General features: G+C 44.3%; 1 protein-coding gene, 1 non-coding gene and 2 pseudogenes across 4 annotated transcripts; 2 read left to right on the forward strand and 2 right to left on the reverse strand.

Moving 5' to 3' along the window:
* Positions 1-20,077, forward strand: part of LOC129405543 (uncharacterized) — a 468,293-nt pseudogene extending 448,216 nt beyond the window's left edge.
* Positions 20,078-61,150: 41,073 nt separating this feature from the next.
* Positions 61,151-108,165, forward strand: NUCB2 (nucleobindin 2). Of its 3 annotated transcripts, none has more exons than XM_055141284.1 (14): positions 61,151-61,268; positions 68,569-68,717; positions 85,524-85,667; positions 86,700-86,807; positions 89,688-89,814; positions 94,622-94,725; positions 98,983-99,168; positions 99,372-99,462; positions 100,559-100,617; positions 100,707-100,799; positions 102,253-102,342; positions 105,694-105,864; positions 106,126-106,207; positions 107,828-108,165. In XM_055141284.1, the coding sequence occupies exons 3-14, from the start codon at positions 85,524-85,526 to the stop codon at positions 107,833-107,835; spliced, it is 1,263 nt and encodes a 420-aa protein (XP_054997259.1). In that variant the 5' UTR covers positions 61,151-61,268; positions 68,569-68,717; the 3' UTR covers positions 107,836-108,165. The 3 variants fall into 3 exon arrangements, with proteins under 3 accessions (XP_054997259.1, XP_004613624.1, XP_054997260.1); XM_055141285.1 differs by having other exon boundaries at positions 61,171-61,259; XM_004613567.2 differs by lacking the exon at positions 107,828-108,165 and having other exon boundaries at positions 106,126-106,215.
* LOC129406213 (U6 spliceosomal RNA) lies at positions 70,092-70,196 on the reverse strand. The gene has a single exon (XR_008630876.1). It is a non-coding gene; the product is annotated as a U6 spliceosomal RNA (small nuclear RNA).
* A 7,257-nt stretch (positions 108,166-115,422) lies between the features above and the next one.
* Positions 115,423-121,661, reverse strand: LOC129405939 (uncharacterized; annotated as a pseudogene).
* Between the last annotated feature and the right edge of the window lie 235 nt (positions 121,662-121,896).

The raw sequence follows: 121,896 nt of genomic DNA on the forward strand, positions 1-121,896 counted from the left end.
GGCCTAGCTTCTGTTGCAAGATTTCTAATGAGGCTTTGGTCAAACCCTCTGCCAGTCTCACCTAAAGGTTCACATGAGAAGAGACCCATTTCCGGCTTCGCTCTTCATTGTTAGATATTAATCTCTTGAACCAGTTCTCTCCGCAGAGCTGCTTCACAGCATGACACTGGCTTCCTCCAACACAGGGTCCAAGAGAGAACAAAAAGTCACGCGAATGTGTGAAAGAAAGCATTTCCTTCCACCTCCCACAGAAGCCACTGTCATTTTGTAATCTAATGTGAGAAGTAAGCTACTGTTGCTTTCAACATACTATATTCATTAGGAGTGAGTCAGTAAGTCTAGTCCAATGCAGGGGGAAGGAATACCCAGATGTTTGGATACCAAAGGAGACAGGGTTTCTCAGGGAGATCGTCCTGGAGACTGACTACCACAGAGAGTTTTACAGAGAACATGCGCTCTGCATGCAGGAGGCCCAGGTTCAGTCTCTGACATCACATTGGTCCCCTGAACACTGAACTAGAAGTAGCCCCCGAGCACCACCCAAACACAAAAGAAAGAAGAAACATTCACAAAGATGGCAGCACCTACAGCAGTCAGAGAGGAGCTTTTCAAGACTCTCTCAGGAGGAAAGGCATTCCTGGCAAAGAGGAGGTGCACAGACACAGAGGTATGAAAGAATGTAAGTGCTTAGGGATCTGCTGCTAACAATTTCATGTTGAGTTGGGGAGGGAACACTGAGGGACTTAAAGGGCACTCGTTGGTTCTGCTGAGGAAACCTTGAAGAGGAGGTAAAATGTCAATGTTTGAGATAGGATACGTTTGGTTCTCTGAACTCTATTAACAGGTTTGTATCTTTGTCGAAAAAAAGAAGCTCGTATGTGAATAATCATCAAAACACCACTGTGGGCAAGAGAGAGAGAGTACAGTGAGTGAGGCGTGTGTCTGGCATATGGCCAACCCAGCTTCAGTCCTGACACCACACGTGATGCTTTAAACAGTGGTCAGAGTGATCCCTGAGCACAGTCTGAAGTGGCCTGAAGTTAAAAAAAAATCATCCGATTCACTAAGCCGCTTGCCTGTATGTTCATAGCAACGTACAACAAAAGGAGAGACTGAAACAATAAATTTATTGCCTTACAGTTCTGACGACTGGAACTCCCGCTAGCCTACATCACTGAAGTGAGCAAAGAAGAGGTAAAGAAGTAGACTTCCCTCTCAAAACTCCCACCTCTCTTTCCACTTCACATAAGTCACCTGTAACAGAAATCTTAAGTGGTTTGATTTAAACAAGCAAGATATTTTATGTGAAAAATATTTTTTAAATAAACAAACAAAATATATTTAGGCAGAAAACACACACACAGCTGGGAATGTAGCTTAATAGTAGAGTACATACCTCACATATGTGAGGACCTGAGTTCTATCCACCCCCATAAAAGGAAACACACATACACATACGCACACATATACATATATGCTTTATATTTGTAAAATATATATGTTTTAGCTATGTATATATGTGTTTTTATATGTATATATGTTTTAGATGTGTAATGCATAAACACATATATATGTGTGTTATGAATATATATTTGGTCTTCATCACAATATCTGGCTCACAGCTCCCAAAGCCTGGGAATTTCCTCTTACATGAAAAATAAAGGTATCTCCTGCTATGTTAATGAAGTTAGCTTTTGGAAAATCCCTGAGTGGGAGGGCTTGTTGCCAAGGAAACCAGTGTGGATAGTTTATTGAAGCTATTTAGGTGATTGAAATTCCTATCCCCTGATTTCCTGGGATGGGAGAGGGGGCAGAGGTTGCATTCAAATTCCCAATAGCCAAGGAGTTTATCAGTCATGAGTAAGTGGTGAAAGCTCTGTGTTTACCCAACATCGATTGAGGTCTGGTGGGAGCTGGGTGCAAGGAAACAAAGATGAAAATAATCTTGACTCTATGCATAGAATATCAGGACCAGTTGTCTACACTAGAGTAGGAAGGTGGTCTGGGAGTTTCTAAGGAACTAATGTTAAAGCAGAGTTCTAAATGACAACAGGAGTGAGTCAAATGGAAGGGTACAATATGGCAGGCAAAGGGAATGACTTGAGCAAAGTCGTTAGAGCTAGACTGAACCTACCAGCTCTTAACAATTTTGGAATGGAAAGGAAGCCCCTGTTGGGCCCGAGAGAGAGTACAGCTGGTAGGGTGCTTATCTTGCATGTGGCCAACCCCGGTTCTATCCCCAGCATCCCATATAATACCCCCAGCCTGCAGGGGGTATCTCTGAGTGCAAAGCTAGGAGTAACCCTTGAGCAACACTGGGTGTGGTCCCAAAACAAACCAACCCAGAAAAAGCCACCATTGTTGGGAAGTAGTGAGCAAGAGGCAGAGCTGTAGAGGGAAGATAAACAGGGCCCAGGAAGTGGAAGGCTTTTTATTTAAGTTTTTGTTTTTAGTAAATTCAATTGTAAGATTTTTTGTAAACATTTAAACTCATATTTTCAAAAGGAGTTGTTGGACAAATCAGACTCCTCCTCCTCCTCTTTCTCTTTCTCCTCTTCCTTCTTTTGTTTTTGGACCAAATGCGAAGAGCTTACTCCTGGCGCTACACTCAGGAATTATTTCTGGAAGCACTTGGGTACCATATAAGGTGCTAGGGATCAAACCCATTTCTATCACATGCAAAGGAAGTCCCCTAACCACTGTACTATTGCTTGGGCCTCAAGACACTTTCTTAAACAACTTCCTTATTGCACATATCATGTTCTTATTAAAATTCTATGTAACCCCAAGTATCCTGAGCCATTTTGAGGCCTCTGTGTCTGGCTCATCTTTTCTCTCTGCTGGAATCACTGCCACCGCTCCCCATTAACCCCCTCATCCCCCAGACTCCTTCTGCTGACTAACTCCTACTTGCTCTTCCCCTGATGCCTTCCTGTCTAGTGAGTCCTCCCCTCCAGTTTGACGGGGGCTCTTGTTGAGGACTGCGCACAATTTTACAATTTTACACGGCTGCCACAGTGTATCATATTGACATTTCTCTTTATGCAATTTTTGAGATTTTGTTTTTGTTCTGGCTTTGGCCCTACTAAACTCTAAATTTTGAGTCATACCAGGCTATGCTCAGGGCTTACTCCTAGCTCTGATCTCAGTCAGGGACCACTCCTGGTGGTGCTTAGGGAACCATATGTGATGCTGGGTATTGAGCACAGGTTAGATGCATGCAAGGTAAGGTCCTTACGACTGTTCTCTCTCGCCAGTTCCTATAAACTTTATTTTAATATTTATTGAGGCACCAGTCACCTCCTAATGCTTCTAAAACTTAATTTTAGTTGTTATTATTTAATTTTAATGACAGAAGAAACATTGTTTTACTCACCAGTAGTTCATCTGCATTTAGAGCTGTGCCTGGCACAGAGCAGGGATTAATAAGTGTGGAGTTGATTTGCGCCTATTTATATTCAATATCTTTGCCCCCCTCAGTGAAAATGCCATAAACAGGCATCAATTCTTTTTCAGAGAGGAGGCTCGTACCCTGCAGTTCTCAGATCTATGCCCAGTTCCTTGGTTGGGGGTCACTCTCAGCAGTGACCCCCAAGAAAACAAGTGGTGCCAAGGATCGAACCCAGGTCTCTTGCCTGCAAAAATGCATTCCAGCTCTTTGAGCTATTGCTCCATTTTGGACTCGCCTCTTAAAGGTCTCAGAAACAAGTATGAATTATGCAAGACTAATCTATTTTAAATGGAAGTATAAGCCAGGGGTGGGGGACAATTGTACTGCCACTGAAGCATTTAAAGAGATTCAGTTGAGAGTTGCTATTTTTAAAAAGATCTTGAAATTAAGCTGGAAACTTTTCAAGGAAGAACTCAACTGTTTTCTTCAGGGGCTTTAAAAAGAGATATCAATTTTGTGCATCATAAAAGTGATATGTGTTGGCTATGACTCACAAGAGGAATATTCAACTTACTCTTTCTTCCGCTCCCCTCCAAATAAACATAAAGATAAAGCTGTGACAGGCATTTGAAAGATCAGATAACACTTTATAAGGGCATATCACGTGCTGGGTGCTAAGATGTAATAGATCAACTCACTTAATCTTCACCTTATGAAATGAAGCCACTATAACTCCCATTTTGTAAATATGAGACTCAAAGAGGTTAAGTAATTTTTCTGGGTGACACAGTTCATAAGTCTTGGAACAGAGCAAGTGACTTCAGGCATAAGCTCTTAATCATCTAAAATGATGCCCGAAGGAGGTGACATCTCAGTGGACCTGAATGTTTGTCATCACTATAATCCTCTTTGCATGAATAAAGAAAAATACACAGGGATGAGGAGGTAAAGGTCCAAATCAAAAATAATCTGTAGAGTTTCCTTTGTCTTTCTTTCTTCCTCCCTCCCCTCCCTCCCTCCTCCCACCACTCTTCCCCTTCCTTCCTTCCTTCCTTCCTTCCTTCCTTCCTTCCTTCCTTCCTTCCTTCCTTCCTTCCTTCCTTCCTTCCTTCCTTCCTTCCTTCCTTCCTTCCTTCTCTCCTGACTCTGACTCCTGGCAGAGCTCAGGAGACCATATGCAGTGCCAAGAATAAAGCCTGGGTCAGCTGCATACAAGGCAAGTACCCTACCCATTGTAATAACTTTCCAGACCTTATTTATTTATTTATTTATTTATTTATTTATTTATTTATTTATCTTGGTAACTGTGAGCAATTTACTTGAAATCTTACTGTTGGAAAAAAAATCAAATATAAAAAAGAGATCTACAAATTGAAAAGTCAAAAGAGAAACAGAAAATAGACAAAATAAAGAAACAGTTAATAAAGCAATACGAATGAACAATAAAAAAAGCTCTCACTTTTTCAGTGGTTTGAGAAATTCAAATCAAATTAAAGCAACAACATGTTATTATTTTTAGCTACTGAAAAATATATTTTTAATTTATTTATTTAAACACAGCCTTTTTTTTGTTATCTGTGGGGACAGTTAAGATTGTAGTTTTTATTTTATTTTTTGGCTTCTAGGGTGACACCTGGCTACATTCAGGAGTTACTTCTGGCTCTGCACTAAGGAATTACTCTTGGCAATGCTTAGGGGGCCATATGGGATGCCGAAAATTGAACCCTGGTCAGCCACATGCAAGGCAAACACCCTACCCGATGTACTATCACTCTGGCCACTTTTAGTTTTTATTCATTCCTTCCTTTTTTCCTTTCTTCCATCCTTCTTTCCTTCTTTTCTTCCTTCCTTCCTTCTTTTCTTTCATTTCTCTCTTCCCTCCTCTCCCTCTTTTTTCCTTTCTTTCTTTCCTTCTTTTTTTCTTCTTACAATTTAAAAAAAATTCGTTGAGGTGACATTGATCCTTAATTTTTTGGTTTTGTTTGTTTCTGGCTGTGAAACAAGCCGTGCACCTGGCTGTGCTCAGGGCTTACTCCTGGCTCTGTGCTCAGGGATTACTCTTGGAAGTTCTCACAGGATTGATTGTATGTGGTGCTGGAGATGGAACCAAAGCTGGCTGCAGGTAAGAGAAGTGGCATGGAGTGCCTGGGAACATGGTGTCATGCCTCTTTAAATACACACCACATCCACCAAAGAGAATATATATCCCTGTACAACCATCCATGGAATTCCCCCTCTCTTTGATCTCCCTCCCTCCTTTCTGGTCATCTCAGTTCTGGAGTTAGAATCCAAGGGCAAACTTCATTGGTCATAGCGGGTTCTCTTGCTTTGCTTCTTTCATATATTTCCCATATGTGAATGAGATCATTTAAGGTTTATCTTTCTCTTCCTGACTTGTTTCACTTGCCATAAAACCTTCTAGTTTCTTCTAGGTGGTTCCAAAAGGTAAGACTTTATCTTTTCTTAGAGCTGAATGGTGTGCCTCTGTGTACAAATAAAACATTTTTATATCCACTTACGCAAACTGAATACTTGGGATGTTTCCACATTTTAGCTATTGGAAATGGGATGGCAGAAAGCAGTAAGTAATCCGAGAACAATATCTGAGCATATATGAGACATGTATGAGACAAGGCAAGTTACCCAGAAATATACAAAAGCACTGCAGAACTGGAGGCACAAACCAATGAGGACAGCAACAGAAATGTAATATCATTCCTAACTGGGATCTGATTAGTCAAGAAAGTGGCTTATTCTCTATGGAACCTGCATCTGGACATTACTAAGAAAGTTTATAGTAACAACGAATAGCCAACATGAGTTGGATGTTTTTTATGAGCAACTAGTGATTTAAGCCCTTTTTTGTTTATTTGTTTGTTTGCTTTTTGGGTCACACCCAGCAATGCTCAAGGGTTATTCCTGGCTCTGCACTCAGGAATTACTCCTGACAGTGTTTGAAGACAATATGGGATGCTGGGGATTGAAGCCGGGTCAGCCACGCCACATGCAAGACCAATGCCCTGCCAGCTGTACTATTGCTCTGGCCCCTGTTTTAAGCAATTTAACATATCAACATATTTACATACGAACACATATAATTCAAAATGCATATTTATATATTTGTTACATAGTAACATATTTAACACATATTATCATATTTAATTCCTAGAGCAAACAGGTTGTAAATGCTATTACTACATCTGTTGCTGGTTTTAATTTTTATTAATTTATTTTGGGGGTTCTAAGCCACACCTGACAGTAGTCAGGAACTACACCTGACTGCGCTCAGGTGTAGCCTCAGAGGTGCTTACGGGGACCGTGCAGTGCCAGGGATCCCTGGGCCTCCATGCAAAGTATGTGCTCCAGTCCTTTAAAAGACCTCCCTGACTCCTTTTTTTTTTAAAATAGTGACCACTGGGCCTTAGCTGTGGCTCATTGATGGAGTACATGCCTTGCCCATGGAGGACCTGGGTTCTATCCCTTGCACTATCCCCCCAAATCAGTAAAGTGTATTATAAAATAGGGGTCACACTCAGACTGCTTGGGAGGCCAGGGAGCACTTCTAGGGAGCACTTAGGAGCTACAGGCTCTACCATGCAGTACTGAGTGGGTTGGAGGCATGAGGTATCAGCGATCAAACTCAGGGCCTTAAAAATACTAGGCCTGTACTCTACCCATTGAGCCATATCCCCAGTTAGTATGTCCATTTAACAAGTGAAGAAACTGAGGTTTAGGGGATAGAAGTATGTTCTTGTCTGTTAGTTTACTTATTTGGGGGCCACACCAGGAAACGTTCAGGGCTCACTCCTAGTTCTGTGCTCAAGGGCACTTATGGCAGAGCTGGGAGTGCCAGGAATCAAACCTAGTTCAACCTGTGCAAGGCAAGTGACTTAACCCCTGTACTATCTCTTTGGCCCTAGAAAAATATTTTTGACTACCTATTGTAACGAGAAGCTTTGAAATCTCAATGGTTAGTAGTTGGATATAGAAGTACTTAAACGGAAGAACTCCATGGTCACTCAGATTTTCCACAGTTGCCCAAAGATGGAATATGTTCATATCCCTACAAGAACAACATGTCTGCAACAAGGGTGGCTGGAAAAAGGAGTTCAACTGTGGACTCCAGAGAAAGGAGACCAGATGGGTAGCCAGCTTACAAGTATCCATCATGCCAGTAGCTCCAATAACTGTTACTTCAAGCAGTTCGCTTCCCCCAATTATGTCTCCCAGCGACTCAAATCCGTTTCACATGAGCTTAGTGCATAGTCTCTCCCACTCCCCCACTTTGGCTTTTTGGGTCACATGTGGCAATGCTCAGGGTCACATCTGATGATGCTACTCCTGGCTCCTCACTCAGAGATCACTGATGGCAGTGCTCAGGGATGATACATGGTGTGGGGATTGAACCCGGGTCAGCTGCATGCAAAGCAAGAAGCTTACCCCTCTGTGCTATCTCTCCAGCCCTGCACAGAAGCTTCTGAACCTCCATTCTTACTAAAACTTATGTTTGTGCCCTAACCACCCATCTGTTATTCTCCCTCACACAGTATCTTCTGTCTTTTATTAATTCTTTTGCTCATGGTATGTGATCTCACCGGAGTGTTAAGCTTCATGAGGGAAAGCATGTGTGTTTTGCTTCATCTAGTTTTTGTGGGTGGTGGAGGTAACCCCGGCAATGTTCAGGGCTTATTCTCTGTTCTGTGTTTAGGAGTCACCCCTGGCTGTATTCAGGGGACCATATATGGTGCTGGGAATTGAACTATCTCTCCTGCTACTTCATCTTGCTTTTAAAGATGAATGAGTAACTGGTCTAACCCAAGAATAATATTTACTCTTGAATAAACTAGGTTAGTTCCTTTTTCTGAACTTCTGGATTTACTGTCTGATCATTATCACTGACCGCATGAAAGGTTTTAATTATTGTTTCAGGATGGATTTTTTTTTTCCATCACATGGTAAGTCTTTAATTACTGGGCTAATGAATGAGAAGAAATGTGAAAGTACAGTGAGTAGCAGATGGGCTTCAAAAAGGAACACCAATTGTCTCATGATATTCATGAGTGCAATGTCGGGGGGAAGTTATATTTTTTGAGAAGTGTTTACTAGGCAAAAGAAAAACCAGCAAATGTAAGTGATAGAGAGGCATACTTCAGCTTACTTGCTTTTTTATGATACTAAAGATTGAACCCATGACTTTATACCTGTTATGTGTAAACCATGCTTAGCGATATTCCCAGCCTTCAGCTCACTTTTTTTTCTTTTCTTTAAAATTTATTTATTTATTTATTTATTTAATTAGTGAATCACCGTGAGGGTACAGTTACAGATTTACATATTTTTGTGTTTGTGTTTCAGTCATACAATACTCGAGTACCCATCCCTCCACCAGTACCCATTCTCCACCACCAATGATCCCAGTATTCCCCCCCAACTTCATCCCCCCCCTCCCGCCTCTGTGGCAGAGCATTCCCTTTTATTCTCTCTCTCCTTTTGGATGTTGTGGTTTGCAATAGAGGTATCATCTCCCATCCCAAGTGGGTCTTCCAACCAACACTTTACTTAGTGTTCCCTTCTCTATCTGAGCTGCCCTTTCCCTTAGCATGTGAGGCCAGCTTCCAAGCCATGGAGCAAACCTCCTGGTACTTATCTCTACTATTCTTGGTTATTGGTCTCCCATTCTGTTATTTTACATTCCACAGATGAGTGCAATCTTTCTATGTCTGTCTCCCTCTTTCTGACTCACTTCACTTAGCATGATACTTTCCATGTCGATCCATTTATATGCAAAGTTCATGTCTTCATCTTTTCTAAGAGCTGCATACTATTCCATTGTGTAGATGTACCAGAGTTTCTTTAACCAGTCATCTGCTCTTGGTATCTCAGGTTTTTTTCCAGATTCTGGCTAGTATAAACAGTGCTTCGATGAAGATACAAGTGCAGAAGTCATTTCGACTATACTTTTTTGCTTCTCCTAGATATATTCCCAGAAGTGGTATTGTTGGGTTAAATGGGAGCTCAATTTCTAATTTTTTGAGAATCGTCCATATTGTTTTCCAGAAGGGCTGAACCAGTTGACATTCCCACCAGCAGTGTAGGAGGGTCCCTTTCTCCCCACATATATGCCAACACCAATTGCTTTTGTTCTTTTGGATGTGTGCCAGTCTCTGTGGTGTGAGGTGGTATCTCATAGTTTTTTTGATCTGCATCTCCCTGATGATTAGTGATGAAGAGCATTTTTTCATGTGCCTTTTGGCCATTCATATTTTTTCCTTGAGAAAGTTTATGTTCATTTCTTCACCCCATTTTCTGATGGGGTTGAATGTTTTCTTCTTGTAGAGTTCACCCAATGCCTTATATATCCTTGATATCAACCCCTTATCAGATGGGTATTGGGTAAAAATCCTTTCCCATTCTGTAGATTGTCTTTGTATTCTGGTCACTACATCTTTTGTGTTGCAGAAGCTTCTTAGTAGTTTAATATAGTCCCATTTGTTTATCTCTGTTTCCACTTCATTGGTCAGTGCCGTGTCATCTTTGAAGATACCTTTAGCTTCAATATCGTGGAGGGTTTTGCCAACCTTGTCTTCAATGTACCCTATGGATTCTGGTCTGATGTGGAGGTCTTGAATCCATTTTGATCTGACTTTTGTGCATGGCATTAGGTTGAGGTCTAAGCCCATTCTTTTGCATGTGGTTGTCCAGCTATGCCAGCACCATTTGTTAAAGAGGATTTCCTTGCTCTACTTCACATTTCTTGCTCCAAAGATTATCAAAGATTAGATGTCATAATTTGGAGTTGGTGTAGGGATATTCCACCCTGTTCCATTGGTCTGCGGCTCTGCCTTTGTTCCAGTACCATGCTGTTTTAATTGTTACCACTTTGTAATAGAGTTTAAAGTAGGGGAGAGTGTTGCCTCACATCGTCTTTTTCCCAAGAGTTGCTTTAGCTATTCATGGGCGTTTATTTTTCCATATGAATTTCAGGATTGCTTGCTCCATTTCTTTGAAGAATTTTATGGGTATCCTTATAGAGATCGCATTGAATCTGTATAATGCTTTGGGGAGTACTGCCATTTTGTCAATGTTGATTCTCCCTATCCATGAGCAGAGGATATGTTTCTATTTCCTCATGTCCTCTTTTATTTTGGAGTTCAGCTCACTTTTTTTTTTTTTGCTTTTTGGGTCACACCTGGCGATGCACAGGGGTTACTCCTGGCTCTGCACTCAGGAATTACCCCTGGCCCTGCTCAGGGGACCATATGGGATGCTGGGATTTGAACCCGGGTCGGCCGCGTGCAAGGCAAACGCCCTACCCGCTGTGCTATCTCTCCAGCCCCTCAGCTCACTTTTTTTAAGAGTAGGATAGGGTTGTGTTTGGCTATATCCAGTGGTGCTTGGAGATTGCTACCAGAGGTGCTTGGGATCAAACTGTGGTTGACCACACACAAAGTAAAAAATAAATAAATAAATAAAAATTTTAAGTGAGTTTCCTTGGAAGGATCATTCACTCAAAATGTGTGGAGGACAATGATGTGTCAAGCAAAACCCTGGTGCTGCACTTATGAAGTTGGCAGTTTAGTGAAGTTTGGAAATAAATCTATCACAAAAAATGTTCAAGGCCTAGACCCAGGGATTTCAGTTTTAGGCTGAAGAGAGACTCATTGGGTGGAAAAGGAAGTGAGTGAACTTTCATGGAAGGCATACTCTGTCAGACAACATGCAGAGTATCCTATCCAGTCTCCAAGAACCCTTGCACTGTAGCACTGTAGCACTGTCGTCCTGTTGTTCATCGATTTGCTCGAGCGGGCACCAGTAACATCTCCATCGTGAGACTTGTTGTTATTGTTTTTGGCATATCGAATACACCATGGATAGCTTGCCAGGCTCTGCTGTGCGGGCTGGATACTCTCGGTAGCTTGCCAGGCTCTCCGAGAGGGTCATAGGAATCAAACCCAGGTCTGCCGCATGCAAGGCAAACACCCTACCCACTCTGCCATCGCTCCAGTCCCCATGAACCCTTAAGACCACAAAATCTTTTTGTATTTGTTTGGGGGCCACCCCTGGCTGTGTTGGGGCTTACTCCTGACTCTCCACTCAGGGATCATTCCTGGTGGGGTTTGGTGGACCACTGGCAATACTGGAGGTCAAACACTGTTGGCACATGAAAGACAAGTGTCCTTCCACATTGTTCTATTACACGAACCCAAGATCACAAGAATTCTTGGGGAAAGACACTGTAGTCTTCTTGGGTTTTGCAGGGCCCTGAGTATTGCTTTGCCCATGAAAGACATTCTGGGAGTCAAATGATAATTGATACCAAGTGCTTCTATGATAATGAAAAGCCACTAGCATACTTAGGCCCCCCAATACTGATGGCAAAATAAAAACTGATGTCCACACACACACACACACACACACACACACACACACACACACACACACACAGAGATAGAAAGACAGAGAAGCTTTTGCCAGAGGTCATTTTTTACAGTTGTTATCAATGCCAGATTAGTTACTTAATTAATTTAGTGTTTGGGGGCCATACCCAGTGGGGTTGGGGGAATGGGGTATGATGCAGTGGTTAGAAATAAATGGGGGTCAGCCGCAGTCGAGGCAAGTATTTTAACCACTATATTAACTCTCCAACCCCTCAATGTTGAGTCTACATTCAACATTGTAAATTCCTGGCTCTTACTCTTGGACTTGGATTTCAAAGCCACACCTCTCCCTGCAAACGCATGATGTAACTGTCATTGTTATGTACTCAGCCATTATAGGAATGTCAGAGTCATAGCTACAACCATGCATCTGTCATAAGAACCTGGATGAGAGCTTTAGATACTGCTTAAAAGAGACTACAAGCTATGTTTTCTCTGCCTTTATACAAGTGAACTGAGCCTTGATGTTTTTGTTTTGTTTATGTTTTTGGGCCATGCCCAATGGTGCTCTGGGCTTACTCCTGGATCAGCACTCAGAGATAACTCCTGGCAGGGCTCAGGGGACTATATGAGGTGCCAGGGATCAAACCCAGGTTAGCCATGTGCAAGGCAAATGCCCTACCTGCTGTGTTATGGCTCTGGCCCCTTGGTTTTTGTTACTTATTTCCCCTTTTCATTCCCTTTGTGGTTGGGGCCGGGGTTGTATACTCTTGGTTGTCATGCACTGGAGATTACAAAGTCTGGTGTAACCTCAGGGATCCCATACTGACAGTGCTGGAATCACACTCAGCATGCCAGTCAGTGCCAGGATGGAACATGGGGTGCAAGGCCTTCCACGTGGACATTCTACAACTGAGCTATCCCAAAGCCCCTGAATTGGTATTTTGATTTTGTGCATGTGACTCTGTGTTCAAAGGTCTTTCCTGGCAGTGCTTGGGGGACCATATGTGGTGCCAGGGACTCAACTAAGTTTGGCCACATTCGAAGTCTTAATCCTATGCTATCTCTCAGGTATACCTGAGTGGGGTTTTAAGACAGCACTTTACTTTAGATCCAGCAGGGGGAACTGAATACTAGATATGTATTTGTGTAATACAAATATTCATCAGTATGAGCTGGAGAGATAATATAGCAGGTAAATTGCTTGACTTGCATGCATCTGGCATGCTATGAGAGAACTTTCACTGTATCACTGTATCACTATCATTCCGTTGTTCATCGATTTGCTAGAGCAGGCACCAGTAATATCTCTATTCGTCCCTGTCACATGCTAGTGTAGTCTGATGACGTATTCAGGGCTCTTTCAGGATCAGAGGAATGAGAACCGTCATTGTTACTGTTTTTGGAATATCGAAGTACGCCACGGGTAGCTTGCCAGGCTCTGCCGTGCAGGCAGGATACTCTCGGTAGCTTGCCAGGCTCTCCAAGAAGGACAGAGGCTTTTGGGGTGGCCTCTACTCACCTTTACAGGTGTTCCCAGCCTACCGAATGTAAGCTTTTGGTTGACTGGCATGTTGTAATGGTCTGCACACTGACAAACACGCACCTGCCTGCATCTCTGGGCAGCACCTGGGACATCTTCAGCCTCAGGTTGATCTCCTTGAGGTTGAGGGAGTGCGCCCAAGGGTTGTTGAGCAGCTGGCAGAGCAGGACCCTATCGCAGAGGGTCTGTGCCAGGTCGAACACCTGCGCTGAGTCCCAGGTCACCCGGTGGATGGCTGACAGCACCCCACAGTGGATGAGCCACTGCGTGCACTGCCGCCACAGCTCGATGTCCTAGAGTGCAGCAAGTTGGTCCAGCTGGGGCAGGGGGCAATGCTGCGGCGCTGCCGCGCAGTTTTTCTGTACCCCGCCAACATCATTATGTCCGAATCTTGCAAAACAGCGGGCAATGTCCATCAGGAATCACGTGTAGAGTTTCAGCAGGGATCACGTGTAGAGTACCGTGCCTGGCATGCTGAGCCGCACGTTGTCTAAGGCGAGATGGTGAGCCGGGTTCGGGAAAGCACGAGGGGTGCTGGCAGCATCGGCGCCATCTTGCCTCCAATCTAATATGGTGTGGTAATTATGGGAAATAAGTGTCTTATGATGTGTCACATGGCTGTGAAAGCAGCCACGCGGTTTAGGAATGCGTTCACTCATATGTGAGACTCAGTCCGAGCATGTGGAGAGTGGCCTAGAGCGTGGTGGTAGTTGGGTTGTGGAGGTCGGCTGCTGGGGCTGGGTCCCTTGGGATGGGGAGGGCTCTCACTCATCCCCCTGTGGGGTGCCCCGAGTGAGAACAGCCTGGCACGGAGTCCAGTGACATGGTTATGGGGACTTCATTTTTATGCTCCCTTCTGGGAGAAGCAGCTGTGACTTCTGGAGGGTGGCCAATGAGGAGATTATTGGTGCCGGCAGGAGGTGGCTTATGGGCATGACCCCCGGGTCGCCAGAGACTGGAGGAAGCAGGCAGAGGATCTCTGCTCCCGGGTCATGTTCAGCTCAGAGTCCAAGGTCACAGAGTTCCGCATTACCTGGGTTCCGTGGGACTTCACTCATGCGTGAAGCTCGGCCTGAGCATGTGGAAAGCGTCCTGGAGTGTGGCAGTGGTTGGGTTGTAGAAAGAACTTTACTCACAATGATTTATTAAAAAATCTAATCCTCATATAATTTGGTATAATTTTATTTCGAGGATGATTTGGGCCACACACAACCAGAATTGCTTGGGTATCGTTCTTTATGGTGTTGGGAGATCATGCCAGACACAGATCAGGGATTGGCTATATATGAGGCAGGCACATTGCCCCTGCTTCCAGACTCTGCTATGAAAGTAGGGTACTTGGCCCTTGGCCTTTAATTCCTGAACTCTCTAAGGCCAGTACTATCATTATACCAATTTGCAGAAGAGGAAAGAAGCACAACATTAAGGAAGTTACCTAAGGCCATTCAACCAGTAAGTAATGGAAAAAAAGTTTAATCCCAAACAGTTTGACATCAGACTCCTTTTTTATTTGTTTATTTGTTTGGTTGATTTGGGGTTTGGGGGGGTATCCAAAACCCAAACATACCCAGTAGTGCTTGGGGGCTCCAGAAGTATACAGGAAACCATGTGGTATTGGGGATCAAAACAGGTCAGGTACATCAAAGCCAGAGCCTTGATAAACCTGTACTATCAGGGCTGTAGAGAGAGTACAGTGGGTAGGGCGCTTGCCTTGCATGTGGCCAACTTGGATTTGATCCATGGCACTCTATATGGTGCCCTAAGACCCACCAGGAGTGATTCCTGAGTACAAAGCCAGGAGTAAGCCCTGTGTGTATCCCCCAAACAAAAAACAACAAACAAACAAACAAAAATGAGCAAACTTTTTCAGAGTGGAAAAAGTCTGTTTCCCAATTTTTATAGCAATGTATTAACTGAAAATCTGTTATTTCAGAGCTGATTGTAATTTGCACTTCTCACATTATCAATGAGATTGAATAATATGGCATGTGTTTTAAAAATCATTCAATATTTTGTGTGTGTGAGGGTGTGGATAGCTTGATCACCTTTGTTCATTTTTCTTTCCTTGCTTCCTTTTCTTTCTTTGAGCAGGAGCTCCAAGTGGTATTCAGAAGGCCACACCTGATGATGTTTGGAGACCACGTGGTACAGAGATGGAACCAGGGCCAGCGTGATGCCGGCAATGTGCCTTCACCCTGTGCTCTGTCTCCAGCCCCTTTCTTCAGCTTTCTATTGGGCTTTTGTTTGTGTTTGTGGTCTTGTCCTTTAAAGATTTCTTTTATTATTTTGTATCTATAGTTGTATTGCTTACTTTATTTTCATTGTTTTTAAGAGGCTCTTCCAACCGTGCTTGGGACGTCATGTAGTAGCAGAGATGGAGCCCAGGATCTTAGACATGCAAAGCCTGAGTTCTACCACTTAAGCCATTGCCAGATGTGACCAATCCTCCATCCCAAGACAAAATGAACACGAGCTTAGTTAGAATCTATAGCTCTTCCTTACCTTGCTTCTCAATAAACTCATTATAAATGGAAAAGAGCATCACATAGAAAAATCTACTTTGGGCCCAGGGCTGCTACTCACTAGTACAGCACCTGCCTTGCTGATGTGAGGCATTAAATTCAATCCCTATCCCTGCCCTACATGCACCAGGCCATGGTGGGAACACAGGCATTGGGATCCCCAGCACCACCGCAAAGGATGTGATCTCTGTAGAATTGCAACCAAGTATGAAAGGGCCACAAACCGAGGTCCTGATGGGCCTGATGTGGGGTGTCAGCAGTCAGAGCTCCCGCTCAGTCATGAGATTCTCTGGGTTAGCAACTGAAACTCTGAGTGTACAGTATTCAGTACATTAGGAGATACCCAATATTTAATTATGAAACAGGCTTTGTGTTAGACAGCTTTGTCCAACTATAAGCTGAGCCTAAGTATAAGCTTATTGAAGACTCTGCAAGAATGGGTTTGTATGCTCCTAATCTGCATAACATCACAGTCTACCTGATGTTAGGAGAAAGTATAAGATCCCATATCACCAACTCAGGGCACTAGAAAAAGGCAAAATTTGAAATCTGCAAGGGTGGGAGAGATAGTAAAGGATTTAAGGCACTTGAGGTTGTTTGCATACAGCCAACCCTAGTTTGATCCCCACACTGCATACTGTCCCCTAGCACCACCATGAGTGATCTCTGAGCACAGATCCAGGGGTAACCGTGGGCACTGCTACGTATAGCTCCCCCCTCCAAAAATAAAAAATAAAAATTCAGAATTTAAAATTTGCAGCACTGAACCTTACGTTACACATTGTTTTTACGCCATCAAGAGGTTAAAAAAAATCATGAGTTTAAGGGCTGGAGAGATAGCACAGCGGGTAGGGCGTTTGCCTTGCACGCAGCCGACCCAGGTCGATTCCCAGCATCCCATATGGTCCCCCGAGCACTGCCAGGAGTAATTCCTGAGTGCAGAGCCAGGAGTAACCCCTGTACATCGCCGGGTGTGACCCAAAACACCTCCCAAAAAATCATGAGTTTAATCTTTGTGCTTGGTTCTATATTAGGTACTTAGACCTTGCTCTTCCTAACTCAATCCCTTTTTCTTTCTGAACTTGCCTCTTAAATTGAAAAGAATTTACAGAGCCCAGCTCAGCACTAGAACAATAGCCAATGTTCAGTTAACATTTGTTAAGTGAGTATTGACTGAATACATCCATAGATTGGACATTGATTTTTAGTTTGATGTCAAGCTGCTTTCTAAGGATTAGTGTCAATTGTTCCAATTCACACATAAGATTAACCAAAACAATTTTGTTTTATGTTTGAAACCTGATCAGATGTTGCAAGTCACGTCTCCACTTAATCTTAAAAGAAAAACCTATTACAACCTCTTGAGCTATGTAATTTGATCATTTCCTGATATCTAGATAGGCCCGCTGCTACATTGCGGAGCTCAGACAAGGATTATCTCACTCCAAAAAGAAGAATGATAGAATAACATGCATAGAATCATATGCAGTTTTGTTTTCACTGTTATTCTTGTTTGGTTAGGGATCAAACCCAGCAATGCTCAGGGAAACAGGAGGAGCTGAGAAGCACATGTAGTGTTGAGGGCCTCTTGCATGCAAAGCATGTACTCCATCATGTTGAGCTCTCTCCAGCTTAACATGTGCAGTTGAAATCCAATGACCTTGGATATTTTTAAATAGTGGTAGAATATACAACACAAAACTTACGAATCAGTCATTTTTTCAAGTGTGTTGTTAGTTGCATGAAGCACATTCACAGGGTTGTGCAACAAACCTCCAGAATCTTTTCATCTTGCAAAACTGGAATGTTGCACCCATGAAACAGCAACTCTCCGTTCCCTCGCCGCCCCCACTTCTACTTTCAGTCCTCCAAGTACTAACCAGGCCCGACCCTGCTTAGCATCTGAGATCAGACGAGATGAGGGCATGTTCAGGGTGGTATGGCCGTAGACCCCTTCTCCTTTCTACCCATAGATATTCTCTAGACTTCCATTGCTCTAGATAGCCCATGTAAGTGAATTCTACTTTTTTACCCTTAAGTATGTACTTACCTTTTTGTAATCACAGCAGATTTAGCATTCTTCAACCACTGTCTTTCACCCCTCCCATTCTCCCAATGAAGTTATGTGAATATGCTTAAGAATATTCTAAAACCCTAGAGAATGTTGGGAGGACCCACTCGGGTTGAAAGCTGCGTACCAAAAGTAGACTATAGACCGAACATAATGGCTACTCAATACCTCTATTGCAAACTACAACACCCAAAAGGAGAGAGAACAAAAGGGAATGCCCTGCCGCAGAGGCAGGGTGGGGTGGTGGGGGTTGGGATGGGGGTGGTGAGAGAGATACTGGGATCATTGGTGGAGGAGAATGGGCACTGGTGGAGGGATGTAAACTAAATACAAACATGAAAGTTTATAAATTTGTAACTGTACCCCACGGTGATTCACTAATAAAAATTTTTTTAAAAAGTGACACAAAAGCATACACACAAAAAAAATTCTAAAACCCAATATAAAACATGAGCCACATATGCTTAAACTGTTTCCTTTCTTATTTTATTTATTTTTGGATTTATTTTCAGGCTTGATAATTGCCTTTTTTTTTTTTTTTTTTTTTTGTGGGGAAGGTCATCCAGTGGAGCTCAGGCTTACTCCTGACTCTGAATTCACGGATCACTCCTGACAATGTTCTGAGGACCATATGTGGTGCCAGGGATCACTCAGAGTCAAGGAAAGTGCCTTAACCTCTGTACTATTTCTCTGAATCCCCAACTCTTTGCTTTTCAGGCTGCTTTGCTAATGCTAACAAAGAGCTGGATTCCTCCAAGTGTACTAAAATTTCCCTCCTGCTTTCCTCTCACAAGTAAGTAGCGCATGTCTTTAGAACAATAAGCTTTTGGAGGATGATAACAACTGCTTATTCATCTTCATTTCCCCAATTGTTGTCCCTCAGTAAATGGGGAGTCATAATAGGCTGAATGCAATAGACTCTCATAGTGTAAAATTTGTTTTTGTGCCCTAAAGTAGGAGATACAGCTTATATGCTCTAGGAAGTTATGCCTATAGCAATAAACGCCCCCCTTTTTTTTGCTTTTTGGGTCACACCCGGCTGTGCACAGGGGTTAATTCCTGGCTCTGCACTCAGGAACCACCCCTGCCCGTGCTCAGGGGACCATATGGGATGCTGGGAATCGAACCCAGGTCAGCCACGTGCAAGGCAAATGCCCTACCCGCTGTACTATTGCTCCAGCCCCATTGATTGATTGATTGATTGATTGATTTTAAAATTGAGTCATGCAACACAGACACTGAGAGGTCATCATGTTTGGTCTGTTATCTACTTTCGGCACACATCTTCCATCCTGACTGATTCCTCCAGCCATCATTTTCTTAGTGATCCCTTCTTTATTCCATCTGCCTTCTCCCCTCTGCTCAGGAAGCAGGCTTCTGGCTATGGGGCAATCCTCCTGACCCTTGTATCTACTGTCCTTGGGTGTCAGCCTCATGTTATATTATTCTATACTCCACAAATGTCTGTCCCTTTCTTTCTGACTCATTTCACTTAGCATAATACTCTCGATGTCTATCCATTTATAAGCAAATTCCATGACTTCATCTCTTCCAACATCTATGACTACATCATATTCAATCGACGGTTTTGCCTGACCGATGTCGCTGTTGTCCCAAAATTCCAAACGGGATCAGACCACTGTCTCCTTCATGCGAAATTCTACTTCACGGAGTGGAGAGAAAGGGCTGCAAAGTTTAAGAAGAGACCACCAACTGGGAGCTCTTGGGCACTACTACGGCAATATGGGAAGATGCTGTCATTGACAACATCGACGAGGAATACGATCGACTGGTTCAGCACCTCCATGATTGTGCGAGGAATGCAGAGGGAGAGAGAAAGCCACAAAAAGTCACCTGTCTTCGAAAACTCTTGAGCTCATTTGCCAACGTGGTCTGGTGCGAGCCTCAGGCAATCACAAGCTAACATCTAAGTTTGCAAAGTTGTGCAGAGAAGCGATAAAGGAAGACCTCAAAGAGAGAAGAGCAGCAGTGTTGGTCGATGTGGCAGAAGCCGAAAAAAGTATTCACAACACCTGCCTGTCCTTCACCAACTATAAGACCAAGATGACTGCCCTCCGATGTTCTGATGGATCTATCACATCTTCCAGAAGGGCAATGGAAAAGGTTATCCACGACTTCTACCCAGATCTCTTTGATAGCCACATCCACCTGCCCACATACCAAATTCTGCAGGATGGATATGTCGTTCCCAATGTTCTCCCTTCCAAAATCCAAAAGGAAAACCAGCAGGACCGATCTGTTGTACGAGAAGGGACATATCCACAACATTGACAACTATCACCCCATCTGCCTGTTGTCCATCATCTACAAGTTATTCACTCGAGTCATTCTGAATAGGATTGGCAGAACACTAGATGAAGGACAACCATGTGAGCAAGCCAGGTTCCAAAAAGGATTCAGCACTATCGACCATATCCATACAGTGACCAAGCTCACTGAGGTTTCTCAAGAGTTCAAGATGCTGCTTTGTCTAACGTTCATTGATTTAAAGAAGCCCTTTGATTCTGTGGAGACTGAAGCAGTCATTGAAGCCCTAGCCAAATAGGGTGTTCAAACTCAATACATCAGGATCCTCCATGAGCTGTATTATGGATTCACCACCAGGATCTCACCATTCTACAAAGAAGTGATCATTGACATAAAGAGAGGGGTTCGGCAGGTGACACCATTTCACCTAAACTCTTCAGTGCCACTCTCAAGAACATCATGTGACGACTGGAATGGAAAGGAATGGGAGTGAAGATAGATAGTCCGCAACTACACCACCTCTGCTTCACTGATGACATCGTTCTCATAACACCAAATATCAGCCAAGCGACACGAATGCTAGCTGACTTTGACCGTGAGTGTCGAAAGGTCGGACTGCAGCTGAATCTCATGAAGGCAATGTTCATGAGAAACAGACTAGTTCCTGATGTTCCATTTGCCCTCAATGGAACAAACTTAGGTCGAGAATTCAATATGAGGAACAACTTGGCGCCAGAACTGCACAGGAGGAAGAGAGCAGCATGGAACGCCTTCAAGAGCATCAAAGAAGTGGTTAAGAGGACAAAGAACCTCCAGCTCCAGGCACATCTTTTTGACTCCACCACTCTTCCTGCACTAACATACACCTCAGAGACCTGGACCCTACGCAAACAGGATGAGAACACCATTTGGGTCTCCCAAAGAGGAATCAAAAGAGCTATGCTAGGAGTATCACATTTCACTCAAGTGAGAGAAGGAATCTGGAGTTCCAACCTTTGTTGACGATCAAGAATCAGGGACGTGGTCTCGTTTGCCAAGACATCAAAAATCAGATGGACTGGACACATAATGCGATTCAGAGACAACCGCTGGACTAGAGCTGTTACTGACTGGATTCCACGGGGTCAAAAGACCGAGTGGCCTCCCACCTACGAGATGGTCAGACTTCTTCGTCAAGACCCTGAATGAATGGTTTGAGGCTCTTGGTGTTCCTGGAGTGAGCAGATACCATTCGGCTACACTAGCACGCAACAGGGACGAATAGAGACGTTACTGGCATCCGCTTGAACAAATCGACAAACAACCGGATGACAAGTGGTACTGTGCTCAACAAGAGAACACCAACATCTAGCTATGAAAACTGACCAGCTCATAACATCAGAGCCATGAAGTTGATGAAGCAACAGGCCAATTCAGGATGTTAGAGGAAACTTAGCTTTATTCTCAATACCAGCTTATATGTATCAATCTATCCACATGTACATGTATGTGTATACATGTAAACAGTCATATCTTTATTACAATTACTTAAAATTACAATACTCAAACCAAAGCAGATATAATTGGAAGGTTTTCCATTTCATCAGGAGTGACACTTGCATCTTCTGAACTCAAGTCAGCCACATGCAAGTTTCCTGCTCGAGGTACTATTTTCACAGCCCCATTAAAAAAAAATTAATAGACAATATATACTTTCTAGTCCTTATTTATTAAATTCTGACATTCTTCCAACAGGTAACTGCTATTATTAGCTTCTTGCGTATTTTTCCAAAATATTCTTTGCATAGAATATTCAAAAACATAGGACTGTGTTTTTGTTCTTCTTATGTTTCTTTTGTAGACTTAAAGAGAACAGATACATTTGCAGTTTTGCCTCTTTCTTTTCTATTAGTGTAACAGGGAGATCTTTCCATATCAGTACATAAAAAAAATTATCTTTCTCAGTTTCTTTTGAAATATAATGATGTTCACTTATCTGCTTTCAATTTTTTTGCTACCACAAAAGTATTGCAATGGAGAACACACTTGCATATGTGTCGTTGCCCACATGGGGAAGCATATTCTTGAGTACATTTCCCAAAAGGAAATTGCTAGGCTAAAGGGTATATTGGCAATTTTGAGAGATATTTCAAAGCAGTCTTCAGTGGGCTGATGGTAACTGACAATCTTCCTTGCTACTGTTGCTATTTGGGGTTTGGTGCTACAAGGCTGCTCCTGGCCAGGGGAGGGGGATCTAACCTGGGTCTCAAGTTGCAAACCTAAGACCAAGACTTCAGTTATTGGTGTAGTCACATGCACTGAGCTGAGTGCGATCATGGCAGCTGTTATCTGTGACCCCACTTGCAAGGTGCAAGAGACTTGGGGCAGCTAGGTGTGTGTGATTGCCATGATTAGAGGGGACCTAACCTGACAAGTTCTGCAACTACAAAGATGTTCAAGTACTACAGTCAGAAAATGGGATCCCAGGGAGAGTGTGAGTAACACAGCAACTCCAAGCAAGCACAACAACCAGAATGTGTGCGAGCACCACAAGTAAGGAAGTGAACTCTTGGTGAGCCTGACAACCAGTGCGTAAACACCCAGAACAAATAAGCAATTCCTGGGGAGCCCCACAACTGAAATGTCACACAAGAGTAGCCCTGTGTGTGACTTCCGGTCAAAACATCAATAAGGGAAGGAAAGGAAGACAATAGCTGAGTGACACGTTTGTTGAATCAGTGGGTATGCAGTGACATGCCATCTTTGTTCCAGGTCCCTTGTTTTACTTCTAAGTTCTCTCTGTGTATATACTCTGCGTTTGAATAAATGGATAAGGACAAATGTATATTTGCTTTCAGTCTTTTATATTTTTGCTTTAAAGCCATACCTGGAAATACTCAGGGATTACTCCTAGCTCTGCCCTCAGGAATTGTTTCTGTATGTGCTCAGGGGACCATATAGGGCGCCAGGGACTGAATCTAGGTTGGCCGTGTGCAAGGCAAGTGTCTTACTCATTATATTATCTCTCCAGCCCCCCTATATATATATATTATATACATGTTAATATACTCAGATAATACACACTTATTGTATTCATGTGTTATTATATAAAAAGTACATAATAAATGTACACTTAGTATATATTTATACTAAGTATACTAGTAAAATAGAATAAATATATAGATGTATATAATTTATAATTATAGGGGCATTCAAATAGCTTCACTGCCCTAAAAATCCCTGCATTTTGTCAATTTATTCCTCCTCTCTCCTTTAATTTCCTTTTTATTTGATTTAAGCTATGCTCAGGGCTTACTCTTGCTACTCAAGGATCATTCACGGCTGGATTCAGGATGTATGGGCATAGGATCAAACCCAGGTCAGCCACGTAAAAGGCCAGCACCCTACCCGTTGTCCTATCACTCTGACCTTCCTTTAATTCCTGACAGCCATTTATTTTTACTTTATCCATTATTTTGCTTTCCCCAAATGTCATAGAGCTGGACTCATGCTGCATCTAACCTTTGCAGATTGACCTTTTATCAGTGATATGCCCTTCACGTTTTTCCATGTCTTCTCATGCCTAGTCAGCCCACTTATCTTAGCACTGAAGAGCATTTTATTGTTTTGATGAGTCATAGCTATTAATCCACTTACTGCAGGGTATCTTGATTTTTTTCCCCAAAATAAATTTTGGTGGGCTGGAGTGATAGCACAGCGGGTAGGACATTTGCTTTGCACGTGCCAACCCCGGTTCAATTCCTCTATTCCTCTCAGAGAGCCCAACAAGCTACCGAGAGTATCCCTCCCACAAAGCAGAGCCTGGCAAGCTCCCCAATGACGTATTCGATATGCCAAAAACAGTAACAACAAGTCTCACAATGGAGACGTTACTGGTGCCCTTTCGAACAAATCGATGAGCAACGGGATGACAGTGATACAGTGAATTATGAATAAAGCTAGCGTTAATTATCTGTCTGCAGATTCTTGTGGGGCTGTGCGTTTTCAGCTATTGTGGTAAACACCAGCAATTGCAGTTGCTGAACCATATGCTGAGAGCATGTAGAGTCTTTTGGTTTTTATAAAGGTTGCACCTGGTGGTGCTCAGAGTCATTTTAGCTCATACCTAGTGGTGCTGAGGGGATCGTAGAGTGCTAGGGATCAAATCTAGGGCCTCACACATGCAAGGTATCATGCTCTACCCCTTAAGTCCTACCCCTGGCTGTTGGTTGAGTCTGTGTAATTCTCTAAGAAACTGCTAAGCTGACTTACCCAAAGTGGCTTACCACATTTTGCAGTCTCCCTGTCATAAATGAGAGTCCCTGTTGCTCCACAACCTTACTTGGTGCATCAACTAAAATCAGATATCACTGCTACACGGAGGAAAGGCACAGAACTGTGTTTCAAAGTTTAAGTTGAGGACTGCCTAGAGGAAGAGATTATCACATGCAGGCAGTTCGGATGAGCTTGCTTCCGCATGACCACATCATGGCAGGTTCTAATTTAGGTGCAGTTAGTATGGGCAGGTTGTTCTCAATAAAGACTGACATTAATCTGTAAAGTAAAAAGCACTTGTCTGTTAGTATGTGGCAATTCCTGACATCTTGACTGAACAGTCTCTGAGGCAGGGACCATGCTAGGGGGGAGGAAATAAAGATCAAGAGATGCCAGCTGGGGAGAGGGGCGGAAAAGGATGAAGTGACAGAGTACATGCATTATTGCTTGTAAGAGGCCCCGGGACCACGTGGCTCCCCCACCTGGGCGTCTCTGGTGATCCTGCACCAAAAACAAAACCAAAACAAGAGATAACAATTTATCATAAAATTCCTGGCTAGATCAAGCTTGGCTCCTGCGGTCACAGACCTCTGCATGTCGTTGCGACAGATCTGGAACATAGATGGGTCAGGCTGCAAAGCTTTTTACAGCCAAAAAGGGAAAGCATTTTTTTTTTTTTTTGAGAGGGAGTACAGTGGGTAGGGCACTTCCTTGCACACAGCTGACCTGGGTTCCATCCCCGGCATATGGTCTCCTGAGCACCACCAAGAGTAATTCCTGAGTGATAAGCCAGGAGTAACCCCTGAGCATCGCTGGGTGTGGCCCCCAAACAAAAACAAAGCAAAAAAGAAGTGGCACTGGGTAAACAATCATTGTATGACTGAAATGCAAACACGAAAGTTCTTAAGTTTGTAACTGTACCCCACGGTGATTCACTACTAAAAAATTTTTTAAAGCGTTTTATTCCTTCTTTATGAATGCCTTAAAAACCTCTGCAAATTCATTTCTTTTGTGCCCAATATTTTCCCCTGGGTGTTGTCAGTGGTTTTTGATCCGGCCTATGTACGTAGTCTATCTCGTTGACTAGCTGACATATGACACAGCTTATCCTCTCATGTGCTTATTTGTCCCCTGTGTATCTTCTTTGGTTTAAGTGTTCTCAGGTCTTCGACCTATTTTGTTCAGTTTGGTTTGGGGGCCAGACCCTGCAGTGGTCAGGGGCTACTCCTGGGATGGGAGCTCAGGGTTGCTCCCCGCAGTGCTAGAGGAACCAGGCATGAAGTGAAACCTGGACCTCCCACATGCAACGTCTGCACTCCAGTCCTTTGTGCCTCCCAGTCATTCTGTACATTAATTTTTTTGTTTTTAAATAGAATCTCTTTTGGGACCGGAGCCATAGTACAGCGGGTAGGGCGTTTGCCTTGCATGAGGCCAAGCCAGGTTTGATCCCTTGTATCCATATAGTCCTCCAAGCACCGCCAGGAGTAATTCCTGAGTCTAGAACCTGGAGGAACCCCTGAGCATCACAAAGTGTGACGCAAAAAATAGCACTGTAGCACTGTCACACTGTCATCCCGTTGTTCATTGATTTCCTCAAGCAGGCCCCAGTAACGTCTCCATTGTGAGACTTGTTGTTACTGTTTTTGGCATATTGAATACGCCATGGGGAAGCTTGGCAGGCTCTGCCGTGCAGGCAGGATACTCTCAGTAGCTTGCTGGGCTCTCCAAGAGGGACGGAGGAATCGAACCCAGGTCAGCCAAGTGCAAGGCAAAGTCCCTACCCGCTCCAGACCCAAAAAGTTTAAAAAAAAAATCAGTTTAAATAGAATAAGTTTTTGAATTACAAAGTTAGTCATGAAGGAGATTCGGGTCAAGAATGTTCCAACACCAATCCACTTCCTCCACCAGTATCCCAGTTTGCCTCCAGCCTCACAGCCTGCCTCTGTGACAGGGGATATTTCTTTTTTTCTTTTTTCTTCTCCCTTCCGGACCCCTCCCCTCCTTCCAGGCACTGTGGTTTACCATACTGAAAGCACTTCCTTCTGTTATTGTCATTGTTTTGGGGGTCCCTGGCCTGTTCCACCCCCCCACCGCACCTTCAGTTCTGCCTATTTTTAAATTTATGTTTGTCTCCCTTTTGTTGAGTGTTAAGGATTCTTTGAGTATTTTGTTTACAGACCTTAATCAGATACATCTTTTGAAAATATTTTCTTCCAGGTTATGGCTTGCCATCTCATTCTTTTAAAAGATAGAAATCTTTTTCTTCACAGGATGACTACTAACCATTTCTAGATCTTTTCTATGAACTGTGTTTACATTTCTTGATGGGCTGCATTTTATTTATTTATTTTTTTTCTTTTTTTTTTTTTGTCACACCCAGCGATGCACAGTGGTGACTCCTGGCTCTGCACTCAGGAATTACTCCTGGTGGTGCTTGGGGGACCATATGGGATGCCGGGAATCAAACCCGGGTCAGCCGTGTGCAAGGCAAATGCCCTACCCGATGTGCTATTGCTCCAGTCCCAATGGGCTGCATTTTAGGTCATCAGGTTTGAGCAGAAATGACGTTCTAGAGTCACCCATGTGACATTTCTCCAAACCGGACTCAGCAATGCATCCCTTTTTATTGGTCATGACTGGGATGCATATTACAGAAGAAAGAAAATCTAGTGCCAAAATTGTCTTCTATAAATTTCTAAACTTTTGTGTGTTGGGTGGGGAGAAAGTGGGAGAGAGCCTGGGCACACCCAGTGGTGCTAGGGACAAGGGGGAGCTAGTTCCAATTCTGTGCCTGGGGCTGCTCCTAGTGGTATTCAGACACCATGTGGTGTTGGAGATTGAACCCAGGCCTCCTGCACACAAAGCGTGTGCTCCAGTCCATGGAATGAACTCTCTCTCTGGCTCAAATTCCTTGTTTTTAAGTCAATAATGTTTGTTTGCAAAACCCACTTACCTTTTTACTATCTTTTAATTAATATGGAGCAAGATTTTGACTGTTAGTGTTATGCTGAAGCTAGTTATTACCCTCTCAAGGAGGTCACTTGTATCACTTGTTCTCCCATTGATCTTCAATTTGCTTGAGCAGGTGCCAGTAACGTCTCCATTTGTCCCTGTCGCGTGCTAGTGTAGCCCAATGGTATCTGTTCGCTCCAGGAACCCAAAGAGTCTCAAAATTTTCATTCAGGGTTGGAACTCTGGATTCCTTCTCTCAGTTGAGTGAGACATGATACTCCTAGCATAGTAGCTCTTTTGATTCCTCTTTGGGAATCAAGGAGGTCAACTCTCAGAAATTTGGCGAGTCGGTTGTTAAACAGTGACATTAATTTTTTAATTTGATTTTTATTTAGACACCATGATTTAAAAAGTTGTTTATAAGAGCGTTTCATGTATGCAGTGTTCACACCTCCAATCCCAGACCCCGTGACCCCTTCCCTCTACCAATGATTTTAGGTTCCCTCCTATCCCCCAACCTGAATACTTGACAAGTACATCTTTATCTTTAACTATTAGCCTGGCTCCTATGCTTTCTGTCGTGTTGCTCCAGTGGATTAGATATAGATATGACCCTTTCCTCTGCACCACAGGTGAGCCCCAGGCCCCAGGCCCTTGCTTCTGTGTGCGATCTCCAGACCTTCTCTTCTTGTCCCCCCCTCCCCCCGCCATTGATCATTTTCCCCAGAAATTTTCTGCTCTTTTGCTTTTTTGGGTCACACCTGGCAATGCTCAGGGGTTACTCCTGCCTCTGCACTCAGGAATAACTCCTAGCAGTGCTTGGGGGACCATGCGGGAAGCTGAGGATAGAACCCCGGGTCAGCCGCATGCAAGGCAAACGCTACCCGCTGAACTATCGCTCTGGCCCCATTCCCTGGAATTTTTTCTGTTATTTAGAGCCAATGATTTGTGCAACTCTAATTTTTTGTTTTCTATTTATTTCAGCTCCCGGGTCCCATTGGGCCCAGAGTCTAGGTCACAAAGTTCCGCATTACCTGGGTTCTGTGGTACTTCACTCATGCATGAGGCTCGGCCGGAACATGTGGAAAGTGGCCTGGAGCGTGGCATCGGTTGAGTTGTGGAGGTCGGCTGCCGGGGCTCGGTCCCTTGGGGTGGGGAGGGCTCTCACTCGCCCCACTCTGGGGCGCCCCAAGTGAAAACAGCCTGGCACAGAGTCTGGTGGCATGGTTATGGGGGCCTCATTTTATGCTCCCTTCCGGGAGAAGCAGCCACGAATTCTGGAGGGTGACTGATGAGGAGATTATCTGACGCTTGTAGGAGGTGGCTTATGGGCATGACCCCTGGGTACCCAGAGGTCAGAGTCAGAGTCAGAATCCAGAGGTCTGAGTCAGAGTCAGAGTCAGAATCCGGGGCACTGGGATCTAGCAATGAGGGACTAGGAAGGAAGAGTGTGTGAGATGGGAGAGACGAGAGATTGAATAAACGGCAACTAATCAGCAAACAGCTTGGTCCTCATTCTTCCTTCGCCTGCCATCGCTAACAGCCGTCATGATCCAGTCCATACACAGTGGCTCGAGAGCACCAAACTCGAGCGGCAAGAGAGATTCCCGGCAGCCGACCTAACTGCCGCCACACTCCAGGCCGCCACACTCCAGGCCGCTTTCTGCACACTCAGGCTGGGCTTCACGCATAAGTGAAGTCCACAGAACCCAGGTATTGTGGAACTTTGTGACCTAGACTCTGGGCTCAACAGAACCCGGGAGCAGAGATCCTCTGCCTGCTTCCCCCAGTCTCCGGTGACCCAGGGGTCACACCCATAAGCCACCTCCTGCCAGTGCCAGATCATCTCCTCATCAGCCACCCTCCTGCACTCACGGCTGCTTCTCCCGGAAGGGAGCATAAAATGAGTCCCCCATAACCATGCTACCGAACTCCACGCCAGGCTGTTCTCACCCAGGGCACCCAATAGGGGGGGCGGGTGAAAGCCCTCCCCACCCCAACGGACCGAGTCCTGGCAGCCAACCTCCACAACCCAACCCCCACCACGCTCCAGGCCACTTTCCACATACTTGGGCCAAGCCTCACATATGAGTAAACATATTCCTGGACTGTGCGGCCACTTTTTTGGCCGCATGACACATCATTCAGACACTCCCTACTCATTTTCCATAATTACCACACCATATTTGATGGGGTTCCCCCCAATCCCATCAATGGAGACATTACTGGCTCCCGTTTGAGCAAATCGAAGATCAACAGGATGACAAGTGACACAAGTGATTGAATGGGGTTCATACAGTAGGCAACAAATCATAGAGGGAAATATATATGTATACCTGACTAGGAACACCTGTAGAGGTGATTAGCAGCCACCCCAAAAACCCATCCCTCTCAGAGAGTCCGGCAAACTACCTAGAGTACCTCCGCATGGGAGAGCCTGGCAAGCTACCCATGGCTACTTGATATGCCAAAAACAGTAACAATGATGGTCCTCATGCCCCTGACCCTGAAAGAGCCCCCAGTACAGCATCAGGCTACACAAGCACGTGACAGGGATGAATGGAGACACTAATGGCGCCTGCTGGATCAAATCAATAAACAACAGAATGACAATGATACTGTGATTTATTTCAAACTCTTTTCACTGAATGAGGTTCTATGATTTACAATATTGCCAATGATCATTTCCCTTGTACCTAATTCCAACACCACACCTATCATCAATGTACTTCCCTCAAGGACCCCAATGTCCATTCTTTTCAAACTCACACCCCTAAACTCACTTGTGTGGATCAGTTTCCCCATTGTGCTGTCTTTCTGTTTTGCTCACTTTTGATACTTTTATTCCTTTGACATATTATTCTATGTACTACAGATTTATAAGAACATCAGGTGTTCGTCCTTGTACTTCTGACTTACCTTACTTAATGTGATATCCTCCAGTTCCATAATTTCCTCATTTCTTGTGACTGCATAGAATTATATTGTGTGTATTACCATGGCTTCATCATCCACCCTGTGTCATTGCACACCCAGGTTGCTTTCATTTCTGACTATTGTACTAAGTGTAACAATGAACCCAGGTGTATATAGATCTTTTCAAATGAATGTTTTTGTGTCTTGGAAGAAAATACCAAGCAGTGGGATCATTGGGTCATATGAGAACTCTACTCTTGGCTTTTTGAGGAATCTCCATATTGTTTACCATACTAACACTATTCAAAATTAACCTATATATCCCTGGGGGTCCCCTCTCGGAGGGCCCGGCAAGTTACCGAGAGCATCGAGCCCGAGCGGCAGAGCCTGGCAAGCTACCCATGCGTATTGGATATGCCAAAAACAGTAACAGTAAGTCTCTCAATGAGAGACATCACTGTTGCCACTCAAACAAATCGATGAGCAACGGGATGACAGTGACAGTGACAGTGATTCCTGGGGGTATAGCTCAGTGGTATGAGGTCTTGGGTTTGATACACTGGTCTCAGAAAAAAGTAACCTGATAGAGCTAAAATGGCAGAACATTTGCCTCACACTGCGAGACCCTGTTTCATCCCAGCACTACATGCCAGCCCTCCCCAGATTTGCTCAAGAAATGTTTGGGTGGTCCCCTTAGGCCAACAACTCTGATATATATATATATATATATATATATATATATATATATATATGTATGTATTTTTTTTTTTTGCTTTTTGGGTCACACCTGGTGATGCACAGGGGTTATTCCTGGCTCTGACACTCAGGAATCACCCCTGGCGGTGCTCAGGGGACCCTATGGGATTCTGGGAATTGAACCCGGGTCGGCCGCGTGCAAGGCAAACGTCCTACCCGCTGTGCTATTGCTCCAGCCCTGATCCATAATTTTTTTTAAAAAAAAACAACTAATAAATCTTGGAAAACAAAAACATACAGTTACATAAACTTATAATTAAATCAATTACATCAGGAATAAATGATTGGAGCCAGAGAAACTGTGCAGGCCTTAAGGCCGTGTGTCTTGCATACAGCTGACTCTGACTCAATCCCTGGCAGAGTATGATCCCCTGCGCACTGCTAGGAGTGATCCCTGAGCACAGAGCCAAGAGTGATCCCTGAGCCCTGCTCTGTGGTTCAAAGCAAAACAAAGCAAAAGTCAGGAGAGACAGTTAACGGTTAAGGCACTGGCCTTGTGGCCAACCTTCTTTCAGTCTCCGGCACTGCATGACTCCCAGCACACACGCTGTACCCACAACTGCACTGTAGCTCTGTCGTCCTGCTGTTCATCGATTTGCTTGAGCAGGCACCAGTAATGTCTCCATTGTGAGATTTGTCGTTACTGTTTTTGGCATATCAAATATGGCATGGGGAGCTTGCCAGGCTCTGCCATGCGGGGGGGGGGGGGATACTCTCGGTTGCTTGCCAGGCTCTCCGAGAGACCCACAACTAACAACAACAACAAAAAGGAAGAGGATAAAAGTAATCAAAATGCATCACTTTTTTTTGTTGCATTTTACTATTACCTAACTTCTGTAGGGTTCAAAATCTTGTGTATCAGTCTCGAATATATACATTTCTTTCCCCCACCCCCCACCCCGGTTCCTCTGTCAGTGACATTACAAAATTGGCCATGAAAAAGGGCTTTTCTCTGTTTATGGTATAACTCAGGGCAGAGTACAACTAGCTCTCTGTCCCTCCACAACGACCCTGAAGCCCAGTTGTAGGGCAGGAGAGGTAGGATAAGAACTAAGGCACTTGCCTTGCATGTGGCCTATGCTGGTTTAATCTATAATACCACATATGGCCCCCGAACACTTTCAAGAGTGATGCCTCAGCAAAGAACAGAAGTAACCCCTGAGTATAACCAGATATGGCTCAAGAAATGAAAAAAAAGTAAAATAGAAAAAGAAAAGAAAAAGAAAAAATAAGATAAGAAACCCAACCATCCCATCCCGTTGTTAACCATCAATAACACTCTAGACACCAGCAACGCTCACTAGAGCAGGTCTTCTTCGACATTTTCCACTTGCCATCCCCTTTTTACCCAAGAAATGTCACTTGTACAGTGCTGCCAGAATCACTTTGGAGTCATGACACGTTGGATTTTGAATTAATTTTTGGTAGTTGCACATCCAGAAACCTTTTACTCTGGGCCAAATTTTCCATGACCCCCACATTCAGTGTTGGTTCAGAAGTTGGGGAGCTAGAGAAAAGAGTGAATGTCTCACTTATTCAAAGAGTTTGAGTATTCAGTCACTCTGGCTCCAAATCCGCCTTATTTTGTCAAATTAGAGACAATAACGCTGAAACGGAAGCAAATCCTTTCTTCACCCCTGACTTTGGACGATAGTGGTGGTTTCACATCACTGAACACAGCAGTAAGCAAATCAACAAATCTCAAAGGCTGTACTGTTCTCACGGCATGGGCCTTCGTGATCTCTAGCTTGCTGCTTGAATTTCTCGCTCTTTTTCATGTTTAATCTTTAGTTCAATTCATTTTCCAGTTTTGTTATTTGTTTACCTTGTGTTGGGAGCCACATCCAGCAGAGCTCAGGGCTTACTCCTGGCAGTGCTCGGAGGATCATATGGGGTACCAGTCATTGACCAGGGCAAGACCAGTGCCCTGCCTGCTGTCCTATTTCTCTGGCCCTATTTTCAATTTTTATTGAGGCACCATGATTCACAATACTTCTGATGATAGAGTTTTAGGCATACGTTATTAAAAAAAAATCATCCACCAGGGACTGGAGTGATAGTATAGTGGGTATGGCATTTGCCTTGCATGTGGCCGACCCTGGTTCGATCCCCAGCATCCCATATGGTTCCCTGAGTAGCACCAACAGCAATTCCTGAGCACAGTGTAACCCCTGTGCATCAGTGGGTGTGACCCAAAAAGAAAAAAAAAATTCTCCACCAATGTCCTATGATCCCCTTCCCTTCTGTGCAGTTGGTGGGAGAACATGTGTGTCAGAGGCGGCCATCACCAGAGCTGATGACCACTGGAGCTGGTAGCCTCAACACACTGGGAGTCAGCACTTGCAAAGGTTGCAGTCTGCTCACAGTTCTATTTAATACCCTACACTTTTTTATTTTTTTGGCCAGGGATTACTCCTAGCTCTGCACTCAGGAATCAGTCCTGGTGGTGTCAGGGCCCGGTGTCGACAATGTCCCCTCTCCGAACCCACACAAAGAGTTCAGCCAGTAATGTAATACACAAGCAGAGTTTATTAAGCCAACTAGCTGGGGTCAAGCTTCTAGGCACCCAGGCCCAAGCAAGACCCTGAGCAAGGGAAAAGCTGCTAGTTTTATAGTTCTTGCTTACATCATAGCCCTCGCTTACAAATTCAAACAGAAACGTAAGTGAAAACTGCAAGTTTCATGACTCATCTCAAACAGTACAAACAGACAGTCACAGGTGGGTCACTATGACATGCTTCAGACCGTTCTGGCAGTTGTTTGTCCTGCCCATGTCTAGGTGGCTTCTATAGAGAGCGGCTAATGGTGATGAAAATATTTGCCAAGGCCGAGTTTCCAGCCCAGTTGTCCTTCCCTTGCAGATGGCCAGTGGGGAGAAGCGGGGTTTTAAGAAAAACAAAAAGGTTTAAGTAAAACAAGACGTGAAGCAGGAGCCAGGCATGATGGAGTTGCTCTTGCCCTGCTCCGTGTCCAACAGTGGTCGGGGGACCATATGGGGATTGAACCCTGGGTTGGTTATGTGCAAGGACAAGTGCCTTACCTACTGTATGGTCACTCTGCCCCCAATAATTGTTTTTTCATTTTATGCTTTCAGCACGCAAATCTCAAGTGACTGCTCTTGGCTGACTTTCCAGAAGTATTCGGTTTCTTTTTTTTCACCTCCCCACTTCAAAAAAATTCTTATGGGGGGGGGGGTGTTGGAGAGATATTACAGTGACTTGGGCATTTTCCTTGCACATGGCCAACCCAGGTTCAATCCCTGACACCCCAGATAGTCTAACAAGCCCCACCAGGAGTGAGCCGTAAGCATAAAGCCAGGAATAAACCCTGAGCACTGGGCGTAGAGCCCCCAAAACAAACAACAAAATCATATTTTCATTCTGATGTACTTCTATTTGATTAATTTAGGGTTTCCTATTTTGTAATTCCATGAGTTCAAGCACATTTTGCTTTTGAGTGTGCATGTCTTTTATTATTTTTTTTTGCTTTTTTTTGGGGGGGTCACACCCAGCGATGCTCAGGGGTTACTCCTGGCTTTGCACTCAGGAATTACTCCTGGCGGTGCTCAGGGGACCATATGGGATGCTGGGAATCGAACCCGGGTCGGCCGCATGCAAAGCAAACGCCCTACCCGCTGTGCTATTGCTCCAGCCCCTTGAGTGTGCATGTCTTGAAAAAAAAAGATAATACCTGAGACGATTTTAAGGGGAAAAAAATGAGTGACTGAATAAAAAAGAGGCACCTCAGGTTTTCAGATCCATGTAAGTTGCTACATACTTGCCACTTTTCTCTCTTTCTTTCTTTCTTTCTTTCTTTCTTTCTTTCTTTCTTTCTTTCTTTCTTTCTTTCTTTCTTTCTTTCTTTCTTTCTTTCTCTCTCTCTCTCTCTTTCTTTCTTTCTTTCTTTCTTTCTTTCTTTCTTTCTTTCTCTCTCTCTCTCTCTCTCTTTCTTTCTTTCTTTCTTTCTTTCTTTCTTTCTTTCTTTCTTTCTTCCTTCCTTCCTTCCTTCCTTCCTTCCTTCCTTTCTTTCATTCTTTTTTTTTTTAAGAGAGCTGAGTTAGTCTTTTTAAATTTCTATTTATCTTCATTTTGGGGCCACACCCAACATTGCTCAGGGATTACTTCTGGCTCTGCTTTGAGGGTTCACTCCTGGCAGTGCTTGAGGGACTATATTGGGGTGCTGGGGATTTGAACCTGGGTCAGCTTCATGCAAGCAAGCTGCTACCAGCATTTTCCTTCCCCCCTCCCCCCGCCCTTGGGTTTTGGGCCACACCCGGCTGTGCTCAGATCTTACTCTTGGCTCTGTGCCTAGGGATCACTTTTCGCAGGATTCAGAAACATATGGAACGCCAAGGACCAAATGCATATTGGCCGCATGCAAGGCAAGTACTCTATGCATTCATTGTACTATTGCTCAGGCCTCCATACTTGCTTGTTTGTTGTTTTACCTTGGACATTTTTTTCCCCTTTCCTTCTCCTTTGTTATTGTAACGATTAGAGATGGTGTACCTACTTAGGTTTGTTTGTTTGTTTGTTTATTTGGGTGGAGTTGCATCATACCCAGCAATGCCCAAAGGTCTTCTAATTCTGCTCAGGAGTGAGGCCTCTGTGTTCAACGGGCTGTGGTGTCAAGGATTGAACCAGAGTCGGCTGCATGGTTGCCCAGCAGCTGTAGGAAAAGCCCGAGCTCAGACTCTGGAGTAGCCCCCAAATGCTGCTAGGTGTGGTTCCCCAATCCACACACACACACACACACACTCACCACACACACACACACACACACACACACACACACACACTATAATAAAGTATTCTTTCAGATAGAGAAGGGAACACCAAGTAAAGTGTGGTTGGAGGACCCGCTCGGGATGGGAGGTGTGTGCTGAAAGCAGACTATAGACTGAACACGATGGCCACCCAATGCCTCCATTGCAAACCACAACACCCAAAAGGAGAGAGAGAACAAAAGGGAATGCCCTGCCACAGAGGGGTGTGTGTGTGGGGGGATGGGATGGGGTTGGGTGGGAGGGATGCTGGGATCATCAGTGGAGGAGAACGGGCACTGGTGGAGGGATGGGTACTCAAGCAGTGTATGACTGAAACACAAGCATGAAAATATGTAAATCTGTATCTATACCCTCACGGTGATTCATTAATAAAGAAATTTTTTTTTTTGCTTTTTTTGTGGGGGGGTCACACCTAGCAATTTACAGGGGTTATTCCTGGCTTTGCACTCAGGAATTACTCCTGGCGGTGCTCAGGGGACCATATAGGATGCTGGGAATCGAACCCGGGTCGGCCACATGCAAGGCAAACACCCTATCCGCTGTGCTAATGCTCCAGCCCCCAATATTAATGAAGAAATAATTTTAAAAAAATAAAGTATTCTTGGGGCTGGAGTAATAGCATAGCGGGTAGGGCGTTTACCTTGCATGTTGCCGACCCGGGTTCAAATCCCAGCATCCCATATGGTCCCCTGAGCACCGCCAGGAGTAATTCCTGAGTGCAGAGCCAGGAGTAACCCCTGTGCATCGCCAGGTGTGACCCAAAAACTAAAAAAAAAAAAAGTATTCTTTTGGCAGGGGGGTACCCACATCCAGTGGTGCTCAGAGGTAACGCCTGGATGTGATGGTTGGGGGGGGGTGCATGCAGTGCGGAGGCTTGAGCCTGAACCTGCTGCATGCATGACAAGCACCCAACCATCTCCCCCCCCCACCCCGCCCCCTGCCCCTAGTGAAGTGTGCTGAATGGCACCAAGCCCACAAGAAATGCTCGAGAAATGGTCCATTTTAACAGACAGATGATTAACTGGGGTTCAGTGAAGTAATGTTCCCAAAGTGACCCAGCTGGGAAGTATATTAACCAAAATTCAAATATAGGATTGTCTGGTGTCCTCTATATGACCACCTACTGATTGATCTTAAGATCTGTGATCTGACGGGTAGACACCAAAAACCTAATTCAAAAAAAAAAATTTTTTTTTTTAGGATCTTAACATTTCAAAAGAAATAATAGAATAAAAACTTCCACATTCAACCTGGAGCAATAATAGGGCCACGGCATAGGTTCATCTGGATTTATTCTTTTCCCCCTGCGGTTGAAAGGATTTGGGCTGGCCTTTGAAGCTGTCATTTCTGCAGTTTGAAAGCTGATCTCGCTCACGGTGAATAACCAGCAAGAGTTTTATCTTCACTTTCCCCACTAAAACAAAGGCCCCAGTACCAGGTTGTGCTTTGTCATACTTTCAAAAAGAAAGTGTTTCTAGCAAGGTGATTATTTAAGAATCTACAGACACACACTGTATGTGGGGAATTAAATTACATAGAGTGGTCGCATGTCTGGAGAACTTGAGGCAAATGTTAACTGAAGAAAACAACAGTTACCATCATGACAAGACTCACACAGGACGGTCCTAAGAACTCAGTGCAAATAATCCTCCCAAAGCAGTTTTGGGGCTTGCGGGAGGGAAGGGCAGAAGCGGTGGCAACTATGTTGCATGGCCTAAAATCACAGCTTTTGGAGTCAACAGGAATTCTTTTTTTAAAAAAAAAAAAATTGAATCACCAAGACCCCAGATACATAGTTACAAAGTTGTTCTTGATTGGGTTTCAGTACTGCAAAGTTCCAGCACCAGTCCTTTCAACAGCATATATTTTTCAGCACCAATGTCCTCAGTTTCCCTCTTACCACCCCCAGCCTGTGACAGACACTTCTCTCCCTCTCCTCCCCACTCCTCTCCTTTTGGGCATTATGGTTTTCTTTTTCTTTTCTTTTTTTTTTTTTTTTTTGCTTTTGGGGTCACACCCAGTGATGCCCAGGGGCTACTCCTGGCTCATGCACTCAGGAATTACTCCCTGGTAGTGCTCTGGGGGCGTTATGGGATTCTGGGAATCGAACTCGGGTCGGTCGAGTGCAAGGCAAACACCCTACCCACTGTGCTATCGGTCCAGCCCCTGGGCATTATGGTTTTCAGTAGAGGTGCTGAAAGGTTATTATGAAGATTCCTTTCTTTCCTGTCAGCACTCAGTTCTTGTCCAGAGTGATCATTTCCAGCTATCATTGTCATAGTGGTCCCTTCTCCATCCTAACTACACCTCCTCCCCCACTTGTGACAAGCTTCCAACCATGGATCAGTCACTTAAGTTTGAATCAGTTAGTTCTCATCTCCGAGTCTCCATTACTGTATCTGTACAATGGAGAGAAACAACATTGTGAGGATTAAATAGACTCATGCTACTGGTTTATGATTCTCAAAATTATTTAGGCATGGCCAGAAGATGTCCTCCAAATTGCAACAGGGGCCAGAGCGATAGTACAGCGGGAGTAAGACGTTTGCCTTGCATGCAGCTGATCTGGGTATATCCTTGGCATCCCATATGGTCCCCCTGAGCACAGCCAGGAGTAATTCCTGAGCACAGAACTGGGAGTAACCTCTGAGCATGCTGGGTGTGGTCCAAAATGCAAAAATAATAACAACAACAATAAAACCACACACGTAAAAAAATTGGAGGCAGGAGGGGGCTGGAGTGATATAGCTAGGGTGTTTGCCTTGCACGTGGCCGCGCCGGGTTCGATCCCCAGCATCCCATATGGTCACCTGAACACTGCCAGGAGTAATTTCTGAGAGCATGAGCCAGGAGTAACCCCTGTGCATCACCGGGTGTGACCCAAAAAGAAAAAAAAAATAGGAGCAAGTGAAATAAGGAAGATTGCTTTTCAGAAGAGAGGGAGGATCTGGAAGGATTTTGAGGCTGGCAACATTCCAATGCCCTAGGTTACTTCCTTGGATCCAGCAAGTCTATCTAGGAAGGAGAATGAACATCCCAGGCACACCAGCTCACCTGACAAGGCTCTGCATCCTGAGGTTGCTTTGCCAAGGGGGAGAAAGGAGCACCCAATCTTCCTCGAGTGGGGTACTCCCTGCGGTAGTGCCCTCTTCTGGGCAATACTTTAACATTTGGCTTTCGTTATTTTGTATAACCCCAAGTCTGGCTCTCAGACCCTGAGCACTCTGATGCCTCTCATAAGAAAGGGCAATGAAGTCAGACTTGTTTTATCTATTTATTTTTTAATTTTAATTTATTTTTATAAAGTAGCTCACATTTTATTTGATTACATTCCATATTCAAACACCGATCCCACCGCTGTTACGCCTGCCCATCACCATATTTCAGATGTTCCCATCCCAAACGCCAACCCCTGCCTCAAAGCAGAATCAAAATAATTTATTTTGTATTGTTTGTTATGAATAAACTGCTGAAAATGCTCCCAAAAAGCTTCCTTAGAGGAAAGTGTGTGAAGATTGTTGTGTTTCACCCAGGGGCCTTAAGCCCTTCTATAGGAGATCACCAACATGTCATTAAAGGTTGAGCCTTATCAGACTTGCTGTAGTGTGCACAATATATATATATATATATATTTTTTTTTAATTTACAAATCTGAGCCTAAGGCAGTGGTTCAGAGGCTAAGAAGTACCTGCCTTACAAGCAGAGGGCTGAGAATCCCACCCCTCGCGCTCCCACCTCCTGGAGCACACACAGCCCTCCGCAGAGCCGTCTGCAAAGCAGCAAAGCATTGTGCTCTCCAGAGTGCTGCAGCCAGGTCTGTTAAAGCTTCGAGATGCCCAGCAAGTACCACAACCAAATATTCAACCTGTGTGTGTATGTGTGTGTGTGTGTGTGTGTGTGTGTGTGTGAGAGAGAGAGAGAGAGAGAGAGAGAGAGAGAGAGAGAGAGAGAGAGAGAGAGAGACCCCTGCCAGGGCAATGCAATAAAAAAGGAGAGGGAAGGAGGGAGCGTGCAAATCCTCAAGGGGGGTCTCATTCCAACCAGATTCAGCCTCACTGGGTCTGTGAGGCTCCCTGGAGGTGCCGGTTCTGCTGTCCCTGGGTCACATTTGAGTAATAAAACAGCACATGTCACATCACTGCTTCCAGTAACACCTCTACCTGCCTCCCAGCCTGGCTCAGGGGCTATTCCTGGCCCTGGGTTCAAAATGCCCTGGCAACGCTGGGGATAGACCCCGGGGTTGGCTGGCTGCATGGAAGGCAAATGACTAACCTCCTGTACTGAATCTCCAGCCCCTGACACCTCTACTTTTAACAAGAATTCATCGATTTTCTTTTCTTTTTGGGTCACATCCAGCGATGCACAAGCATCACTCCTGGCTCTGCACTCAGGAATTACTCCTGGCAGTGCTCAGGGGACCATAAGGGATGCTGGGATTCGAACCCGGGTCAGCCGCGTGCAAGGCAAATGCCCTACCTGCTGTGCTATTCCTCCAGCCCCAAGAATTCATCAATTTTATTTGTCATCTTCTCTTTCCCTGGGGGCCATCCTTTTGCAGTTGTGAGCCTAGTGCCTGCCATTCCATCTCCAGACAGGAGCGAGCCTTTGATCTGTTTCTTTGGTCCTTCTCCCTTTCTACTGAGACAGGTCAGGACCAGGTAATCACGGGTGTCTGGATCTCCTGGCTAGAACGCTGCTTAAGTACCCCTCCTGAGACCATCTGAAGCAGAGTCGGACAGACACAGAGAGACAGAAAACAGAGAAAGACACACAGAGATATAGAGACAGAGAGAAAAGGCCGAACACAGGCCTGCTGAGAGGATCCAGGCAGAGTAGGGCCTGCTGAGGTGACCCTCCGGGGGGCGGGGGAAGATCTCAGGGAAGAGACTGAAGAGCTGGAGACCCATGGCTTTGCCACTAGGAGGCTCAGTGTACCCGGTGGGCCCTGAAGGGGGCGCTAGTAGGCCGGCATCATCACCCCCATTCTAGACAGGCTAAATCTGAATCAGTGGCCTTTCATTAGCCATATTCTGCTACGGGTATCATACTGTTGGAAAAAAAAATCGTGGGTTTCTTTTTTTTTTTTTTGCTTTTTGGGTCACACCTGGCAGTGCACAAGGGTTACTCCTGGCTTTGCACTCAGGAATCGCCCCTGGCGGTGCTCAGGGGACCATATAGGATGCTGGGAATCAAACTCAGTTTGGCCGCATGCAAGGCAAACGCCCTACCTGCTGTGCTTTCACTCCAGCCCCCCCCCCCAAATGTTTTAATGAAATTAAAACTTTTTTTTTCTCCTGCTTTTTGGTCTTGGGGTCACCCCTGATAGGGCTCAGGGCTTGCTCCTGGCTCTTTGTGCATAGATCACTCCTGGCAGTCTTGGGGAACCATATGTGGTGCCAGGAATCAAAAACTATTGTTGGCTCTGTGCAAGATAAGTATCTTAATCCCTATACTATCTCTCCAGCCCATTTGACAAGTTTGATTTGCTTATCTGAAAAAAATGACAGAAATCACAGGACTGGATTACATAAAAATTAGAAACAAGATTAAAAATGATCTGTGATTCTTAGATGAATGGTATTATAAGAAAATAAATAAAGCACATGTGAAAAGATGCTTACCGACCACTGTATTAATTATTAAAAATGTTTAAGTCCTATAAACTTGTCCCAATGTATTTTCCCCCCTCATTTCTAATACTTCCTTAAGTCCAGATAAAAGTACATTACTCTCCCTCCTTTTCTGTGTGCTAAGTATCTTGGTAAATATTTTAAAAATCCTCCTTGGGGCTGGAGCAATAGCACAGTGGGTAGGGCATTTGCCTTGCATGCGGCCAACTCGGGTTCAATTCCCAGCATCCCATATGGTCCCCTGAGCACCACCAGGGGTAATTCCTGAGTGCAGAGCCAGGAGTGACCCCTGTGCATCGCTGGGTGTGACCCAAAAAGCCAAAAGAAAAAATCCTCCTTATTTACTTATTCACCTTTTAGGTTGGGTTTTGGGGCCACATCCTGCAGTGCTCACTGGTGCCTGGGGCCCCCGCCTGTGACGCTTCAGCCCACTTAGCTATATTCCCAGATCTGGACATTTTTATCCCTTTAGAAAGTTTGACTTGATTATTTGGTCTTCCACAAAATAAGTTTCAGACTGTGTAAGGCTGCCCCATGTTTTAATTATTACAACATAAAAGCTTGTAAGCCCTCAAAGCAGATCACAACAAATGCAAGAGTTTTCTTTTCTTTCCTTCTTCAAAGGGAACTGTCTAGATAAAAGAAGAAAACTGTATTAAGCCAAGCACAATATTGTTTGCTCCTACATAATAACCAAAAGGCTCCCAAGGAGCTGAGCTCTGGCAAACAGCAGAGGCCCATTCTTCATCAGGCTCAACTCTAATCCCTGCAAGGTGTCTGACCTTGGGAGCTGCCTTATCCGCCTCATTTTCTCCTCTGTAAAATGATGGATTACAGTGGTTGGTATCCAGCTCAGCGGTGTTCCACGGATTCCGTAGAAGTCTTTTTTTTTATTATGATAGCTTCCAAAGTATCTCCCATTTCTCATCACTGTATCACTATATCACTGTTATCCCGTTGTTCATCGATTTGCTCAAGCGGGCGCTAGTAACATCTCCATTAGTCCCTGTCGCGTGCTAGTGTAGCTCAATGGCGTCTGCTCACTCCAGGACACAAAGAGCCTGAGATTTTAGCAGCCTCTCCTTACTCGTTCTTCCCAACGCTGCCACACTGGGGGCTCTTTCAGGGTCATGGGAATGAGGACCGTTATTGTTACTGTTTTTGGCATATGGAATACATCACGGGTAGCTTGCCAGGCCTTGCCATGAGGGCAGGGTACTCCTGGTAGCTTGCCGGGCTCTCTGAGAGGAAAAACTGCCCCCATTTCTCATATCCCAGAAAATCTTCCTGGGTAGAGATCCAGAGAGGGCGAGCAACTCACTTCCAGAGCTCTGAAGGCAGAATTAAAATCCAATATGCAGGCTTGGAAGATTGTTCAGAGGTCGAGGCATTTGCCTGAGGCTGCAACCATCACCACATTTCAAACTCCAGCACCACATCCGCTCCCCCAAACCGCAGAAGCACTAGGGGTGCCCAGAGCCCAGTGTGGCCTGGAGTAGGCCCTGATCATGGAGCCCTCCCACCCCTAAAACATACAAACGATTGGACCGAAAGAATCTTAGTTTGGGGGATGGAGAGGTAGTACAGAGGTGAAGGTACTTGCCTTGCACACAGCTGTGGCTGCAATAATGGTTCAAATCCTGCCACCACATAAGTGGTCTCCGAGCATCTTCAGATGTGGCCCCTGAGCACCACCAGCTGTTGATGTAGGCAGGATAGGGAAGGCCCCCTCCCAAGGCAATGGCAAAAGCCAACCTTGCAGAAAACAGGAAAAAAACAGGAACCAAGGCCTGATAAGACCCTCACCTATCTACAGCAACAGACCCAGAGAAGCTCCTGCAGGAACAAAAGGCCAGGAAAGGCACTTCCCAGAAGACCATCACCACTCCCAACCCCACTGGTAACCTCCTCAGCAACAGACTTTTACCTAGGAAGAAGCCCCATGTGGGGGCAGGTTGAAGAAACCCTATAAAGACCACCTTGAACAAACAAAGGGTGTGCATATACTGCCCGAGCCCATGTGCTGCTTGTGCCCACGTGGCTGAGCACATGCAGTGCCTGAGCATCTCCCCTCTTGAGATGTGGACTTTCATGCTTTCATGTCTAACGCTGGGATGTGTGTAGGGCCTCTCTCCACCCTTGGAGAAGCCCAGGTTCTCTCTGGAGCATGTTACTCTCCACTGTTTCTCTCACTTTCTCTACCTCCTTCCCTTCAAAACCTCCAAATAAAAACTAATTTCACTGCTCATCTACTCCTGAAATTCCTTTCTGCGTGGCGAGACAAGAACCCAGTAACCCTGGGACCCAGGTGGCAGAGGCGGGTCAGGAGAGATAGTGACCATCTTTCTCCTCTCCACTTCACATGAGCCACCCGTGGGGCCCACCAACATTTCTGTGAGCCTCAAAACTAAGCGAACAAACAGAAACCTTAGTAAAATAAAACCCAAGATACCTGCCTGACTCTCACCAGGGACATGTTCTTTAATATACAACTGAAAATTCTTCACAGAGAAAAGCATCCTTACCATCAATATAAAAACGCACCAGTACAAGACACAAAAGAGGTAGATATTGCATAAATTCCTCAAAGAAAAAGAGCATTTTTCCAGGTGCACAAGTCACAACTGGCTGATTACAGTCACAGGTGTGAATACAAATCATACTAGAGAATCGCCAGAAAGCAGGTCAGATTCTCAACGGAAGCCAAGATGGTTAGTTTCGAGATTCTCCAGTCCTGAGCTCGTGGTTGTGAGTGACAGGGAGGCTGAGGCGGTGCTGGTCTCTGAAGTGCGGGGTGCAAGCCAGCATCTGCACCTAGGAGATCTCCCAGGAGAGGCCCATGGCGCCCAGCAGGGCTGAGGAGCAGACCTGCAGCATTGGGGGTACTGGGAGGAAGGACATATTAAGAAGGACAAGGCAGGCTATACACGGAGACTTGACAATGGAACCAGAGCAGGAATCTGTTCTCTGTACAAGCATGGGATGGGTTGACAGGTGTCCCCACAAGTTCCACATGACAGAGAGCGAGGAAGGTCATAGGGTGAAGATATAAACCTCTAGCCACCTTTTTGTCGATGTCCCCATCCCTCCCCCCACTCTCCCTCCTTTGAGGTTTCCATGTCATTATCTACTTAATCACAAGCGTTGCTAAAAAATGGAGACACCAGGAATGAAATTATTTACACATAGGTGTGTACTTTCTGTGACAACATGGGCCAGGCCCTGTGACAGGTACTTGCCAAACAGACACTCAACCATTGCATCCTCATCACAATGCTGTCAGGGCGGAACTATTGTTTTTTCCCCTTTGACAAGAGAGACCTCTGGTCCCAGATAGGATAAACAACACCGGAGCTCAGACAGCCAGTAAGTCTCAAGTCTCAGAGTCCAGGCAGTTTTCACCCAAGTCCAAGCTTCGCTGTCTCTTTAAGAAAGGGCGGTGCAGGGATAATGCAGTGGGTAGGATGCTTGCTTTTCAGGCAGCTGACCCAGATTCAGTCCTTGGCACCCCCTATGGTCCCCTGAGCACTACCAGAGTCATCCCCGAGCACAGCTGGGTGTGGCCAAAAAAAAAAAACAAACACGAAAGAAAGAAAGAAAGAAAGAAAGAAAGAAAGAAAGAAAGAAAGAAAGAAAGAAAGAAAGAAAGAAAGAAAGAAAGAAAGAAAGAAAGAAAGAAAGAAAGAAAGAAAGAAAGAAAGAGGAGAGAGAGAGAGAGAGAGAGAGAGAGAGAGAGAGAGAGAGAGAGAGAGAAGAAAGAAAGGACAGCAGGGCATAGTAAAAGAATAACAAATGACCCAAAGTAACAAAACCTGAAAACTGCTCCAGGGAATGGAACGCACCAAGGCAGGACACCTGGGGTGTGTTGAGATGGGTGTTGAGGGGGTACCTGGGGGCACAGGTGGGGTATATGGTGTTGGAATGTTGTATGCATAAAACGCTGTCATTGACAATATGACAAGCAGTGACTAAATTCCAGTAGAATCAGATCAGAATAAAGGACCACACCAGCAGTGGTAAAAGCAAACACTTGTCCTTCTTTGGGCTCCGTGACTTCTAACCCACTTTCTTTTTCAGGAGCTTCTTGGTGTGACTTTCTTTTATTTGAATAAGGTTTTATTTTTATTTTTATTAGTGAATCACCGTGAGGTACAGTTACAGACTTATGAACTTTCATGTTTGCATTTGGTTTGCATCCCTCCACCAGTGCCCATTCTCCCCCACCAATGTTCCCAGTATCCCTCCCACCACCCCCACCCCAACCCCCACCACCCCGCCCTGCCTCTGTGGCAGGGCATTCCATTTTGTTCTCTCTTCTGTTTTGGTGTGACTTTGAGAGAGGCAGGGTGACTCAAAAACGGAAATGATCCACACACAAAGAAAATAAGAACGAAACCTCTCACTTTTGAGTGTGTGTGGAGCGGGGGCGGGAACACTTATCAGAGCTCAAGGCTTACTCCTGGTTCTGTGCTCAGGATCACCGCTGGCTCCGCACTGCATGCATACGATCCCGTGAGCCTTGGATGCAAGGCAAGCAATGCTGTGCTCTCTCTCTTGCCTGACTCTCCTCACTCTTAATACAAATACATACATTCACTCACACTTCTCAAGTTAATTTTTAAAAATTGGATCAGTTTCTTGAAGCTGGCCCAGGAACATGTCAACAGTGAGATGAAGCTATATGAGAACTGCACAGAAGCTAGCGTTCCTTTTGTAAAAAGAGGAGTTTCCACTTGGGAGTAAAAGTTTAATTGGATGTAATTTCCAGATTTTGTTCGTCATTTGTCATAAATTTACAGGAGAAAAAGAGAAAAAATAAGTCAATATTCTACTGTACTTCTTTAATCCCAAGGAGGTTGAAAGACTTTTTCATATGGTAGTTTAAGCATGCCACTCCTCCTTCCCTCTTCCTCCTTCCTTCTTCCTCCTCCCTCCCTCCCTCCTTCCCTCCCTCCCTCCTTCCCTCCCTCCCTCCTTCCCTCCCTCCCTCCCTCCCTCCCTCCCTTCCCTCCCTTCCCTCCCTCCTTCCTTCCTTCCTTCCTTCCTTCCTTCCTTCCTTCCTTCCTTCCTTCCTTCCTTCCTTCCTTCCTTCCTTCCTTCCATTCTTCTTCCCTCCCTTCCTTCCTCCCTCCTTTTCTACCTCTCTCCCTCCCTCTCTTCCTTCCTCTCTCTCTCTCCCCCTTCTTCCTTCCTTCCTTTCCTCCCTCCCTCCTTTCTTTCCTCCCCTCTCTCCTTCCTTTCTGCCTTCCTTTTTTGTCCTGGAAGGAACACATCCTTGTCTTTTATGATCCCATACCCTTTTTCTCTTTCACAAACATTTACCTTAGTAAGTCCTTTGAATATTCCTTTAGTTTATTTGTTGGAGGGCAGTCCCATCTTGCGGTGCTAAGGGCCTGCTCCTGGCTATGTGCTTCAGGGTCATTCCCGGAAGCGCTTGGGGAAACCATATGGCGCTGGGGATCCAATTCTGAATGCAAACGATGTGTTATAGTCCATTGAGTTATCTTTTCAAATTAACTAATAACTATTGTTCCATACATTATTTATTTATTTGTGTCATACCTGGCTGTGGCTGTGCTCAGGACTTACTCCTGACTCTGTGCGCAGGAATCACACCTGGTGGGGTACAGAGGACCGCGTGGGATGCGGGGGATCAAACCTGGGCGGGCCACAGGTAAAGCAAGCGTGGTCCACTGCACTATCTCTCCCTTCACGTTTAATCTTTTAAACTGCTCTTTTAAGCTTAAGTGCACATGTGCCAAAATACTGCGGTCAAAGAGATTTGGATTAGTTCTTTAATCCTGGCAGGACTGGAGCAATAGCAGAGCGGGTAGGGCGTTTCCCTTCCATGCAGCTGACCGGGGTTCAATTCCTCTGTCCCTCTCGGAGAGCCCAGCAAGCTTCCAAGAGTATCCTGCCTGCACTGCAGAGCCTGGCAAGCTACCTGTGGCATATTCGACATGCCAAAAACAGTGACAAGTCTCACAATGGAGACGTAACTGGTGCCCACTCGAGCAAATAGATGAACAACGGGAACAGTGCAACAGTGCTACAGTGCAGGTTTTATCTAGAAGACTGATTCCATAGCTAAGAAAGACTGAGACCAAGTAGTATCCCAAGTAGTATCCTACAACGAAATCCATATATATGAATCAGTACAAACATCTCAATTCAGAAGTGAGTTTCCAGTGCTGCCACAATCCAAGCCAATACCATCCCCAAACCATGTGACACCCAAGATTATATTGACACAATCACCCTGTCCAGCTAAAACATCAGTTCAACTCAGAATATAATTATGTGTCAACTCAGTTCCATTATGTGTCAATTTTGAGAGAGAAACGAAATTACTCCATATTAACCCAGGTTCAAACCAAACCCTGGTTTAGGATGACCAAGAACCCAGAAAACACCTGCTTATTTCCAAAGTCCTTTATTCATTAACTGATTCAAGAAGTATTTATTGTGGGCCTATGAGATGCCAGGCAATGTGGGAGGTGTTGATACTGATCTGGACATGAGAGAATCGTCCGCATCACCTTAATGGCTTTCATGTTGGGTCCATTTCCTTACCCTGTTTTAACCAACGCTTGTGAATAAGTAAGTCATCAGGTAAATTCTCAGAGATTTTCCTCGTGACTTCATGCTCTGCTTCTTCTTCTAAGGCAACTTTTCATCTACATAAGAGCAGGTACCATTTTGGTCCAATCTCAAACTTTTGGTCTTGTAAGTTTCTATACCTGCTTATGATCACTTGCTCAACAAAAATTGATAAAATATTAGACTAACAAACAATGGAGACAAAACATTTGCCTTTAAGTAAGTAAACCATTGTGTGGGACTAGAATGATAGTACAGTGGGTAGGGCGTTTTTGCCTTACATGTGCCTTACCCAATTCCGTCCCCGGCACCCATTTGATACCCCAAGCCTGCCAGTAGTGATCCCTGAGTGCAGAACCAGGAGTAAGTCTCGAGCAGCACTAGGTGTAGCCTAAATGCTAAAAAGAAAAAAAGTAACTATTAGTGTTTAATTCTACCACCGAATGTTAAGGGCTGGAGCGATACCACAGTGGTAGGGCATTCACCTTTCACGCGGCTGACCCGTGTTCGATTCCTCCGCCCCTCTCAGAGAGCCTGGCAAGCTATTGAGAGTATCGCGCCCGCACGGCAGAGCCTGGCAAGCTTCCCGTGGCATATTGGATATGCCAAAAACAGTAACAATAAGTCTCACAATGAGAGACGTTACTGGTGCCTGCTCGAACAAATGGATGAGCAATGGGATGACAGTGACAGTGAAGGAATGTTAATGAATTTTTTAAAACTCACTGTAGCTGGGGCCTGGGATAATACTCAGATGGTTGGACGCTGGTGTGTTCCCCACACATCATACTATCTTGTTTGTACAGCAATGTATCATGGGGGTGACCCCAGATTCCCAGACAACCATTGCAGAAGACCCATTTTTTTTTAAAAAAAAAACCTTATTGCAGCTCTATAATAATAGTTTTATGGTATCTCTGGAGATAAAGGTGTCTTAAATCTCTTGGGAGCTTTGTGCGTTTATTGTTTTAAATGTATTTATCTATTGATTGCTTTTTTGTCACACCTGTTGATGCTCAGGGTTACTGGCTCTGCTCTCAGGAATTATTCCTGGAAGTGCTTGGGGGACCATATGGGATGTTAGCCACATGCAAAGCAAACTCCCTACCTGTTGTACTGTTGCTCCATTCCCCTAAAGTGTATGTATTTCTTAATGTGAATGGGGTAAGTCTAGGGATAAGTGATTTTTCTTTTATATTCTTTTTTGTGGTGGGGGCACATATCTGGTGGTGCTCAGGACTTACTCCTGGCTCCATGCTCAGGGATCATTCCTGATGGGGCCCAGGGGTGGGTGTGGATGATGGGGGCACAATATGGCAAGCAGGGGATCAAACCTGGTTTGGCTATGTGCAAGGCAAGTGTCCACCTGCTATAATATACTCTGACCCCTTGTAAGTGATTTTTCTACTGTACTTTGGAGAAAGACTAGAGTTTTTTTCGTGAGAGAGAAATACATAGCAAGAAAAGAATCAGTCTAAACTTACAGACAGATGTGAGTGCCTGCCACATTTAGTCCCCCCTTCAATGTCAGGGATTGAACCCAGGACCTCCCACATACAAGGTAAATGCTCTGTGGCTGAGCTACACCCTGCACCCAAGAACAGAAGCAGTTTAAACCATGGTATGTGGGTTAGAAGTATCTGATTCCCCAAAGAGCTGGTAGTGTTATGGAATGTCTTATTCTCTGGAGACAGAATGATTGGTACCAGGTGGGGATGATGGAATTTGCTCTAACCCTCATTCAAAGATATCTAACAACAAACATATGTTAAGACTGATGCCAGCAGGACTGGAGAGATAGAACAGGGGTTAAGGCGCTTGCCTTGCATGTGACTGACTCTTGAGTCACACCAAGGGGGATCACTAAGCACAGAGCCAGGAGCCAGCCCTGAGCACAACCGGGTGTAAAGGCAAAACAAAGCAAACAGAAAGGGCTTATGAAAACAACGGTGGTGAAAGCATTCCAGTATCAATGATGGGAGGTAGTGGGGATGGAAGCGTTTTTTCATGAGTTAATATCATTGATCCAACTCAGTTCCTCCTTGAATGCAGAGATGGCAAAGTTCTCCAATACATAATGAAGCAAGGTTCTCTGAGGCCAGCACGACAGGATCAGAGGAATGTGCTTGAGATCGAAGTGGCAGAATATGGACATCCCACTGCTTGCTTCTGTCCTTGTCACAATGGATTCTCCAGGCTCTGCCTACCTCCGTATGTCATACACTACCCTTCCCTCCTATGGCCTCGTTCTCTACAGTGATCTGACCTCTTTGCGATGTGTCACTTCCCCACACTGAGCAAAGGCCTGTAGATACTAGGCAGACAGCAAGAGGGAAGCTAGCCAAGTGGAGGCCCAGAACGCCGAGCATCTCTGCACTGTCTGAAGAGGCAAGCGTTGCTTAGCTGCAGCCACTACAAGGAGGAATGCAGGCCAAGGGCTGTCAGCACTCCAGTATTTTCAAGAGAAGCCAGAAATTCTCGTTTTTCATTATGGAGACTCGAGTTTGCCAACTCTGTGTGTATGTCAACAAAACCTGTCAAGGAGCCTGGGCTTACTCCTTCACGGCTGTCTTCAAACTTTCCTCCTTGTCTGGGCTAGCGTTCTTGAAGGGCTGAAGGGCTTCTACGTCTCCGACACCACAGACTCCCCAGAGATGGGCTCAGGTCCTCCTTCTCTTGTGAAGTTCAATGTCACTCTACTCTGTTCATGTCATAGTTTGCCTGCGCCTTTAAATATCTAGTTCTACCCCTTTCCTGTGGTATCATGGACCCTACCAACAGTCTCCCTGCCACTCAGTTTTGTTTTCTTCCTTTTTTATGGTTTTGGGGGCCATATCTGGCAGTGCTCGGGGATCATTCCTAGCAGAGCTTGGGGGACAGTAGGGGGTGCTGTGCTTTTAGTACATATATTGCAAACCATAACACCAGGAAGGAGAGAGAAAGAGGGAATGTGCCTGCCACAGAGGCGGTGGTGAGGGGGAAGGTGGGGGATAGCGGGAGGGATACTGGAAACATAAGTGATAGAGAATGGGTATGGGTGGAGGGATGGGTACTTAAACATTGTATGACCGAAACACAATCATGCAAGTTTGCAAGTCTGTAACTGTATCTCACAGTGATTCATTAAAAAAAAAAACAACTTAATTTAAACAAATAAAAAAAATAGTGAGAGACAAAACAAAAATAGGAGGTGTTGTGGATTGAACCTGGGTTGGCAGCATGTAAGGCAAATGCCCTAACTACTGTGCCACCTCTCTGGCCCCCTCCACTTCACTATTTTGGAAGTGGCACACCCAAAGTGCTCAGGAGTTAACTCTAGGCTCAGTGCTTTTGAGTTGCCTCTGGAGGTGGGATTTGGGGACCATATTGTGCCAGGGTTTCCAACATAAGGCCGTGGCACACAAAGCATGTGCTCCAGCCCTCGCGCCATTTCCGTGGTCCCACCTCTCCACACTTAAAGGTTGCTGGCCATGAGCCACCTTGGAATGACAGCTCATTTCCATACCATTATAATCTTCCCCGTGCTTCTTCCTGTCAACCCTTTGTGACATCTCACATGAACCTCATCCCAGGAATGCAATCTGGGAAGGGGAGTGGAGCGATCGAATCTGTGTGGCATCACCAAAGGGTGAGTTTCTTTGCAAAAGCTCATGACGTCGGTATAAGAAAATGCTGGCGGTAAGACAGCCCTCGAAAAGAATTATAGAGCTGGAATGATAACTCAGTGGGCTGGAGCACATGCTTTGCCCATTGGAGGGCCTGGTTTCATCCCTAGCACTGCATCCTAATTCCCTGAACACCGCCAGAAGTGACCCCCACCCACCAGCAACAAGCTGGGAGTAGCCACTGAGCAGCTCAGACTGTGTTTCCTCCCAACCAGAATAAAAAGAATGAGGAAAGTGGGCCAGGGAAACATCTCAATGGGCTGAGTATGCTCTGCATGCAGGAAGCTGTGTTTGACCCCTGGCACCTCACAGACCCCCAAAAAACTATACTCCTGGTGTGGACCCAAATGAAAGCAAAATGAACTGTAAACATTAATGAAGAATATTTAAATATTGTGATTTAATTCATAGCATGCGTTAAAGTCTTATTGTTAACTGTCATACATCATGGTGCCTAAAATTTTTAAAATGTTGTGAGGTTTTTGTCATTTGTTTTGTTTTTGTGAACCATACCCAGCTTTGTTGGTGGGGTCTCTGAGCTCTGGAACAACTCCTGGCAGGGCTCAGGGGACCCTATGTGGAGTTAGGGATCAAACCCTGATTGGCCACGTGCAAGGCAAGCGCCATACCTACTGTACTATGTCTCCATCCCACCTCAAATAAAAAAATATTTTTTTAATCAGGGTTTCTTTGGTTTGTTTTTTTGGCTACTCCAGGCTGTGTTCTGGTCTTATTCCTGGCTTCATGCTCAAAGATCATTCCTGGCAGGCTCAAGGAAGCAGATGGGTAGCAGGGATCAAACCTTGATTGATTGTGCACTAGGCAAATGTCCTATCTGTTGTACTACCTCTCCAGCCCCAAAATTTAAAAAAAATTAATACTGTAGTTTAGATCTCTTTAGAGTGAGAAAAAAAGTAAAAACTCAGTTTTTTAAGTGTTCAGGTCACATGAGACATTTACTCTAGCTCTGAGCCACAAGCCACAAATGACACAAGCCTTCATGTCATTTTCTTCTCATGGTGAAATTTTATAGGTCTCAGTCTCTCTCTTTCTCTCTCTCTCTCTCTCTCTCTCTTTCTCTCTCTCTCTCTCTCTCAGCTCTTGGGATGTGGGGAGGGACACGTGCTCAGTAATTCTGCACTTGGTTTGCATGTGTGAGGACCTAGATTTGATACATAATAACTAAAAAAAAGTTGACAAAAAGTCAAATATTATAATAGTTTTTGCTTGTTTGTTTGGGGGACACACCCAGTGACACAGGTTAGTCCTGGCTATATACTCAGTAGTTACTCCTGGTGGTGCTCAGGGAACTATATGGGATACTGAGGATCAAACTTGGGTCAGCCGCATGCAAGGCAAACACCCGACCTGCTGTACTATCTCTCCAGCCCCCATATGAGAAAGGCTTTGAACACACATAGAAATTTTAGTAAATATCATTCAATTTTATACAATTTTATTCTACTTGCTTTATCACCTCTTAATCATCTGTGAGGATTTTTTATTTGTATCTACCTTAATTATTTTATCATCTTATTAATTTTTGAAGGAAAGTAGCTTTATTTAGGAAATATGGTGGTGGTCTGGGGGCGGGGGAGTTCATCATTCCAGAGAGAACATAGGCTTCTCCAAAGGACAGAAGACCCACAGAATAATCTTATTACTTCATCCAGAAAGAAGACCCCCAGATCTCCTACTCCTGGACTTAGCATACATTAACATTTTTGTTTTGTTTTGTTTTGTTTTGAAGTCACACCCGGGCAGTGCCCAGAGCTTCCTCCTGTCTCTGCACTCAGATCATCACTGGTGGTACTCAGAGGACCAGGTGGGATGCCAGGATTGAACCCGGGCTGGCAGCATACAAGGCAAATGTATGTAAACCTGCTACACTATCAATCATTCTGCTCCTTTAAAAAAAATTCTTTTCAGTGCCAGGGATCAAACTCAGGACCTCGTGCATGCAAGGCAAGTGCTCTACTGCTGTACAACATCCCTGGCCTACCCCTGAAATTCTCTGTTGTTTCTGGACAATAACTGTTGTGCTCAGGGGCTATTCCCAGCTCAGCCCTTGGGTTGGAGACCATGTGGTAAACAACCTGGGTCAACAACTCAGCCTGGGGCTCCTACATGCAGAGCCTAGGCTCAGTCTGTTGAACTATCTCCCCGGGTCCCAAATAATTTTTACTGTACAGTCCTAGGGGCAGAATTCAAGGCCCCATCCTGTGATTATCAAGGTGCTTTACCACTGAGCTATATTACTGGAATACCTCTAGAATTTTCTTAGTGTTGTTGTGAGCTGGAGTGATAGCACAGCGGTTGGGCTTTCGCCTTTCACGTGGCAAACCCATGTTCGATTCCTCAGCCCCTCTCGGAGAGCCCAGCAAGCTACTAGGAGTATGGAGCCCACATGGCAGAGCCTGGTAAGCTACCTGTGCATATTGGATATGCCAAAAACAGTAACAATAAGTCTCTCAATGAGAGACGTTACTGGTGCCCGCTCAGACAAATCGATGAACAATGGGATGACAATGACAGTGTTGTTGGTTGGGGGTCACATCCCGGGGTGCTCAGGGGCTACTCCTAGCTCTGTGCTCAGGGGTTGCTCCCAGCAGGGACCTTATGGTCTCAGGGGTCAAATCTTGGCCTCCTGCATACAAAGCATGCATCCCACCTGCTCAGTTGACCTCTCTTGCCCCGACCCCTGGAACTTTGGTTCTCCTCAGTCTGATGCTGCGATCCTCTCAATAAATCCTTTCCCCCCATTTTGAGTTAGCTGAAGTTACTGTCTGCTGCTTCATTTTGTATTTATTGATTGATTTGGGGGCCACACTGAGCTGTGCTCAGGGCTTACTCCTGGCTTTGTCCTCAGGTATCAGTCCTGGTGGACTTGGGCGTGGGGTGGTGGGGAAGGGAATATGGGTGTTGTGGATTGAACTTAGGTCAGTCACATGCAAGGCAAACACCCTACCCACTGTGACCAGCCCCAGTGTCCGCTGCTTTAAATGAGTAGTTCGAAGCTAGAGAAAATCTTATTTCTTCATCATCTGGAAATGTCTGGAGATTTAAAAAGAAAAAAAAAATTTTTTTTTTAAATTTCCTTTTCCCTCTCCCTCTTCCCTTCACTGTGATGACTGGGGATTGCACACACTTCTGGCTGGTACCTGCAAAGTTAGCTGAGATGCTCGCTGGGATTTGCGATGCTCACTCATACTGCCATGGTGCTCCCGGATGCTTGCAGTCCTTTCATCGGGGCTGTGCCTGCCCAGGTGCCCCCTGGGGGTTGCACGTTTCAACTGGGCATGCAAGTTATGGCTGTGTTACTCGTGTTACTCACCAGGGGTCGCTGCAGAGCTCACGTATGTTCCCCTCCCACCACCACCACCAGGGGTCATATATTTGCTGGTCAAGGTACTCTCGCATCTTTTTTTTCTTTTCTGTTTTTTTTTTTTTTGGGGGGGGGGTCACACCCGGCAATGCACAGGGGCTACTCCTGGCTCATGCACTCAGGAATTACTCCTGGCGGTGTTCAGGGGACCATATGGGATGCTTGGAATCGAACCTAGTTGGGCTGCATAAAAGGCCTTACTCACTGTGCTATCGCTCCAGCCCCCGTCTAGCATCTTTTTTAAGTGGCAGTGCTATGTTGGGGTAGCATCTCTTTGTGGCATTCACACACACCTTGCTATAGCATGGCCAGAAATTGCTCATGGTGATGGGGTTGGCAGACACCAGAGCTGTCAAGATCATTCTTTTTTTTTTTTTCTTTTTGCTTTTTGGGTCACACCCGGCGATGCACAGGGGTTACTGCTGCTCTGCACTCAGGAATTACTCCTGGTGGTGCTTGGGCGACCATAGGGGATGCCGGGGATCGAACTCAGGTCGGCCGTGTGCAAAGCAAATACCTTACCCGCTGTGCTATCGCTCCAGCCCCTGTCAAGATCATTCTTGATACATGTGGACAACAGAGATAAGGGGATGGGTCACATTCTATGGTACTCAGGGACTATTCCTGGCTCTGTGGTACTCAATAGCTATTTCTGGCAGTCCTTGGGGAACCATATATGTTGCCAGGAGTCAAAATTGGGTCAGTTGCATGCAAGGCAAGTGCCTTAATTCTTGTTCAATCTCTCCATCCCCCAACACTGAGGATTTTAATTTATGTTCATTCACTTGCAAGGCAAGCACTCTGAGTCATTGTGTTATTCCTCTGGGCCTGGATATATTTTTGGTTAGAACTGGGGTGGGTGTTATTGGCATTTAGGTCTGAGAGATGCCGTTAACATCCTATAATGCCTAACAATCACCCACAACATAACGTGGTTGACTCAAAATGCCAACAGAGTTGTTGAGAAACACTGCATTAAAACAAGTTTTTTGGAGGCTGGAGAAATAGTACAGAGGGTAGATCATTTTCCTTGCACATGGCCAACCCAGGCTTGATTCCTAGCATCCTATAAGGTTCCCTGGGCCCACCAGGAGTGATTCCTGAGCATAGAGCCAGGAGTAACTTATAAGAGTTGCCAGATGTGGTCCCCAGATAAAAAATAAATAAATCAAAATTAAAATAGATAAACCTAGCTATTTTATTTCTTGCAGTTTGGGGGCCACATCTGGAGGTGCTCAGGGATCTTTCCTGGTAGTGCTTGGGGGATCATGTAACATTGAGGAAATTTGGGCTTCTTGTGGGGCTGGAGTGATAGTACTGTGGGGAAGGCACTTGCCTTACATGCAGCTGACCCAGGTTCAATCCCTGGCATCCCATACCCCATGCACCGCCAGCAATATTCCTAAGTGCAGAGGCAGGAACAGCACGTGAGCATCGCTTGGGTATGAGACCCCCCCGCCCCCCAAGAAAAAGAAATTCGTATTTCTTGATCCAAAGCATGTGCTCAGTACTTTGGGTCTATATTTCGTAGCTCTATGGCTGCTAAAACAAGTTTCTTAACTGAAACAAGCAGGTTTTCAACAAAGCTGAGTTAGAGCCACTGGCTGAAATGTGGGAAAAGAAGAACAGTTCATCCAAGGAACAAAGAGAATGGTCTTAGAGGGTGAAGAGCCACAGCCCAGGAGGGCAGCACTGGGGGACTGCTGGCAGAGTCTGTCTGAGACCAGGAGACTATGGGTTAATCCCAACAGTTAAGTGTATTTCCGCCTGCCCTTTCCTTTTCCCTGCTGTTATTGTGCTGACCAGGGGTAGCGCCTGTGCTTGGGCATGATGCCTGCAACCTCAGCTAAGGTGCTGGCTGGGGCCCTCACTCCTGGCTGAGGTGCTTGAACTGCGTTAGTCGAGATGCTTGAACACAACTGACCGAGCATCAGAGACTTCATTTTCCAATGTGTCACCAGGGGTCCCAGACAGCACAGCTACTGAGCAAGACCTCCTTGATGGTAGTGGGAATGGTGTGTGTGTGGGAGGGAGTGTTCAGAGATAACAGGCTGAGGGCTGGGAACGTGAAGGAGAGGAGAAATAAGGTCTATTGAGCATTCCTCCTTAAGTACTACACACTGTCACTGTATCACTGTCATCCCGTTGCTCATCGATTTGCTCGAGCGGGCACCAGTAACGTCTCCATTGTGAGACTTGTTGTTACTGTTTTTGGCATATCGAATATGCCACGGGTAGCTTGCCAGGCTCTGCCGTGCGGGCGGGATACTCTCGGTAGCTTGCTCGGCTCTCCGAGAGGGATGGAGGAATCGAACCCAGGTCACACAAATCATCTATTTTGAGGGGGGCTCCTAGTGCTGCTCAGGAAGCCTGGGGTCTCCTCCTGACTATTCTCAGCCAACCAGGTCACTGGTCCAATGCAAGAGCCTGAGGTTGTGGTGCTGCTCGAGCTTTGTGGTGCCATCATTACCCAGATCACCCCAGCGGGTGCTCCGGGCCTCCGTCCAGGACTGCACCCTGCGAGGCTGAGGGTCTCGTGGAGCTGGACATCAAACCCGGGTCAGCCTCATGCAAGGCATATGCTTGGCAACTCTTCTGTCTCCCAGCCCTCACAGTTCACTGTTTTGTTTGTTTGTTTTTTGGCAGGGGCACAGCCTGCAGAGCTCAGTACCTATAGGAATCCCTCATAGCAGTGCTGGGGACCCTCTGTGGTTCCGGAGATTGAACCAGAATACACTGTGAGCAAGGGAAGCACCTAACCCTCTGTACCATCTCTCCAGCCCAGTGAAAGCTTTTACAGGGGCCACCCAGGGTGGTGCTTGGGAACCACCAGGGCTACACCCAGCAGTGCCAGGAACTGAACTCAGGGCCTTGATGAACTTCAGTGAGATCCCAGGCTCTATAAGTATTAAAGTCTTTCTAGTATCACTGTCACTGTATCATCCCGTTGTTCATAGATTTACTCGAGCAGGTGCCAGTAACGTCTCTATTACACTCAGCCCTTAGATTTTAGCAGCCTCTCCTTACTCGTCTTTTCCAGTGATTGGAGGCTCTTTCAGGGTCAGGGGAATGAGACCTATCACTACTGGTTTTGGCATATCAAATACGCCACGTGTAGCTTGCCAGGCTCTGCCGTGTGGGCGGGATACTCTCGGTAGCTTGCTGGGCTCTCCGAGAAGTATACATATATCTGTCTAGTAAGTTTAGTATTATGATCTTGGGCTATAGATGGAGAAACTGAGACCAATATTTTAGCAAACATTAATATAACACTTTCCATAGACAAGGCTCTGCTCTACTTGTCTCACAACTATAATCTCCCAATGCCCTAAGGTGGGAGCTATTGTTGCCCTCACATTAGCAATGAGGAAGCTGTGCTACTGGGCGGAGGCATCCAGGCAGGCCTGGGACCAGTTCTCATGCCAAAGCCTTGCTGTTTTCTTTATTCTTTGCTTTTTGGGTCACACCCGGCGATGCTCAGGGGTTACTCCTGGCTCATGCACTCAGGAATTACTCCTGGTGGTGCTTGGGGGACCCTATGGGATGCTGGGAATTGAACCCGGGTTGACTGCGTGCAAGGCAAATGCCCTACCCGCTGTGCTATGGCTCCAGCCCCCGCCTTGCTGTTTTCTGCTGGTACAGTACCTTAACATGTTCTTTAGTCTTCCTCCCACTCAGGATATTCCTCAGTGTTAAACTTCTTATCTGTTTTTTTTTTTTTTTTGCAGGGGGGCGGGGGCAGGTAGGGGCCACATTTGTAGATGCTCAGGGGCTATTTGGTTCTGTGCTCACCTGGTGTAGCTCAGGGAACTGTATGAGGTGCTGGGAATTGAAAGCAGGGTGGTGGCACACACAGCCAACTGCCTTACCTCCTGTACTTTCCCTCTGGCCCTCATGTTTTGGTTTTTAACTACTAAGTAAACTTTCTTGTAAGCCCTTCAGGCCAAGGGAGGTTTATTATTAACATTCCTATTTTTCTCTAGCACAAAGCTATATCCAGTATAGGAGATGCAGCTGCCTGCTTTATATGCATATAACATTCTGAAATATTTAATTCAGCTCCTTCTCCTAGTCCTGTATCTTGCTATTTAATCTGTTTGCCTTGTCTTCCTTGCTTTGTTTTTCCTTCACTCCAGGATGTTGCTGGGAATAATGCCAGCATCTCAGTCACCAGGCTAGTGTTCATTATCCTTTTGTATTGTTAGAGTAATCCAATCTTCTCAGTTTCCATTCTCCTCTTCCACTGGATTACTAAAACCTAGGTAGGTTATTACCAGATATTTCAGAGTCTCTCCTTAAATTATAGTGTCTACCCCAATTTAGTGCCTGGGTGAGGAACTGCGTGTTTGACCCTGTTTTAGGTAATAGCTAACGAAAAGGTGGAAGCTATTCCTGCCTTTAATGTATTCTTAGGGCCGGAACTATAGTGTAGTAGATAGGGTTTTGCTTTGCATGTGGCCAACTTTGGTTTGATCCCTGGCACCCCATATGGTCTCTTGAGCCTCACTAGGAGTAATATCCTGAGCACAGAGCCAGGAGTAAGCCCTGAGCACCATCAGATGTGGACCAAACACTGTGTGTGTGTGTGTGTGTGTGTGTGTGTTTCTAATGCTATCTAGCATTGGGATGTGACAGTGTCACCCTATCTGACACTAACACTGGTTACTAGTGATACTTACATAAGAAGCACCCAAATATTTTTCATGTATTTTACAAATTGAAATTTAACATCCTTACCTCCTGAACATCCTTTCTCTAGTTCTCTTGCTCTTCAGTCTATCTCAGAATTACATTTAATTATTATTATTATTATTACTATTATTTTTGCTTTTTGGGTCACACCTGGCATTGCACAGGGGTTACTCCTGGCTTTGCACTCAGGAATTACTCCTGGTGGTGCTCAGGGAACCACATGGGATGCTGGCAATCAAACCTGGGTCGGCTGCCTGCAAAGCAAATGCCCTACCCGCTGTGCTATCACTCTAGCCCCTTAATTATCGTTCTTATATTTGCTTTTGCTATTACACCTTCAGGAGACTTTGGAGATGGCAAGAAAGATAAGTTGGAGATCTTGAATGAAAGGAAATGGACAAGAGTCACCTCCTGAACAGTAAAAAGGAGCTTAACTGAGAATGTAACAGTTTAAAGTAAGTAGAAGAGAGGTGTTTAAAAGATGAGTCTGAGAGATGGTACTGGCTTAGGACCCTGGCTCTGTCTCTAACATCCTATGTCCCCTGAGGACAGAGTGAGGAGTAAGTCTTGAGCACAGGAGGAGGGTGCTCCCCAGCCTCCCAGCAAACAAACAAACCCCCCCCAAAAGCGATGAGCAAGAGAGAAAATAGTGGTGGCTGGTCTTGGAATCGATGCCTGAATTATAGTGCTGGATTAACTTGAATTCCCGTCAGCACAAGTAACATTTACTGAGCACTTCCTATGTGCCAATCACTTTTCTATTAATGTGTTACAGAGTGGCGATACTTGTCAGATTCGACTTTGCAATCGGTTTCTCGAGGCTGCCCAAACGAGCCACACTTCCCCTTCTAGTCTCTTCATCTTTCCAGTGTATGGTTGGGGGTTCGGTTTCTGTGAGAGAGGAGTGGAGACAAAAGGGGCATGTGAGCAGAGGGGTGGGAGAGAAGACGGGGCGAACTAACCCCCCCACGTCCCAGTGGCCCAGCGCCCAGCCCAAACCCAGGTTGTTCTAGCACGACCCCCCCGCCCCCAGGGAGGAGGTCTGGGGGCCAAATCCACAGTGGGCGACAATGGGTTTGAGACATCCCGGACTCTAAGCGGTCTGGGCGTTGCACCACCTCACCAAACCCCAAGTCTTGCTCCACCGGCCTCTCCAGGAAAGCCAGAGAAAGGAAGGGGCGCGGCCTCCCCGCCCGCGACGCAGAGCGCCACGTCCCCCTTGGCTCAGCCTCCTGCAGCTCGCAACGCCCCGCCCCTCCCTTCCTACCAATCAGCACCCGTCCCTCACCAATCAGCTCCCTGTCCTACGCCCTGCGGCCAATCAGCGGCGGCCTGGGGGCGGGGGCCGTCGCCATGGCAGCGAGAAGGCGGGCGCGCGCGGGCCCGGGCAGGAGACAAGTCGGAGCGGTGCGCGCTGGGTGCATTCAGCAGGCGGAGCCCCGCGCGCTAGGTGAGGCAGGTGGGTGCGCATCTGCGCGGCGGAAGGCGGGTGCGGGCGGCTTCTGAGATCAGGCTCAGGTTCCTCGCCTGCCCTGCCGGGCTAGGGCGGAGGGCTGGGGCCGCACTGGTGGGTGGGTGGGGACGTACGGGCGATGCGGGGGCTTCCAGCCCGAGCATGAGGACTGGGGTTGCTTCCTGGGCTCTACGCGCAAGGGGGCACCTGGGCTGGCTTCGGGGATCCATGGGGGGTGTGGGGGGGTGGGCTGGCAGCTTCTGGGCTGGGAACAGGCTGGGGTGGGGAGAGGACCGAGACCCGGCGGGGCTCCAGACAGGCTTTGGGGAGGTTGATGGGCGAAGGAGGTGCCCTGGGGTGAGAGTGGGGAACCCCACTAATTCTGAGCTGGTACTCACGCCTTCCCCGCGCGCCCCGACTGGAGCTAGGCCGGCGAGCCCTGCTCATCCGCCGCTCCCCTTCCACCCACAGCCCCCGACACTTAGGAGAGGGGAAAGTTGCGGTATTGTTTTCTTTTCTTCAGTGACTGGATCGTTTAGGGGTGAGCCCTTTCAGTTTCAGGATCCGAGAAAGATGGTTTGTGCCTGCCTGGTTTGTGGTAACGCAGCGAGGAAATGTGCTTTACCGCTATGGATGATGCTCTCGGTAATCTTGATTGGCAATCATCTTACAGGAGGATTGTGGGCACTGAAATTGTAGGCACTAATCAATGACATCGATAATGGGCGCTCCTCCGGGGTATCAACAGCACGATCAATACCAGTGGCCTTTTGTTTGGGGATAGGTGGTGAATCTCCATAGACACACCGAATTAATTTTGTGTTATTTAGAATTATTTAAATGACTCTACTTTCTAAGCACTTTTTCGCTGATCGAGGTATGCAAGAGACCTTTGAATTCTAAAGTAGGTGCAGAGTCAAGCGTGGGGTTTTAAACTGTACCGCACATAATCCTTAACGTAGATAATCTCGTGTTATGAGAATCGAATACTCTATATTTGGCACGGCGGAAGATTAAAATATTTCTAAGTAACTGAAAATCTTGGACTGAAGCGATAGCACAGCGGCTAGGGCGTTTGCCTTGCACGTGGGCGACCAGGGTTCGATTCCTCCGTCCTTCTCGGAGAGCCTGGCAAGCTACCGAGAGTATCCCGCCCGCACGGCAGAGCCTGGCAAGGTCCCCGTGGCGGATTCAATATGCCAAAAACAGTAACAACAAGTCTCAGAATGGAGATGTTACTGGTGCCCTCTCAAGCAAATCGATGAGCAACCAGATGACAGTGGTACAGAAACTGAAAGTCTTGAAATGGAAAATTGAAAGAGACATTTGTGTTTGGGGTAGAGAGATAGCACAGGGACCAAGGCTGTGACCTTGCAGGCAACTGATTCGGGTTCCAATGTCCAGCACCAACATATGGTCTCTCAAGCCCCGCAGGAATCACTTGTGAGCACAGAGTTAGGAATATAGGAATAATCCTTGAATAACATAGGGGTCCCCCCCCCAAAAAATACCCTCAAAATAAATAAAGTTTTGTTTAACACAGGGAGTTGGATTGCAGACTTTAAAAATCCTATTCCTGGGTGCCTGGGACAGTTGAGGTGGCCTGGTGTGGGCTCCCCAGGAAGCTCCTGAGTTCCACCCCTCCTACCCTTATACCCCCAGGTACAGCCCTGGTGGTCCCTTCAGCACCACCTGCCCTTGCCTTACTGTGCCCCACCCAGAGTGGCCTTGAGCCTCAGGGCACTGCCCGTGTGCCCATAAAAGAAAGCGGGCACACGCAAAACAGGCTTCAAACAATTCTAAACAGTTTATTCAAGGAAAAATGTGAATGATTTTCTATAAAAAATTATAAGGTGAAGCATGATATGGTTTAACAAAATGAATTAGAACTGAATGGTCAGGTCCTAATCCTGACTGCCAAATGATCCTAGAAAAGTACATTAATTTCCCATGCTTTATAACCTATTAGAGACATATGGTGTGAAACAAACCACCCGAAATCATTTCTTGTGCCCAGATTCTCCAACTTAAGACATTGAAAGCAACCTAATGGAAATTGAGATTGCAGTTGCCTGATTTTATTTTTGGCAGAACTTTGTGACATATCGTGTTTTCATTATCTGACAAATAGTGTGTGCAAATAATGAAACTGTGATTTTGATAGATTTGTTTATTGAGTGATATAGGCCAACAACAATATCTTCTTTTCAAAAATCTATAATCAAGGATATTGTAACTAAATGTTAAGGCTGAAAACAAAGGTGGTATAATGGTTTTTTTAATTGGTGTCGCTTTCTATAGATATGAGCATCAGGGGCACTAAATCTATATTGTGGTGGGGGGTTGTTTTGGTCTTTGAGCTACCCATGGCGGTGCTTCGGGCTTACTCTTGGCTCTGGGCTTACTCCTGGCTCTGTGCTCAGGGATGGCTTCTACTGGGGCTTCAGGGACCGTCTGCAGTGTCAGGAATGGAACCTGGGTGGGCTGTGTGTAAGAAAAGTTCTTTATCCACTGTACTACTTCTCCAGCCCCAACTGATGTCCTTTTCTGTTTATTTGCCTGTTTTCAGGGCAGGGGATTGAACGTAGGTCTCAAACAGAGATTGAGCTTTCAAAAGGACCATATCCCAAGGCGCTATACTCATGGTTTCTAGAGGGAATGATTAGAGTCCAGATAAGTTTGTCATCAGCTAAGTTTTGGTTTTGCACCCCACTTTCCCATGGACTCTCATTTTCAAAGGGAAAAGTGGATTTCAGCACTGGTTACCAGTAGCCCTGGTCCCTGCTGCTGCAAAACTCCGAAGCCATTATTTTCCACATCACTCATTTTCAGTTACAATGATGATATTGACAGGATGAGGAAGCCTCCCGGCTGTCCTGACTCAGTGCTATAGAGAAAGAGACCTGCCTCTCTCACAAGTGCCCTGTTTTAATGTCATGAGGAGGAGATTTATTATTGTTTTTTTCTTGGTTGTGTTTTCCTTGGCCTGCCACTACTTCAGGACTGAGGCAATGATCAGAGAGAGCCTAATGCAGTCTTAAAAAGAAAAAAAAAAAGGATGACGGTTGAATGTCAAACTTGTTTCTCGAAGATGCATTTAAGTTCTACCACTTTTTATTTTTTCTTTTTGGGTCACACCTGGCGATGCACAGGGGTTTACTCCTGGCTCATGCACTCAGGAATTACTCCTGGCGGTGCTCGGGGGACCATATGGGATGCTGGGAATCGAACCCGGGTTGGCCGCATGCAAGGCAACTATGCTATTGCTCCAGCCCCAAGTTCTACCATTCTTGAGTATTTACAGAACATATTTTCATTACTTGAAGAAACAGGGATTTAATTTTCAAGACAGAAAGGCGTTTATATCAAGGAGCATTTACTATTGCCATGCTCCGTGCTAGTTACATTGTATTTATTTATATTTGTTTCTAATCAAAAGATGTATAAAGAAGTGTTATTTAGGACTTGGTTGATGGCAAAATTTTGCCTTCCAAACATGAGGCTGAGTTCAGTCCCAGGTGCTAGTGCTTACCTCAATTTCAGTCCTGACAACTGGGCTGTTTGCAGGTTCAGGTGCTGCAAATCATTCACCTCAGTGAGCATACTAAAAAGCTGTATGAGCACCACAGACAGGATACAACCCCTGATCAGCATGTGTGCAAGCTCCGCCACTAAAGCGTTCCAGGGGCACGAGAGATAGGATAGTGGGTAAGCTCCTTGCTTTGTGCGTGGCTGTCTTGGGTTGAATCTCTGGCACCCAGATGGTCCCCTGAGCCTGGCCGGGAGTGATTCCTGGGTGCAGAGCCAGGGTAACCCCTGAGCACCATGAGTGTGACTCCAAAACAAGACCAAGAAGAGTTTGCACCCCTGAAAGCACATATACAGCAATAGGGGGAAGGGAAGAGGACTTAAAAAAAAAATAGTGAGTTCAGTCTTAAAGACAAGAAATTGAAGATCCAGAGAGGCAAGTCGGTTGCCAGCAAGTGAGAGCACTTCGTGCTGAAACTGCTGTTTATTTTTGACTGTGTTAATAAAAAAGCCATAGCCACAGTCATAACAAAGTCCTTTCCAATATATTTCTTGTAACTGTTGAATCTCCTCCTTCAATTTTATGTCTAAAACACTTTAGGAAGAAATAAATCTGTGTGCTCTTTTTGTTGTTTTTGGGCCACACCTGCTGATGTTCAGAGCTAACTCCTGGCTCTGTCCTTAGGGATCACTCCAGGTGGGGCTTGGGGGACCAAAAATGGTTGACCATATGCAAAGCAAGCGCCCTGCCCGCTGAACCATCTCTCCGACCCAGAAATATATGTAATATTTTCTTTCTTCTCTCCCCTCAGACTACTTGAAATAATTGATGGATATTTTCTGATGAGTTTGCATGTGATTTAACCGTCTTGTATTCAGTTAAGCAGTGGGATTTCAAAAAAGAACTTGAGATGATTTTGCTTTATAATGAAGCTCTGTTATCGAAACTACGGCTAGGGGTTAGTTAATTTTACTCAATGTTCCACTTTCATTGCTGTTGCGGTCACCAGGGGTTGAACACACACCTGCTGTGGTGCTTTCACACATTTATTTGTGATTGCCAGGGGCTGCCCATCCTGCTGTGGCACTTGTGTACTGGACCCAGGTGTACACCGAGGAGAGCCTTCCTTTGGTTTGGGGGCTTGCACACGTGCTGGTTTGAGTTGTGTGGTCATGAGGGCTTGCACCCCCATGGTAATGGCACATCTTTCTTGATGCCTGTGGGGAGTGGCACAGCCTTTTATTGTGCTTATACACACCTGGCTACAGTGTAGCTGAACATTCCTGAGACCCTAGGGGTCAGAGTTGGCAGAACGGCCAGCATGGTGCTGGGCACATGTGGTGGCCCTGGAGTGATTGACCATCAGCTTATAAGGGAGATGTCTAAGATGCTGAGCTGTTCCTCCGAGCCCCACAGTTAGCTTGGGTTTGGTTTTGCTTTGAGAACTCTGGTGTGTTGATAATCAGAGAATAAAATGTTGGTTAATATATTTCTCTCGTGGATACTTCGAAGGTCACACTGATCAGCACTATAGAACCGGGGAGCACACAGGCCTGTCCTGCCACCCCGTCTCACCTCACCTTCCTGCACCCTCAATGACAAGAGTCTCTTGAAGGGTTGGGAGCTGCCCAGCTCTGAGGGACGAAAGGTTGCAAGATGAGTGGGTGAGGGAATGGCTGCTGGCCTGTTTCCGGTGCCTCTGGGAAGTCTAGCAGGCTTGTTAAGAAAACCCCATGCAGTGAAATGAGTCAGAGGGAGAGGGACAGACAGAGAATGATTTGTACTGATTTGCGGGATATAAAAAAAGACATGAGATAATGCCCAAAGACAATAGGAATGAGAGCCAGGGGGACTGGTCCATGCTAGGAAGCTCACCACAAGGGGTGGGGGGTGGGATATCCAGAAAAGGGACCACAATGACAGTGTGGTTGGAAATGATCATTCTGGATGAGAGCTGGTAATGAGAGGAAGTAAAGTGATATACACAATATCCTTTCAGTAACAGTGTTGCAAACCACAGTGCCTCTAAGGAAAAAAGGAAAGAGAGAGTGGCAAGAGTGCCATAGAGGCAAGCTGGGGGCCAGGGGGAGGGTTGATGGGGGGTGGGGGGGGGGACTGGGGACATTGGCATAGGAAATGTACACTGGTGAAGGGGTGGGTGTTGGAGTGTTGTATGACTGAAACCCGATCACAAACAACATTATCACTGTATCTCACGGTGAGCCAATTAAAAAAACTTTTTTTAAGAAAAAAGGGGGGGGGAGAAAAAGAACCCCCTCTCCCCCAGCCAGAACAATGGTACAGAGACTATACAGTGACTAGGCACTAGGGCACTTTGCTTGGATGCGGCTGACCAAGGTTTGATTCCTGGTACCCTATATGGTCCCCCGGGCACTGCCAGGAGTGATTCCTGCTCACAGAGCCAGGAGTAAGCCCTGAGCAGCGCCAGGTGTGGCCCCCAAACAAAAGAAAGGCCCTTTACCTACTAGAGACTAGAGATAAGGCATGAGGGTTCCTCTCCGGTCAGCACAGAGGCGGGACCACCCCCTCCCCCCGGGACTGGAAGGCCGCTTTATCCTCAGCCTCAGGGTGAGTAACAGTAAGAGGAGTTGGAAGCAGGAAGACTGGCCCAGCGCAGGCCAGGAACTCCGACACCTCTTGGCTGAAGCCGGACTTTCTAACGCCTGGACAGAAGCTGATGCCCTGACCAGGCAGGGTGCTTGGTGCTGTGTCCCGACACCCCTCCCCAGTGCAGAGCCTGAGGGCAGGCATCCTTTCGGGAGATGGTTCCTGTGCTGCTTTGGGGCGGGGGGTGGGGGGCACAGATACTAGGCAGCCTGTGGCCGTGGGGAGCCCTGGTCGGTGGCACAAGTCTGGATCAGTCAGGGGGTGGCAGTGTGACCTGGGGCCGGGTTGGTCCCTCAGGAGGGGGGAGGTGGAAGCCATGTTCAGAGAGGAAGATGCCGCTTGGCAGTGCGCAGGGAAGAGGCGCCCTGCCGCCCGGCCCCTGGCGGGCTGGTGCCCGAGGAGCCACATTCAGGGCTGGACTCTGAGAAGGCCGACTCTGGCGGAAACGGGGTTCACTGCGCATGTGCCCAGGGGCTCCCTGTTCCCCTCTGCGGATGGGCTCACTTTGCAATGCGGTGGTAAAAGTGAAGGAAAATCCCTGTTCAGGATGTTAAGAATTCCACTTAAGAATTTAGTGGGAAGGGCCCCAGAGCTGGAGAATGGGCTTTGCCTGTGGGATATGGGGTGCCCTCATCCCCCCTCCCACCCCCAGCATCCCTGGGAGTAGCCCTGAAGCACAGCTGTGGGTGCCACCGGACCCCCCAAATGGGAAAACATGACGTCTCTTTGCTGGAGAGCCCTTCTGGAGTTGCTCCAGTCTCTGTACTTGGAGGGTTATCTTAGCAGAGTCCGGATGGGGTGGGCGACAGGGATGGAACCCAGGCCTTCTGCATGCAGTGCATGCGCTCAGCCCATTGCACCATCTCTCTAGCTCAAAAGTGAATTTATCTGAGTTCTTCCTCTTTAAAGGGGAGCCATGTAGTAAAGCTTGGGCACTAAAGTAAGTGTCTTTGCTCTAATCTTTCATTCTATTTAAAATTGTTCTTTCTCCCTTCACACTAGAAGATGTAATTCAGTCTCCTTCCATAGGAAAATTTGGTACTTTTTATAAGGATTTAACAAATGCATAACAAATACCATGTATCATTACTTCTGCAAGAGGGCTAAACTTATGCTTATATTAAATCGATCTTCCTTTCTTTCATGTAGGACCTACTAAGCACCAGTTTTCAGTGAAAAAAGCATTGCTCTACATGCCAAGACCTCACTAATTTGATTTTGCTCGAGTCATCTTACCTCTCTAGACTGCAGTTGTATCATCTGTAGCGAGGACATAAAAGTTCTTTATCTGTTTGAAGGTAAGTGATCACTTAAGAACTGCATTTGTTTATCTCACCCAAGGGGGGAAAAATGACAAATATAACAGGGGCCAGAGAGATAGTACAGAGGTTAAGGCACTTGCTCTGTACTTGGCCAACCCAGTTTGATCCCTGGCAGCACAGATGGTTCCCTGAGCCCTGCCAGGAAAAAGCCCTGAGCACTGCTGGGTGTGGCATAAAAGCCCAAATGAAAACATAAAACCCCAAACCCACAACAGATTGATTGATAGCTTAAACGCAATATTTATTTTCTCATGTAAATAATACTTTAAGTGGACAGTCTGGGATAAACATAAAGTAGCCCCATAAAGGTTTCAGAGATCTAAATTTTTTTGATGAGAGTGGTGGTGGGGTGTTCCCAGCAGTGCTCGGTTCACAGTGCTCCCAAGCAAGGGATCCTCTTCCTGTGATCCTTGGTCCTCTGTGCTGGAAGTTCAGTGCAAGGGATAAAGGATGTCTGTGGTGCTGCTTGGGCCCTGCAGTGCTGGGGATTATCCCAAACACCCTGGTGGCAGTTGGTCCCAAGCACTTGGCCAACCCAGTTTGACCCCTGAAGGGTGATTCCCAGCACTCCTTTGGAGACCTCCTGGCTGGACCCTGGTGCTCAATGCTCAGAGGACTCTGTGGTGCTCGGGGCCACATGCAAGGCCTTTGTCTTAACCCTTGTACTAATTAGCCTCTGAATAATTGCCCTCCTAATCAGTACTTTTTCTTTTTCTGTGCCATGCCCAGTGGTGCTAGGGCTTACTCCTAAATCTGTGCTCAGGAATCAAAATTGGTGGGCTCAGGGGATCTTATGGGGTGCTGGGGATTGAAACTGTGTCAGTCACATGCAAGGCAAGTGCTCTACCCACTGTACTATCTTCCTGGCTCTGTGCTCCATGGTTATTTGCTGTGTTCTTCTTAAGCAGCAGGCCGGGTCCTTGCAATGCAATAAAGCTGTGGAGCTCAGACGATCAATATCAAATTGCAGGCAGGAAGGCGAAGGCAGGAGGTGTTCTCTCCCTCTCTGAGAATTTCTCTCAACCAGAACTCAGGCTACAACGAAAACAGAAATGAGGTTAGAAAGGAAACAGAAATGTAACTGGATGCTTGGCCTCCCCAAATGAAAACTGACTTTCTGTTACTGAGAAGGCAGAACTTCCCTAAATTCTGGACATGGGCACAAAAAAATATCTGTCTTCTTTTGGATGTTTTTGTAAAACAACAAACAACCCCCAAACATTCAAACTTATGTTTAAATGCTATGAGAGGAAAGTCTGAGATCTTTAAGCTGTTGATATCTGCTCCTAGCCGCGGACATACTCTCATCTAGTAAATTGTGTTTCAGTTTTTACTTTTCCCCCAATGTTTAAAAATATGGAGTGTTTCATGAATATGCATGCTAATCTTGTGCAAGGGCCATGCTAATCTTCTCTATTGTTCCAGCATTAGCATACGAGCTGCCGAAGTGAGCACTTTTTTTTTTTTTAACTTTCATCTCATGCTTCATTATAGCAGCCTTTCTGCCTTGATTGAGTATTTGTTCTGGTTAGTTTTTAATTGCCTATAAATGCTCAACAGATGTGTATTGCAAATTTATGTGTATGTGTGTATATATATGTATATATATATACACATATATATATATATTTTTAAAAAGAGCTAGCACTGATTAGACCACTTGCTATAGACAAGGTACTAAAAAGACTGTGATAAATTATTCCAAGGAGACCAGATCACAAAACACTAGGAAGTAAATTTATGTTGAAAAGTATAATCTTTCTCAAAATACAGTATTGACACCTAAGGCACATTTTTACCTTTCTTGTAAGTTATTCTCTTTGTTTTGGAGGGGCACTCAACCTTTGCTGTGTTCAGGTTTACTCCTAGATCTGTACTCAGGGATCACTCCTGGCTGAGAGTGGGGTATACCATATGGGATGCTGGGGATTGAACAAAGGTTGGCCACATGTAAGGCAAGCACTCTACCCATTGTACTATTTCTCTAGCCCTGTTCTTTTTTATTATTGTTATAGTTGTCTATGGTGCTAGGGATCAAACCCAGAACCTCATAAATCAGAAGCATGCATACATGCTCTACCTGAACTACCTTCCTGGTCCTTAGTGTCTGCGTGTATTTAAATCACTTTACTGTTGTTGGGGCTGGAGCAAGATAGCACAGCATTTGCCTTGCACACAGCCAACCTGGGTCCAATTCCCCGAATCCTATATGGTCCCCTGAGCACTGCCAGGGGTAATTCCTGAGTGCAGAGCCAGGGGTAACCCCTGTGCATCTCCAGGTGTGACCCAAAAAGCGAAAAAAAAATCACTTTACTGTTGTCATGTCTCTTGAAATTTCCTCTTAGTTACTAACCCTTATAAATTCTTAATTATACCAGTATTTTGTTTCTTTCCAGACTTTTCTTTGTAAAACTTAATAAAATATACCAGCTGCTTTTTATGTGAAATGGTCAGTTGTCACCATTCCATAAAAAGCAAAAACCTGAATTGAAAATTTTGAGAAAAGTAAAAAATTCAGAAAATACAAATTAAAATGGGGCGGAATTAAAAGATGTATTCAGTCCTTTAGGGATTTTAGGAGGCAGAGAAGGAATAAGCTGAAATTTGTATCATACTTCATTCTACAAAGTATAATTGTAATTTTACAAGGTTTTGAGGGCTGGAGTGATATAGCTCAGTGGGGAGGGCATTTGCCTTGCACGCGGCCAACCCGGGTTTGAGAGCCTGGCAAACTACTGAGAGTATCTCATCTGCATGTCAGAGCCTGGCAAGCTACCCGTCACATATTTGATGTGCCCAAAACAGTAACAAGTCTCACAATGGAGACGTTACTAGCGCCCACATGAGCAAATCGATGAGCAATGGGATGACAGTGACAGTGACAAGGTTTTGAATTGTTCACTGAATTGCTAGAACAAAAATTATAGTAGTTCTTTATAATTAGTACCTTATCTTTCTTTTTTCCTTTCTTTATGTGGGAACCAATGAACCCACATAAAAAAGGCAACCAGGAGTCTTATGAGTATAATGTTTCTTACTGTTTTTTAAGAGACATTTTACATTGTCAGCCAGCTAACTGAAAATACTTACTAAATGCCACTTTAAGACCTGAACATTTTTGGTAGGGGTTGGGATGGGAAGAAACTGGTGGTGCTTGGGGAATCTCTCCTGATGGAGGGGAATTATTTTGTACCTACTGAAAGCTACTTTGCTTGCTTTGTCATTTTGCTCTACCTCAAAATTCCTATTCTCTCCCTAGGAATCTTTTCTATAAAACAAAATTCCTAATCGTACAGAGACATATATAGATGACCTTGATATCTAAATGTCATTATATACCAGGCAGGAAAATGATGATGATTAAACGATGACATTTACATTGTTTCCTTTCAATTTCATTTTTTTTGGGGGGGGTCATGCCTGATGATGCACAGGGGTCACTCCTGGCTCTGCACTCAGGAATTACCCCTGAGGTTGCTCAGGGGACCATATGGGATGTTGGGAATCGAACCTGGGTCAGCCATGTGCAAGGCAAATGCCCTGCCTGCTGTGCTATTACTCCAGCCCCTGCTGACAGTATTTTGATGGGTCCATTTAGATCAAGACTGGGGATTCTTGTTTCCTCCAAGGGCAGATATTTATAACATTATACAAGCAAACATGCAGCTGACTGGCAGCGTATGTGCTTGTCCCCTCCTGCTAGGACCAGACCATATGATTTTGTGGCCCTTCTATGACCCACAGGCTGGCTATTCTCTACCCTAGTTTAGATATATCATGGTTTTGCTCATGTCATTTTCGCTTTGTTTGGAAGCCACACCTAGTGGTGCTAGAGCTTCCTCCTGACTCTGTGCTCGGGGATGATCCCAGCAATGGTGGGGAACCATATGTAGTGCCAAAGATCAGGGCCCTTTGGTTAGATGCAAGGCAAGCACCATAGCCACCAAGCTATTTTCTCTTTTTCTTTTTTTTTTCTTTTTGGGTCACACTCGGCAATGCACAGGGGTTGGTTCCTCCTGGCTCTGCATTCAGGAATTACTCCTGGCGGTGCTCAGGGGACCATATGGGATACTGGGAATCAAAACCGGGTCGGCCTCATGCAAGGCAAATGCCCTACCCACTGTGCTATTGCTCCAGCCCCCGCTACGCAATTTTCCATCTCCTGCTTATACCATTTATTGTGCATCCATAATGAAATTAGTGGAGGTAATCTTAAGACTTCTTCATAGTCATTGTGAGACTTGTAGGGCTGAATTGATAGCACAGCGGTAGGGCATTCGCCTTTCATGCAGCCGACCCGTGTTCGATTCCTCCGCCCCTCTTGGAGAGCCTGGCAAGCTACCGAGAGTATCGCACCCGCACGGCAGAGCCTGGCAAGCTACCCGTGGCATATTGGATATGCCAAAAACAGCAACAGTAAGTCTCACAATGAGAGACGTTACTGGTGCCCGCTCGAGCAAATCGATGAGCAACGGAGATGACAGTGACAGGGACATAGTCATAGTCTGAGTCTATTCACCAACTAATTCCTTTCTTCCTTCAGAATGGTTAATGTCTCTATTTTCTCATACAACACTGGTCACTCTATTGTGAAGAGAGAAGATACTATCTTTCTCAGAATTTCTTCATTGTTCTTTGCCTGGAATTTTCCTCCAAACCTCTGACACCGGTTTTGCAAGGTTTGTTGCTAGTACTTTCCAAGGGACAATGGGATGTTTTCAAATTCACCTTTCCTCAACTCCTCTCCTTCTATGGTTTGTTGACCAAAACAGAAAGACAGTGGTCGGGGCTGGAGTGATAGCACAGTGGGTAGGGCATTTGCCTTGCACGTGGCCGACCCGGGTTCGATTCCCAGCATCCCATATGGTCCCCTGAGCACCGCCAGAGGTAATTCCTGAGTGCAGAGCCAGGAGTGACCCCTGTGCATCGCTGGGTGTGACCCAAAAAGCAAAAAAAAAAAAAAAAAAAAAAAAAAATAGAAAGAAAGACAGTGGTCAAGATATGACATCAGGACTATCATCAAGTTGTGTTACTTTTCAGGCAACCTATTCTTTAAACATTCAGATAACTTGGATTCTGAATGCGTCAAGAGTAAAACTCCACTTTGGTTTTAAAGGGCTTCTGCTTAGTTTGACCAGATTTAGCCAGTCTCCCTTTTGCTCATCCCCTGCCTACCTTCCTCTCTATGCATATGATAGCTTCCTTTGAGAAACTCTTTTGTCGTATGAAATGAAAATGGCAGCAAGTATTAGACCTTGACACTTACGATAGTGTTTCAGTGATTGACTATTTCTATTCTCATGAAGCCCATCTCTTTAGCATCTTCAGCATTAGTATGTCATTTTGACACATGTAAAAGAATATGGGCTGGAGCGATAGCACAGCGGTAGGGCCGACTAGGCCGACCCGTGTTCGATTCCTCCGCCCCTCTCAGAGAGCCCAGCAAGCTACTGAGAGTATCACGTCTGCACGGCAGAGCCTGGCAAGCTACCCGTGGCGTATTGGAAATGCCAAAAACAGTAACAATAAGTCTCACAATGAGAGACGTTACTGGTGCCCGCTTGAACAAATCAATGAGCAATGGGATGACAGTGACAGTGACAGTGAAAGAGCATCAGGATTTTGCCAGTATTCGCAGTGGCCACTGAACTCAGTTTTGCTCATTTCCTTAAATTACAAGGAAATTATGCATTCTTCTTTCAGTGCTAGTTGGAACTAGCCCACAAATTAACATTTACCTTCACTATGGGTCTGTATTGTCCACTTTACTTTTCTTTAAGTTTTTTTTTTTACTAGAGGCAGTAGTCAGTTTTTCTACCCTCATGGTTTGGGCATTCGTTAGTAATATTGTATCTCAATAATAAAATATAACAGTTTTATCAATTTGGGGGTATCTCCCAGTCTGAAGTCAGAATAGAGCACTTAATGGTCTTTTCTAAGAAAAGACAAAGTTTTCATTATTCTCTATTTGGGGAGTGGGGAATGATAATGGAGGTAGGGGTACGTTCAGCAGTGTTCAGGGATATTCCTGCCTATTCCAGGGGTCTCAGGAGCGAGGTCTGGAGGTCTTATGGGGATCATGTGAGTGAGGTGCCTTCAACTATCTCTTTGGTCCTATTATTCTTTAATTCCAGATATTGGCAACGCTAGTATCAGCTGCTCTAGTTCTCTATTTGAGAAAAACTTTATTTCAATGTCAAGTCAGTTTAGTTCTTGTGCAGATACTTGGCAATTTAAACTCAATTTGTAAAGTACCACCATTGTATAAACTTCATGTGAAATAATGGCAGTGAGAATGCAATTGTGTGCAGTTGAATGGAGGCAGTAAAGATTACATTACTGTTGCTACTTGGTTGGTCACATTTTTAATAGTCCACGAACAATTTGTTTTCTGAGGTGTTAAACCATGGAGTTACGTTGGAGTTAAAGAGATAGTACAGTGGGCAGGGTGCTTGCCTTGTCCATGGCTGACCTGGGTTTGATTCCTGACACCCAGTATGGTCTCCTGAGTCCTCCAGGAGTGATAACTGAGTAAGATGGGAGCCAGGATTAAGTCTGCAGTTCCATCAGGTGTGACCCAAAAGCAAACAGAAGAAACACACGTGTGTACACACAGGTACATACATACACACACACACACACACACACACACACACACAAAACCCAAAAACTGTGGCACTGTGCATCTTAGAATTTAGTATTATCAGTCATTTTATTAAATATAAAAGAAGAAAAAAAATCCCAGATAGGCTGGATTGAAAAAGATGTGTGTATGCCCAGGCACACATATTATTACATAGAAAACAGACTATCTGCAAATTGGAGTATAAATAGCCCTCAAATGTGATATTTTCTTCACATTTAAAATTTGCTACCAGAATGGTAAATATCTTACATTTGTGTAGACTTAAAGACAGAGCCCAAAATATTTAAATAAAATTGGAAGAATTAAAAGGAAAACTGATAAATCCAGAGTCATGGTGACAGACTTTCCTAGGAATCTGTTAGAATAAGCAGACAAGGTATTAAGGACATGGAAAAATAGGATAACTATAGAAAGCTACATAGCATGGCTAGTTCTATAGGTTTACAAATTGTATTTATGTGGTTTTATTTACTTATTTATTTATTGTTTGGGGGCCATGTCTGGCAGTGCTCAGGGCTTACCCCTGTCTGCACTCAGGGATCACTTCTGGCAGAGCTCCTGGGACCATATGGGGTGCTAGGGATCAAAGCTGGTTCAGCCATATGCCAGGCAAGTACTACCACTCTGGCCCCTATTTATGCAATTTTTATCTCTTATTTTATAAGCTCAGATGTTTTTGCTCTTTTTAAGATAATTGAACTATGATTCACATATAAAATTCATCCTTTCAAAACGGTACAATTTTAGTAGATACACAAGTTATGCAATCACCACTGCTAATTTTAGAACATTTTGTTCTCTTTCTTTATGGGGGTGGGGTGGGGCGGGGTCTCTGGGCCACACCCAGTGGTGCTCAGGTTTACTCCTGGCTCTGTTTCCAGGAGTCACTCTAAAGAGGTAGTCAGGGTGCCTGGAATCGAACTGGGCAAGACAGACAGCTTAATGTCTTGAGTCCTCACCAGCCACACACACACACACACACACACACACACACACACACACACACACACACACACACACTTGCACGTGCACATGCACACACGTGTGTGCACACACACTCTTACCCCTTTTTATTTCTTTGTACAAAGCATTTAACTTACTGGTTTTTGGGGAAGAATTGAATGCATCACTCACCAGTGTATTACATGTAGCCATTAATCTTACAGCTTCATCAGCATTAACTGGTTCATTTTCATGACACTGCTCAGCGCTCAGCTATTTCTGCAAGGTTCAAGGGAAAGGCCTTTTGAGAACTGTGCAAGTTCCTTTGTATATGGACAGAATCTTCACTCTTAATTCAGCATTCACAATATTTAGCTGAAGAATAGTTACTAACTGGTGCTGCCTGTTTTTGGCCTTAAAATCTTTGGGGCTGGCTTTGTGAAAATGCATTCCTGGGCTTTTGTCCTGGTCCTGCAGTTTGTTTCTGGCCATTATCAGCTCTGCGATACCCTCCTGTGGATGATCTGTGAGCAAAGCTTTCAGCTAGAACCTTTTCTTCGCCTCAGAAAGGAATCCTGTACGGACTGGAAGTTAGTCTCTCTCCCCCCTCCCCCACCAGCAGCCCTGAGCAATCACTAATCTTTCATCGAGGATTTGCTTATTCCTTAATTTGGATATTTGCTATAAATAGAATCATGTGTCCTTTTGTATCTGGCTATATTTATTATTAATCAGTTCTGATGTATTTGAGACAAACAAGTTTCTTCATAAAAATCTCAGTCCTAAAATTCACAAGAAATGAAACCACTTTAGGTTTTTAAAATGACAGTCACGATTCTTGGGGGCTGGAGTGATATAACACAGTGGCTAGGGAGTTTGCCTTGCATGCAGCCGACCTGAGTTCGATTCCCAGCATCCCATATGGTCCCCTGAGCACCGCCAGGAGTAATTCCTGAGTGCAGAGCCAGGAGTAACCCCTGAGCATCGCCGGGTATGACCCAAAAATCAAAAAATAAATAAATAAAATAAAATGACAGTCACAATTCTTTAGCTCATTCCAACAAAAGTGAGAAACAAATCTAGCTTGACTGAAATCATATCTGGCAAGCTTTAAATGTAAACTCGGAATCAACTTACTTTCTTCTTTCATAACACGGAGGCTAACTTCTGGTAGGGGTTTGGTTTGGTTTTGGTTTGATTTTTGTTTTTTGGGTCACACCCAGTGATGCTCAGGGGTTACTACTGGCTCTGCACTCAGGAATTACTCCTGGTGGTACTGGGGGACTATAGGGGATGCTGGGAATCGAACCCGGGTTGGCCACGTGCAAAGCAAATGCCCTACCCTTGTACTATGGCTCAGGCCTTCCGGCTCTCACTTTTTAAATTCAAGTATCATTAGAGTATAATGTGGGGACTGGGGTGACTCAGCAGGAGGGTCCTTGCCTTGCAGGTACGAGGCTGAGTTACATCCTGGATACTAATCCACAGTCTGATTCCAGTGTTACTTGGGATGCCCCATGCCACAATAAAAGATTAAATAGTTTAGTAAAGTATTGTGATCTTCAGAGTACGGAATACCACACCACTTCCCCCCCCACACCCTAGCAATTTCTACAACTAAGTGTGTGAGAACCCTGATCATTGCAATAATAACAAAAGGAAGGGGAAGTGTGCAGATATTTGTACATTAAGGGTACAATTAAACCACTCTGCACTCAACACCAAAGTTTTGGTCACTGTCCCTACATCAGTCCACTGGAACCCTCAGCCCACTTCCCCCTCACATGGTAACCTCAACTCTGTGGTCAGTCTCTGGGTTTGTTTTCATTAGCCATAGTCTCTTCATATGCTCTGTTTCTTTATATGTCACAGATGAGTGAGATCATTCAGTATTTGTCTTTCTCCTGACTCATTTTCCTTGGCAGGACACCCCCGGTTTGTTTCCTATGTTGTAGAAAAAGGCAAGATTTTATTTGTTCTTATGGCTCACTAGTATTACCTATTTACATAGTTTTACATATGTATACTATGTAATACTATATGTGATATATGTAATACTATACACATAATATTACATAATATATATATGTATCACTGTCACTGTATCACTGTCATCCTGTTGCTCATTGAGCGAGCACCAGTAACGTCTCCACTGTGAAACTTGTAGTTACTGTTTTTGGCATATCGAATACACCACGGCTAGCTTGCCAAGCTCTGCCATGCAGGCGAGATACTTTCGGTAGCTTGCTGGGCTCTCCGAGAGGGACGAAGGAATCGAACCGGGGTCGGCCACGTGCAAGGCAAACGCCTTACCTGCTGTGCTATCGCTCCAGCATATATATATATATATATATATATGTATGTATGTATATATATGTATATACATATATATATATATGTAATACTATATAATACTGGGCTGGAGCGATAGCGCAGCGGTAGGGCGTTTGCCGTTCACGCGGCCGACCCATGTTCGATTCCTCTGCCCCTCTCGGAGAGCCCGGCAAGCTATTGAGAGTATCGCGCCCGCACGGCAGAGCCTGGCAAGCTACCAGTGATGTATTGGATATGCCAAACACAGTAACAATAAGTCTCACAATGAGAGACGTTACTGGTGCCTGCTCAAACAAATCGATGAGCAACTGGATGACAGTGACAGTGACATATAATACTACTCAGTATGTAAAATATACATTATATATATTATATATTGTGCATTACATCTTTATCCACTCATTTATTGTTGGGCATGCGGGCAGTTTCCAAATTTTGGTTAGGAGGACTGGACCTATACTCGAATCTTACATGCATGAGACCTGTGTTTTTTTTTCCACCAGCACTGGAAAAAAAAATAATCTATTTACAGAAGAGTTGGTGGTATGGTAGTGAGCAAAATTGCCTTCTAGGTCCTGGCTAGGAGCTAAAGTTGTGGCTCAAGTAGTAGAGTACATGCCCCCTTAGCAGGCAAAAAGCAATTGACTTTGTATTGCTTGTTACAACATGCATCTTATAATGTAGCTTCTAAATTCTCTGATGGAGGATGAACTAAGATGCTAGGTGCTAGTTGAGCCTTCTCTGCTGTTGGTTTCACTCATTGAGCTTAACAGGCTTCACTGCTCCTTTGCCATCTAATTTTCTACGTTCCTACGGGGCTGTGAACTTTGTGGCCGTGTGCTCCCGCAGCTGTGGGACTAGGATGATTCAGCAGTGTGGCATCTCAGGCCTACCTGTTCAGCAGCTCTCCTAGATGTGAGTGGAAGAGAGTGTGTGTGGGTGGGCCCTCCATCGAGGCGGGGACTCCGCCTGTCCCAGCCCTAGGAGGTCTTAGTGATCTTGGCCTAAAGGCTGGGCTACCAGATTTGCCTCAGCTGTGGTGTCTTTCCTGAATTTACTTTTTTCTTTTTCAAGCAATTGAAGCATTTATTTATTTTTATTTATTTATTTATTTTGCTTTTTGGGCCACACCTGGCAATGCACAGGAGTTACTCCTGGCTCTGCACTCAGGAATTACCACTGGCGGTGCTCAGGGGAACCATATGGGATGCTGGGAATCGAACCCGGGTCAGCTGCGTGCAAGGCAAATGCCCTACCCGCTGTGCTATTGCTCCAGCCCCCTAAAGCAATTGAAGCATTTAATGAACTTTCCTTTTGATGGCAGGTTGCTTCAAGCTACCTAGACACAGATCCCTAATCTCCTCAGATCTTTGGCTCAAGAATTTGGATTTCACGGTTGTGGTAGCTTTTCATTCCTTAGAACTTTATATAAGGCCAGTCATGGCACAGCAATGACAGGAGCCATTCTGCTCCTGGTTTGGGAGCACTAACCCATGTCTGTTCAGTGACCAAAGTCCACAGTTTGTCAGGAATAACAGGTGGCCAGAAGTTTGGTTTATCCTTACTTGATAATGCCGCATACCCACTTTTCTAGAGTAGCCTGAGTAACTGGGAGGGAGAGGGAGGAAGGGGAAAAAGGCAACTATTTTCAATAACCTCCCTCCAATTAAAAAGTCACCACGGATTCTCTAGGAAAAGTGCAGAATCCAGATAACCGTGCAACACTAATTTCATGGAAATTCTACACATTCTTATAATAGAACTTCTATTCCATTAAAATGTTCTAGCCTCAGTCACAGTTTCGGGAACTCTAGATCATTTGAACAAACATTGTTTTACTTTTCTTTTTTTTTTTTTTTTTTTGCTTTTTGGGTCATACCCAGAGATGCACAGGGGTTACTCCTGGCTCATGAACTCAGGAATTACTCCTGGCGGTGCTCAGGGGACCATATGGGATGCTGGGAATCGAACCCGGTTTGGCTGCGTGCAAACACCCTACCCGCTGTGCTATTGCTCCAGCCCTGTTTTACTTTTTTTGTGACTAACATTGTCTTTACCTCTCTCTCCCTGGGGCACTTAGAGGAGGTTTGTGTGAGACTGTTTTTAAATTTGTTAGCCTGCATCAGATTATCTGTAGGAGTTATTTAACAGCCCATTCTCTGCTGGCCCAAGGGCAATTAGGAAACACTGACTAGAAGCAGATATAATATTGAATAATTTTAGTAGTAAGGCCAAGAGAATATCTGTAACTAGTTATTTGTATCTTTTTTTTTAATCAACTTACATGCATAGAACAAGGCTCAAAATCAGGTTGAAGCTAAATTAATTTTTTTTCACTTTTTTTTAATCCAAACAAGTTGTTACTATCTTCAGTCACCTGTGGCTCATTTCCTGACACAAATTATTTTCTATATTCCTCTGTATAGCAAAGTGCACTTGCTTTTTTAAAAAGCCTTCCCCAAGAAAGTCTCATTCTGACATTAAGGTCAAGTTTAAGGTCTAGGTTATTATTAATAAAGGTCATAGGCTGATGAGGCTCCTTTGATATTGTTTGTTGTTCTCTAGAGCAGCTTTGCTCAACCAGGGGCCAGACAGCCCCCACCCCCAGGGTCCCTAGGATATTCCAAGTGGGACACAGGCAAAAAATCACATAACTGGAGGCAACAATGTTGAAAGGTGGCCGTGGTGGATAAAAAGACTGAGAAATGCTAATGGACAATTCCTTTCCGTACAAAGATCTTCGAAGCAAAAAGAAGGGGTATCTCTATCCACACACCTAGCAGGCATTGATACACAGAGATGAGATCAATGCCGTGAGCAGCCCTGCCCTGCCCCGCCGTGCCCTGCCCCAACCCGCCCCTCCTTCCTGTCCCCATATGTCCAGCAGTGCTAAGGGATTACTTCTGGCCCGGCTGCTGAGATCACACCTGGCAGTCTTGGGGGCCATCTGATGTGCTGGGAATCAAACTTAGGCCAGCCACGTGCAAGGCAAGAGCCCTATCTGCTCTCCTATCTTTCTAGCCGCTCAGTGAGCGCTCTAGTTCAAAGGGTCGTGGAACAGGAAATGCATCAGTCACTGGTGCACACGCGGCCAGTTTCCTGATGGGGGTGGGGGATGATCCTCTGTGGTTCTTTGTCACCTCATCCAAGTGTATGGTTATATTAACAGAGCTTGGGCTGCCCTCACAAAACACCACAGCCGGAAGATTTGAAGGTCAGGCACAGGTTTCTCTCCGTCCTGAAGGCTGAAGTGTGTAATCAGGGCCAGGCTCTCTTTCGTTTTGTTTTGTTTCGTGGGTCACACCGGTAATGCTCAGGACTCAGGAATCACTCCTGTTGGTGCTTGGGGGGGAACATATGGGATGCTGACGGGGGAGTGAGGATAGTACCCATTTGTCTGCATGCAAGGCAAATGCCTTACCCGCTGTACTATCACTCTGCCCCAGGGGCAGGTTCTGATGAGAACCCTCTTCCTGTCTTCCTGTCTCACAGTCACCTTCTTGCTGTGTACTCACGAGGCCTTTTCTCTGTGCATGCATTTCATATGTCAATTACGTTGCAACTTATTTTTGTGAATATCTAGGGAAGTGTTTGGGAAGTCAAGTTTTTTGGTGATTCCCTTTGGTATTTGTAAGGTCAGTTCAGCAGCTGGTTTTTTTGTTTTTGTTTGTTTGTTTTAAATTTAACCAGTATCTTGGCAGGCATTCACTTCTTTTCCTTTTCTTTTTTTTATTTTGGGTTATTTAGTCATACCTGGCTTTGCCCTGGGCTTACTCTGGCTCCATGCTCAGTGATCACTCCTTAGGGTGCTCACGGGACCATAGAAGGTGCTGGGGATTGAACCTCTGGACTACATTCTCCCAGACCCTCAAAACACACTGTCACTGTCACTGTTGTCCCGTTGCTCACCGATTTGCTTGAACGGGCACCAGTAACGTCTCCATTGTGAGACTTGTTGTTACCGTTTTTGGCATATCGAATATACCATGGGTAGCTTGCCAGGCTTTGCCGTGGGGGCAAGATACGCCCTACCCGCTGTGCTATCGCTCCAGCCCAAGGACTTTAAAAAAAGACTTAAAAAAAAAGTTAGGGCTGGAGCGATAGCACAGCGGGTAGGGTGTTTGCCTGGCACTTGGCCGACCCGGGTTCAAATCCCAGCATCCCATATGGTCCCCTGAGCACCGCCAGGGGTAATTCCGGAGTGCATGAGTCAGGAATGACCCCTGTGCATCATTAGGTGTGACCCAAAAAGAAAACAAAAAGTAATTTCAGTAGTTCAACACTTCTGCTTCAAATTTTCTACTTAAAACTTCTAAAATCCTATCTTCATTTTTGAGACAAAGTCTCCTCATTTGTTTTTGAACCTCGGTCTTGGCCTGGAAGGTAAACCATGAAGTTATTCAGTCAACAACAATAACAAAAGAAAAACCCTTTAATCCAATCTAATGATTTTTCTTTTCTGTAAGTCACAGATTTCAGCTGCAGGCATAGACTGAGAATTCTCATCTTCCAATAGCTAAATCATTCTATTATAGTTTTTATTTAGGTTTGTGGCTTTAAACTTAGAGCAGTATCTGAAACACTTCCTCATGGCCACTGAAACCTTCCGATATAGTCTGATATATGTCACTATCACTCCGTTGCTCATCGATTTGCTCGAGTGGGCACCAATAATGTCTCTATTGTGACTTGTTACTGTTTTTGGCATATTGAATACACAACAGATAGCTTGCCAGGCTCTGCCGTGCGGGCGAGATACTCTCGGTAGCTTACTGGGCTGGGTGTTAAAAATTTTGCTTTGCTCCCACGATATTCTTACATTATTTACCTTTTAAATTCATTTACTCTTTTCCCAACTGGAAATCTAGGTGAAAATTTCCAAATTTTTCAAGGTCCAATAACCAATTTAGAAACACTCCAGGGAAAAATATCTTCCAATTTAATTGTGACCCAACAAATCAATACACATTTCTTTGTTTATCCAATAGATCCAAAGATCACTTACCATAAGATGGAACAAAAGGAAAGAATCAACATATTAACAGATTTACTAGCTAAGCCTTGGATCTCTTGGAGCCACAACAACTATCAGAGCTGCCAATATTCCCACTTTCGGCTTTCCTTTTTAACAGAAAAGACAGAACTTTGATCCCACAACATGATAATTGTGGAGGGAACTCTCCAAACCCCAAATCACAGCATGTAACAAACCAAACTTGCCACAAGACTGAAGCACCCAGCCCTCCCTGCCAAAGGCCAAGGAGCTTATGGGATGGGCAGGAAAACTCTCACTTTGCCAGTGAAAATGCTCGCTTTACCTACATCTGTAAACTGGCTAGATGACACATTGCCCTGATCTCTGGCAATGATTCAGCCTGCCAGTTTAACCAGATCTAAACATGAAGGTTTCTGCTTCAGACTCTAACCTGGCTTCAACATGCCAGAGTTCTCACAGTGCTGAAGTACTTTCTAGATCAGAATTTCCCCTTCTCATTGCAGTCTGCATCCCCAAACCCCAAACCGGGAAAATAACAGGCACAAATGGCCATACATTGGCTGATGAATTGCTTGCAGATCTGGGTAAAGGTCTGTATACAGAACTGGGGCTTGGAAAGAGTGCAGTGGTTAGGGTGCATGCTCGACCCTTTTCTGTTCTCAGGACCTTGTCCTGTTCCCCCAGCATTGCCAAGTGCAGCGCTGGAGGCTTCTTAGCATCCCCTGCACTGTGGGACACAAGCTGCACTCTCTCCTCGGGCCCTCAAAGGAACAGCCAACCTGGTTAACCAAAAATAGCTGGTGGGAAGTCCCCTACCCTGGACCCTGGACTCCCGAGTACTGCTTGAGCAATCCCAAACTTACAAAAAAAGAAAGAAAAAATGTCCCAAACTCTTCCCACTTCTAGAGAGTGTTCACAGAATTGTTCCAGTCCACAAGGGCAATGGGGTCCCAATGAAGGGGAAGACTTACACTTGGTCATGCCCCACACAGTTGGTCTTACACACGCAGGTGGTCACACGCAAAGTCCATTAGCCTACCCCCAGCTGTTTCTCTGACCCATCGGGAGTGGTGTAAGAGGCAACTGTTTTTAGCTGGGAAAGAGTGGGGACAGGTCCCAGGAGGGCCCTATCAGCCAGAGGAAGTGGCGTACCTGGAGATTTTCTCACCTGATTTTGTCTTGAGGCTTTGGGACTCCACTTCCTGTGACTTCACCAAATCGTAGTCCTCAAGGTTCAGGTCTGCAACCGCTCAAGGGCCAATCAGAGGAGATATGGCGACAGAGCAGACAGGAGGCGTTTATTGGCAACGACGGACTCAAAATAACCTTCTTTAAAGCCAGAGCAATAATACAACTGGTCAAGTGCTTGCCTAGCACATGGCCTACCTGGATTCGATCCCTTAGCACCCCATATGTTCCCCCAAGCTCTCCAGGAGTGACCCCGAGTGCAGAGCCTGAAATAAGCCCCGAGAACCACCAGGTGTGGCCCCACATAAAAATAAAACAAAACAAAACAAAAACAGCTTTGTTTATAATTTTCTAGAATTCTTTCATTGCATCAAACTTTCTGAGGTTGACTATATCATTATGTATTTTTGCGGGGAGGGGCTCACCTACCAGTGCTCAGGGCTTGCTCCTGACTCTGTGTCCAGGGGTCACTTCTGGTGGGGCTTGGGGGACCATATGGGCTGCCAGGGATCCTCCCAAGTTGGCTGTCGGTAAGGCACGTGCCCTACCTGCTTTTATGTAATAATAAAATAATAATACATTGCTCCGCCCCCAATGTATTATTAATATGGCTTTGGGAATTCATAGCTTGAAAACATTTTTTCAGGATCTTACTCTGCTTAAATCTTCATTTCAGATGACGTGGCGGACCATCCTGTTTCAGTATTGTTTTCTCTTGGTTACGTATCTACTCACTGCCCTGGAAGCTGTGCCTATCGACGTAGACAAGACAAAAGTAAAAGACACTCAGCCTGTGGACAGTGCCAAGATAGAGCCACCAGTGAGTGCAATGATGAGAATTCTTCCTGTGAGAAGAATATTAACTGATATGTTTCTAATATTTATTGCTAGTAAAAGTTGGGTGTTACTTCTGAAATGACACTGAAGACAATATTGGATAAGCACGTTTTTTAATATTAGGCAATGGTAATATTGTCTAATGCATTTTTTTTCTCTTTGAGCTGGTTGATTAAGTCATTACTTCTCATTTATCCTTTTTATTGATGAGTGAAATTGTTCAAAGCTATTAGAGTGTGTGTAGAGGAATTAATCACAACCCAGCCTATAATCATAATAACATTTCTAATGTAGTTAACCAGCCAAGAAAACACTGTTTCATAGCCAAAGGAGAGACAGATAGCAATAAAAAGATACAAATGACAAAGGGTGGGGGCTGGAGCGATAGCATAGCGGGTAGGCGTTTGCCTTGCATGCGACTGACCCAGGTTCAATTCCCAGCATCCCATATGGTTTCCTGAGTGCAGAGCCAGGATTGACCCCTGTGCATCACCGAGTCTGACCCAAAAAGCAAAAAATAAATAAATAAACAAATGACAAAGGGTGAATGCGGGGTTGGTGGGTGTGGGGGAAGGATTCGGTGTCATTAAGACTTTGTTGTCTAAACCAGTGCTTCTCAACTGGCAGCCATGAGGCACCTTTGCATGTTCCAAGGGGGCTACAGGTGAAGATCATGTAAATGGAGCCGTGATATGAGACTAGAGGTCCAACTGGTAGGACAGGGGACCACAGGATAAAACAATGTTGTAAGGGGGACACAATTGGAAAAAAGACTGAGAAACACTAAACTAGGTGGAAAACCAATCTTTGTAAGACATGATATTGGTTCTGACGTAGACATCTCTTTTAGAGAAATAACTTTTTGCATTTTGTCCAGAATATCAGTGTAGATAAAACTAAATGCCGTTTTGCTAGAATTTTAATTTTATTATTTATTTATTTATTTTGGTGATTGAGATCTTTATATGTAGGAAAGGAAACACAGAAGCGTTATTCTTTGTTTCTTAATTTCAAGGACACTGGACTTTATTATGATGAATATCTCAAGCAAGTGATTGATGTGCTGGAAACAGATAGTCACTTCAGAGAAAAACTCCAAAAAGCAGACATAGAGGAAATAAAGGTAAATGGAATTGAATGATTTTTTAATAGACATTTGAACCCGCCAGATGCTGAGTTAAGTAATGGGGACATCAAGAGGAGACGGTGCCAACTCCTAGAGAACTTCCCAGGGAGAATATGCTCTGGAAAAAAAAGATTTTTAGGATCAATATATGATGAGTGTGTAATACATTTTGGAGATACAGAGAAGAGAGACATAATTCTAGCAGTGGCAGAAGCTGGGAAATCATTCCTTCTCTCGAGATTCTGCCAGAGTTTACAGATAGAGAAGAGGACCTTCAGATGGCCCCTCCGGCTGCTTCTTAAGCTCCTTAACGGTCATAATCCCAGACACACACAAACCAATCTTGAATCTCGGAACCCAGAGGCTTTTGGCAGAAATCTCTCCAGACATAATTACTAAAACTTCAGAATTCCAAGATTGCATGGCTGCAATGGCATCATCATCATCCTATTGATCGTCGATTTTCTTGAGCGGTCTCAGTAACGTTTCCATTTGTCCTAGCCCTGAGATGTTAGAAGCCTCTCTTTATTCATCCTTCCCAATGGTGCCGCATTGGAGGCTCTTTCAGGGTCAGGGGAATGAGACCCATCATTGTTACTGGTTTTGTCATATGAATACACCATGGGGAGTTTGCCAGACCCTCCCATGCAGGCAGGAAACTAACATCATAAACTATTCATAGTCAGCAATAGAAAACAAATTGTCTAATGTTGCCTTTTCAGCAGATCTGAGTTGGGAGAAAATTCCATATAATAATAATGGTGGGACTGGTGTCAAAATATTGAGTGTAATGAAAGTAGAGAGAGAGTAATGTGGAAACTGTCTGCCACACAGGCAGGGTGGGGAGTGAGATGGGGGGTATATGGGGTTTTGAGTGGTGGAAAATGTGCACTGGTGAAGGGACGGGTGTTCGATCATTGTATAACCAAGACTTAAACCGGAAAGCTTTGTAACTGTTCTTACGGTGATTCAATAAATAAATTTATTTTTAAAAAGATAGGGAAGAGGAGACTAGGAGGTAGCCCAGGGTATACAGGGATCATGTAGGAAGCCGGGAGGAGAGGCTGTTGCAGCCTCTCTGGAAGTGGAGACCCCTACTGGCTAAAAGATGAGGTGCAGAGAATCCCGGGCTAGCTCTATTCTATACCGAGGGCCTCAGGTACTGGGATCAGGGTCTTCACTCTGATGGAGGGGACTTTTCAGAGGTTTAAAAGAGATTACATTCTGGTGTTTGAATTGGGTGAAGATTAATAGAAGAGTTAATGGACTGTATGTTTTGCCAGTAGGGGAAGTTTAATTATTTGCTTCTGTCCTAAGTTACACATGATCGTAGCCCTCCACATCCTAGTCACATCATAGCAAGATATCTCTCAGTAGTCTCATCTTACAGTACAGAAAGGGAATTGTGAAGTGCTGACCTGAGAGGTACTTTTATCCTTTCTTCTGGACACGACAGGTTTGTTTGTTAATTTAGGCACTGTGATTTCCAAAGCTATTACTAAACTCTCCTGCAGTCAATTTTCCCGCTCCATACTCCACACCTCTATCAGCTCCCTCCCTCCCTCCCTTCCTCCTTCCCTCTCTCCTTCTCTCTTACTCCCTCCCTCCCTGTCTGTCTCCCTCCCTCCCTTCCTTTTTCTTTTTTCCTTTCTTCCCCCCTCTTCCTCCTTCTCCTCTTGCTCCTCCTCCTCACCTCTCTGTCAACTGTGCTCCAGGCTTACTCCTATTCTGAGATCAAACACAGGCTGACCATGTGCAAACCAAACTCCCTGCCCTTTGTGCTATCTCTGAAGTCCTCCTGTTTGCTTCTAAGTACTTACATTAGGATCAGAGCATTATTTGGGGGATGGCAGGTTGTCCATCTCTAATTGTGCTAAGGAGGTCTTCCGGCTCTGTGCTTAGGGGTCACTGCTGACAATACTTACGGGACCATCTGCAGTGCCAGGGATCTAACTGGGTTGGCCAAATATGCACAGAAAGCTCTTTACCCCATTATCCCTGTACTATTTCTTCAGCCCCCCCCCCCACTGCTTTTTGCCATTTTTTCTATATGAATAATGCTGCTGTAAAACATTTAATTTTTTTTTCATATAAGGGCCATTCCCTCCTTTTGTATGAGGGAGGGTGTGAATTGTCAGAAATTAGACTGGGGGGGAGGGGCTGGACCGGTAGCACAGCGGGTAGGGTGTTTGCCTTGCACTCCGGCCAACCTTTGTTCGATTCCCAGCATCCCACCTGGTCCCCAGAGCACTGCCAGGAGTTATTCCTGAGTGCAGAGCCAGGAGTTAACCCCTGTGCATTGCTGGGTGTGACCCAAAAAGCAAAAAAAAAAAAAAAAAAAAAGAAAGAAAGAAAGAAATTAGACTCTGGATTTTTAAGCATGTGCATAGCTTAGCAGTGTTCAGGGGCTACTCTTGGCTCTATACCCAGGGGTCACTCCCAGAGGTGTTCTGGGGACGGGGCAGTGCCAGGGTGTGAACTCAGACCTCAAACAAGCAAAGCATGTGCCCCAACCCTTTAATCTCTCACTCGGGCCCTATTTTTTTTTTTTTAATCCTTTCTGCTTTAACTCTGTTCTATCTCAATTATAGGGGGCTTGACATCTTTATTTGTTTATTGAATCACCATGAGATATAGTTACAAAGCTATTCATGATCAGGTTTTAGTCATACAATGTTCCAACACCCATCCGTCCACCATTGTACATTTAATTTCAGAATTAATATGGAATCTCCTCTGAAAGAAATGCTCTTTATTATACCAAATTAAGTGAGTCAAAATTATTGGTCATTATCATAACCTATTTTAATATTATGTATGATCAAGTATAATAGGTAAATGTAGTAGATTAAACTGATTTATTAATCTTGTTAACAGAGTGGGAGGCTAAGCAAAGAGCTCGATTTAGTAAGTCACCATGTGAGGACGAAACTTGATGAATTGAAAAGGCAAGAAGTGTCAAGGTTAAGAATGCTCATTAAAGTTAAGTTGGATTCTCTGCAAGGTAAGTGTAAAAGCTAGGAAATTTCAATATTTGGTTGTGTAGTTCAGTTTCTATTAGCCCATGGCATGTTTTTCTGTCAAAAATTTAAAATCATCATTGATTTGCCTTCTGTAATTTTTTAAATTTAATTTTTTAATAAGTAATTTTGAACAAATAATACGCTTACATTCAAAAAATCAAATGTGTTAGCTTTGAACAATTTCACTCATCAATAAAAAGGAAGAATGAGAAGTAATGACTTAATCAACTGGCTAAAGATAAAAAAAAAATAACAATGCCAACCTAGAGAAAGAAGAGAGAAGATCTAGTTAGGACCATTTCCATAGATGAAGTAGAAAAATTGTCAGAGAGCTAACCGGCCTGACAGCATCAAAGAAATTCTGTCAGATCCTCAAAGAGCAGGTCATCCAGGTTATTCAAACTCTTTCAGAGCATGGAAAAAGAAGGAAACCGTCCACATCCTTATTATGTACTGATGCCAAAACCAAAATTATCCCATGTCAAGAGTCCTAAATCATAGCAAGTATATTTAATTCAGTTATTTCATTCAGCAAGTTTGACTTAATGTTAGGCAATCTAATAAATCATCTTATGAATAGAAATAATGAGGGGAAAATTGATGTGACAAAAGATCAGAAAAGACAAATGGTAAGGACCAGGGCAGTGAAAGTACAAGCATTAAGGTGTTTGACTTGTATGCAGCAAACCCCAGTCTGATCGCGAATACCACATGGCTCACCAAACACCACCGAGAGTGGCCCATGAGCAAAACCAGAAGTAGCCCCTTTCTGGCCCACCTCCTCCAAAAGACAAATAATAAATTGAAACAAATCTTTGAAAATTGCTTATTCTTTGCCTTGCATGCGGCTGACCTGGATTCAATCCCTGGCATCCCATATGGTCCCCGAGCTCCACCAGGAGTAATTTCTGAGTGCAGAGTCAGGAGTAACCCCTGAGCATTACTGGGTGTGACTGAAAAAGCCAAAAGAAAGTTGCTTATTTTTTTTTTATTCAGCCAGTGGTGGAGGGGGGCTTGGGCTATACCTGGTGGTATAGCTTGGGGTTACTCCCAGTGTGGTGCCTGGGGGAGGGGGCTGCCAGTGGTGGTGCTCAGGGGACCATGGCAGTGCTGGGGATTGAGCCTGGACCTCCCAGATGCAGAGCGAGTGCTCAGCCTGTTGAGTTCTCCTCCCACCACAAACCGTCTTCTCCTTGCTTCAATTTTTATTTAGGCACCTTGGTTTAAAATATTGTTAATGGTCGTATTTCAGGTCTGCAGTGTTCTGAAAACACACTCACCAGCCCAGTGTCAGTGTCCCTCCACGAGTGTCCCTCCTCCCCCCACCCCCGCCCCTGCCCCCACTCTCCTTAGCAAGCTTAGTATTGTAGACTGAGTCTTGAGATATGTTACCATTGGCCATAGCACAGCGGGTAGGGCATTTGCCTTGCATGCAGCCGACCCGGGTTCGATTCCTCCGTCCCTCTCGCAAAGCCCAGCAAGCTACTGAGAATATCCTGCCCACGAGGCAATAGCGTATTTGATATGCAAAAAAACAGTAGCAAGTCTCACAATGGAGACGTTACTGGTGCCCACTCGAGCAAATCGATGAGCAACGGGATGACAGTGCTATGATGAGAGAGATAATTCTCTATTCTTTCTGCTCACTTCACTTAACACATTAGCTGCTCTATCTAGAAATTGTCATTCTTAAATTTCAGAATACAGGAGAATTTCCTGAAGGTCTGATTAAAAATGCCCCCCAAATCCTGGAGAGATCGTACAAGGGCTTAAAGCGCTTGATTTGCCTGGTTGACCCTGACTTGGTTCCCAGCACCATGTAGTCTCCTGGGCACTACCAGGAACAACCCTGGGCACAGAGCTGGGAGTGGCTCAGCTGAGTCTGGACTATACTATTCCCCCCCAGGACCCCCAAACCAAAAATTACATATACATATATGCAGATTTTTTCCAGGAAGCAACCGGGGATACGTCATGTACATTTCAGTCCTGTACCTCTGATGACTGGATCATACTAGAATAATTATATGAAGCATTTAATTCCTTGCTAGTGAATTGAATTGGAAAACAAATAACACGTACCCATTACCCTGAAATAAAAGATCGCAACAAGGGGCCGGAGCGATAGCACAGCGGGTAGGGCATTTGCCTTGCACGCGGCCGACCCGGGTTCGATCCCCGGCATCCCATATGGTCCCCCAAGCACCGCCAGGAGTAGTTCCTGAGTGCAAAGCCAGGAGTAACCCCTGAGCATCGCTGGGTGTGACCCAAAAAGCAAAAAAAAAAAAAAAAAAAAAAGATCGCAACAAGAGGTAAATTAGCCTCACACCATACTACTTCAGGTCCTCAGACATACTAGGTAATTCTACTCTTGAGCCATGGCCTACAGTGTTTGGAGATTTCTTTCCCCTTAGATAAACTGCTGTCTCCATACCTTGGCAGCATTTAATTTGTTCCAAAGTAAGGGTAATATTTTATTACCTAAAGAAGGTAGTCTGGGGCTGGCATCATATAGTACAGCAAGTAGGGCATTTGCCTTGCATGCAGCCGACCTGGGTTAGATTCCCAGCATCCCGTATGGTCCCCCAAGCAACACCAGGAGTAATTCCTGAGTGCAAAGCCAGGAGTAACTCTGGTGCCTCACCAGGTGTGACCCAAAAAGCCAAAATAAATAAATAAATAAATAAATAAATAAATAAATAAAGGAGATAGTTTGATGTGAGGTGCTTAGAAATTTATGAATAGTTTCTCACTGCTTCGTAGTTACTAATACAAATTTCTGGTAATTGTGCTAGAGAGAGAACTCAGTGCCCGAAGCAGTTTCTTTACTGGCAGGAGGCTCGAGTTTGATCCCTAGCACTGCATGGTTCTCTGAGTAGTGCTGGGAGTAGCCTTTGAGTGCGGCCACAAACAAAAATAAATAAATTTGTTCATTAATAGAATTTCTGATAAGTTCAGGGACAGCTTAAAAGGTCTTAATTGTTTTAAATGCAGTTTTAAAGTAAGCATATTTTCATGACTTGAAACTAGTCAGTACAGAAAGGTACAGAGCAAAAATATCTCCTTAAGGTTTCCCACTGTTCCCTAACACTATCCTTTCTGAGATTTCTTTATTTTTATATAAGAAGCTCAGATAAATATTTTTATTTTTCTTCCTTTTGATACAAAAGATAGCTTACAATATGTAGTTTGTGCCTTGTGTTTCTCCTTTAATATAATTTGGAGATATTTTGGGGTTAGTAAATATTTTTTTCTATTCTTTATCCTTCGCCTCCTCCTCCTCCTCCTCTTTCTCCTCTTCTTTTTTCTCTCCTCCTTTCTCTACCTCCTCTCCCCCCCCTTATATGCTCCTGCTTCCTTTTTAAAGATGAGCAGCTGCCCTGATTTCCATTATATGGATGTACCATATTGATTAACCAGATTAAATGGACATTTGGGTTATTTCAGGAGAACAGTCTTATACACATATCGTTATGTATCCATGTAATACTAGTTGTAGCTTACATTCTCCATAGAGAAATCATCGAACCTAAAGATATACTTATCATTTTGATAGCTGTTGCCACTGCCACAGAGGTAGTATATACAGTCCCACCAGCCATAATTTCTTATCACCTTGCTGATAATATGTATCTTCAAACTTAAGGAGATGTGTTAACTCTGATGAATGATATTAATAATGCAATTTTACCTGTGCTTCTCTCTGTTTTCCGGGCATTCTCACTCACAGTTCTTGGCCAGCTGGGCCAGCTGTTCAGAGCAGGGGTCTGAGGATGTGTTGCTGCTCCTGCTCTGTGGTTCTGGGGGACAGTTGGGCCACCCACGCCCTTCTCAGGAGCCTCCCGGCCTGCCTAGGCAATGCTGGGGGCCTCGTGGTACCAGGAGTTGAACCCTGGACAAATAAGTGTGTGCCGTAACTACTGTTCTATCTCCCTACTGCATGTATTTTTCTCATTTTGGGTGAGGTCAAATGTCTTTTCATACATTTGTGTGCTCATATGCTTCAGGGCTAGGTCTTAGCGACAGATCTGTTCTTTGTTTTTTTTGTTTGTTTGTTTTTGCTTTTTGTGTCACACCCAGCGATGTTCCGGGGTTAGTCCTGCCTCTGCACTCAGGAATTAACTCCTGGTGGTGCTTGGGGAACCATATGGGATGCCGGGGATGGAACTCCGGTCGGCCGCATGCAAGGCAGATGCCCTACCTGCTGTATTATCACTCCGGCCCCCAGATCTGTTCTTTGTAACTAAACTTCTAGTCCAATATAGAACTAAGAACTTGGTGAGCTTGGTTGAAGTAAATTAAGCAATTTCTTGTTTTCTGGCATAACAACACATCCCAGCTCACCTCGTGCCTACTCTGCTCCAGCCCTGGAATTAGCCATTTCTTTGGGAATACCTGCTTCTTTGTAGTAGGAAATATTACAGAAATGTTGGGGACTAGGTGTGCTCACTATTTCTGAAATATATTTTCTTCTTGGAACTTTCATTAACAGAGTTAGGAAATATCTTAACATCCCTGCATATTACATGTACATGTGTACATATATATACATATGTCATGTATATATATACATATATATATACACATGTCATATGCATAAAATGTACATACACGTCCATGTATGCATACATATTTTAGAAATCATAAATTCACACAATGATGCCTCCTTTCCATTTCCATTAGGCTTCTTTCTTGCCTTTCATTATTCCATATTTGTATATTTCTTTTTCCTGAGTCCACTCACCATGTTTAGCTCCTAGTAATTGTTCGTTTACCACTTTCTTTCAGATACAGGCATAGACCACCATGCTCTTCTAAAACAGTTTGATCACCTAAACCACCTGAATCCTGACAAGTTTGAATCCACAGATTTAGATATGCTAATCAAAGCGGTGAGAATAATCCCCCCACCCACCCAAATGTTGTCTTTTGTTATGCCTTAAGATTTTGTAATATGACAAGTAAATTCACTGAAATGCTAGTACCACTCTATATACTCTCTATACTCTCGAGAGTATCTTTGTTTTTGTTTGGGGGGTCATACCCTGTGTTGCTCAGGGCTTAATCCTGGCTCTGTGCTCAGGGATCACTCCTGGCGGTGTTCATGGGACCATACGCAGTGCTGGAGATTGAACCCATAGAATACCTTTAATGGGAAATATCTTGGGCCGCAGAAATTGCTCACAGAACTGGAGCACAAGCCCTGCATTAGCTGGGACCTGGGTTTGACCCTTCTTACCACACAGTCCTTCAAGTACTGCCAGGTGTGGCCTTGGGCTTCCAGCATTGCTGGCCCCCAGCCGAGTGGCCTTAATGCTTACTGACTAGCTTAATCTTTAGAGTCCAGATAATAATATGGATATCAGGTCCATAATCTTTTACCCACAGTTCTAAAATCTGACAACCTATAACTGAAATCTAGCTTGAATCTTGGTAAGGATACTTGTAATTTATTTTTGTTTTAAAATTTGTTTTTGTGCGCATATGCTGCCTGAGCCCATGTGTTGCTTGCTACTATGTGGCCGAACACATGTGTCGCCCACATCTCCCCTCTTGAGATGTGTACCTCCATGCATTCATGTCTAGTGCTAGGATGTATGTAAAGGCTCTCTCCACCCTTGGAGAAGCCCGAATTCTTTCTTGAGCGCGTTACTCTTATTATTCTCTCTTCCACTTATCCCTTCCTCCTTCCCTCAAAAAGCCTCTAAATAAAATCTGTTTACTTAAAAAAAAATAAAATAAAATAATAAAATTTGTTTTTGTGCCACAATTGGCAATGTTCAGGGCTACTTCCAACTTGGTGCTCAGAGATTGCTCCTGGTGGACTTGAGGAACCACGAGGTTCTAGAGATCAAACTGGCACCTCCTGCATGCAAGTCATGCCCGGCCTGTTGAGTTTTCTCTGTCTCTCCAGCCTGTCTATTAATATACAGCCATGTACTAGTATATACTAGTGTACTCAGTAGAAGTGTTCATAGACTTTGATAAAGAGGTACCAGTTTGTTGGACTTTTAAAAAACTTTATTTAAACACTGTAGTTTACAAAATTGTTCATAATACAGTTGTTTCAGGCATTCAGTGTCCCTACACCAATCAGTGTGACCTTCCCTTTACCATTGACTCCAGGTTCTCACCAACCTCGCAAGCCCACCCCGTTGGCAGGCACAAAATAATTTATTTTATATTGGTTTTTTTATAACAAATGTTAAGTAGAGTTATCATAGTTCAGTAAAAGAAAATATGTTAAAATTGTTGTCTTTACAGTAGTTTATTAAAGTCATTGTGGATTTACTGAGCTGTTTGTTGCTGGTTGAGCCCGGTGTGTTGTTTTTGTCGATTGAGCTTAGTTGACTTCTGTGCTACTTTTCCATCTAATTTCTTGTGCTCCTCCTGGGCTGTCAGTTTTGTAGGAGTGCCTGCTGGGGGTTCGTCTGGGGGGTAGAGGGAGGCGCCCACCCCCACTCTGAGAAGACCACAGTGTTGTCAGTCCCAAAACCATTTGGTACTAATTTGTTTGACCACAATATTTTGCAGGAAAGATACATAATATGACATAGGTTCATCTTATTTTAAAATACTGTTTTTCTTTCATATTTTTTGAGATATAATTGAAGAAAAAATTTTTTTTAGTTTAAGGTTTACATTTCAGTGACTTGATGTTGTGAAATGATTACCAGAAGAAAGTTTAATTAATGTTGATCATCTCACATATTTATTTAAAAAGGAAAAACCAGGTTTCCTTGTGATGCATATTCTTGAGGTCTACTCTTAATAACTTAAAAAATGCCATCTGGTGGTGTAAGCTTAGAGTCATCATGCTATGCATTACATCCCTAATACTTATTTATCTTAAAATTGGAAATTTGTTTCCTTTTGATTGCTACCTTTACCCACTTTTCATTTTTCCCTGACTCCACAACCACAAATTTCATCTTTTTCTATGAATTTGGTTTTTAATTTCAAAAATTCTACTTTAGTAAAATCATACGGTATTTTTCTCTAACTTATTTAGCTTAATGCCCTCACATCCCATCATATTGTTGCAAAGGACAGGATTTCTCTCTTTCTTGGTGGCTGAAAAATATTCCTCTGTATCCCAACTGCTTTATCCATTTCTCCATTGATGGACACTTAGGTTGTTTCCATGTCTTGAGTATTGTAAGCAATGCTGATAGGAACAGAGCAGTTTATCTCTTTGTCATTATTCTTTGTTCCTTTCTTTCTTTAGAGTCTTGATCAGAAATTCTTAACCAGAAATTGTTGCACCATACAGTAGTTCTGATTTTAAGCTTATGAGTAACCTCCGAGCTGGTTTCCATAGTGTCCGCACCATTGACAATCTCACCAGCAGCGCTGAGGGGCCCTTTCTGTCATCCTTGCCAGCATGTATGATCTCTTGTATTTTTTTTAAATGTTGTTATTTGGTGGCCACATCTGACGGTGCTCAGGACTTACTCCTGGCTCTTCACTCAAGGATCACTCCTGATGGGCTGAGGGGAACATAAGGTATTCTGGGAATTGAACCTGGGATGCTCACATGCAGGGCAAGCACCCTACATGCGCCGGCCCCTCTCTTGTCTTTTTGATGGCAGGCGTTCTACCAGGGACCAAGTGAGAGATCTCATTGCAGCTCTCTGATTTGCATCTCTCTGATTAAGACAACTTTTCACATACCTGTTAGATATTTGAATATCTTCTAGGAAACACATTTGCTTAGATCTTTTGCCATCTGAAAAATTAGATTATTGGGGCTAGAGTGATATCACAGCAGGTAGGACACTTGCCTTGCTGGGTTCAATCCCCAGCATCCCGTATGGTCCCCTGAGCACCTCCAGGAGTAATTCCTGAGTGCAGAACCAGGAGTAACCCCTGAGCACCGCAGGGTGGGCCTCTCCCTTCTCACCACCACCAACCCCTATGGGAAAAAAATCTCCTTCCCTATGTTTTCTTAGTAAAGTTTTATGGTTTCAGATCTTACATTTAAGTCTTGAATACATTTCTAGTTTTGTTCGTGTATATGTGAGTGTGTGTGTGTATAAGGTAAGGGCTAATTTTACTATGTTACACTTAAATACTTAAATATCAAATATCCAGCACCATTTATTTAAATAACTATCTTTTCTTCATTGGAATATTCTTTTTTTAAAAGAAATTCCTTTTTTAAAAAAAGAATCGAATCACCATGAGATAGCGCATCATAAAATTGTTTCAGGAAATATTCTTGGCTCCTATGTCAAATATTAGTTGAGAGAAATTATGAGCCATCTCTGACCTCAGGAAGTTTAAATAACAGTTTATAGATCTCATGTTGTGGTTAGAAAACATTCTAGTTTCTCTTTTATGCAGATTTTTTTTTTTTTGCTTTTCGGGTCATAGCCAGCGATGCACAGGGGGTTACTCCTGGCTCTGCACCCAGGAATTACTCCTGGCAGTGCTCAGGGGATCATATGGGATGCTGGGAATCGAACCCAGATCAACTGCGTGCAAGGCAAACGCCCTACCCACTGTGCTATTGCTCCAGCCCCTCTTTTGTGCAGATTTGAGAGTCTTTTCCTTCTAGTTAAAGTCAGTCTTCAATTACTTATGAGTAACTTTAAGAACTTTTTGTTTTCAGGGGCTGGAGCGGTAGCATAGCAGGGAGGGCACTTGCCTTGCACACAGCCAATCCTGATTCAATCTCCAGCATCCCATAATTCCTGAGCTCAGAGCCAGGAGTAACCGGAGCATCTCCAGGTGTGTCCCCTCCCCTCCCCACTCCCCTCCAAAAGCCCACAAAAAGCACTCTCCATTAAAAAGGGATAATAATGATGACTAACATGGGGCCTGAGCAATAGTGCAGTGGGTAGGGCAACTGCCTTGCACATGACCAACCTGGATATCATTCCTGGCACCTCTTCTGGTCCCCAGAGCCCCACCAGGAGTGATCCTTGAATGCAGAGCCAGAAGTAAGACCTGAGCATCACCATATGTGGCCTAAACAAAAAAAAAAAAAACGTTTTGAATCACTAACATAAAATTGTATAATTTAAAAAGAGGCATGTAATATATTCTGATTGTTCAGTACTACATTCTGTTAAGTGTGTTATATACAAAAATGCCTTTATATTTTTCAAATATGTATATAACTTAATTAAAGCATTACATTATAGGCTACAAGTGATCTAGAACATTATGATAAGACTCGGCATGAAGAATTTAAAAAGTATGAAATGATGAAGGAGCATGAGAGGAGGGAATATTTAAAAACATTAAATGAAGAAAAGAGAAAAGAAGAAGAAATTAAATTTCAAGAAATGAAGAAAAAGCATGAAAATCATCCCAAAGTTAACCATCCAGTAAGGATTATGACTTTATAAAATTAAATAGAGGAAGATAATTTTATACCAGATGATATGATTTATAATTTGATTTAGTAAATCTAATTATAGATTTTGATTGTTTAATATTTTTATAAAGTTCTTAAATTTATATTTTATTTTTATAGTATGTACACATTAGTTACATGTTGTTTGAAGAGTTTTCAAAAATTGATTTATAGGGAAGCAAAGATCAACTCAAGGAGGTATGGGAAGAAGCTGATGGATTGGATCCTAATGACTTCGACCCCAAGACATTTTTCAAATTACATGGTAACAGATTTGATACAAACATAAATCTTCACATGCAATGTTTGAAAAATTATAACTGCTTTATTCCTAGGGAATTTCTGCCAAGATTGTTCTGTTTATATGGTAGTATCTATTAAAAGATAGTTTCTATTGTCCTATTAACAATAAATGTTTATAGTTTCTCTCTGGGGTGATATAACAAACCTTATTACTGATCTATAGGATAAGTAACTTTAGTGAGTCTCTGTGGATTGTTTTGTTCTGTTCTTTGGGGTACACTTGAGGTTGTTTCTGGCTGTGCTTGGAGCCCATGTGGCGCCAAGGATTGAACCCAAGTCTTCTATATGCAAAGCACATACTCAGCACACTGCATTTTCTTTCCAGCCCTCATAGCTGTGTTTTTGTTTTTGCTTTTGTTTTTCGGGGGCCATACCTGATGGTTCTCACAGCTTATTCCTGGTTCTGCACTCAAGGATCACTCCTGGTGGAACTCAGGGCACCATATGTGGTATCAGGGATCAAATCTGGGTTGACCACATCCAAGGCAATTGTCCTGCACACTGTACTATTTCTCTGGCCATAGTAGCTGTGTGAGTTTTTTTTGTTTGTTTCTCTCTTTTATTTTGTTTTTGGGCCATACCCATCAGTGCTCAGGCCTTACTCCTAGCTCTGTGGTCAGGGATGACTCCTGGTGTGGTTCAGGAGACCATCTGGGGTGCTGGCACTTGAACCCCTATTGGCTGTGTGCTAGACACACAGTACTTACTGTACTCATTATACTATCTCTCCAGCCCCCTAGTAGATGTTTATATACCTATTTACTTTGAATTGTTCTTCAGGTTACTCTTTAAAATGAAAGTATTTTAGATTATAACTAACATGCTTTATGCTATAATATTATAATCCACTTTTATTCTTGTATATATTTTCTAAAACACTATTATTATGAGTTTTTCCCAGTGGATTGAGCTAAGATATGATGAAAAAGAATTATTTTTATGTAGCATATTGATGCTTTATGTTTTGCTACATTTGCAAACCTTTATATATGGTTGTATTTCATTTATTTTCTAAGACATTAAAGTCAATTTTTGCATTTGTAACTTTTAAACATTAGATGTCAATAATGATGGCTTCCTAGATGAACAAGAATTAGAAGCTCTATTTATTAAAGAGGTAAATGAATTCATTAAATATTCATTGTTTTACTTTTTTTCCCTGTTATCTTCCTTTCTTTTATGTTGGCTTTCAAATTTTCTTTATAGTTGGAGAAAGTATATGACCCCAAAAACGAAGAGGATGATATGGTTGAAATGGAGGAAGAAAGGCTTCGAATGAGGGAACATGTAATGAATGAGGTAGGTTCTGTAACCGATGTTACTGATGTAGATTATTCAAGGGATTGCAATGAATCTTGGCAGAATGCAAAAAATAAATATATAGAATAATTGTATGGTTGAATATTATTATTTGTGCTACAAAAATAATAGGTTCCTCAATTTTTAACAACTTTAAATATTTTAAAAGATTAAGTTCCTGTTGCATATTAGCTATGAGACATTCTTTAAAAGTAAAATATGTAGTACAATATTTATTATCTTAAAAGGCTGGGGCTGGGGCGATAGCACAGCGGGTAGGATGTTTGCCTTGCACTCGGCCAACCCGGGTTCGATTCCCAGCATCCCATATGGTCCCCTGAGCACCACCAGGAGTAATTCCTGAGTGCAAAGCCAGGAGTAACCCTTGTGCACGCCAGGTATGACCCAAAAAGCAAAAAAAAAAAAAAAAAAAAAAAAAAAGGCTATGTTAATTTTTGTCAAGGAAAAGAAGCTCAATACCATAATGGTATGACAACAAGTATTTATTTTTCTTGTTTACCTTTCTAAACTGAAAACTCTGATCTATGTAAAATGATTAGGCAAAAATGACAGTTTTGCCTTTGTGATTTGCACCAGATTATGAGCTTTTAATGATAAATTAGGGCATTTATTGAGGCCTGGAATCCTTAACACATATGTATTAAATAAAATGTGGAGCGATAGCACAGAGGTTGGCCTTTCACTCGGCCAACCCGAGTTCGATTCCTCCGCCCCTCTCGGAGAGCCTGGCAAGCTACCGAGAATATCAAGCCCGCGCGGCAGAGCCTGGCAAGCTACCTGTGCGTATTGGATATGCCAAAAACACTAACAAAAAAGTCTCTCGATGAGAGACGTTACTGGTGCCCGCTCGAACAAATCGAAGAGCCATGGGATGACAGTGACAGTGACAGTATGTATTTAATAAAATTCCCAAAGACCAGAGAGATGGTACAGAGGCTGGGGAGATAGTACAGCAGGTGGAGCACTTGCCTTACATGTGGCTAACCTGGATTCGATTCCCAGCATCTCATATGGTCCCTCAAGCCCAGCCAGGAGTGGTCTCTGAGCACAGAGCCAGAAGTAAAACTTGAGCACCAATGGATATGGCTCTCAAACTGAAAAAAAAAAAAACCCAAACCCCAAAAATAGTATTAATCTTAACTAGACAGATCAGTACACTGAGAGTTGTTGATGTTTGGGTGTCAGGGAAATATATGCTTCCTGTATTTTTCAAATTTGTATTATACAGAAGAAAAAGCTAACTAATTTCCTGATTCTAGTATAATAATGTTGAGTATTCTGTTCTTGTTGTTCTTCTTGACCAGCAGTTTCCAATAATGTTAGGCTGGCCCTAAATGCCAAACGTTTATGCAGCATCTCTTAGAAAACAGTTTCTAGCATGCAAATAGTATAAGAAAATGGTATTTTTACCGATACATTTTCCTTTAACCAGGTGGATACTAACAAAGATCGACTGGTGACTCTCGAAGAGTTTATGAAAGCTACAGAGAAGAAAGAATTCTTGGAGCCCGATAGCTGGGAGGTAACAACCCACTTCAAATGATCTGTATGGTTTAAGCAATTCACATCAGATATTCTCCTCTTAGTTCTCATTCCCAGGAATGTTTGCATGACTTCCACTTATGCATCATAGTACTGGTAGAATGAATTTATCTATTAAAAAAGAAAAATTTTGGAAGTTGATCTTTTATTTATAATATTGCTTATAATTAATTTTTTAGTTGTGCTTTTTCTTTAAAATTTTGAAAAAAAATTTTATTAGTGAATCACCATGAGGTACAGTTGTACACTTACAAATTTTCGTGCTTGCATTTTAGTTATACAATGATCAAGTACCCATCCCTCCACCAGTGCCCATTCTCCACCACCAGTGACCCCGGGATCTCTCCCACCACCCACCCCATCACCTCACACCCCATCCCGCCTCTGTGGCAGGGCATTCCCTTTCGTTCTCCTTTTCAGTGTTGTGGTTTGCAATAGAGGTATTGAGTGGCCTTCATGTTCGGTCTATAGTCTACTTTCAGCATGCGTCTCCCATCCTGAGCGGGTCCTCTAAACACCATTTACTTGGTGTTCCCGTCTCTATCTGAGCTGCCTTTTCTCTCAGCACGTGCGGCTAGCTTCCAGCCGTGGAGCAATTTTCTTTTCTTTTTTTTGAGGCCATATCTGATGGTGCTTGGGGGCTACTCCTAGCTCTGTGCTTTGGAGTCACACTGGACAGGACAGTGCTTGCTGGAAATTAAAATTAGGCTTCCCACATGCAAATCATGCTCTCAAACCATCAAGCTAGTTTGACCCCCAAACTACTTTTTCTAAGTGTAAAAATAATGTCCATTTTTAAAAATTAGAAATGATAAAGTAATAGCACAGTGGGTAGGGCGTTTGCCTTGCACACAGCCGACCCATCTCTTGGAGCCTGGCAAGCTACCAAGAGTATCTCACTTGCACGGCAGAGCCTGGCAAGCTACCCGTGGCATATTCGATATGCCAAAAACAGTAACAACAAGTTTCACAATGGAGACGTTACTGGTGCCCACTCGAGCAATTCGATGAGCAATGAGATGACAGTGATACAGTACTACAGTGAAGAAATAATACAGCTACAAACCTTTCATGTTTGAATTTGTCATACAATGATGGAACACCCATCCCTTCACCAGAGCACATTTTCCACTACCAATGTCCCCAGTATCCCCCACCCCTGCTCCCGATCTCAACCCTTTCCCTGCCTCTATGGCAGACAGTTTCCCCCATACTCTCTCTCTATTTGCCAATTTTTAAAGTATTTTTTCCCCAACCTACTAGGCTGCTAGAACTAGAAATCAGCCTTCAAAAAAAAATTACTCAAGCTAAAGAGATAGTTTTAGAGACTTAGCACAGTGCTCCAACTGCAGTAGGGCTAGGTTGACTCTTTTTTTTTTTTTTTTTTTCTTTTCTTTTTGGGTCACACCTGGCGATGCACAGGGGTTACTCCTGGCTCTGCACTCAGGAATGGGGCCCCTGAACTGTCTGTGTAGTTTGTGACCGCCACCCCCCCAACAAAAATGTATGTAATATGTAATGTGCATATATAACTTACCCATGCACAAACATATAAACACATCTTTACATACTTGCATTCATTATATATCTTTGACTCAATATAGATTAATTTGCCTACATTCACACTGATAGTCTCTTAAGTTATAATCTTTCACCTCCACTTCTAATCAACTATCTTTCCTTCTTTCTATAGTCTTTATAAAATCCTGGCTCTCCTTTTCCTTTTGGGGAAGGTTGGAACACACCTTGCGGTGCTGGTGGGACCATGCAGAGCCTGGGATTGAACTGGGTTGGCTGCATACAAGACTAGCACCTTTGCCCCTGTACTATCTTCAACCCTCCATAATAGTGTTCTTCTAATTTTCCCAAGTCTAGACTATACAAAGAGTTTCAGAATTGCTGCTTCATGCCTCTGTAAAGTAAGAGTTCAGTGTTTTAGATTTTGTTCTGGGTTTTAACCTAGGACACATAGCTCAGGTACTATAGTTGAGAGTGTCTTGGTTTCCTTACTTTCTGAGGTCTGTTCACTGAAAAGAAATTCTAATTCATTGGCTTCTGTTTATATTCAATTTTTTTCTGACCTTCAGACTTTATTTTCTTTTTGGAGGCGGACAAACTCCTAAGCGATATTCACAGGGCCTGGAGCCATTTCTAGTGATGGTGATGGTTGGCCAATCAGGCCAGATCATTTAATGCTGGGACCCAGCAATGCTCCAGGAAATGTGCAGTTCCAGGGGTCGGTCCCAGAGCCTCAGAGTTGCAAGACAAGTGCTCTGCCACTGAGATACATCCCCAGTCCCTCCAAAAACCTTCTGCCTTAAATATGTGTATGCATGAGAGAGAGGAATAGGACTGCAGGTAGAGCACTTGTCTTGCACACAGCTGACCAGGTTCAATCCCCAACATTCCAGGCCTCCACCAGGAGTGATCTCAGAGCCAGGAGAGACCCTGAGCACTGCCTGGTGTGACCCCCAAACAAAAATCAAAACATGTGTATTCATAGGTGTGTAATTTTCTATATTCTCTTTGTCCTTCACACCAGTACTCTTCCTTGTTTTATAGGAAACCAGTTTCATTAGTTCTTCCAGTTTTTTCTTTTGTACACATTATATAAGTGTACATTTTTTTTCATTCTGTTTTGTCCAAAAAGTATTATATGGTAGATACTCTTTTGGGGCGATACATGGAGGGTCACACTGGGCAGTGTTTAGGAGTTATTCCTGCCTCTGGCTCAGGGTTCACTCTTTTTTTTTTCTTTTTGGGTCACACCCGGCGATGCACAGGGGTTACTTCTGGCTCTGCACTCAGGAATTACTCCTGGCGGTGCTCAGGGGACCATATGGGATGCTGGGATTTGAACCCAAGTCGGCCATGTGCAACGCAAACGCCCTACCCGCTGTGCTATCACTCTAGCCCCAGGGCTTACTCTTTTTTTTTTTTTTCTTTTTGGGTCACACCTGGCGATGCACAGGGGTTACTCCTGGCTCTGCACTCAGGAATCACCCCTGGCCGTGCTCAGGGGACCATATGGGATGCTGGGATTTGAACCTGGGTCGGCCTCGTGCAAGGCAAACGCCCTACCCGCTGTGCTATCTCTCCAGCCCTGAGGGCTCACTCTTAATAGTGCTTAGTAGACTAAAATTGCCAAGGATTTTACTGAGGTTCAGTACATGCAAAGTAAACATTGGAACTCCTTTACCAAATCTCTAGCCCCTAATGTCCTAAACAGACATTTGTACTGTGCTAGTCATAGAACTTTAAAGCTGAATTGTACCTTGTTGCCTTTCTAAGATTATTTTTAACAAGCCTTTCCTCTTTTATTCCTTCTTAGACACTGGATCAGCAACAGTTCTTCACAGAGGAAGAACTGAAAGAATATGAAAATATGATCTCGGTACAAGAAACAGAACTGAAGAAAAAGGCAGACGACCTTCAGAAGCAAAAAGAAGAGCTGCAGCGTCAGCATGACCAGCTTCAGGCTCAGAAACAGGAATATCATCAGGTGGGGTTTTCTCTGGCATTATAAAGGATCTTTGGCATTTTTCTAATAGCCTGGCATTTTTATTATACTAGTTCACTGTAATAATAGTATTTTAAATTTTGGTATTTTAAAAACTGCTTGGTGGACTATTTTCTAAATTGCAGAGCTTGAATGTGTCATCTTGGAAAATCATTTTTCATTTGTTGTCCATTGTCCAGGGTGACTCATGTCAGAGAAAATCAGATAATATTTATTCTTAAGACATTCTTTTCCCATCATTAGGTTGTACAGCAGATGGAACAGAAAAAATTACAGAAAGGAGCCCCTCCATCTGGGCCAGGTGGAGAACTGAAGTTTGAGCCACGTATGTAGTCTTATTTTTTAAGGAAATAAACAACAGATGAACTGAAATCATATTATGACAAATATAATGTTATTATTTAGTTCTCTATGTTCCTTTCTATATGTTGAGCCACTGGTGTTATAGGAAAATGGGAAGGCCTGTAAAATTTTTATGCAGTAGCACATTTCAAATGGCATAGCATTTAAAAAAATTTTTGGCTTTTTGGGGTTACACCTGACATTACTCAGGGGTTACCCCTGCCACTGCACTCAGGAACTACTCCTGGCAGTGCTTGGGGGACCATGTGGGGTGCTGGGGATCGAGCACAGCCATGTGTAAGGCAAATGCCCGACCCACTGTACTGTTGCTCTGGCCCCAGAGGGTATAGCATTTGATGGCCGTATTCATGAGGAAATGGTTTATTTCAATCTGACTCATTAATTAATGCAACATTAATTCTTTTTACTCAGTTATTCTTTTTGTTGGGTGGCTGGTTGTATTTGGGGGTGGGGACCAGACTGGGTGGTGACAAGCGGTGATTCCTATGTGATTCTGTGCTTGGGGATGGCTCCTCGTGTGGTGTGGGCGGGGGATCAACCTGGGCCTTGCACACATGTGCTCAGCGTGTTGAGCTCTCCCTGTGGCCCCTTAATCAGTTATTGGTGTTATTGGAGAACGTGTTTCATTTTTTAATTTTTTTATTGAATCACTGAAATACAGTTACAAAGTTTTCATATTTGATCCACCACCAAACCCCCACGTACCCTCCTCCCACTCCCCCTCTGCCTGTGTGGCAGACATTTTTCACTTTACTCTTTCCTTACTTTGATTACATTCAATTTTCAACAGGAATCTCACTATTATTGTTTGGAAGTTATCCTCCAACAGTCAGACATGCTGGATGGCATCAATAGATTGTATGTTTTCATTTTTCAAAAAAGGTTGTGTGGCCACATTAGCGGCCACAAGGTTTGGAGATGTCCCAGCAGTTAGTAGATGCTCAGTGTCACCGGGGCTCCATGTGGAGAAGGCATACCGGCTGTACCTCCTCCGTCTGGCTCCCCGGTGTTGCTGGCCCGGTCTGGAGTCTGGAGCATTCTCTGGCCTGTGTGGCTTACCAGAACACCCAGGTTCTTCTCTGTTGAATGCGGCAGGATGGAGCCAAGGGTGGGTCGAGGGCGTGACTTCCGGCGGCCGGGGCGACCTGGAGACTAGGCTGGTGTTGCCCCATGGAGACGTGTTTTTAATTTATATGATTTATTTTGCGGGTTTGGGGTCACTCCCAGTAGTGCTGAGGGGTCACTCCCAGAGGTGCTTTGGGGACCATGCAGAGCCTGGGAATTAAACCCAGGGATCCTGCATACAAAGTATGTGCTCCAGTTTCATCTTGAAGATGCCCCAAGAGTATGTTTTTAAAATTGTAAACTGTGACTATTTAGATATCTTGAAAAACAAATATTCAATATGCCTCTCTATAAGAGAACTTTCTGGAGGGAAACTGGGGACACTGGGAAATTGCACTGGTGGAGGGATGAGTGTTGGAACATTGTGTGACTGAGACCCAATATGAACAGTTTTGTAATACTCTATCTCACAGTGATTCAATACTCAATAAATAAAACATCTCTCTCTCTTTAACAGACATTTAAAGAACGAAGTCCACCAGAACTTGGAAGACAACTGTTAAATCAACACCTGTTTCATCTTTTTACCTCCCTCCCTTTTTCTCTGCTCAATAAATATTTTAAAGCATATATGGAATAAAGGAAGATACTTCTAAAATAAAACACTTGTTTTGTGGGGTAAGGAGACACAGATATATATGAACTGAAGTCTACCAGTGCCAGATAGAAAACAAACTGCTGTTACATTCATGCCTCCTGTGTCCTCAGTGATTAAATGAAGTAGCTTACAGTCATGGTTTAGTGACATGTAGTATCTATTGAAGTGAGAAATTTTTGCTTTAACAATAGATAGACATGAGCATTTTTTTAATACAGGAAATAAATTACTCAGAAGAACTCTGATGGATGCCCTTTCTCCTAGTGAAAAGAATTCTTCTGAGAAGCCCTCCTGTTTCCTGTTGGTAACTTTTTCCTACTTTCAGAAGCCATCCTGTTTCCTGTTGGTAACTTTTCCCTACTTTACGTACTAGAAATTCTTCTGCTGAATAGTTTTTCTATGAAACCACTTCAGTTTATTTATATATTATATATATTATATATTATATTTACAATATAATATAATATATATTTATATATATATAAGCTATATGCTTGGTTTTAGGGCCACACCCAGCAATGCTCAGGGGTGGATCTGTACTCAGGAATCACTCCTGGCAGACTCTGGGGACCATATCAGATGCTGGGAATTGAATCTGGGTCCGCTGCATGGAAGGCAAATGCCCTACTAGCTCTACTTACTGTCTCTCTGACCCCCTTTATCCATGTTTTTGTTTACGTGTTGTCACTTAAGATCAAGTTATATAAGTATAATGGGAAAAAAAGAGATAATGGTTGTTTAAATGATACAATTTTTCTCCTTTTTTACTAAAAGAAAACTGGAAGTACTTTCTATCCTGTTTTCACATCTGTCCTGTCTCACATTGTCCTCAGGGTTTACTCCTGGCTCTGTGGTCAGGAATCACTTCTGGCTGGGCTCAGGGGATCATATGCAGTGCTAGGATTGAATACATGGGCTGCATGCTAGACAAGTGCCTTACCTGCTGAACTATCTCTCTGGCCCCCTTAAAACTTTAGTATTTTTATTTTATTTTATTTTATTTTATTTTATTTTATTTTATTTTATTTTTGCTTTGTGGGTTACACCCAGTGACCCATAGGGGATACTCCTGGCTCTGCACTCAGGAATTACCCCTGGCGGTGCTCGGGGGACCATATGGGACGCTGGGAATCGAACTCGGGTCAGCCACGTGCAAGGCAAACGCCCTACCCGATGAGCTATCGCTCCAGCCCCAACTTTAGTATTTTTAAACATGTCTTCATTTGATAAAATTTTCAATCAATGTGTGCTTTTTAACATACTTCTGATTTTTCTCCTTAAATTATAGATCCCAAATAAGATATAGCCATTAGAAAAATCCTATTTATATAGAGCATATAAATAGCTGTTAAATAAATATATTCCACTACTATCACCAAAACAATTCAACAAATGATTTTTTTTTTTTTTGCTTTTTTGGGTCACACCCAGCGATGCACAGGGGTTACTCCTGGTTCTACACTCAGGAATCACCCCTGGCGGTGCTCAGGGGACCATATGGGATGCTGGGATTCGAACCCGGGTCGGCCGCGTGCAAGGCAAACGCCCTACCTGCTGTGCTATCGCTCCAGCCCCATCAACAAATGATTTTATGGAGACTTTGTATCATTGTTGTTTACATGATAGGAAACATTATAAGATAGATTATAATATCTTTTAACTCTGTGACTAGAAATTGTGATAACATAGGGTTTTCCTAGGTAAATGGTTTTAGACCAGGAGCTGGGGTTTAATCAGAAAATAATTGGAGGAGAGAACAGAGATCTAGTACAGTTGTGTGCCTGCCTTGCACACAACTGACACAGGTATGATACGTGTCACCCTAGATGGCCCCCCTGAGCCCCCTGGGAGCTGAAGCCACGAGTAAGCCCTGAGAGCTGTTGGTTGCAGTTTCTTAGAGGATCCAAGAACTGAGCCAGTATAAGCAGGAATAGCAAGTAGTGAAGACACCACGTCAGAAACTTTGCATTAACAATTACCACCACTGCCTGCCTGTTGACTAAGACAAAAGTGCAGCAAAGCCAAACTACTGAACCTTTGATTTCATATTAGGAATTGGGATTCCCCACCTTGATGAATATGGCCTGTGTGATTATGTAGAAGGCAAGCTATATGTCATGCTTACAGATGCCTGCAATTTCGCTGTAGGGCTTTTCTATTTAATAATATTTATAGGGCTGGATCGATAGCACAGTGGGTAGGGCGTTTGCCTTGCACTCGGCTGACTCGGGTTTGATTCCTCCGCCTCTCTTGGAGAGCCTAGCAAGCTACGGAGAGAGTATCTCGCCCGCAGGGCAGAGCCTGGCAAGCTACCCGTGGCGTATCCCATATGCCAAAAACAGTAACAACAAGTCTCACAATGGAGACATTTCTGGTGCCCACTCTAGCGAATCGATGAGCAACAGGATGACAGTGACTGATATTTTAAAATGTCACTCATGTCACTCATGTTCTTGACATGGAAGTGTGCTGACTTGGATGTCAGCCAGCCATTGACAATCTTTTTCCTTAACCACACAAGCCTTCTGGATGCCTTCACAGCTCTATGCGCCTCCAAGCAAATTCTGTTTTGCTTGTATTGTGTTTATGATCTCGGCAAGGATAGATTGTTGTTGTGCAGTTTGGGAGGTGAAGGTGATTGGGCTTGTTCCTGGCTCTGCACTCAGGGATCATTCCAGGCGTGACACGTGGTGCAAGGGATTGAACCTGGGTCAGCCACATGAAAAGCAAATGCATAGCCCTCCACACAATCTTTCTGATGCTGTGCTGCAATTCTTTTACCTCCTTTTGCTTTCCCTTAGTAGCATTGTAAGGTTTTTATTTTAATTGGTGCCAGAGCCAAATCCCGGGACACGTGAAGTATGTACACTACCACTCAGCTCCGTCCCAGCCCCTTCAGAATTATGAGTACAAAGCTCACAGTTACATATTAGAATATTTTTACTTTAAAAATTCTTATAATCTTAATAATCTGTGGAATTTTAAAATGAGAAAAAAATATTTGCAATGTTTTTTGTGGGAGGGCACACCCATAGTCCTCAGGTCTTCCTCCTGGCTCTGCACGAGGGATCACTCCCTGGTGAGCTCGGAGATCATATAGGTTGTGCCAGGCCTGGGTCGGTCACATGCAAGGCAAGTGCTCTACCTGCTGTCCTATTTCTCCAGCCCTCTATTTTGCAATCCTTAGTTATAACATGTCTGAGTGCTTGAAAAGAAAGAGAAAATAAAATTCAACATGATTCTCTTTGTCAGTGATTCATGTGCAGAATCATCTTTGTAGAGTGTTACTTTTGCTTATTTTTTTTTTTTTTGCTTTTTGGGTCACACCCACCAATGCTCAAGGGTTACTTCTGGCTCTACACTCAGGAATTACTCCTGGCAGTGCTTGGGGGACCATATGGGATGCCGGGGATCGAACCCGGGTCGGCCGCGTGCAAGGCAAACACCCTACCCACTGTGCTATTGCTCCAGCCCCTTTTGCTTAATTTTTTTGTCAATTTTGAATGCTTTTGTTTTGGGGGCCACACCTGGCTGTGCTCAGGGTGTACTCCTGGTTCCATGCACAGGGATCATTCCTAACAGGGTACAGGAACTATATGTGGTCTTAGGGATTGAACTGGGGCCAGCCATGTACAAGGGAAGCTCATTTCCCCCCGCACTGTACTATCTCTTTGGCCCCTTACATTCTCGCTCTAAATACTATGTGAATATTTAAATTCCTGTCCTCCCTTCAGAGTCTGTGTAGATTTGACACACTGAGGCAGCCATCTCGCCCTCTGTCTTTGTTTTGTGCCTTGTTGCTTCACAAACTACTTTGCTATCCATCATTTCCCTTTGGTTGTTAAAGCAATTTGAATTTGCCTCCCTCCAGGGATATTTATGCTTTTTAACATACTTCTGATTTTTCTCCTTAAATTATAGATCCCAAGTAAGATATAGCCATTAGAAAAATTCTATTTATAGGGCACTGGTGAAGGGATGGGTTCCCAAACTTTGTATGAGGGAAGTATAAGCACAAAAGTGTATAAATCTGTAACTGTACCCTCACGGTGATTCTCTAATTAAAAATAAATAAATTAAAAAATAAAAAAAATAAAAAAATAAAGAAAAATTCTATTTATATAAAACATATAAATAGCTGTTAAATAAATATATTCCACTACTACCACCACCAAAACAATTCACAAATGATTTTATGGAGAATTTTTATCGTTGTTTACATGATAGGAAACATTATAAGATAGATTAGAATATCCTTTAACTCTGTGACTAGAAATTGTGATAACATAGGGTTTTATCACATAACATAGTTACAGCAAGAGTAGCTACTTCATAAATATCTCCTTTTAAGAGTAGTGGTGTCTTAGAGATTATTTCCTTTAAAAAAACTTTTTCTGTACTCCTTAATATTGTATTCATTTTTTTTTTTTTTTTGCTTTTTGGGTCACACCCGGCGATGCACAGGGATTGCTCCTGGCTCTGCACTCAGGAATTACCCCTGGCGGTGCTCAGGGGACCATATGGGATGCTGGGAATCGAACCCGGGGGGGTTGGCCGCGTGCAAGGCAAACGCCCTACCCTCTGTGCTATTGCTCCAGCCCCAATATTGTATTCATTTTTTATGGCCTTTTTTCCCCCACTTTTTGGGTCACACCAGGCAATGCACAGGGTTACTCATGGCTCGTGCACTCAGGAATTACCTCTGGCGGTGCTCAGGGGACCATATAGGATGCTGGAAATCGAACCCAGGTTGGCCGCATGCAAGGCAAACACCATACCTGCTGTGCTATTACTCCAGCCCTTTTTATGGCTTTTCTTTGGTCAAACACAACTATTTAAAACTCTTGTGATTTTTGTGCAATAATTCCCTCGTGTTCTATAGCATTGAGTAACGATTATTAGAGGTTGTACCTTAATTTTTTTCTGACAAGATCTTAGTTCTCAATTTGCATACGTTTCTTTTGTGATGCATGTGTATTTTCACTCTCACATTCATAGAATATTTACATGAAATTCATAATAGAGCTTTGGAACAAATAACCTTTTTAGAAATTACTTATTTGCTTTTTGGGTCACACCTGGCGATGCACAGGGGTTACTCTTGACTCTGCACTCAGGAATTACCCCTGGCAGTGCTCAGGGGACCATATAGGATGCTTGGAATCGAACCCGGGTTGGCCACATGCAAGACAAATGCCCTGCCTGCTGTGCTATTGCTCCAATCCCCACCTTCTTAGAAATTATTATTACAGAAATTCTTTTTTTTTTTACAGAAAGTTTTTCTAGAGCAGATAGACTGGTGTGAGTAATTTCTGAACATAAGTGGTTTTTATGAGTGATTTCTGAACATAGTGGTTTCTGTGCTTCTACTTTTTTGGGGGGGCGTGTCACACCCGGCATTGCTCAGGGGTTACTCCTGGTTCATGCAGTCAGAAATTATTCCAGGCGGTGCTCAGGGGACCATATGGGATGCTGGGAATTGAACCAGGGTCAGCTGCGTGCAATGCAAATGTCCTACCCGCTGTGCTATCACTTCAGCCCTATTTCTGTGCTTCTATAGTACCTATAATCCCTTCCCTTTCACAGAATAGACCTGAATTGGAACAAACGTCTAACAGTTAGACCCTAATAAATAGCCTTATTTTGTAATTCTTGTCTTTTTTGTACCCTCATTAGATAATAGCAGTTAAATAAATACTTTATGCATCCTAGTAGACAATTTCCACCTGCAGTTGTTAATATACACATGAATGGAAAAGACCAGGACATGAATATGGTCATCTCATTAGAAGAGTAGTACAGTTTTTTTGTTTCTTTGTTAATTTTGCCTGAAGATCTGGGTTTTATGTTTCTTCCTCTCCCATTTCTTTTACTGTAGTTCTTCTAATATAACTCCCAAATCATTGGGAAAAGCTTAGAAGGATGTAGAATATTGGTGTATCGTGTGGATGTGTCTAGAATATTGTGCTGAGTGAAGTTACAAAGAGAGGGACACAATGATGTCCTATGTGAGATATAAAGAAACACAGTATGGGAGTGGCAAATGCGCAAAGAATCCGAGAACTGGTCTTCAGTATGCAGCCCACCACCAGGAAGGGAAGCGGGGTGATAGATTGGGGAGGAGAACAGGGGGACAAAGTCGGAAGGAAGTGGTCCCTCTAGTAAGGGTGTGGTGTTGGAAACCCCATCAGTAACAGCGTTAAATCCATGTGCCTAAAATTTAGTTTTAAATGCCTGACAAGCAGGCTAGGGGTGGGAGGGAAACTGGGGGCATTGGTGAGAGATATTAGTACTGGTGATAGGATTGGTGTTGGAACATTGCTTGCCTGAAACTCAGTCATGGAAAGCTTTGTAAATCATGGTGCTTTCATTTAAAAAAAAAAAAAGGGCGAGGGAGATAATACCACAGGTAAGGCACTTGTCTTGCAAGTAGTTGACCTGAGTGCAACCCCTCAATACCCCATACGGTCCCCAAGGCTCACCAGGAGTGATCCCCAAGTACAGAGCCATGAGTAAGTCCTGAGCACCACTGGTTGTGGCCCAAAAACTGAAAGTAAATAAAAAGTCCACAAAAAGACAATATTGTAGCATCATTGTCAGCTGTCTATTTTGTTTGTTTTTGGTTTGGAGGCCACATCTGAGAGTGTTCAGGGTTTATTCCTGGCTCTGTGCTCAGGAGTCACTCCTGGCTCAGTTGCCCATATGTAGTAGCTCTGTGTTCAGCCATATGGAGGCAAACACTGTACTATCTCTCTGGCCCCTCTCTGTCTTGTCTCTGCTAGCTTTTCTTCATTTTAAGGCTTTTTGTGTCCCCACACATTTCTTGCTATCATGGCTCTCTGAAATTAACTGCCAACGGGCTCCCTGTATCCCAGTTAATCTGAGAACAAATTGGGTTCCATCAGTATTTCTAGTGAGAATGTTATTTAGTGGTTGACGAATTCTAGAAGAATACTTCTTGGCTAGACATGCTCAAGGACATAGTTGAAGGCAAGACGTATGAGTTGGGGTTTTAGACTTCCTTTTTTTTGTGGTTGTTGTTATTGAAGCAAAATAGTTTTTATTGAAACTTTCTTAGAAAGATGTGGGGTAGGGGAGAGAGAAAGAATGTGTTCAAGGGGCCAGAGTGATAGTACAGTGGGTAGGACATTTCCTTTGCATGCAACTGATCTGGGTTCAATCCTCGGCATCCCATATGGCCCCCCAAGCACCATCAGGAGTGATTCCTGAGTGCAGAGCCATGTATAACCCCTGAGCATCGCTGGTTGTGACTCCCCTCTCAAAAAAAAAGACCAAAAAAATGAAAAAAAAAAAACAGAACGTGTTCAAGAGAGAATACAAACTTGAAAGAGCAAGCAAGCAAGCCAAGACTTAGAGGCAAGCGAGCAGGATACAATTGCAAGGAAAAACATGGGCTAAAGAGCTGAGGTTTAGAATTCTGTAGCTAGACCTGACTAGGCAGTCACATGCTCAAGAGAAATACTGATGAATCCAAGCTTGTTCTCAGAATAGCTGTGATATAGATGGTAGAGAGTCAGGTAGGGAGCTCCTGGGCAGTAAATTCTAGAGAGCCACCACAGCAGGAAATGTCTGGAGAGACAAACTGGAGAACCACTAGGATGGGGAGATAGTAACTGACTTGGGATGCTTGCCTTGCACACAACAGACCCTGGTTCTACTCCTGAGCACTGCCAAGAGTGATCCCTCAGCATAGAGCCAGGAGAAGCACAGAATGGCCCCCAAGAACTACTCCCTTCACCACCCCAACCCCCCAAAAATACCCAATAACAACACAAAACCAAAGCTGTAGGGCAAGAAAGTCTGACCTGAAGGACTCTCTGCAAGATATAGTGTGGATGCCCTGGGGAATCTCCCAACTTGATTTACTATGCATGGTACTCTGTAGAGAGAGTGAATGTTAATATTTGCTTAATATTGATGGGTCCCTACCCTAACTTGTCTATCTCAGTAACTGTCCTCTTTGGTGTGAATTTGCTGCCCATTCTCTCCCCAGGTAAGATTTGACCATCTCATCTGATAAGAAGTGTAATCTGCTGGAGCGATAGCACAGCAGGGAGGGTGTTTGCCTTGCACGCGGCCGACCTGGGTTCAATTCCCAGCATCCCATAGAGTCCCCCGAGCACCGCCAGGAGTCATTCCTGAGTGCAGAGCCAGGAGGAACCCCTGAGCATTGCCGGGTGTGACCCAAAAAGCAATAAATAAATAAATAAATAAATAAATAAATAAATAAATAAATAAATAAGAAGTGTAATCTAAGGCTGGAGGTATACATTTGTTCATTGCCCTGCAGTTAGCAGATGACATGCTGGTGTTTGGTCTTTCTCTGCCTGCAACTTTCTGTATAAAAATTTTTTTATGTACTTAAAATACTTAATTTTTTGTGCCAGAGCCATAGTACAGTGGTAGGGCATTTGCCTTGCAAGAGGCTGACCAGGGTTGGATCCCCAGCATCCCATATGGTCACCCAAGCCCGCCAAGAGTGATTCCTGAGTGCAGAGCCAGGAGTAATCCTTGAGCATCACTGAGTGTGACTTTAAAATCAAACAACAATAACCAACAAACAACCCCCTACTCTTTTTAACTTTTACACTTTTAGGCCTACTGGTTTTCCACAGGGACGGAACCTTGAATTCAGACAGGTAGTGTGTGAAGAGCCGAGCCAGTGTATTGATGAGTACTGGCGGCAGATTCTTCAGGTGTTCGGGTCTGACCTTGTCTGGACCAGGTGCTGTACATGTCTTTACTGACAAAATGGTGTGTCGCTTTTCGGAAGGGAGGAGGTTGGGAACGACATATCCATCCTGTGGAATTTGGTATGTGGGCAGGTGGACATGGCTGCCAAAGAGATTTGAGTAGAAGTCGTGAAGAATCCTCTCCATTGCCCTTCTGGAAGATGTGATAGATCCATCAGGATGTCGGAGGGCAGTCATCCTGGTCTTGTAGTTGGCGAAGGACAGGTGAGCATTGTGAATACTTTTCCCGGCTTCTGCTGCATCTACCAACACTGCTGCTCTTCTCTCTTTGAGGTCTTCCTTTATTGCTTCTCTGCACAGCTTTGAGAGCTCGAACGTTAGCTTGTGGTTGCCTGAGGCTCACGCCAAACCACGTTGACGAATGAGCTCAAGAGTTTCCGAGGACAGGCATATGTTTGTGGCTTTCTCACTCTTAGCATTCTTCGTGCAGTCATGGAAGTAATGAACCAGTCGATCATATTCCTTGTCGATGTTGTCAAGGACGGCATCTTCCCACGTTGCCGCAATAGTGCCAAAGAGCTCCCAGTTGGTGGTCATTCTGGGAGTTCTTTTCTTAAACTTAAAACTTTGCAGACCTTTCTCCCTGCTCTGTGAAGTAGAATTTTGCATGAAGGAGACAGTGGTCTGATCCCATTTGGAATTTTGGGACAACAGCAACATCGGTCAGGCAAAACCTTCGATTGAATATGATGTGGTCAATTTCATTGTAGAACTGTCCACCAGGAGACTCCCATGTCCAGCATTTAGATTCGGCCTTCTGGAACTGTGAGTTACCATGGATGGTCTTGGTCGACATGATGAACTCAGACAGTCTCTCACCCTAATCATTCCATTCTAGGCCATGGGTCCCAATGTGGAGTTCTTCCTGCGACCTTCTTGGCCCTATCTTGGCATTAAAATCACCAATAATCATCTTGTAGAAGGTGTGGTCTTCTTTATAGAACCTCTCCAGTTCCATATAGAATTTCTCAATTTCTTCTTCATTGTAGTTTGATGTTTGTGTGTAGATGACGAAGATAGAAACTGCTGGCAGTGAGCTACATCTATTCAAGTGTAATTGTCCGATTCGGGTTGTTAGGCATTTGAATGAATGCTCATGGCCAAGTTCATGTTGACAAGGACCCAATGCCACTGACACCTCTGTTGTCGCATGTTCCGAGGAACAATTCTTCTCCAGTATTGAAAATGGCGTAATGTGATCGATGTCTTCGCATATCGGTCAGGCCAATGATGTTGTACTTGATCTTCTGTGCTTGCACCATCAGGTCCTTGATGGATGCTTACAATGCTAGCGTACGTGTGTTGAAAGTACAGACAGTTCTGTTGTGCAAGAAAGGAGACATCCACGACATCAGCAACTATTGCCCAATCTGCCTGCTGTCTTTTGTCTTCAAGTTGTTCACTCAAGTCATCCTGAATAGAATAGGCAGAACACTAGATGAAGGACAACCATGTGAGCAATCCCAGTTCTGAAAAGGATTCAGCACGATCGACCATATTCACACAGTGACCAGACTCTTTGAGGTTTCTCAAGAGTTCAAGATGCCGCTCTGTCTAACAGTCATCGACTTAAAGAAGGCCTTTGATTCTGTTGAGACTGAAGCGGTCATCAAAACCCTAGCCAAACAGGGCATTCAAACTCAGTACATCAAGATCTTCCTTGAGCTGTATTACGGATTCACCACCAGGATCTCACCATTCCACAAGAAAGTGATCATTGATGTAAAGAGAGGGGTTCGGCAGGGTGATACCACTTCACCAAAACTTTTCAGTGCCACCCTCAAGAACGTCATACAAGACGACTGGGATGGGGAGGAATGGGAGTGAAGATAGATATTCAGCAACTATACCACCTCCGCTTTACTGATGACATCGTTCTCATAACACCAAATATTAGCCAAGCGACACAAATGCTGGCCCACTTTGACCGCACGTGTGGAAAGGTTGGACTGCAGCTGAACCTCAACAAAACGATGCTCATGAAAAACGAACTAGTCCTTGACGCTCCATTTGCTCTCAATGGAACGAACATCTCTGAATGCAGCAGCTATGTGTGCCTGGGTCGAGAACTCAACATGAGAATGACTTTGGTGCCAGAACTGCGCAGGAGGAAGAGAGCAGTGTAAAACGCTTTCAAGAGCGCCAAAGAAGTGGTTCAGAGGACGAAAGATCTCTGACTCCAGGCACATCTTTTCGATTTCACTATTCTTCCTGCACTAATGTACACCTCAGAAACCTGGGCCCTACGCAAACAGGATGAGAACACTATTTGGGTCTCCCAAAGAGGAATCGAAGAGCTATGCTAAGAGTATCACATCTCACTCAAGTGAGAGAAGGAATTCGGAGTTCTGACCTCCACTGACGATCAAGAATCAGGGATGCTGTCTCGTTTGCCAAGACATCAAAAATCAGATGGGCCAGACAAGTAATGCGATTCAGAGACGACTGCTGGACTAGAGCTATTACCAACTGGATTCCACAGGATGTCAAAAGACCGAGTGGCCGCCCACCAACGAGATGGTTGGTTAAAACCATCTTTGTCAAAACCCTGAATGAGTGGTTTGAGGCTCTTCCTATTCCTGGAGTGAGCAAATATCATTGGGCTACACTAGCATGCGACAGGGACAAATGGAGATGTTACTGGTGCCTGCTCGAGCAAATTGAAGATCAACGGGAAGACAAGTGACAAACTTTTAGGTATATGATTTACAGTACTGTGAAGGATAGAGTTTCACTCAGACATCACTCTAACATCACACACCCACCAGAATGTATGTTTACCTGTATCATTGTCTTAGTATAGATCATACTCCTTAAATTTAATTTAAAATTTTTTGAGGCACATCCAGCTCTGCACAGGGCATATTCTTGTTTTTTTGCTTGGAATCCATTCCTGGCAGTGCTTGGGGGACCAGTGGTGCCAGGGATGGAACCCGAATGGGTTTCGTGCAAGCCAAGTGTCCTAGCTGCTATTCTACCCTTAGGCCCTTAGTTTGATTTTATTCTTATTACTTCATTCCGGTGCCACACATGGTGGTGCTCAGGGGCCAATCCTGATTCAGGTCAATGTGGTTCAGTCCAGTGGAACGGAGAATCAAAGCTGTGAATTCTATTTTCGCAATGTCTGCGTTCAGCCCATTAAGCTATCTCTGCTGTTCAGATTAAACTCTTTTTTAGTGATCTGAGAGAAAACAGTGAACTAGTAGATAGAATACGCTGGTGGGGAAAGGTGTGTTTACACTAAGATTGAACTCCCCTTGTATTCTAAAAGTGGTGGTGTATGTTCATTGCAGCACTGTTTACAATAGCAGAATCTGGAAAAAACCCAAGTGCCTGAGACCAGATAACTGGCTAAAGTGCATGTTGATCCACTTACATACACTTGCATGTAAGTGGATCAACATGGAGAGTGTCATGCTAAGTGAAATGTCAGGAAGAGAGGGACAGACAAAGGACTGCACTCATTTGTGGAATATAAAGTAACAGAATGGAGACTAACACCCAAGAATAGTAGATGAAAGGACCAGGAGGATTACTCTATGGCTTGGAAACCAGTCTCACATACTGGGGGAAAGGCAGCTCAGATAGAGAAAGGAACACCAAGTAGAGGATGCTTGGAGACCTGCTCCAAATGGGAGATGCATGCTGAAAGTAGACTATAAACCGAACATTATTGACCAATTAATACCTACATTGCAGACAACAACCTAAATGAGAGAGAGAGAGTAAAAAGAAATGCGCCTGCCACAGAGGGGAGGGGGTTGGGTTGGGGGTGGTGGGAGGGATACTGGGATCAATGGTGGTGGAGAATGGGCACTGGTGGAGGGATGGGTACTCAATCATTGTATGACTGAAACTAAGCACGAAAGTTTGTAAGTCTGTAACTGTACCTCTTGATAATACATGAAAGAAAGAAAGAAAGAAAGAAAGAAAGAAAGAAAGAAAGAAAGAAAGAAAGAAAGAAAGAAAGAAAGAAAGAAAGAAAGAAAGAAAGAAAGAAAGAAAGAAAGAAAGAAAGAAAGAAAGAAAGAAAGAAAGAAAGAAAGAAAGAAAGAAAGAAAGAAGAGAGAGAGGGAGGAAGGAAGGGAGGAAGGAAGGGAGGAAGGAAGGGAGGAAGGGAGGGAGGAAGGAAGGAAGGAAGGAAGGAAGGGAGGGAGGGAGGGAGGAAGGAAGGAAGGAAGGAAGGAAGGAAGGAAGGAAGGAAGGAAGGAAGGAAGGAAGGAAGGAAGGAAGGAAGGAAGGAAGGAAGGAAGAGAAAGAAGGGGCTGGAGCGATAGCATAGCGGGTAGGGCGTTTGCACACAGCAGACACAGGTTCGATTCCCAGCATCCCATATGGTCCCCTGAGCACTGCCAGGAGTAATTCCCGAGTGCAGAGCCAGCAGTAACCCCTGTGCATCGCCAGGTGTGACTCAAAAAGAAAAGAAAGAAAGAACATTAGGGTCAAAAAAAGGAAGAAAGTTTTAAGTCTGTAACTGGGGGTACCTGTGATTCATTAAAAAAAATTTTTTTTTTAATTAAAAAAAATTAAGATGATACTTCAAAAAAACCAAAAACAAAAAAACAAACAAAAAACAAAAGAGGTTGGGAGGTGGTAAAAGTCAATCAGAGTTCAGGTTCTGCTGATGGAGGTTATGGAATCTCTTCTGGTTTGCAAGGGGCTGTTAGCTACCCAACTTGGGGGGTGGTTTGTGCAAGCAGCTGCAAGCTCAGTTTTCTCCCAACCCAGTGCTGGGGAGGCGGAGGGCGCTCGGTGAGCCGCAGGGAGTGTGGTGGGTGGGTCAGCGGAGCCCGGATAGCGTCATGCAAGGCGAGCGCCTTGCCCCCGATCACATGATAGAACTTTTTTTTTTTTTTTTTTTAATAAAGTGTTGTGCGTCCTCGTCCACGCTCAATACTTCCAGCCGAGGCGCCCGCCATGTTTTCGGAGAACTTCGCAGCTCCAGAAAATCAGAATCCCGGCGCGGGGGTGGCCTTCGGTGTCCTGAGAGCAGAACAGATTTCGAGCCGCCCGCGGGTTCTGCGGCCTCTGATAGGCGGCGGCGCGCTTAGCGCCCGCCCCCTGCCGCCCGCCATTGGCCGCGCCGTCTGCGGCCTAGAAGGTTCCTGGGGGAGGGGTCCTCCTGAAGGACTGGTCTGAGCCAGTTTCGGGGGG

Source organism: Sorex araneus, chromosome 6 (genome assembly GCF_027595985.1).
Source record: "Sorex araneus isolate mSorAra2 chromosome 6, mSorAra2.pri, whole genome shotgun sequence".
Classification (NCBI taxonomy): domain Eukaryota; kingdom Metazoa; phylum Chordata; class Mammalia; order Eulipotyphla; family Soricidae; genus Sorex; species Sorex araneus.

Bases quoted from the DNA above. Each gene is read 5' to 3' on its own strand.
- NUCB2 (XM_055141284.1), top strand. From the start codon at position 85,524: ATGACGTGGCGGACCATCCTGTTTCAGTATTGTTTTCTCTTGGTTACG. The intron at 85,668-86,699 runs GTGAGTGCAATG...CTTAATTTCAAG, and splicing joins GTGCCAAGATAGAGCCACCA to GACACTGGACTTTATTATGA. The intron at 100,800-102,252 runs GTAGGTTCTGTA...TCCTTTAACCAG, and splicing joins GGGAACATGTAATGAATGAG to GTGGATACTAACAAAGATCG.